Source organism: Pinus tabuliformis, chromosome X (assembly GCF_031772625.1).
Source record: "Pinus tabuliformis cultivar Carrire ecotype Pingquan chromosome X, CPIR1, whole genome shotgun sequence".
In the NCBI taxonomy this organism is placed as follows: domain Eukaryota; kingdom Viridiplantae; phylum Streptophyta; class Pinopsida; order Pinales; family Pinaceae; genus Pinus; species Pinus tabuliformis.
The window spans coordinates 1,341,187,949-1,341,332,127 of NC_142308.1; the positions used below are offsets into that span (position 1 = coordinate 1,341,187,949).

General features: G+C 37.5%; 4 pseudogenes; all 4 read left to right on the forward strand.

The window, feature by feature from the left end:
- The first annotated feature begins 21,634 nt into the window (after positions 1 to 21,634).
- On the forward strand, positions 21,635 to 76,980 carry LOC149145024 (dnaJ protein homolog pseudogene; annotated as a pseudogene).
- A 173-nt stretch (positions 76,981 to 77,153) lies between these two features.
- Positions 77,154 to 78,498, forward strand: LOC149145025 (lariat debranching enzyme pseudogene; annotated as a pseudogene).
- Positions 78,495 to 90,378, forward strand: LOC149145026 (dnaJ protein homolog pseudogene; annotated as a pseudogene).
- A 122-nt stretch (positions 90,379 to 90,500) lies between these two features.
- LOC149145027 (lariat debranching enzyme pseudogene) lies at positions 90,501 to 91,895 on the forward strand (annotated as a pseudogene).
- The last annotated feature ends 52,284 nt before the right edge of the window (positions 91,896 to 144,179 follow it).

Below are 144,179 nucleotides of genomic sequence, written 5' to 3' on the forward strand. Positions count from 1 at the left end.
GATATAAATGTGTTATTATTAATGTAATGATGATTTATCATGTTTTAGTGCTTTATGGTTTGCAATGTGGTTCTTATATTGGTTTTGGTTTATGTTTTTTATTATTTTTTGTGTTATAGCATTATTTATGTTTATATATTGATGCCATGGATTTAGGGCTTAGGTTCGGTTTACTATTTCCTTGGGTTTATAATATTAAATGATTAGGTTTATTTGTTCTTTAAGTTTGTAATATTAATAATTCCTTCAGTTTATCATTTATTCCCTTTGTTTTATTAATCCCCAATATTAAGGTTTAAATAATAGTCCTAAGGTTTAATATTAATCCCTTACATTTACAATGTTTATTCCTTCAATTTATTGATGTGCTACTTTCATAATATTAACAATCCCTAGGGTTTATTGATCCATTAGGTTTATAATATTCATAGTCACGTGGGTTGATTAACCCATTGGGTTCAAGAAATTAATTCCTATTAATCCCTTGCCATATTTTATCCCTTTGCTTTCTAATATTTTTCCCTTAGGTTTATTAATTCCCAATGGTTTAAAATATCAAATTATTGGTTTTCTTCATTCTTCAACATTTTAATATTAATAATTCCTTGGGTTCATAATCCCTTGAGGTTTTAGTGTTAATCCCTTGGGTTTATTATTCCTTTGGGTTTATTATATCAATCCCTTGGGTTCATTATTCCCTTGGGTTTATATTATTAGTCCCTTTTGTTTAATAATATTGCCTTAGGTTCATAATCGCTTGGGGTTTTAGTATTAATCCCTTGGGTTTATAATATCAATCGCTTGGGTTTATTATTCGTAAGTCAAACATGGTTTATTATAATGTCAACCATGGTCCAACATGGAATTGTGATAGGAATTGTCTCAATATGTAAATCAATGATGGTCGATCATGTTTATTTTAATGTTTATAATATTTTTCTTAGGGTTTATATATCTTGGGTTTATAATATTAGTCCCTTGGATTTAATATTATTCCCTTGGGTTTAATATTATTCCATTGTCAATCATAGCCAACCGTGGTCAACCATGCTTGAATGTCACATTGTGAGAAGGATTGTCTCACCATGAAAATAAATAATAATCCCTTGGGTTTATTATTCCTTTGGGTTTATTATATCAATCCCTTGGGTTTTTTATTCCCTTGGTTTTATATTATTAGTCCCTTTTGTTTAATAGTATTCCCTTTGGTTCATAATCCCTTGGGGTTTAGTATTAATCCCTTGGGTTTATAATATCAATCACTTGGGTTTATTATTCCTGAGTCAAACACGGTTTATTATGATGTCGACCATGGTCCAACATGGAATTGTGATAAGGATTGTCTCAATATGAAAATCAATGATGGTACATCATGTTTATTTCAATGTTTATAATATTTTTCTTAGGGTTTATATACGTTGGGTTTATAATATTAGTCCCTTGGGTTTAATATTATTCCCTTGGGTTCATCACCCCTTCAGGTTTTAGTACTAATCCCTTCGTTTTATTGTTCCTTTCCATTTCTCATATTAATCCCTTGGGTTTATTATTCCCTTAGGTTTATAATAACGATCATGGTAAACCATTGTCAATCATAGCCAACCATGGTCAACCATGCTTGAATGTGACATTGTCACAAGGATTTTCTAACCATGAAAATAAATGAAGTTTATTTTAGTGTTTGTAATACTTATATTTGGGTTTACGAATGTTGGGTTTATAATATTACTCCCTTGGGTTTAATATTATTCCCTTGGGTTCATAATCCCTTGGGTTTATTATTACCTCATGTTTATAATATCAATCATGGTCAACCATGGTTGAATGTCACATTGTCACAAGGTGATGTAGGGTTACCCCACTTACATGCATAGTATGCATGTGAAATGCATCATCCCATTTGTCCCAGGTATTTTAACTCTCTAAGGATTCAAAATCTCTAACCTCCAATGGTTAAGGCCCCATTAATCAACATAGGCTAACCAACATACAATATTGACTGATCGGGACTTTAATCACCCCTTAACCTTCAAATAAGACTTTATTAAATCCTTTCTTTTAAATCGTTCGTATAGAACTAAAACCCCCTTATTCACCTTTATATATGTTAATATTAGGACTTTATTTACCCTTCTAAACCTTCGTTACCCCTTAACCACATATATATATATATATATATATATATATATATATATATATATATATATATATATATATATATATATATATATATAACCATTCCTTATTTAAACCTTGGTTATATATGTTGGCGCTATTTTCCTTTATAAACCTTTTACAAAGGAAATGCCCACAAAACATAATATACACACACACACACACACACACACACACACACACACACACACACACATATATATATAACCATTCCTTATTTAAACCTTGGTTATATATGTTGGCACTATTTTCCTTTATAAACCTTTTACAAAGGAAATGCCCACAAAACATACCTTTCTGCTTTATACGGCCTCTGCAAGAATTTCAAGGTTCCACCTTTATCGCTAATCACAATCGCCATAGTCTATGGTCACATTAACATGTGGTTCCCATCTCCTCCGATATGTGATTAACCTCAGAACTCAAAACATATTAACTACACCATATAATACCATCGGGTCTGCTCCTTTGTATGTCGCATTACTTTTTGCCGTTGATCTTCTCTTGAAAGATCCAATGGTTCATGATATATTTCAGGTTGACAAGACACACAGGGGTTAACAGCACGATAGAGTGGTTTCCCCACACTCCTTCGCTGCTACGTGTCCTCCGATTTGTGGAATCAGAGCCAAAACTCTCGATACCGCTTACCACTACTTTGTCACCCAAAATACCACTCGAGGTTATAAACCCGCCTTTTTACTGTGTTAACTCCTGTGCTCTTCCATATGCGATGACCGTCGATCTACTCCATCGGACAGTTTCGATAGTTCCTTTAAGTTACTCTATTGTTTAATCTGGACCGTTGATCACTGAGATCCAATGGTTACTATGTGCCAACGCCTCACTTCTCCGCTCGTCCCTTTTTTACTTAGACTTTACGCTATTTTCATTGTTTCCTCTATGGGTTTGGGGTTTTCTTCAGGGTTTACATTTATAATATTATTGTTGGGATTTCATGTTTTAGGTGTTTATATCAATATTCTTGAAATTTATACTATTAGTACATTCATCTATTGATATCAATGTATTTATGGCTTAAATTCTATTTATTGTTTATAATGTAGTGATATAAATGTGTTATTATTAATGTAATGATGATTTATCATGTTTTAGTGCTTTATGGTTTGCAATGTGGTTCTTATATTGGTTTTGGTTTATGTTTTTTACTTTTTTGTGTTATAGCATTATTTATGTTTATATTTTGATGCCATGGATTTAGGGCTTATGTTCGGTTTACTATTTCCGTAGGTTTATAATATTAAATGATTAGGTTTATTTGTTCTTTAAGTTTGTAATATTAATAATTCCTTCGGTTTATCATTTATTTCCTTTGTTTTATTAATCCCCAATATTAAGGTTTCAATAATAGTCCTAAGGTTTAATATTAAGCCCTTACATTTACAATGTTTATTCCTTCAATTTATTGACGTGCTACTTTCATAATATTAACAATCCCTAGGGTTTATTGATCCATTACATTTAAAATATTCATAGTCATGTGGGTTGATCAATCCATTAGGTTTAAAAAATTGATTCTTATTAATCCCCTGCCATTTTTGATCTCTTTGGTTTCTAATACTTTTCCCTTGGGTTTATTAATTCCCAATGGTTTATAATATCAAATTATTGTTTTTCTTCATTCTTCAACTTTTTAATATTAATAATTCCTTGGGTTCATAATCCCTTGAGGTTTTAGTGTTAATCCCTTGGGTTTATTATTCCTTTGGGTTTATTATATCAATCCCTTGGGTTCATTATTCCCTTGGGTTTATATTATTAGTCGCTTTTGTTTAATAACATTTCCTTAAGTTTGTAATCCCTTGGGACTTTGGTATTAATCCCTTGGGTTTATAATATCAATCCCTTAGGTTTATCATTCCCAAGTCAAACATGCTTTATTATAATGTCGACCATGGCCCAACATGGATTTGTGATAGGAATTGTCTCAATATGTAAATAAATGATCGTTGATCATGTTTATTTTAATGTTTATAATATTAGTCCCTTGGATTTAATATTATTCCCTTGGGTTCATAATCCCTTGGGGTGTTAGTATTAATCCCTTCGTTTTATTATTTATTTGGGTTTCTCATATTAATCCATTGGGTTTATTATTCCCTTAGGTTTATAATATCGATCCTGGTAAACCATTGTCAATCATAGTCAAACATGCTTGAATGTCACATTGTGACAAGGATTGTCTCACTATGAAAATAAATAATAATCCATTGGGTTTATTATTCCCTTGGGTTTATAATATCAATTGCTTGGGTTTATTAATCCTGAGTCAAACATGGTTTATTATGATGTCGACCATGGTCCAACATGGAATTGTCATAAGGATTGTCTCAATATGAAAATCAATGATGGTCCATCATGTTTATTTCAATGTTTATAATATTTGTCTTAGGGTTTATATACGTTGGGTTTATAATATTAGTCCCTTGGGTTTAATATTATTCCTTTGGGTTCATAACCCCTTGGGGTTTTAGTACTAATCCCTTCGTTTTATTATTCCTTTTGGTTTCTCATATTAATCCCTTGGGTTTATTATTCCCTTAGGTTTATAATATCGATCATCGTCAACCATTGTCAATCATAGCCAACCATGGTCAACCATGCTTGCATGTCACATTGTCACAAGGATTTTCTAACCATGAAAATAAATGATATTTATTTTAGTGTTTGTAATATTTATATTTGGGTTTACGAATGTTGGGTTTATAATATTAGTCCCTTGGGTTTATAATATCAATCCCTTTGGTTTATTATTACCTCATGTTTATAATATCAATCCCTTGGGTTTATAATATTAGTCCCTTGGATTTATTATTCCCTTAGGTTTATAATATCAATCATGGTCAACCATGGTTGATTCTCGCATTGTGACAAGGATTGTCTCACTTTCAAAATAAAACAATGATGGTCCATCATGTTTATTTCAATGTTTATAATATTTGTCTTAGGGTTTATGTATGTTTGGTTTAGAATATTAGTCCCTTGGGTTTAATATTATTCTCTTGGGTTCATAATACCTTGGGGTGTTAGTATTAATCTCTTCGTTTTATTATTCCTTTGGGTTTGTCATATTAATCCCTTGGGTTTATTATCCAGTTAGGTTTATAATATCGATCATGGTAAACCATTGTCAATCATAGGCAACCATGCTTGAATGTCACATTGTGACAAGGATTGTCTCACCATGAAAATAAATAATAATCCCTTGGGTTTATTATATCAATCCCTTGGGTTTATTATTCCCTTGGGTTTATATTATTAGTCCCTTTTGTTTAATAGTTTTCCCTTTGGTTCATAATCCCTTGGGGTTTTAGTATTAATCCCTTGGGTTTATAATATCAATCGCTTGGGTTTATTATTCCTAAGTCAAGCATGGTTTATTATGATGTCTACCATGGTCCAACATGGAATTGTCATAAGGTTGTCTCAATATGAAAATCAATAATGGTCCATTATGTTTATTTCAATGTTTATAATATTTGTCTTAGGGCTTATATACGTTGGGTTTATAATATTAGTCCCTTAGGTTAAATATTATTCCCTTGGGTTGATAACCCGTTCGGGTTTTAGTACTAATCCCTTCGTTTTATTATTCCTTTCCATTTCTCATATTAATCCCTTTGGTTTATTATTCCCTGAGGTTCATAATATCGATCATGGTAAACCATTTTCAATCATAGACAACCATGCTTGAATGTCACATTGTGACAAGGATTGTCTCACCATGAAAATAAATAATAATCTCTTTGGTTTATTATTCCTTTGCATTTATTATATCAATCCCTTGGGTTTATTATTCCCTTGGGTTTATATTATTAGTCCCTTTTGTTTAATAGTTTTCCATTTGGTTCATAATCCCTTGGGGTTTTAGTATTAATCCCTTGGGTTTATAATATTAATCACTTGGGTTTATTATTCCTGAGTCAAACATGGTTTATTATGATGTTAACCATGGTCCAACATGGAGTTGTCATAAGGATTGTCTCAATATGAAAATCAATGATGGTCCATCATGTTTATTTCAATGTTTATAATATTTGTCTTAGGGTTTATATATGTTGGGTTTGTAATATTATTCCCTTGGGTTCATAACCCCTTGGGGTTTTAGTACTAATCCCTTCGTTTTATTATTCCTTTCGGTTTCTCATATTAATCCCTTGGGTTTATTATTCCCTTAGGTTTATAATATCGATCATGGTAAACCATTGTCAATCATAGCCAACCATGGTCAACCATGATTGAATGTCACATTGTCACAAGGATTTTCGAACCATGAAAATAAATGATGTTTATTTTAGTGTTTGTAATAATTATATTTGGGTTTACGAATGTTGGGTCTATAATATTAGTCCCTTGGGTTTAATATTATTCCCTTGGGTTCATAATACCTTGGGGTTTTAGTATTGATCCCTTGGGTTTATTATTCATTTGTGTTTATAATATCTATCCCTTAAGTTTATTATTCTCTTAGGTTTATAATATCAATCATGGTCAACCATGGTTGATTCTCGCATTCTGACAAGGATTGTCTCACCGCAAAATAAATGATTTTTATTTTAGTATTTGTAGTATTTATGACATAGGGTTACCCCTACTTTACCCACAGTGTGCATATAGACCTATGCATAAACCATTTCTACCCAAGAATTTATATGAATTTCTGGTCAAATATTCATTATAATTGAAGAATGGTTAAGGCCCCCTTAATTAGAACTCAGGCAGAAACATATTAATAGACTAGCCCAAAGTCTAAACCCTTTCAATGCTTTCTATCGGCGCTTTAATACACCCTCATAAACCTTTGTAAATCATATGGCCACACATATATCTCTTCCCACTCTTTAACATTGGTTATATATGATTAAGTCCTAAAAAGTTCCCATCGTGCCTTATTTCTGTTATAATGCTTTATAATAGAAATACACTAATAAACATATGTAGCATACCTTTTCCACCAATCCTTGGTCTTTTCACATTTACGGAGATTACCTTTATCGCAATTGCTCATCGTCGTTTACCATCGTCATACCACGTATATGCTTTTTTCACCCCTCCAACTCTGATATGTGACTATTGGAATTGTTTAACACCAGTTTTGCATTAAAAGACTCGTAAAAAATACATACCCTCATTCATCTATATCGTCGGGTCCGCCTCCACATTAAACCTTTCGTTGCGCTGCTCCTTTTCCAATATCTGATCTCTGAAATGCCCGACCTTTGATTACCGATCTGCCCTATCTCCGATCAACGCTTATCGCTATCGGCTATCGGCTATCACACCGTCTTTCAGCTCCAACCTTTTGCGATATGCGATTACATCTCAACTGTCGATCAGGCTTGCAATTCGATGGTTGACGATTAATCGCATGATCGCAATCACTTATTCCCTTTGGCCATTCGACAATACTTGAAGGGTTTCTGCCGATGCGATATTCCTCTGTCTCCTTTGCGATTTAATCTTGGCCATTGATCTATGAGATCTAATGGTTGTTGTGCACTGACACTTTACTCTTCCACTATTCTATTTACTTATGATTTTATGCTATTTCTTCAGTGTTTCTATGGTTCTGGGTTTCTTCAAGGTTTCGGCCTTTCTGCTGTTTTACTGCATGATTCCTCCTGAGCTTTGGCTTTGATCCCTCTAATGGATTCAACGATCCATTATGATCCTCCTCGTCATGTTCCTCTCTGTGTAATCATCGAACTCCACCTGCAACTCTCTGTTACACAGGATATGCTAATTCATTCATTCATCATTCAATATTCGATAACAAACTTATATAAATTGGAATTTGAATCTCTGTGCATATATACATCAACAAACAATTACATAATGAGACTCTTTGTCTCTCCTTGGCATGATCTGATAGTTATTAATAATGCTAAATACCCATAATAGTTATTAATGTGGTTGATATAAGCCTATCGGTGTATATCAACCACATTGGAAAATGTGGTTGTATATATGTTTCATATATGCCTATCGGCGTTTATCAATCACATTGGTAAATGTTGTTGTGCTAGTATATTGAATAATTCTTTATCTGCTGCCTTACTCAACAAACTCTCGGTTTCTGGATCCCACTCATCAACCAATTCCATCAGTTTCCATGTCTCAATGTATGCTTCTAAAGCTTCTTTCCCCGATGCAATGCAGGTGACAACGAGACAATTATTTTGTTCAATCAGACTGTTGTTAGCTTCCATGACCATGACGTTTATTTCATATAGGTAAATTAGCAATTGCCCCTAAAGGTACAAAGTACATCCAAAGGATAGAGGATTTAGGAAGATCATCTCACCACTAGTAGAGCCTTCTACCGAATGCATGCGCATAAGGTCTGCCAAAATCTCTGATACAAATGCCACGAGGTGAGTCATCCCACAACCTATGCATAAGCACAAACTGATACAAATGCCACGAGGCAATTCCAATGCTCACAACCTATGGATAAGCACAAACTGTTGACAGACCTTACCCCAGGGTGTGAGAAACCTACGGATAAGCACAAACTGTTGATATACCTTACCCCACGCATGTGACACCCATCTAGCTTTCCTTTCTCCACCACAAGGTGTTGTCAGGGTTGGATTTTTGCTAGGGCATGAGTCAATCCTTGTCGAGGTCCTACAGTCTTGCTAGGGCATGAGAGCAATCTTTGTCAAGGTCCTAGAGCCGAGTGACTCATTCCATAGAATGCAAAATGGATCCTCCTGCGCAATTCCACTAGTCTAGTCGACACTACTTCAAGGTTCTAGAATAGTATCCTAGAGCCAAAGGGGAGGTCTAGGATTTCTTTGATTTGGTCATTGGTGTTAAGGTTGTCATGTCCACATATGTTGGCTTTGATGATATCAAAGTCTCTGGGGGAGTTCAGAGCAGATATGGCTGTTGGATCTACTTAGAGCTTTGGGGTTCTTATGGATTTTGGATGTCCTCATGCCGCTTTTTTGGATAATTCACAATAATATTTGAGAATCATGCTCGGGAAGATTATAGGAGTGATTGTGGATTCATATGATAAGCTAATTCTTCATATTTGGTGTGTGAGAGTGCTTGCGGCCTTCCTTTTGTGGGCATTCTTAGAAATCTTTACTTTAACCAGGTCGGAGTTGCTCTCAGTGTGGTTGATAGTTTGCATGGTGGTAGTGAAATTGACATATTGCGATGTTTAGAGTGCCACGTGGTAACAAATGGTTTGATTGAGGGAGACAAAAATTAAAGGATCTTATTAGTTGGGATGAACAATGTCTACTTAGCTCAACCCCACAAAGAGACACATTAATTCATCGTGAAGTACATAACCCTATCATACTAGTGTGTTGTTTTCTTTAACTGAGTTAGTAAAATATATTATATCTAAGTTGAAATGGAGGCTCTGAGATTGAGATATTTCTCTTTCATTTTTTTGAATTGGGTAAAGTTTATTATAATTTTATTAATAAATAGGAAAAATTTCAATGGTTATTATTTATAATTTATCAATATCAATTAATTCACTAGCTAGATTAGGTGATTTGATATGTTTTTTAGTAAAAAATATGTACTCTTTCTCAAACAAGTAATTTTTTACTAATAGCAAATTTAATGGTGGTTTTTAAAGAGGGGAAAATTAGGTGATTGGGGAAAATTCTTACCAATCCTCTCAATAAAATGAGAAAAAAAGATTTATATCATAAATTTACATGTCCAGTTAGGAGCCTTAAACAAAATGACTTGACTGTTGTTGATGTCCCGTTTAGAGGTTTCCTAAAATTGCCTCTAACTTTAACCAAAAAGCCCACCTTTGACTAAAGCAAGGGTGGCATAAGAATGTCCAGTCTTGGCTAGACATTGTGGAATAAAGGAGGATATCATCTTGCAAAATTAGGATAATATTAAAAATATTATTATTTAGAATTTTAAGGAGAAATTGTGGGCAAATAAAGAGCTAGAGGGAACAAGGAAGCTTCTATATTATAAGTAGGTGATCAACCTTAATTTAGTTAACCAAAATTATCGCTCTCTTGGCTAGTGTTAAGAAAAAAATGAACATTCCAATTTTTCAACTAATTATCATGAGCTTCATAGTGAGACTTGGTGTTGATCAATTCCCAAAACACCATGAATAAAAAAGTTTGTTCTTAGCTAGTGTTAAGAAAAAAATGAACATTTTCAATTTTTCAACTAATTATCATGAGCTTCATAGTGAGACTTGGTGTTGGTCAATTCCCAAAACACTATGAATAAAAAAGTTTGTCAAATGTGCCATAATAGAAAAGTTGAAGATGAAAAACACTCTCTTAAATTGTCCATATTATACTCACATTTTATCTAATTTACAAAATATTTATCAAACCATCAACATTCTTGACTTTTAACTTAACAAAAATATAATTCTCTCACTTATTTTTAAACATATTAAAAAATTCTAACTAATTTTTTACCTTTTCTAAAATCAAATAAACCAAATACAAATAGACATTAGTAAAAATTAATCATCAACATCATAATTTTAAAAATATATATTTAATAAACATAATATAATATAATATAAATACAATATAAATAATAAATTAACGAAGGGTATTTTTAAGGACAATATAATCATTGAACATCGGATTTCATCAAAATGAAATTAACAACTAATCTAGAATCGTATTTAAACCAAATGAAATCAACCCTGAATCTATATAATTTTGTCGATATTGATATTATTTATTACGTATATGTGTATAATGTTTTTTTAAATTCCAAAGCCCATTGTAAATAAAAATTACAATATTTGTTTAGTAATGACATGGTGCGTGGAATCTTGTGTATTATTCTCTTATGTGTTTATATAATGTTTTTTAAATTAATACAATAAGGGACAGAGGAGGGACATGTTTGCAATAATCTGACAAGGATAAGCATAATGGCCTCAAATTGTAACCATTGTATACAGATGTATATATCTACTAAGAGAGTATTTTATAGAAAAATAACGATGGCCGTGGTAGGGAGCACCAGTGGTCAAACCTGATTAACAACAATGGATGCGTAGGATTTTAATGGATGGAATGAGTCATGCAAGCGAATTGCAGTCCTCTCGAATTCGCTTGCATGACTCATTCCATCAATCACCACAACCCACCTCTCGTCCACAATCGGTGGGCACGTTTGGCTGGTATTAATAATGTTTTACAGTTCCACAGATGATTAAATGATCCTATAATAGAGAAATTGGGAATGGGTCGATTTAAGTTGATCCTCCCCTCCCACCGATGGCTTCACGCCTGCCCAAAGACAGGCCCGGCGAATGAAAAATTGAAGTTTCAGAGGTCCAGGAAAAAGAACCTGCAACAACTGATAAGTTCTGCGTTTAGCCTTTGAATACCAAAATCTTCGATGTTGCTTACCCATCAAAAAATCAAGAATAGGTGAAATCGTGTGCCAACACAGAGCCCGTGGTTGTGTTAGACGTTGGATGTAGATGCTGGAGATTTTCTAGAAATTCACGCCGGCTCCACATTGAAGAAGAAAAACCAGTCTGGGTTAATTCTCCACTGCATGAATTCTCATTTTTCAGCTAATTCGCTTATGGCTAAACCAATTTGAAATGGCAAATAGTCGAGCAGTTTCGCCAATTTCAAATCATACGCCTTCGATGCCGGAGATCATCCAAAAATTTGCACCGGCTCGGCACAGAGAATAAGATAAACCAGTCGAGGTTGATAAGAGTCGTGCCTAGAGAAATGAAAACATTCAGGGCAATGGCATCCCAGATCATGGTAATAATATTTCAGTGCCACAGAAACTTTGAATACTCTATAGAAGAGCTTATTATTTCATTATTAAATATCATTATTTATAGATATATACCTAAGAGATGTTAAAATTATAATTTCCATTGCCGCGTTATATTCCATAAAATTGCCGGTGTTCATCGCACCGCTTTTCATGAGACGGTGGTATTTCTGGGAGGGGCAGCTATTACAATCAGTGGCGGACATGTGGATGAGCAGTTTTGCAAAACATGTTTTTTGCCAGAGCGTAAACTTCTGCAGAAAAGGACGCGTGATATGGTCTGTCAACAGTCCGATGAAACCAACAGTTGATACATGCCTGCACCATGACTTGACGTGAAGTGCAATTCTCGTTGACCACCATGACTTGACGTGAAGTGCAATTCTCGTTGACCGCCAGCTTTGTCAGAAAAGAAACATTAATGAAATTTAATGTGAATGGTAAATGTTGGTAAAATCTTTTAATTTTATTAGTTTTTTTAATTCAGGGGAAGTATGGGCATAGGATATAATATTGTTATGTTTTTTTTGTTATTCATATATGCAAGGGGAAGTACGCAGTAGCGTGAAGTTTTTTTTGTGTGTTTGTCCGTTCAAAAAACGAAAGGAATGCGCAGTAGCGCGAGAGCAATTTTTTTTGTTAAGAGAACGAATATGTAATGGTGTATGTAGTAGCATAAATGAATGAATTTTTTACACACACAGCAGTGTAAAGTTTTCAAGTTGAGACAAAGTAAATTTTAAAGAAGAGACAGTGAAGGTTTTGGAACTGCATTTGAAGCAGTCTTTGGTTGTAATCCCTCTGAGAAAGGAAGAAGTTTGTAACAACAATTTTTATTTAATACAAAGGTTTTGTTTATATGTGTAAACTCTGTGCTTCAGCAAACAAATTTTTAATTTCATGGGTTAAAACAAAGCATCTTTCCTTTGTATATTTGTTTTGGAATTAAACAGAAAATTCCCAACATGGTATCGGAGCCTATCCAGGCTCTTTGAAGGTGTTAAAGAAGCTGAAGGAAGGATTTCTTGCTGCAACAGCTTCTCCAACAGAGTGAAGACTCACTCAAAAAATCCAAGGTATTTCTCAAGTTAGTTTTTGTATTACTGTTGAAGATAGTCAGTGATTTTAAATACATAGTCAAGTATTTTCAAGCATAGTTAAGAGTGCAATAATCACTGGAGCCAACACTAGGATGGGTATTTGTAATACTTAGCTCCCATAATTTAATGGGAAAAACTATGACTATTGGGCAATAACTATGAAAGCTTTGCTTACTTCCCAAGACTTATGGGAATTTGTTGGGGAGGGTTTTGAAGAACTAGCAGATGAAAATGAGTGTAATAATTTAACTCAGACAGAGAAAGATCTCTTGAAGAGCAACAAGAAGAATAATTCTAAAGCCCTCTACTTTTTGTATCAAGCAGTGCATGAGAGTGTGTTTCCAAGGATAGCAGCAGCTAAGAGATACAAAGAAGCATGGTAAACTCTCAAGACAACCTATCAAGGCACAGAGAAAGTAAAGACAACAAAACTACAGTTGCTGAGGAGAGATTTTGAGAATATTTGTATGAAGAAGTTAGAAAATATTGACTCATTCTTCACACATGTGATTAGTCTAGTCACACAGATAAGGTCTCATGGAGAGATTCTCGAAGAAAGGAGGATTGTGAAGAAACTATTGAGGATTCTACCCTCAAGTTTCGATGTGATTTTCACCACCATAGAAGAGATAAAGGATCTCACAAACTTTTCAGTTGATGAACAACATGTATCACTGATAACACATGAGCCGAGATTGAGTAGAAATGAAAACTCATCTTTAGAGCATGCTTTTAAGACCCAGATGTGCTTTGGAAGAGGAAGAAGTCAAGGCAGAGGAAACAAGAGAGGAAGAGGCAGAAGCCAAAACAGATGTGGAAGAAACAGTGCAACAAATGCTCAAGGAAGAGGCAGCAATCCAAATCAGAACCAAGGCCGAGGCAACAGCCAACAAAGTGGACAACATCATGCTCAAGGACAAAGGTATGATAAATCCAATCTCCAATGTCACTATTGTAAAAAATATGGTCATTATGCAAATGAATGTAGGAAGAAGCAGCATGATATGAGTAATAGAACTAGTGCAAATTTCACTAGAGAAAATATCAGCCAAAATAATTTGTTTTTAGCTTGTAATATGGTTGAAGAAAATAGTGAAGATGTATGGTTTCTAGACTCCGGTTGCAGTAACCATATGACAGGAAACATAGCCCTGTTTTCTATGTTAGATCAAAGAGTGAAGTCACATGTCACACTAGGGACTGATAATAAAGTTTCTGCTATGGGAAAATGTGAAGTAAATGTCTTAACAAAGAAAGGTGAAAAAAAAACCATAGCAGATGTTTATTATGTTCCTGGAATGAAATGTAATCTCTTAAGTATTAGACAACTTGTTCAAAAGGATTACAATGTTTTCTTTGTGGATGATGTATGCACCATCATGGATAGAGCACCCAGCAAACAATGTATTGCTAAAGTAAAGATGACAAGGAACAGGATGTTCCCTCTCAGAATGAAGACAAATTTAAAAAATAAAGAACAAATAGCAGCAATGACACAAGAGGCTTTCCAAAGCAAACCAAAAGATGAAAATTGGTTGTGGCACTTGAGATTTGGACATCTCAACTTTGGAGGTCTTAACTTGTTGAATAGAAAAGGAATGGTAAGAGGATTACCATTGATAGAGAAACAAGACAGCCTTTGTGAAGGTTGTATCTTGGGGAAACAACACGGAGAAAGTTTTCCATCAGAGAAAAGCATAAGGACAAAAACACCCTTAAAGATTGTCCACTCAGATTTATGTGGATCGATGCAAACTCCATCACTAGCAGGCAGCCACTATATACTAACATTTATTGATGATTTTACTAGAAAAACTTGGGTTTATTTCCTGAAGAACAAAAGTGAAGTGTTTGAAATATTTTGCAATTTCAAGGCAGTTGTAGAAAACCAAAGCGAGCTACATATCAAAGTCCTAAGAACTGATAGAGGAGGTGAGTATATCTCCAAAGAATTTCTACGTTTTTCTAGAGAAAATGGAATTCATAAGCAGTTTACCACTAGGTACACTCCGTAGCAAAATGGAGTTGCCGAAAGGAAGAATAGGACAATCATGGATATGGCGAGGAGTATGTTAAAGGCAAAGCATTTACCAAATGATTATTGGGCTGAAGTTGTACATTGTGCAACGTACATTTTGAATAGATGCCCTATAAAAGTAGTCATGAACAGAGTGCTGGAAGAAGCATGGAGTGGAACAAAGCAAGGAGTCACCCACATGAAAGTTTTTGGATGTGTGCCTTATGCACACATTCCAGATCAACTAAGGAAGAAGTTGGATAGTAAAGGGGAGAAATGTATTTTCATTGGATATAGTGAGGAATCCAAAGCTTACAGGTTGTATAACCCAGCGACCAAGAAGTTTATTTTGAGTAGAGATGTTCAATTCATTGAGGAGGAAGCTTGGGATAGAAGCATAGAAAAAACAGTGAGTGTTAAAAACTCTTTGTCACATGATGAAGATGATGAGGAGATGGCTGAAACACATCCCCAAATAGCAACACCAACACAAGGACAGCAAAAGACACCCTTGAGGAGAAATGAAAGTGCTTCTCCAAGCACATCACAAGGAGGAAATTCAAGTGCTTCTTCAAGCACTAGTACACCAAATGAAAGAGGTAAGAAGTTCAGAAATTTAAGTGATATTTATGAACAAGAGGCAACAAATGAAGGTATGAACTCTTTGTTTGCTTTATATTGTCATGTTGATGACTCTGTTCATTTCGAGGAAGCAATTAAGGATAGAAAATGGATAGAAGCTATGGATGAGAAGATCAATGCCATAGAAAGAAACAAGACATGGGATTTAGTTGAACTACCAAAAGGAAAGGAAGTCATTGGAGTTAAATGGGTCTACAAGACCAAGAGTAAGGCTGAAGGCAAAATAGAAAGACACAAGGCAAGACTGGTTGTCAAAGGATATAAACAGCATTATGGGAGAGACTATGAGGAAAATTTTTCACCGTTTGCTAAAATGGAAACAATGAGAGCAGTGTGGTCCATAGCAGCGCAAAACAAGTGGAAAATTTACCAAATGGACGTGAAGTCAACAATTCTAAATGGAGTGTTAAAGGAAGAGGTCTACATTGAACAACCTCCAGGGTATGAAAAAAAAGGCCAAGGGCACAAAGTATGCAGATTAAATAAAGCTCTTTATGGGTTGAAGCAAGCACCAAGAGCGTGGTACAGTAGGATAGATTCCTATATACTGGAAAATGGATTTGAAAAGTGTGAGGGAGAACCCACCCAAAGAAAAGGATGGTAAATTACTATTTGTTGTGTTATATGTTGATGATGTTATTTTCACAGGTAATGATGACTATCTTATTGAAAATTTCAAAACAGTCATGAAAGAAGAATTTGAAATGACTGACATAGGTTTGCTGAGATACTTCTTAGGAATAGAAGTAGAACAAAATAGAAATGGGATTTTTATCTCACAAGGGAAATATGTTAATGAAGTGTTGGAAAGATTTAACATGCAAGAGAGAAAGGCAGCAAGCACTTCCATAGTTATGGGATTAAAACTCAGCAAAGATGACAACAACAAGGATTTTGATCCTAGTTTGTACAAGAGCATAGTTGGCAGCCTCATGTATTTGAATGCAACGAGGCCGGATGTAATGTATGTTGTTAGTTTAATTTCCAGATTCATGAAGAGGCCAAAAGAAGTACATTTGCAGGGAGAAAAAAGGCTTCTGAGGTATGTTAAAGGTACTAAAATGTTTGGAGTTTTATATACCATCTCAGAATGTTCATATTTAATTGGATACATTGATAGTGATTGGGCTGGAAGTGTAGATGATCAGAAAAGCACATCCGGTTATGTTTTTCACATGGGTTCAGGAGCCATTTCATGGGATTCTAAAAAACAACCTATTGTAGCATTGTCTACAGCAGAAGCAGAATATGTGGCAGCTACAGCAGCAGCGTGTCAAGCAATTTGGATGAGAATGATGTTAAGGAGCTTATGCCAAGAGCAAGTAAAAGCAACTATGATCTTTTGTGACAATAGCTTAGCTATTGCATTATCCAAGAATGTTGTGTTTCATAAGAGAACGAAACACATTGACACAAAGTTTCATTACATCAGGGAATTGGTAAACAATGGAGAAATTGTTTTACAACACTGCAGAACTCAGGAGCAGGTTGCAGACATTCTGACAAAACCATTGGGGAAGAAAAGTTTTAAATTTTTAAGGAAATGTTTGGGTATGACTGATAACCCAGTAGTTGAAATTAAAGGGGAGTGTTGAAATTATAATTTCCACTGCCACGTTATATTCCAGAAAACCGCCAGTGTTCATCGCACTGCTTTTCATGAGACGGTGGTATTTCTCGGAGGGGCAGCGATTACAATCAGCAGCGGACACGTGGATGAGCAGTTTTGCAAAATAGGTTTTTTCCCGGAGCGTAAACTTCAGCAGAAAAGGCCGCGCGATATGGTTTGTCAACCGTCTGATGAGATCAACGGTTGATACATGCCTGCACCATGACTTGACGTGAAGTGCAATTCTCGTTGACCGCCAGCTTTGTCAGAAAAGAAACATTAATGAAATTTAATGTGAATGGTAAACGTTGGTAAAAGCTTTTAATTTTATTAGTTTTTTAATTCACGGGAAGTATGGGCATAGGATATAGTATTGTTATGTTTTTTTTGTTATTCATTGCATATGCAAGGGGAAGCACGCAGTAGCGTGAAGTTTTTTTGTGTGGTTGTCCGTTGAGAAAACGAAAGGAATGCGCAGCAGTGCGAGAGCAATTTTTTTTTTAAGAGAACGAATATGTAATGGTGTATGCATCAGCGTAAATGAATGAAATTTTTACGCACACAGCAGTGTAAAGTTTTCCAGCTGAGACAGAGTAAATTTTAAATAAGAGACAGTGAAGGTTTTGGAACTGCATTTGAAGCAGTCTCTGGTTGTAATCCCTTTGAGAGAGAAAGAAGTTTGTAACAACAGTTTTTATTTAATACAAAGGTTTTGTTTATATATGTAAACTTTGTTCTTCCGCAAACAAATTTTAATTTCTTGGGTTGAAACAGAGCATCTTTCCTCTGTATATTTGTTTTGGAATTAAACAGAAAATTCCCAACAAGAGAATCAATAATGATCTCCGCGGCTTTGAACTGATGTTTTATCTATCCTGGCAGACTCGCATTAAATGTGTCCACTCACATTAAATTTGATCATGTGGGAATAGTGAGGGGCGTTGTTTGCCGCAGTCGTGATTAATGTTCTCACACCTCCCTTTAATCACGACGACCTAAACTTTAACTTGCTTGCTGGTCTAAGTTTTAGTGAGGCTCACAACAAAACATTTCATTTTTTCCTTTTCGCTAAATGGTCCATGCTTATTCATTTGTTGGTGCAGTTTCATCTTCACCTTTTTCGCTTTCCTTATGAGCTCTTCCAATTGCTCTTTGCTTATGTATTTAACATTAGCAACCTCTTCCCAATTGGGATGCAAGGCAAGATCCTAGATAAGGTAATATAATTCATTCTCTTCCCACTTTCTACGAGGAGCCACCAAAACGCACTCATATTCGAACATGAGAACAACATCCTTGGTACTATCCTCCACTGTTGTAGTCATCTTAGAAGCAGATCCAATCACATTACTAGCAATTGGGTTCAGGGACAATCAAGTTTTGCTCTCATGTGGAATGGACTCCAACTCTTGATATTTATGATCATCAATAAAATCATTCTGTTGATCTAATAATTCTTGTGATTCAAAAATAATAACTGAATAAAAAATATTACCAGGCCCAAAAATAATTCCAAATAGACTCTCTAAAAATGAATCATCAAAAATATCAGTGTACTCCAATTAGATAGGTGACCTTCTACCGGGCTCTCCACATAGGGTGGCTGCCACAGCTTTATACAAACAATCTTTAACCCTTATCCTCTCCACAACTTTACACAAACAATATTTAACCTTTATCTTTTCCTCTCTGGATTGAGTACTGAAAAAATCGACTTCAAGTTCGACATAGGCACACAGAAGTTTCCACTCACTCTGAAATGGGGCACTAATTCTCACTCTGCTGCACACGCACCAGTCACAGGTTGCAGCTCCATGCTCAGCCAATCAGCTCCCATGATGAGCTCTCCAACTCCTCCAGGCTCAACACACAATCTACACCGACGCCTCCACGGTGGGATTCTCTACTCACACCCCAGGCAGGTATGTGTGCTTAACTCACTACCAAATAGAACTACGCAATTTGTTTTCCTTTGCCACAACTGGGGCTTCACTCAGTAGGCCACACTCATCCACAGAACATCCATCTGTGGTAGCTTCTCGATGTGCGCTCCTCAACAATTTTCACACTACACACCACTGAGCTCAGACTGCATTGTCCATCAAACCGTGCTCTCCTTTGGCCACTCCCATCGAAACCAAATTCTTATGAATGGAAGTAAACAACACATTCAAATCATGGCTCTCATCAGCAAAGAGCCAACAAGGCTTATGGACAGCAGGCGCAACACAACAACACGACAAAGCCTCACAGATCTCGACCCTCTGGTTCATGATGGCAGCTGCAACAAGATAAAACCACACTCCAAACACTCTTACGACTACAATGAACATCAACAGCTCCACCGAGCTTATCACAACTAGATCTCAACACAACCTTTGCTTGTTGCATCTCAAGGCGGCTCCTCGATGCCTCTTCCAATTTCTTCACGCACACAACAATGTCTTCAAACAACTCTCATCACATATGCAGCAGCACCTAGGCAACGATCCATCCTTGTTTTCTTTTTCAGGCTTCACGGTCTCATGGACAGGTTCAAGTTAGCCTCCTCCAAGTGCAGGGCTCTCTAATTCACCGAAATTTGTTTACATCGGCTGCTCTTCACCAATTCAACTCGACTTTCCTTTGCCCTTCACAGAGATACCACACTTAGAGTCATAGCTCAACTCAACTACAATAGGCTCGCAACTACTCAAAATTCACAACAACGAGATCACGCTCCACCACACAAGGCGGCCTCTCCCACAACTCACCTGAGCTCTGATAGCATAACGAAAACATTGAATAATCTAGGGAAGAGCTTATTATTTCATTACTAAATATTATTTTTTATAGATACATAAGTAGGAGAATCAATAATGATCTCCACTTCCTTGAATTGATGTCTTATCTACTCTTGCAGACTCACATTAAATGTGTCGACTTACATTAAACTTGATGATGTGGGACTCACATTAAACTTGATGACGTGGGAACAATGAACAACGTCGTTGCAATCATGATTAATGTTCTAACCGCTCTTCTTGGAAGAATTCTCATTTTTCTAGCATTGCAACTAATTCGCCTACGCCTAAACCAATTTCAAATAGTTCTTCCCTGATGAATTCTCGTTTGTCTAGCATTGCAGCTAATTTGCCTATGCCTAAACCAATTTCAAATGGTAAAAAGTCCAGTGGTTCCATGCATTTCAAATCATATTCCTTGGATGCTGGAGATCATTTAGAAATTCACACTCGCTCCACACAGATGAAGAAAAAATCAGTCTGGGTTAATAAAAGTCGTTCCTTTAGAAATCAAAACACGATGTGCAATGGAATTTCAAATCATGGTAATAATAATCACATTGCTTCAATCTAGAGACTTTGTGTAACTCCCATGAGATGCAGGCAGGTTTGGGTGAAGGCGCACGGTGAGAAAGTGAAGGCGAGCCAAAACGGGACAGTCAACGAATGGGGGAAAACACGAAATAAAACGAAGAGTTGTGGAGGTGTTTGGCTATATAGGCCATGGGCGGTCCGAGTGGGTTGACAGGCAGGCAGGCCAAACAATGACACGTGAAGGTTGGGTCGGGTGATGGGTGAGCCGACCCATTCAAAAATATAAAAATAAGGTTAAAGTGGAGATGTATGGAGGTCGGGCGAACATGAAGACGCATCGGTTCATGAAAAAGGGTGAGACATATATATGGAGTGGTTTGGTGTGGAGCTAAATCATCAATCAATCAACTAAGCAATCAAACACAGAAGTGGAAGTGTGTGGGTTTGAGGTCTAAAATAAAGGCATAGTGCAGGTGGTTAGGCCGAAGCACTCACGCTGAAACAAAGGTGCAAGCTGAGGTGTAGGTCGAGGGCGCCGCTGGGCGAGGCAGGGCACACGGGATTTCTGAACGGGTCATTCAGGAAGTCATTCGGAGGGCTGAACGAATGGTCGTGGAGGTTGAACGAATGTGCAGGAAATCATTCAGAAGTTGTTCAGAAGGCTGAATCAATGGTCATGCAGGGCTAAATGAACATGCATGAAATCGTTCAAAGGTCGTTCGAACGTCTTTCAGAGAATCATTCAAAGGTCATTCGAAGGATCGTTCGAAGGTCGTTCGAAGGTTGTTCGAAGAATCACTTGAAAGGTCGTTCGAGGGCATGCGAGGGCGTGGTAGGGCACCCGACTGAATGACTCGAGTTGGTGAATGGGAGTTCGTGCGAAGCCTTGAATGAGTGTGAATGGTGAACAACTCACTGATGGAGACTTGGCGAGTTGGGTGTTTGGTGGAGAGTGCCCGCCGATGGGCGAGTTAGGTGTTCGATGGGCGCGTCCGACAAGTTAGACGAGCTGAAGAAAACGCGTTCGGGTGAACATGTGGAGGCAAATGACGAGTTGGGCAAGAGTTGTTGGGGCGACCGTGTGGGCGCATTGACGAGCTGGCTGAACGCGTTGTGCTGGTGAATGTAAAAAATATTCTAAGTGTAAATCTGGGGTTTCCTCACGATTGAACTTGTATATGTTATAATATATTGTGGGCAAGCTCATTACAGGGAGTTGCCCCTCTCATCTATATTGTTGTGCATTTCATGTTAATACTGATGAATGTTTAACCGTTGTGTTATGATGAATGAAAGTACTTGGTAAAGTGAAAAAAATAAACTAAGTATAGAAGTAAGGCGTAGTCCATGACCGTGAGTATTGGTGAAAAGAAAAGGGTCGGTGGTGCCACACCTCCTATAATGTGGTTGGAAGAATGCCACCAGTGTAGGGGTGTGACAGTTGGTATCAGAGCTGATGGTGAATGAGATGCAGGATTTGCAAAGACGCTGATCCCACTACACTTCATGACAGGTTTAGCAGAGGTGAAGCATCGTGCTTGGGTAAAGCTGAGCAGCAGGACATGGCAGGTTTGGAAGAATGTGAAGGGAGGCTCTTGCTAACCTTATACAGGTTGAAGCGGATGAAGGAAGAGAACCATGGATTCAAGATGAACTTGAAGTCTTGGAAATGAATGTTGAAGACGAACTTCTTGGACTTGGTTGGACAATGGAGCAGGTTGCAGTTGCAGATTGCAATGACAAAGAAGAGGAAGCCATGATATTTAAGGATGTTGCAGATATGACAACGATGGAGGAGGAACTTGAAATTGTTCAAGTTGAACCATGATCATGTAGTTTGCAGACATTGGTGGATGAGGAAACTCACATAGAGGGGCCTCATGAGGAAGTAAGTACTATTGATACTTGTGTTTGAGTGAAACTTTTGGAAGATGAACCATATGCACGGAAGAGAAAAATTAGTTTACTGATGCAAGGGAGGATCTTACCGTGGATGTCTATAAAGAGACCGTGTATGGAGAAGCAAGGGTCATTTACTATTACAGGGCTTGTTGGGTTTGTTTGTGACCTTATGGCAGACGGTACAAAGGCCTATGACAAGGGAGGAACATGATGATCATTATGGAGGAATGGGTCATGCTAGCCACATGGCGAATTGGCTAAGTGCTCAACATGACTCATGGACGGATTGGAGGAGGGCACACACTTGAGTATGATGATACTTGGGTGGACTTCTCATGGCCGAGACCAAGAGGAAGTCTTGGTGAAACTTTTAGTGGGGGAGCCATGGTGGAAGAGGCTCATGTGACGATGATATATGGTTGAGTGACCGAGTTCACTAGACTGATTTGCAGACTTGGGTGAGGATGACCAATTTTTGTGATGGGTCTACCTAGTTAGACAACATGGGAAACTTGAGTCATGGACTTCAGGTTGGAGATATGAAGCATGGCAGTCTTATGTAGGGAGATTATGCAGGAGCACTTGTAAAGGTATCACATGGGGAGTAAGGTAGGGATGTTTTGTAGGTATATTTGGTGGTGTGACATGGGGATGTTTGACTTTATAAGCTGATGGAGATGTTGTGCACTTAGGTACAACAAGGCCATGGACTTTGTTGGATTTGTGAGTAGAATATGGAGCATTCCTACTACATGGAGAGCTGAGTCATCTTGCAGAGACCTTTGGGCCAAGACATGTATGCTTGCTAGGGTGTTGGTTGGAGATGACTCATGGAGCTCATGATGACATGAGGTTGTGACTTTTGGGGACTTCATATTATGGTGGACTTAGAGGATTTGATGCATTGAGGAGTTGAGGTCAGGGACTTTGATGTAGGATGGGTTGCATACTTTTGAGTACATGTATGGGTATGCTTGAAAGAGTGACTTGATGAGGAGGATCGATTTGAGACACTTTGGAGTGATGGAGTTACAACGATGATGATGCCTTGGTGGCAACACTTGGGCATGGGATGAGCCGAGACTTAACAACTTTTTACACATGGATGGATGAGACAGGTGTATACTTGTTTCTTTGGCAGACTTGAGGGATGACACATTGCATATATGATGGAGGTTGCTTCATGAATCTGGATGTGGCACATCGAGAGTCGGGTTTGATGAGAGGATCTCTTCATATTGAGGAGATGAAGTTTACACATATGGATGATGATGTTGGATATATGTGACTGATTTCATGCAGCAAATTGATACAAAACATCATGGACAACATGTTGCAGTTAAGATGAAGACTACTTCATGGACCTAGACATGGCTTATATGGAAAGGGATTCTTGAATAAGTTGATGTTGTGACATGAGTCTAAGAAACGATTGATGATGGCATGAGGATGTTCATTCTCATGGTTTGAGCGTGATAGTTTGATTGATCACCTGACTAGTTCGAGTCATGAGGGCTAGCAGTGTACAGAGATGTGTTAGCATTATGTTGGAGTATCATGGCAGCAGTTCACACGATGACGATACATGATGAGGTTGACATGATATGTTGCAGTAAGCATGTAGCTTGAGTTGGAGGGGCCAGCCTTACATGATGGGAGCAGCATGTGGAGATTGCGATGGATGTGGTTGATGATCATGGATTGAGGAGACTTTCCAATGTATGACATACCGATGGGTTATATGCCTTAGTATGGGTATCTTGGTGACAGATAGTTGCTAGGATGAGAGATTGTCGAGTATGACAATGAATTCAAGTGGGGGAGAATGTAATGCCCACGAGCTGGAGGTAGGTTTGGGCGAGGGTGCACGGAGAGAAAGTGTCGGCGAGCCAAAACGGGATAGTTAGCGAATGGAGGAAAATGTGAAATAAAATGAAGAGTTGTGGCGGTGTTTGGTTATATAGGCCGCGAGCGGTCTCAGCGGGTCAACGAGTAGGCAGGCCAAATAATGACACACGAAGGTTGGGTCAGCTGACGGGCGAGCTGACCCATTCAAAAATATAAAACAAAGGTTAAAGTGGAGATGTATGGAGGTCAGCCGAACATGAAGACACATCAGTTCATGGAAAGGGGCGAGCCATATATATTGAGTGGTTTGGCGTGGAGCTAAATCATTAATCGATCAACCAAGAAATCAAACGCAGAAGTGGAAGTGCGTGGGTTTGAGGTCTGAAATAAAGGCGTAGTGCAGGCGGTTAGGCTGAAGAACTCACACCGAAACAAAGGTGCGAGATGAGGTGCAGGTCGAGGGCGTAGTAGGGCGAGCCAGGGCGCATAGGCAGACACACACGTGATTTCTGAACGGGTCGTTCAAGAAGTCGTTCGGAGGGATGAACGAATGGTCGTGCAGAGCTGAACGAACGGTCATGCAGGGCTGAACGAATGTAAAGGAAATCGTTCGGAAGTCGTTCGGAAGGCTGAACGAATGTTCCTGCAGGGCTAAACAAATGTTCGTGCAGGAAATCATTCAGAGGTCGTTTTGAGGTCATTCAGAGAATCGTTCAAAGGTCGTTCGAAGGATCGTTCAGAGGTCGTTTAGAGGTCATTCAAAGAATCGTTCGGAAGTTCGTTCGAGGGCGTGCGAGTGTGTGGTAGGGTGCCCGCCCAAATGACACGAGTTGGTGAACGGGAGTTCGTGCGAAGTCTTGAACGGGTGTGCATGGTGAACGACTCGCTTGTGGAGACTTAGCGAGTTGGGCATTCGATGGAGAGCACCCATCAGTGGGTGAGTTAGGTGTTCGGTGGGAGCATCCGACGAGTTAAACGCGGTGAACGAAATGTGTTTGGGTGAATGTGTGGAGGCAAATGAGGAGTTGGGCAAGAGTCATTCGGGTGACCGTGTGGGCACACCGATGAGCTGGCTGAACGCGTTTTGCTGGTGAATGTAAAAAATATTCTAAGTGTAAATCTAGGGTTTCCTCAGGATTGAACTTGTATATGTTATAATATATTGTGGGCAAGCTCTTTACAGGGAGTTGCCCCTCCCATCTATATTGTTGTGCATTTCACGTTAATACTAATGAATGTTTAACCATTGTGTTATAATGAATGGAAGTACTTGGTAAAGTGAAAAAAATAAACTAAGTATAGAAGTAAGGTGTAGTCCATGACCATGAGTATTGGTGAAAAGAAAAGGGTCGGTGGTGCCGCACCTCCTATAGTGCGGTTGGAAGAGTACCACTAGTGTAGGGGCGTGACACGTTGCCACTCGTTGCCTCTTTGTTATTCACTTCTTAACGACATGGTCACCTTACATCCTATTCACCTTCCTTAACTAATTTTTCACCTTGTATGCTTACTACTAATACTTTAAGTTGGTTTATTATGGAATTATCACTTACATGCTTGGTTGTACCAAGTGAAAATTATTGAGACAGGAACAAAATCAATATTGAAAAGTTGATACACTTTCAATTACATACAGGAAATGACACATTGATAAAGACATCGGAAAAAGTAAGGAAATCAATATTTTTAATCAAATATTATCTTTAAAAAAATAAGTCAAGTTAAAGATAAATTAAATATAGGAAAATTGAAGTAATGCAAAGCATAGAATATGCTTTATTTAAAAATTATATTCTCCAATATATTTTAGGACCATCAAGTGAATATCAACCATTTTTTGTAAAATGTTTGCTAATTTGGGCATTAATTTTGTTATAATAAGGTCTACACCAAGTTGTAGTGAAAAACAAGAAATGATTTTCTCTATTAAAAATAATTGAATACAACAAATTCTTGACTAGATCATGAACAATTCCCAAGACTAAGGTAATTTGACCAAAATCTAGATACATGAAGTTTCTTTAATTGAAATTATTAGCAAAGCTTGCTTCAATAGAGAAAACAAACTTATTATAGACAAATGAAATAATTTTATATTTGATTTCTCTCATAAATAGTAGCTCATTAGAAACATTTTTCTTCAATCCATAACTTAGAGCTATTAGAACTCCCACCTTCAACTTCCATCCATAACTTAGAGCTATTAGAACTCAACCTACCTTGGCCTAGTGAGTCATGGTTTCCATATTGCATTGACTCATAAGTAATAGGATACCCTAACCAAAGGTACCCATCTTACCTACTAGCTTGAGTTAAGGTCATAGCTCGGAGGGAGTCATGGTATCTCACCTAGATGGAAATTTTTGTGAAACTCATCCTTTACATTTAAACAAAATCTTAAAATTTTCCACTCAAACCCTTGGCATCTTCAATTATCTGCAATGTGTAGATTTACCTCAACTTATTTTCCCAAGAAATCTCTTCTAGTTTTATCACCATCACCCCAACATTAGTGTAGATAAAATTTCCACTTAGACCTTTGCTCGATTCTAGAGCTACCATCACCTTGCCTAACATCTCTTCCTTCCTCGGCCTATTATCTTATAGTAGTTGATTTAGGAAGTTGGCATGTCTATCTTGATAGAACCTAGCCCACGCGAGTAATGTAAAATACATCCCACCTATTATTGTCATGGACACCCTTAATACCATTGGCATATGTGGACAACCCTAATTTATCATGAGGCCCTCGAACCCATCTATGACACCACCCTTGTGATGGTCCACTAGCCTCACAGGATCTTTGACATTGGGTTATCCAACTGTGAAAATGATGTGTTCAGGGTGTGACAGGATGAACCAAATCCTATTTGATATGTGCTGAGATGACCCAAAGGATCACGGGCTTTCAGTGACTAGGTTAACCATACAATTATGTAGATATTGGAGCTGAGGGAGCCCCAGTATGGTATGATGTAGAGATAGAGGATCCACTATGGTTGACGACCCTCGGGTAATATATAATTATATATTAAAAAAATATTTATATATATTTTTTATCTTTTTCCTAACAATGTTAAATATTGAAAAAATTGGCATATTAAAATGATAAAGTGAATGTGTTAGATCATTATGACCTAGATAGAGAAAAACATGTGATTACATGGTTTCTATGACAAAAAGTAAAAAGAGTTAGTTTGAGTGAAAAGTTCATAAGTCAAAAGCTATAGGTATGTCAATCAAATATAATATATTTAATCTAAATGGAAGGGGAAGTCATAGATTCTTAATTTGGGTACATATATTGCAAATCACTTTCACTTAGGGTCAATTACTTATTTTCGTGCATTATTTTCAACTTTTGCCTTATATTTCCAACGTATGCATGTTATCACTCTTATTATGTACAATCATAAATTCATTCTTAACATAAATTAAGAAAAAAAATTATAATCTCATTTTAACATTAGCATTTTTTTACATTTCAAAAGTGGTCAATATATCAATGATTTAGATTTTTTTTCCAAATTACACTGAAAGAAAATAGTTTAAAATTATCTAGATATTAATTATATGCATTTATAAATATTTATTATTATTTATTTTGTATGTATTTCATCTAAATCATATCTTGAAACTAGGAAAAATAGACAAAAATACACAAAATACAAAAAGTAAAGTTATATTTTTTTATCATTTATCTTAAAAATATATTGTATTCAATTTATAATCTATAATTACATTATTGACATTATACACATGCTTCTTTCTAACCTATCTTTTTACATCATAATTAAAAACTAATAATTTAATTATGATAGTTTCAATTCCCAAAAATATATACAAGGCAACAAAAACAACTTATTAAAACAATAATAATAAAAATAGTTGCAAAAATTTCTATTTTTTTTAATGATTTTATTAGAATATGCGAATATTAATTAAAAAATTTAAAAAAATGCAATTTATTTAATTAGAAGCCATTAATAAATACATATTTTACTTGATTGAAAAAAGAACTCTTAACATTAAAATTAAATATCTAATTTTATTTAGTTTATAACCTATCAATTTTATTGGGTTTATAACATATCAATTGAACTAGATCATCCATCATTCATCCACATTTTTTAATTGTTGATTCTTTAATAGGAGTTTTGTTTCTAGGTATCAGTTGTACTAACATGTACAACCACATAGCCTTATTGCTTCTTTCCTCACACTCCTTATCATATTGTTCATATGCAAAGTTTCTTACACAAGATACTCATATTGTTCATATGCAAAGTTTCTTACACAAGATACTATCAATCCGTGTGTTAGTTTTTAGGGTGTTACAATTGCTTAATTGTTTCTTTGGGTTTTTAGTTTTGAAATATGGTCTTTTTAACTATTTTATTTTTTATTTTATTTTATTATATTATAGAACATTTATGAAAAGTTCTAGTTCTACCGCTATCTAAGCTCACCTATTTATTATGCGGTAGGTTCAGTTGAATGACGCAGGAGCATCAAACTCATATTTGTGATAACTATATATAGATGTATAAATTGTTCTAACAAGGCATCATCATCATAATCATAGATACTTAGTGCAATACTTATATGCTCTCCAAAATAGTGAAAGCTCACCTATTTATCATGCGGCAGGTTTAGTTGAATGATGCAGGAGCATCAACCTCATATTTTGTCTAGACCAGAGGGCTCATGAAATTCTGTACGGGCAAGGAATTTACTTGGTAGGTAAATTGTTGTAAAATGGAAATGTAAATTAGCCATATGTCTTTTTATAATTAGGTTAGTGACTAGCCAAGCTGGCCTTGGTTAATGTAATAACAGTAAGAATAGGAATGTGACAGTTTTTAGGCTGTTGGACAGACGTCACATTTTTATTGTTTTCGTTGAGATATTTTCCAAGTGAGTGTTTTAGATATGTAAGCATGTATAATAATGTAGGTAGGCGTCTAGAAATTTGGGATTGTTTTCGTTGAGATATTTTCCCAGCGAGTGTTTATATATGTAAGCATGTAGGTAGGCCTCTAGAAATTTGGGATTTCCCGAGGTAAAATACCTGTAGACGGAGAAGCTCCCGAGGTACATTAAGAGTGATTCAGACAGGGACCCGTAATTATTTATGTACATATCGTCTGGTTAATGAAGGATAGTGAATTTGGAATTTCCTTTGTGCATCTGTCTATTATTCTTTTGCTTGGACTCTTATGCTTGGACTATTTGTGGAATTAATTTTGTTTGTTTTAATTCGCACAAGAAAATTATTGATTTGTCTTAGTTAATAGAGTAATTAAAAGTATTATCTATATATATATATAATTGAAAGTTAAAAAAATCTATGTAATTTGTTAAATTCTTAATATAAAATTAATAATTGGAATTTCAAATTATTAATAACAAATAAATAATTGAGTTATAAATACAATATTTCAAAAAAAAAAAGAGCTTATTATTAAAATATTTTAAGTTGTCTTACTATTTTACATTTTGCCTCTTTTAGGTATGTTTTTCAATCATTTGAAATCTAGCAAAAATTTGTTGGAATTGTAAGTTTAAATTGTGTAGTCTACACACTCTAAGTGTTGAAGGAGATTTTCAAGGGGTTCAGTCCATTTATATATTAAAAAAAATAGTGTAAACAATGAAAAATCTTATAATTTACTCTAAAAGAAATCCACACCTCAAGAGATTTAATCCCTCACGTCCTTTGATAAATCCATGGTTAAAATGAATTTACACATGTGAATTATGAAACTACTTGATTTTACTATGGGGAATATGTTAACTATTCTCTATATTTCCTATCAAATCTATGAAAAACAATGATATTTAAATATATGCACATATTATGCTTATTTAAAGAAATAAACCTCTCTCTCTCTCTCTCTCTCTCTCTCTCTCTCTCTCTCTCTCTATATATATATATATATATATATATATATATATATATATATATATATATATAACTTTTCTAATTAAAAGGGTAATAAATAATAGTAATAATAATTATTTAATTTTAAACTCATAATCAAGCTAGTAGCGTGAATCCTCATTGGGCATGCTTAAAAATTGATGATGTCTAAAAATTGAGGTTGTCTTAGCTCTAAGTGGAATATGGTTGTTCCTATAATGCTTGCATTATAGGGATGGGTCTTAAGGCCTTGCTAGTGTGTATGGCATGAAAATAAGGGCCCTAGCTCCTAGGTGAATCTTCTAGGAACCAAAAGACATGAGAAAGATCTCAAACCACACAACATCCCTTGTTTAGGATATCATCATTCTTAAAGAGAGATATGGAAGAAGTTGATTATGAGACGATGGTCAAGGAAGAAGTTGAGGTATTTTCACCATAACTTAAGTTGTTTGAGCTAATGGGCCATGATCAAGGCCATGACCATAACATAGACACTTAAAGTGGATCTTTGCCATACAATATTGATATAGACATGAATAGAAGATTTTTTCACATTGGGGACATGGGTATTGGGGCCTTAACCAAAATTAAGGGAAGACAGTAAGGGATTTATACCATAAATGAATATCTAAGGCTCATTGGAAATGAACATGACCTAAAATCATAATGTAGAACCTTTATAAGCGATATTAACCTCATACTGGAATCTAGGTAACATTATGAAGTCTTGTATCCTAAGATGGATGTTTCCGTGCATTGGTCAAGGTCAACGGAAGAACGTATGACACTTGGGCCCTCAATGAAGGTTTAAAGGATTAAGGGCCATTGACAATGCTATAAACCATATAACATTTATTGTAGGGTTGAAGGTGGGGCATAAGGCCTGTATTAGAGGAATCAACAGTAGTAAATAGATGGTTGTGCCCAATATATGATAAAAAATTTGACAATTAAAGCATGTATTGAACAAGTTGATATAGTAGATGGATTAATGTTAAGCTTAGAGTGATAATTCATGAAAACTAGGGGAGACAATGTGGGGGGAAAAGGCTCGATGATTAGAACCCGAGTTATCAATCCCCTCTTTTCCGTGTTGCCTTTCCCCATTTCCATGAACGGTTTGTTAGATCTCATGACTCATTGTCTCGGTGTTGCTCCATTCTATTTTTTTTTGTTCCCTTTTCAGGGTTTTTGGCGGTGTTTCTTGATTGTCAAATTCACCACTTGTTGCCTTCCATCATTGTCAGTTAGTTCACTCCTCTCTCAATTAGGGCCATGGCTTATTTTTGTTTCCTTTGTTGTCCTTCTATTGTTCGAGCTTTGACATTCTTTTGGGGTATTGGTGGGTTTCTACACACCATTCTCTATTGTGGCATATTTGTAGGACATCTCATTGTCGACGATCATTAATCCATCTTTGTCGCCTATTCTAGTGGTTTTTTCTTTGTTGCAAGATTCAGTGCTACTGCAACGTTAATGTTATTGTTTTTGGGGTTTGTCACCATGCTCATGTAATTTTTTGTTGGCCAATTTTGGGCCCATGTGTGGACTCTCTTGGTCGTTTTTTCATTTTTTAGAATGTTCTTAGTTTGCATGTATTTGGGGATTTTGGTCCTATAGTTTATGTGTAGAAAACATTTATTTTGTAAGCCTAGGGTTTGTTTTTCTTATGCGAACCCTAGAGTTTAAATATTTTCCTGAAATGTGTAACAAAATTCCATCTAAAATAGTCTTTATGCTAGCCCTTTTGTGTTCTTTTTTTAGATGGTTGTAGTTATTTTCTGAATTTGTATCTATGGATTTTGTTTTTGCATATGAAAAATGTAATTTCTTTCTTCTTTGATGAATATAATTATGCTACCTTTTCTAGAAAAAATAATATTGATGAAAACTACCCCTCCCATCTTATGTCAACTAAGTTGAGGCCCTCTATGCCAATCAAGTTGTAAATGTTTTCAATACCAACAACAAGTTTGAAATGGTGGTTAAGTTATTATGCCATGACACTCAATCCTACATAATAAACTTTTTCTTGTATCATCCTCAACCTTCATCACTGTATCTCCCTCCATCTCTAGATTTACCTATAATAAAAGGTGTTTATTCTTTCAAAGGGAGAATCTATTCATAGTGAAAGAGGGAGGTGTAGAATTTCCTACAAGTTCTATACAAATCTACCTCTGAGATCTATGTAGAAAACCTGATTGTAGACTAACTTGATAATGTAATATACCAAAGCAAAATACTATAATCTACTACTACTATCAAACTTGCGAAAGCTTAAAGATCTAGCTGAATCAGAGCTGAACACATATAACCATAAGAAGAAGAATCAATACACATGAAACATAGAAAATACTCAGGGGAAAGCCTCAGCTAAAATCTCCACTATCTGTATTATCATAGATAGGAATTATACAAAGCCTTATCCCTCACACAGCTATCCAACTCTTAGTACAATCCTCACAGATGAAGTTGGAAATACATAGAGATTATACAAAGCCTTAGCTCTCATAGCTAGCCAGCTCTTAGTACAATCCTCTTGGATGCTCACAGGAAATCAAGACTTCTCCTAAGCCTTCTCCTCTACTCTCCAAGCCTCCTATTTCCTTGTGCAGTTTTCCTTGGGTGATCTAGCTGTTACCCAGTGTAACACTGATCTCACACTCTGCTCTAACACACTGTCAGAACTACACAATCCTCAAGGAACCTTGTTCCTTCTGCATGGATGAGTTTCCTTTATAGGAAAATTCCTCCAACTGATAGCACACTGTCCTTGTCTTTAATCTCAACTGGATCTTTGTCTAAACTGACATGCATGAGTTATTTATGAGAGAATCCTCAGTTATCTAGAGTACACTACTTTCATGCATGCATGCACTAACTGATTGAACTCACAATTAGTTCCTCAAACTATTTGGAACTAATTTAACTGGACTTAACCCAGTTAACTGAGCTAACTAATTACAACTCAAGTACAACTCATCCTTATCTCCTTAATTAAGGTATAACTTCCTTAATTCAAGGGATAACTGTTGCATGACTTCACAAAGACTTCTAGCTTGAATTTCTCTAACTAATTAATCCAATATGAATTAATTAATTATTATTCAAGCAGCTGGTGAGACTAAATTCGAATTTATTCTCAATTATAATTCAAGGACAAATCAAAATTGGAATATTTTGAATGCTATTTTTAGCATTTCTTGTTGCTATTTTCAATACTCCCTCTCAATAAAAAAGGAATTCAACTCGATCCCGATCCTACACCTTTGGAATGTTCTACATGCAACACTTCACTCTTGTGTTGTATCTCTAGCAACTCAAGAAACAAAAAAATATCCAACCTGAATCAGAATGATGCCTCTGTCATCAAAGTCTCTGACTGCATCAATCCCACTGTTCCCTCCTCTCATCATGTTGCATCATGCTGCCCACTACTGCACTGCAACTCAGTTACTGAGAAGTAAGTAACTGATCTCCCAACTGACCTCCCTATTGGGCTAGAAACACCCTCCAATGTTGAAGCTCCCTCTGTTGCTGACAAGTGCTCCCTCTGCAACAAATCCCTTTATCTCGCACCATTGCACACCTCTTTGTGCCATCCTGCACTAGTGCAACACTCTTGTGGCTCTCGCATTGCTACAACCTGCTAGCTCTATGATGTCTTGGGATTCCTGCATTATAGCTCTCTCTACTGCTCCATCCGCATCCATCTCTACCCACTCAGCCAATCTTGCTACTCCTCGTCAAGGCCACCGTAGCAAGGTCTAATCCAAGAGGCTAGGTACGTCGAGGATCCTGCCCCTATTTCAGCCTTCTTTGGACTATCACTTCACATTGCCCCACCTCACACCTGGAGGTATGGCTGCATGTGATCCCTCTGGCCACTTGGCTTGAAATTTCCACCTACTAGAGGTCTATGCATGAGTGGATGCCTCCACACAGTCTCCTCTCAGCTTCTCTAGTTGTGGCTACTCCATAACTTCTTGAAGTTGCTTCTCCAATTGTGGATCCTCCACAATTGTCTGATACTTCTTTTGTGGCTACATGTTGAGAGGTAATTTACTCTCCCTCTCAACCACCAAGTCTCTAACCTTTGCCTTGCTCCTCAAGGATTTTCATTCATCTTGAACCTCAAGAGCATACAGGTTCTGTACCCGTGAACTGATCCGTTTCACCTGTCCTGTGGTGATGTGTCTAAGGAAAACCTTTCCCTTATTGAAGACAACATCGTAGCCTTTGTCCTCCAACATCGCGATCGATACCAAGTTCTTCTTTAGTCTAGGCACATATTTCACATCTATCAAGGTGATAAGAGCTCCATGCTCCCTTTGAAAACCGTGCCCACTCCTGCAACACTATACCTTTCATCATCACCCATCTCTATGAGTATCTTGAGGCCTTTCTCCTCCAAGGTACTGAATAAACTTTTATCGTCGGTCATGTGGAATGAAGCTCCACTGTCAAGAAACCAACCACATCCCATCATCAATGACACCATGCATGTGATGAGGGTGAATTCCATCTCGAACTGAGAGGCTAATGCCTCACCTTTAGATCCTTCCGAGGATCCCTTCTTGGACTTCTTCGATGTGCAATTAGTTGCATAACGGCCCACCTCATGACAATTAAAGCATCTCACTTTATACTTGTCAACCTTCTTCCCTCCATGAGAAGAATTCGATTTGGGATGAGAATCCTTCTCCTTCCCTTTCCTTGCCTTACTCGCTAAGACAATATTTTCTTCATCCTCCTTGGATGAAGAACCATCTCATGTGCTCCTCTTGATATCCTCCTGCATGAGATCCAACCATAGTCATTCCCAATCCGGTAGTTTCTCCCTTCCATTCACAGAGTCCTAGTAGCTATGCCAGCTCTTAGGAAGGCCAAGGAGAGCAAGGGTCACCATATCATCATTGGAAGTAGTTGTTCCCACACTTCCAAGCTCATCTCTGCAGGTGGTGAGCTTATTCAGATATGTGGAAATAGTATCACCATTCTCTGTCTTGATTCTTCGAAGCTTATCCTTGAGCGCCAATTTCCTTTGGTCGCTACTCTTCTGGTAGAGGTTCTTCAATGTCTTCCACATTGACTATGGAGTATCCTTCCCATGGAGACTCGAGACAATATGGTCTCAAACTCTCTCAAGGATGATTCGTCTCGCCCTCATCACACACTTCTTCCTCTCAACCAACTCTTGTGCATTAGTTGAAGCTGGCTTTGGGATTTCTTAATCAATGAAATACTTCAAACCATTATCTTCTAATACAATCTCCATGCAATCTTTCCATGCTATGTAATTCGAGCTGCCAACCAAGGCATACTCGAGTCTCAAGCCATAGAACACCATTGACCAACCTGAAGTATGAGATGAATTCGATTTGTACCTGCAACCCCGAACTTCAAACTTCGAATTTCCCTTCTTAGTATATTGTTCATACCTCTAATCACCTTTGCTCCGATACCATGTAGAATTTCCTACAAATTCTCTACAAATTTACCTCTGGGATCTATGTAGAAAATCTAACAGTAGATTAACCTGATAATGCAATATACCAAAGCAAAATACTATAATCTACTTCTACTATCAAACTTGCGGAAGATTAAAGATCTATCTGAATCAGAGCTAAGCACATATAACCATTAGAAGAAGAAACAATACACATGAAACACAAAAAATACTTAGGGGAAAGCCTAAGCTAAAAACCCCACTATCTGTATTATCATAGATAGGAATTATACAAAGCCTTAGCTCTCACACAGCTAGCTAGCTCTCAGTACAATCCTTCGGGATACTCACAGGTAATCAAGACTTCTCCTATGCCTTCTCCTTTGCCCTCCAAGTCTACTATTTCCTTGTGCAGTTTTCCCTGGGTGATCCAGCTGTTACCCAATCTAACATTGATCTTACACTTTGCTCTAACACACTGTCAGAACTACACAATCCTTAAGGAACCTTGTTCCTTCTGCATGGATGAGTTTCCTTTATAGGAGAATTCCTCCAACTGATAGTACATTGTCCCTGTCTTTAATCTCAACTCGGTCTTTGTATGGACTAACATGCATGAGTTATTTATAAGAGAATCCTTAGTTATCTGGAGTACACTAGTTTCATGCATGCATGCATTAACTGATTGAACTCACAATTGGTTTCTCAAACTATTTGGAGCTAATTTAACTGGAGTTAACTCATTGAACTGAGCTAACTAATTACAACTCAAATACAACTCATCCTTATCTCCTTAATTAAGGGATAACTGTTGCATGAATTCACAAAGACTTCTAGCTTGAATTTCCCCAACTAATTAGTCCAAGATGAATTAATAAGTTATTATTCAAGCACTTGGTGAGACTAAATTCGAATTTTAATTCTCAATTCTAATTCAAGGACAAATCAAAATTGGAATATTCTGAATGCTATTTTTAGCATTTCTTGTTGCTATTTTCAACAGGAGGACTATCACATGGGTGATGTCATATTGTAGCTTATTTCCATATTAAAACATTGTCTTTTAAGAAGTGCATTATGATAAATAGAAAGCCATAGAGCTATGACAAATCATTTAAGGTTGTTTCCACATTAGATAATTATTAGATTAGCCCATCCTGAACTGTTCATAAGAAGATAAAGGCATAAAGTAAAATGAGTAAATTCATGTTGATAAGAGGAATGCAACATTACCATGGAAAATAAGAAAGTGTGGGTGTGATAACATTGTTATTATAGCCATTAAAACAAAAATGAAGAATAAACCATAAAATAAAAAAATAAACACAAAATAGATGAAATAGAAAATAAAATATACCTAAAATAAGAGGTCCTCATCCGAGAATACAAATAAAAAAGAAATAAAGTAACAAAGTAAATGCACGAAAAATTTCTAAAATAAATTTCCTAAGCCTTTTTATATAGTCCTAATGGGAGAATGCATTTAGAAAAATGAAAAATTAAGAAAGTGAGAAAGCAAATGTACCAATAAACCTTTTATATGTACAACCACAATTGAAAACATAAACAATCACGTGGATAAGAAAAATTCCATATTAACGCGCGCAAAATAAGAAAACGTGGGCATAATAACCTTGTTATTACAACCATTAAAACAAAATTTGGAAACACACACATACACACACACACCATCTTATAACCTCAATCCAAGAATACACACACAGTCACAGAGCATCTTATAACCCCAACCCAAGATTACACTAAACAATTAAATGAAAAATTAAGAAAGTAATAAAACAAATGTAGTGAAAAATTTAAGATCATAACCCTTATATATATATATATATATATATATATATATATATATATATATATATATATATAATCTAAGAACATAAAAAACTTCATGTATATAAAAAGATAACATTAACATGAAAGAAAAAAAAAGGGCCGAAGATAACATTTTTATTATAAACATTAAAATTAAAATAAAACATAAAATATAAAACATAAAATATAAAATAAATAAAGTAGAGAAGAAAATGCAATTAAAGTAAAAATGGGTCATTTTCCAAGAATAAACTAAAAAATTAAATAAAGAAAAATAAAATAACATGGCAAATGCACATATGTCCATGGGGTTTTGGATTGGCCATGAATTGTGCACTTTTAAAATATTGCTTATCATAATTGACAAAACCAAAATCCTAGTAGATAAAGTCTTGATAGATATGAGAAAACAATTAAAAATAAACACACCTAAAAAAATAGAATAAATTTCCTTATTTTTTATATATTTAAACAAAAATATACAAATCTCAAATATATATAATTACTTAAAAAAATAATTAAAAAAAAAAAGTATATATATATATATATATATATATATATATATAAAATTTTCTATGAAAGTGGATAGATTGGCTATATTGACTAAATTTCATATATATGGCACACGTGAGAGAGTTGTTATGGTAAAATACAAGTTTGGAACATAAAACATGATAAATTCAAAAATTCAAAATTTTGTAACAGAAAGATGTTAAAGGAGAACAGACTTATTAGAAATAACTTATCTTAGCTGTAATTTTATGATGTTAATTGTAGTTTCATTTGATTGCAAAGTTTAGCGATAAAGATAAAAATAACCAAAACATTTTGATTATGATATACATTTATACAAATAATTTAAATATACAATATTGTTAATATGTAAATTGAGAAATGCTCTTTTTCTTTTTCTTTCTAAGGTTATATATGTTGGTAATTCAAGTTAATAATTAAAGTATTTTCAACAAAGTGGTTGCCTCGCACATAATAGAAGGATTTGATTAATTGTGAAGTATAAGTCTTATATATGGAAACAAAAAATATATGTATAAAAATTGTTCAAATTATTTGAAAAAAAACACAATATAAAGTAGTAAATAGGTGCACAATTGATATTAACGATGTAAACTTTGAAATGGGAACTAATACTGTTACCCATTTCGCAGAGATAGTAAAAAAGTGACCCAATTTTGAAAAGGGGTGATGCAGAACACACATGTTTTTTTTAGAGCATAGTTTTTGGCACTTTAAATTTTTTATGTACATTACATTTTAGAATGGTAGTGATTTTCATGATGATTTAAAAAAGTGGGAATTTTGCATCAGGCCTTTTTTCAAAAAAAACTTACTTTAAATTTTCTAATGTATGAAATGTAAATAATTATTTTCGAAATTTAATAATTTTTGAAGTGGTCTTCTTCTTCATATTTTCTTGTTTTTATTTTAATTTTTTTGTTTTTGTAGTAATGTTTTTATTGTTTTCCATATTTAATGAAAAAAGCTGATATTTTGAATTTTCAATATTCTACATATTTATACATTTATAAGAAGAGTTTGGCGTAAATCACATGTAGAAAACCTTTGTCAATGCGTTTCGAAGCAAGTAGTGTGGTTCATCGTCAGGACAAGTTGAGGAGTCAGATCATGGCTGCAAAACAAATAGGGAGAGAAGATCTTCCGAAGATCAAAAGATCTGCTCTCCCTATTTATTTTGCAGCCATGATCTAACTCCTCAACTTGTCGTGACGATGAACCACACTAGTTGGTTCGAAACGCATCGACAAAGGTTTTCTACATGTGATTTATGTGAAACTCTTCTTATAAATGTTATGGATCACAAAAGCCTCAATTCAATAATATTTATACATCGTTAATTAATATTTCAATCCACATGAAATAGCTGTCTCTAAAAAACAATAATTTTTAACAATTGACATAAAAATAACCATTTTTAACATAAATATAGCTAAAAAACTACACATTTTGATAATTTTTTGTAATTTTTTTTGGTAGAGATGACATGTCAAAATCACAATTTTTAAAGGAAAATTTTAACTAAAAATGGTTAAATAATATTTTTTTTTAATGAATTTCATGTCAAAAAAATAATAATAATCACTGTTTTTTTCAAAAAATAATGATTAACATAAAAATTAATGCGAAAATCACATAATACAAGTATTGAATGCATAACAACCTTAATTGAGTGCTTATTCTTTTCCTAAAATGTCAAAGTCAAAACATTACAAATATAACTAATTAATAGTTACAAAAAATGAGCTTGATTTCCAAGCATAACTTAAATTTAATCAACAATGTCACGTAATCCAAACTCTTCATCTTTTAGAGTTTCATCATTGTCTTCTTCCAAAATATTTTCTTCATCATTTTGCTCATTTTCCTCCTCTAATGGATCTTTGATTTCTGCAAATCTCCCAATGTATGCCTTTCCAATCATTCAGTGTAATGGTGGTTAGGGTTCCTTTGCCTTTTTTGCCAGACGTGATTCACTAAATTCCCCTTTCTTCAACCCAATTTATTGCATTGCATCTGAAAGAAATTGAAGAGCATGAATTCTTTGCTGAATAAAATTGCACTGTATTGGATCTTTTGCAATGGCAATGCAATTTCTTCCTTTTTGAAGGCAACATGCTAGTGTTGTACCTAATTATCAGGCACAAAAAAATAATGAAGTAAATTAGTACATTGACCTATAAATTAATAAATAACATATATAAATTCAATTCCATATAATCAAACTTACCTAAGCGAGAAAATAAATCCAAAACCAAATCTTTTTCATTTGAACATATGTCTATAAGATAGTTAATCAATAACTAAGGTTTTTGATAAATGTTAACTATCTCTCTTTTTGCTTCTTTGTCTTCATATGTTAGTTTTCTCACAACAACATCATAAGTGAGTGTTTGGCTATGACTCTTTCCATCTACCTAATTAAAAATCATAGACATATAGCTATCATCTTTTGCCCAACTATCAATATGGATGAACTCACAATCATTTATAAATAGTTGATCTTCATGGTTAAGAAGATTTGACTTTTGCCTATAACATGAAATAGTAAAAGTTCAATTAACTTGTACATAAATGAATTTTTTAACATTAATCAAATATACATTTTAAACGTCTTATCATGTAAGCTGCATCCTTGAATTTGTTTTCCCCTTGAAGCTTGACAATAACATTGCCAATTGTGTCTCTGAATGAAATGTCAAAAATCTCCATAATGGTGATTACGTGACTTCTAGAAATCCTGCCACCACTTTACTAAGAGCTTGATAAGTATAAGGGTCACTATCATAGTCAATGTTTGGAATATTGAAACCATGGGGAATATCTGCAATAACTAGGGCATAATCCCTTTTAGTTATGATTTTAGCAATGTCTTCACAATTGCCTTGTATTACTTGATATTGAATAGTGTCTAGCCCATTCCAAATGAAATGAGTAAGAGTTGGATCAAGTTCAACATTCTTAAGACGTTGTTTCTTCAGTCTTTCAATCTTTATTTCTTCAATAAAGGTTCTGAAATTACCTGGTGCTCCATTTTCATCCTTCTTCATCTTTAATAAAATAAACAAATATATGTGTAAGTTATAAATAAAAAATAGTATACAAATAAATAAAAATGAATGTATAAATCAACATACCTTTTTAAATGCAAGATAATTTTTTTTTAATGTTGATGTGGAACTTAAATCTCGATAGTTGTATACAACATCATCCCAGCTATCTTCATTTAACAATTTAACCATTTGTTTTTGAATTTTCATGTAAACTTTGTGACTACATAGATAAAGTAAAAAAAATAAAATAATGATATGTATAACAAATACTACCAAGAACAATATGTTATATTTAAAAGAAAATTATAATCTAGAAATAAATAAAAATAATTCAACAAACTTACTTTTGAAATTCCTCAAACATTTTCTCCAACAATAATTCTCCTGACCTCACGTGAGATAATATTGCTTTGACAAGTTTTTAATCCTTCACTCCTTGCAATGCTCTCCAAGGTGTGATAGTCATATCTTCTCAAAGCTGCTTCATTTTAGGACCTGATTTACTGTTGCTACATATTAATGGCTTAGACTTTTTGACCTTCTGGTTTTTAATGCCAATGTTCTCCCACATGCTAAAATTCTCATTAATAAACTCCCATATATCTCTAGTTCTAAATGCCAACTGGAAAATGTTATCAATGCCTCTAAATAAATCACTAAATTTGTCGCCTTTGCCGCCTTTTGAATTGACTTTCTCTTCAATTTGATAGCCTATTTCCAGACAATATTCCTTTCGGAAATCTACAGTAACATTTATCCTATCCCCACCACTTTTTTCTTCAAATTCACTATGAATAAATCTAACCCTTTCAATGAAAGTCATAAACATCCTATATTCATTATCTGAATTATGATCCCATGCCACTAACTTTGCTTATGTATCTAATAAACCAGCATAAATGATACATTTCGTTGTTTCAAAATGTGAGTTATTGGGATATTCATCCATCAATTGTCTTTGAGCTTCTACAGAATGGTTCCCCCCAAGCACATAATAATTGTATTCAAAACATTTTGACTTATAAAATGCTTCTTTGTTGGGAACTTGAACTTGATCAACAAGAAGCACATAATTAACCACATGAGCATATGGATTGTACCTCATCAATGTCTTCAAGTTATGAACATGCAAATGGTGTTGCTTTCTGATTTGATATTGACATTATCCTTCACTTGCCTTATAGATTTGTCTGAAATTAAGCTGAAATGTATGACCACTCTCAATTAAGTTTCTCTTTGTCAAGTTCTTTTGAATTGCATTTTGTTTTGTTTTGATAATGCCATCCTCTAAATCAGCTCCTGGTGTAATGATTTCTCTGCTTTCTTTTGATGTTTCACTAGGTTCTTGACTCTTGGTAATGATTACTTCAAAATGTTCAACTTTACTTTTATTCTTCATAACATTCTCATCATTAACTGTAACAGATTTATTCTTGGGCATTGTTACTTTTGGTCTTTTATGGCTCTTTTCAATTCCAATGTCATCCTCAGTAACGAGAACATATTCTTCACTCCCAGTTTCAACTTCCTCGTCTTCAAAAGTGACTTGTCTACCCTTGATAGATTTATCCACTAGAGGCTTTTTTTTTTTAATTCCTTAGATGTAGTTCTGTAGCATTATGAATTACTACATTTTGCTTGTTTGCCATATCTTCTTCTGACACTCAATAGAAACTACTGACAACTTTAAAAATATCATGCTCTATAAAATGAATTCCTCCCAACCTAATTGAACAACTTTCAACAAAATTTTGCCAAAAAAAAAATAATATGTCAATGAAAACAAAGTTAAAAAAATATAGTGAGATAGTTACAAGAACGCAAAACACAAATATAAATAACAGTACTTACGATATTTTGTTTCATCTCATTTACGATTTGTTTACACAACTTTGTAGATACCTCTCTCGTGTCATACAATGAATATGATAACTAGTATTTAATCCTTTCATGTGACTTGGATGGCTTTGTAAGAATGTAAACAACTTAACTGTCCGGTACTGAACACATGTCTATGACTCTTCCCATCACGTCCTAAATTCCATTATCATTAGGTATATCAACATATAGATATATCTACATATTTTGGCTTTTTCTTTCTTTCACATACCACACATTTGATGGAATTTTCACTTCTTTTGATTTCTTCCAGTATGAAATAATCTTCTTATCATTTTAGGCACTTGAAAGTTTTGTAGCCATCAGCTCAGGTGGGGTTCATTCACCAATGTTTTTTGAAGATCCACCTTTAAGAGTCTTTGGTCCAGAAAGATTCACAGAAATCTTCTTTGATGCCATTTTACTGAAAAAAAGACACATAAATCAGTAAATGACAAAAACATAGTAACTTAACAACGAAAACTTTAAATGATAATTAATTTTATAAGCCATAAAAATTTAGAAAAAAATAAGAAATTTAAAAAATACATCACCCTGCTGCCGCACCTTTAAAATTGATCGGCCAACCGAGTAGGCCATTGGGTTCGGCCCCCTAGCCCACCTTGGTGGCCCAACCAATACCACCTCAGAATCGCCCTGCCACCTCGCGAGCCACTGGGTGGGGTGGGGGAGCTAGCGCAGCTCCCCCACCCCACCCTGGCTGCACTAGATCCCTCGCCCCACCCTGGCAGCCTGCCAGTCTAAGTGCGGAGATGGTGCAGCTCCCCCTCCCCATCCCAGCGACCTGCCGGTCTAAGTTACCCCGCCACCCCACTCGCCCGCTGGCTAGCGGGATGGGCCGGGGGGAAGTTGCCCAACCACCCCGTGGGCCGGCGGGCCGCTGGGGTGGGGCAGGGGGAGCTACCGGCGACTTCCCCCACCCCACCCCGATGACCTAGCGGCCCCTGGGTGGTGCGGTGGTGAGGTGACTCTAAGTTGCCCGAGTCGCCCCGCCACCCCACGAGCCAGCGGGCTGCGGGGGTAGGATGGTGGGAGCTGGCGATAGCTCCCTTGCCCCACCATGCCAACCTGCTAGCCCATAGGGGTGGGGCGGGGGGAGCTGGCAGTAGCTCCCCTGCCCCACCCCACTGGCTCACTAGCCTGTGGGGTGGTGGGTGGCAGGCCATCGGGGTGGGATGGGGGAGCTCCCCCCGCCCCACCCCGGCGGCCCGCCGGCCAGTGGGGTGGTAGGGTGACTCTAAGTTGCCCCACCACCCCATAGGCTAGCGGGCCACTGGGGTGGGGCAGAGGGAGCTGACGGCAGCTCCCTCGCCCCACCTCGATGGCCTACTGGCCTATGGGCTGCCAAGGTGGGGTAGGGGAAACTGCGCTAGCTCCCTTGACCCCACCCCGGCAGCCCGCTGGCTCGTGGGGTGGTGGGCCGCTGGGGTGGGGCGGAGGGTTGGGTATCCATCCCCATCACTCCTAACCTATTGGTTTGTTTGGCTGTCGTGAGTATTACTGGGCCCACCATGCCCAATACAGATGTAGTGGGTAAATTTGGTCTACAAAAAGTTTTAATTTAAAAAAAAATATTTAAACTTCATTAAACTTATTTAATTTTAAAATTTGTAAACTAGAAAAATTATCTAACCTTTCAAATGCAAGAATCCTCTATTGAATATGTTATTGATAACAATGTAGTTGTTCCACAAATTCACTCCAAGTCTTTTAACGAATCTCAGAAAATCTTGATGTGATGTAGGTAATAGTGATAATGAAATTTATTATATAGGTGAAATTATGGAGATGTTTTACTGTACGGTTAATGTGAGATTAATTTGTTTTAAAAAAAAATTAACATGTTAATTTTGTTATGGCGATATAGGGAACTATGATAAAGTGAATATTATGGAATTTGTTTTACAGTGCAGTGAATGTGGGATTAATTTGTTTTAGAAAATGTTATAAAAATTAAAAAAAACATTCAATTGTTTAGTAAATATTATATAGTTTATCTATTAAGATAATTTAGGTAAAAGTTTTAGTTTACAATTTTAAATTTAAAGATTTATATCATAAAAAAATTTAGTTAAAATTTTTCAATAAATTGTAGAATAAAATAATGAAGGTAGATACATGAAATGAAATTTTTGGACAAAAATATTTTGGAGGGAAAAATTCATTCTCTAAGCTATATGTTATTTTTAGGAGAGTTTACATTTGTATCATTCCACCTCTTCTCTTTGAAAGGGATGGATTCTTCTGATAATGAAGTTTCACTTTGTAAAGCATCAACATCTTCATTGTGAAACAAATCTAATCACATTGATGAATATAACATAAATTCTTCCACTATGAATATAGAGTCAATTCTTCCACTTAGTCATAATCCTAAGGACTATGAGAGCAGCACTGATGAAAGAGGGGATGAAGAATTTCAAATAAATAAAGAGTCAGAGACTCCACTTGGTCCTAATCCTAAGGATTATGAGAGCAACAGTGATGATGAGCATGATGAAGAATTTCAAAAGAATGGAGTGTCACGATGTCCACTCAGTCCTAATCCTATGGACTATGAGAGTAGCAATGATGAAGAGCATTATGACGGATTTCAAAAGAATGGAGTGTCACGATGTCCACTTAGTCCTAATCCTATGGACTATGAAAGCAATAGTGATGAAGAGCATGATGACGAATTTCAAAAGAACCGAGTGTCATAGTGTCCACTTAATCATAATCCTATGGACTATGAGAGTAGCAGTGATGAAGAGCATGATGAAAAATTTCAAAAGAATGGAATGTCATGGTGTCTAGTTAGTCCTAATCCTAAGGACTATGAGAGCAATAGTGATGAAGAGCATGATGAAAAATTTCAAAAGGATGGAGTATCATAGTGTCCTCTTAGTCCTAATTCTGTGGACTATGGGAGCAGCAGTGATGAAGAGCATGATGATGAATTTCAAAAGAATAGAGTGTCACAGTGTCCACTTAGTCCTAATCTTATGGACTATGAGAGCGGTAGTGATGAAGAGCATGATGACAAATTTCAAAAGAATGGAGTGTCAAGGTGTCCACTTAGTCCTAATCCTAAGGACTATGAGAGCAACAGTGATGAAGAGCATGATGAAAAATTTCAAAAGAATTGTGTGTCACGATGTCCTCTTAGTCCTAATTCTATGGACTATGAGAGCAGCAGTGATGAAGAGCATGATGACAAATTTCAAAAGAATGGATTGTCACGATGTCCACTTATTCCTAATCCTAAGGACTATGAGAGCAACAATGATGAAGAGCATGATGAAAAATCTCAAAAAAATGGAGTGTCACGGTGTTCTCTTAGTCCTAATCCTATGGACTATGAGAGCAATAGCGATGAATAATTTCAACTGAATAGAGTGTCACAGTGTCCACTTAGTACTAATCCTATGGACTATGAAAGCAGCAGTGATGAAAAATATGATAAAGAATTTCAAAAGAATGAAATGTCACAGTGTCCACTTAGTCCTAATCCTATGGACTATGAGAGTAGCAGTGATGAAGAGCATGATGAAAAATTTCAAAAGAATGGAGTGTCACGGTGTCCTCTTAGTCCTAATCCAATGGACTATGAGAGTAGCAATGATGAAGAGCATGATGACAAATTTCAAAAGAATGGAGTGTCACAGTGTCCACTTAGTCCTAATCCTATGGACTATGAGAGTAGTAGTGATGAAGAGCATGATGAAAAATTTCAAAAGAATGGAGTTTTACCATGTCCTTTTAGTCCTAATCCTATGGACTATGAGAGCAGTAGTGATATGAAGCACTTAGTCCTAATCCTAATGACTATAAGAGTAGCAGTGACAAAGGACATGATGTAGCATCTTGAGTAAGTAAAGAGTCACATTTTTGACGTAGTCCTAATTCTATGGTCTATGAGAGCAGCACTGACAATGGACATGAGGAAGAATATCCAATAAGCATCGAGTCAAATTTTCCATTTAGTCCCAATTCTAAGGACTATGACAGTAGCATTGAAGAAGGAGAAGATGAAGAATATCCTCCAAGTGAGTATTTGAAAAGCACAGCTGATCATAGTGTGGATAACATTCCTCATAATGATGATGAAAATGCTTATGCAAATGATGATCCAATGATGGAGATGTTTCCAAGAAATATTGTATCGAGGAGTAGGGACATATCTTTTCTATCAATGCAATATGTTCTAGTTATACGAGGGGTAGAGAAAAATATCTGACGAGAAGAAGTTCTATTAGTGCTCTCATTTCAAGTGAATGTTGTCAAAAAAATTGCTTGAAACATTAGGATTTCAAATTTTCATTAGAGAAAAGGGAGAGATATTTGTCAATGAACAAAAGCATGCAAAATTCATATTTAGTTGGGTGCATGCAATCTACATTGTCACGTTATGATTATCATATTGGGTCTTTATTTATCTCTAGAAAGGCTTTCAAAATGCTTCATTCGATGGGGAATGTTCATCTCTCGAGAGTCCAACAACATTTGGAAAACGATCCCACATTTTATTCAGAAGTATGTCATAAACGACAGTTTGGGCCATTATCAAATACTTCAATGTCATGGATGAAATATTTCTTTTCAAAGCATGGAGAGTGTATGCCAAATAGAGAGACAATACATATTCTAGATAATTTTTCAAGACGAGAAATCTACAACTTATACAAAGAATATGCAGAAGGTGTTGAGGGACATGGTCGATTTATTACATATCAATATTTTGTGAAGGTATGGAAAAAAGAATTCAACAATGTCCGTATTCCTAAGAAGACAAGGATGGAAATTTGCAGTACATGTGCTCCTCTTAAATAAAAAAGGGACAAATGTGAAGGGTCAGAAAGAGGTAAGCATTCATAACTTTAACTTTTAAAATTGTATAGTCATCAACTATGAAAACATATTTCTTAATGGCTTTCTTTTTATGTTGTGTAGATTCAATTGTTAAAGAACTTTAGGAGCATCATGAACAACAAACAAGGGAAAGGAAAAGGTTGTACAAGCATCGAAAGAAGTGTTATGATAATCTGAATAAATATTTGGGTTTGATAATTTATGGCATGGACCAGAAGAAAACACTTTTACCAAATTTTTTCGCACACCCAAAAATTTACAGGAGGAAAATTTTATTCAGTATCACTTGATCGGTTGTATGGTCTTCAATGGGAAAATGTTGTCAAGGGTGTACTTTACAGATCCAAATATTCATAATGATGCAAATATGACAAGGACCATAATTCATGATGTGCTTTCTCATTGGTTTGGTAATCTTCCTGAAGTTTTGTATCTACAATCGGATAACACTTGCCGTGAAAACAAAAATCAGGTTGTTTTGGACATCTAAACATGTTTTTTGAATTGAGAATTTTTCAAAAGGTAAAGGTTGGTTTCCTTCCTGTTGGGCACACTCATGACCATATTGATCAGATGTTCAGTCGTTTTTCAGTCATATTGAGGAGGAAGGAATTTGGGAGCTTGCCATCATTAATTGAATGTATGAAGAAATCATACATGCCAGAGCCTATTTTTGATGCGTTGGAAGAAACTATTGCCATGCGAAGGATTATTCTGGGACCGCATGGTGAGGAGAAATGAATTGAAAAAATTATTGACATTAGCTTCCAACATCAATTTTGTATCAAAAAAATTGATGGGAAAAGACTAATATGGAGCAAGAGGTATTCAACTATTGTAGAATGGGCACCGTCATTAGGTTTGGAATTTTTGAAGTTCATTCCAGATCATCCAATATTTGCATCAAAAATATTGTTATTACAATCAGTTGATGAAGTTCATAATGCACGCAAACAAAATAGAGATATAAATTATTCTAATTGCCTAAAAGAAATTAAAAAATGTATTAGATATACATATGAGTACTTTGACATTGCTAATTCAGTTTGGTGGGAGTCATTTTTCAATAATCAAATGATATCATTTCAACAACAACAAATGAAGATATACCTTTGAAAAATCCATTTATTTGGCCACAAAATGTGTCAAATGAACATGAGGAAATAAACATTGTTGAACAACAACAATCTCAAGGTATTATTAATTTTTCACAGGTAGAGGAAAGAGAGATGTATATTGGTTCCAAAAGGTCTCATGCACAACGTGAAGCAATGGAAGACCTTTATAGGAGTTCAGTACAGGATATTAAGGAGGGTTGCATGATCACAGTGCTTGCATATGGAGATCCCAATGGCTATCCATTCTGGGTTGCTAGGGTTATAAAGGTCTTTACAGAAAATGAGGATATTATAGGTGTTGAAGTACATCGGTATGCCACAAATACACACCCATTCAATGGTGTGTATAAGCCAGAGATGGTAGTTGAGAAAAAAAATGGCGGAAAGAGAAAAAGAAAGGGTACAAATATAAATCGCCGCTGCACAGACATCTTAAAATTGGAGGATGTTGACATACTTGTTTATGACTTCAATTTAACAAGGAAATGAACTCTTTGCTTCAAGACGATAGAGATTCTGAAAAGGTTGTTACGAGAAGGAATAATGTTGAGATAAGAGTCTGTTGAAACCAGTTGTAGATCTAGAAGAATTTTGAAACCTGAAATGGTGGGCATGCATGTGGAATCAGATGCGGCACTACTTGATGAAAGAGAAAAGTATGGAACATCTTTGTCAGCAACCAGTCATTCATCTGAAGATGTGAATTCTGATGGTGTGCAAGAAAATATGAGTGATTTTGAATAATTGTCCGAGACAGTTTATATAACTGATGTTTGCATCGTATCTTGAAATAAAAATTTTGATTTCCATATGGTGTTAAATCAGAAGTTATGAGTCATTTTTATGTCGTTGGATTGTATGTCTTAATCATGATAATTTTTATTGTTTAGAATATCTACAATGCAACATTAAATTAGAGATATAATGTATGTTTCATTCAATATACAAATAATGACATTTTGATTGATTTAGTCATGTAATTTGTTCGTAATGTCATGGTTTTTTAATTTTATGGTTGAAAACATGTTGAATTTATACTTAGGAAATTGTCCTTCCAGTATCAATACTTTTTCATTTTCAAGGTGTGTTTTGCATGAAAATTTCGTTTTCACTGTCAATTTTAAAACATGTTCAAAATTGACCCTAAAAAAAATCTTCGTTCTAGTATACACACTTTTTGTTTTTAGCACGGTTTTTGATGTTTTTTCAGGGTTTTTTGGCCAGAGTTCCCGTTTTGAGTTTATAGTTCTCGTTTCAAAGTTTACATTGTTTATTGATCATAATTATCAAATTGAATATAATGAGAAAATTATTTTCAAGAAGTTCAATTTTAAGCAATAATTAAGTAGTATAATTAATACAAATGAAATATTCAATTTAACCCATTTTTTTTTTAATAAATAAATTCTCTCACTTTATTTTTCCTTAATCAAATTGCACCATATTTAAATATTTTTATATTTTTTATATTTTCTTTGCATATTATAATAAAAACAACCTATCCTCATTTTAAATTAAATTAATAAAATCAAAATTTCTGATTTGAATTTACAAATATGACCAAATTCTCTACTTTAAATAATTAATCAAGAAAGAATAAATAAACACTTCATGAATTATCATAATGTATTGCTTATCTGACTCAAAATAAGGTTAAAAATTTCCTATTATGAAAACGACATGCCGACTGTAAATAATTTACTAATAATAATACCATATATCTAAATACTCATAACAAACCAATATTTAATAATTTACCATAGCATTAATTATTCATAACAAACCAACATTTAATAATTTAATAATTGAATTTAAGTTTACATTCTAAAAAAGGTCTCGTTGTGAGCAAAATGTTGGAGAACAAGGCATCCCAAGTTGACATGCATGAAAAAAAAATTGCGAGGGGCCTCTACATCTAGATTATGATTTTCAAGCTCCTCCGGAATCCTTTAACCAAAACTCCAAACTCATGCAAACCAATGGAGAACAAGGCATCCGAAGTTGACTTGCATTAAAAACAAATTGTGACGAGCTTCTACATTTAGGTTATCATTTTCAAGCTCCTCCGGAATCCTTTAAACAAAACTCCAAACTCCATGCAAACCTTAATCCCCATCTTTTCTTTTGTTGTATTTCCAAATCGGATTGGAGTAATTGTCTCTTCTCCATTAATAACTTTTTAATGTAATTGATGGTTTCTCAAATAATCTGTACTAGTCAAGCTTGATCAAGATCGGGAAGCAGAAAATAATTCACGGAAATTTACTATGAAAAGATTTTCTACATACAATATAAAGCTTTAAAATATAGTATCGGTTTTGGAAAGTATATGAGGTTATTAACTTTGCAGGAGTAGTGGCAATGGGGATTTTCATAGATTTTCTACATACAATATAAAGCTTTAAAATATAGTATCGGTTTTGGAAAGTATATGAGGTTATTAACTTTGCAGGAGTAGTGGCAATGGGGATTCCTATTGTGTACACAGATTTCATTTACTTCATGCCCAATTGTGTTGCCCACGTTTCCCTTTCTTTACTGGACAATTTCATCTTTGTAAGTTTGCAGTTTGGCTAAATTTACATCAGATGAAGACATTTTGTAGTAATTTAGCAATCCATGTGATCCAATGTGAAACATTTGAATACATTGTTTTGTTAGAAGAAATAGGTAATGAGTTACTGTAACTAGTTATCCAAGGTTGAGGTCGCTTATAACCAGAGAGTACTGAAAGATTGGTCCAAACTTCCAATGAACTTTGATTTTCTGAAATACCCAATATAGAATCATTGGCAGTGAAAATCACATGTCCGAAATGCAAAAACCATTGAATGTTTAAGAAAATAGGATTTATTTCAAAACCATTTTCAACAATGATATAAAACACATAACATACACTGCATTGCGATGTCCATTCTGAATCCTCTTTCCATTTCCCTAGGCTCTCGCTCTACTTTTTGCAATTACCCTACATCAATTCAAACTAAATAGAGTATTTTTGGAATAAGATCATGGAGAAAGGAGAGGTAATAGACTGTAGTGTTTATATTTTGAATCTGAATTTGAAATTGAAACTCAAACTGTGGCAGTGGTTTTCAAGTACAATGAAATGAAACAACGACAATAGGAATTCTCAATTGCAAATTTTTCAGGAGTTTTGCGAATTTAGAAGGAGATGGAAAACAGATATGAAAATGGGTCCGCTTGGCCACATCTAAAAACTTACTGAACCTGCAATCGAGATAAACTTGACGGCTGGGGCTGAGATAAGTTGACGTGGTTGGTAAATTTAGTTGGCATGCGTTAGAAGAGGGCTAACCTATGATCTACACTCGGGGCGATACCTCAATTTTTTTCTAACAAGACCCACGGGATCTGCATGCAATCTTTGATTATTGTTTTAATAAGAAGTTTAATTCTCCAATAAGATATGAAGGAAAGGAGGATCGAGGCTCAGTCCGAACCGTGCCAATTTGTAATGAGGAGTTTCAAATTATATAATTTGAAACAAGAAGGTGGTCGCCACTGGCGTTAAGTGGTCATCACACTAAATATAAAGGGAAGTTTCAAATTCAAATTTAAGGAGGTGTTGTCGCTGCAGTTAAGAGGAACAAGGGCGGAGACACATGGACTTCAAAGGAGAAGAGAATTGAGGGATTGGAAATTGTAGTCTAGGGATGCTGGAGAGATTCGTTTGTACACTGAAGGAGCTCGCAATCAAGTGGTATTAGATTTGAAGATGTTTTTCGAGCCTTCAACGAGATATTGCAGCTAGTGAATGAAGATTACTAAAGATGAAGGGAGGAAGAAATATCGTGGAGATTTGGAGCACAACCTAAGAGGTATTAAACTTTATGGTTTATAATTTATGATGTTTTGTTTTATAAAAGCATGAGGAATGAATGATCTAAGGAAGTGAATAGACCCATGGAATACAAGGTAGAGGAATTTGCATTTAAAGGAGACAACAAAATGCATAGAAGCAAAATGCACAGAAATGGAGAGGTTTTTTCAGAATGAATTTCAGAGTAAAGTACACTCAGGCATAGGAGAGGACTCCTATGGTAAGGAGGTAAATTTGGTCTTTGAAATTTTGTTTGATAAGGAAATTTCTAGCAACATTATTGTGATCGTCTTTGAGGAGATAACTAGTAATGTTTTGAAGGATTGTGGCAGAAAGGAACCTACAAAAAGAAGACTACAACAAAAAAAGAGAACCTAGTTGTAGTTGAAGAGAAAAGAGGAGACAATATTCTCAAGAGGAAAGAACAAGTGAACTTCTCAAGAGGTGAGCAGAAGATGTAACAACTAGAGAGGTAAAAAGAGTGCTCAAGAGGTTCCATAGGAGGGAACCAAGACGGACACCAATAGTTAAGAGGGGGTGACATGTTCTGGTAATGAGTAAGATGAGGCTTGTTACAGGGCTAGGTTGTAGCTCAGAGATGAGCATGCATAAGCTTATATAGAACAAGAAGAAGAAGAAGGTGACCATTGTTGGTCATGATCAAGAGACGAGTAAAAGCCACACCAGAGGTGAGAAGGATTCCAATAGCAATGGAAAGATGAATCTAAGTGATGAAGATTTTGGAAAGGAGATGAAAAAGTTGAAGGCATAACTTAATGTGCTAATGGAGCTACTACAAGAGAGGGAAGTAGGCCAAAGATGGAACTTGAGGAGGAGGTTCAAGTTATTTGTTAAGAGGAAATCCCTAAAATCCAGAAATTTATGGAAGGAGATGATGAGTTGTTCAATAAAAGGCTGGATGGAAGAAGAGAATCTCACAATAACTGAGCCCAAAAAAGTAGAAGAAGGGAATTCACTCCTTGTAGATAAGGAAAGGAGATTGGTGGAAAGTCTCACAGGCTATGGGAGGTCCAAACCAGCACGTGATGCAAGCAACATTAGGAGAGGCTCGAGGGTATAATATTTGTAAAAATAATAAATTGTTTTCATGTGCAGGCCATAAGCAGGATGAAGAAAGGAATCTCTCTAAAGTTGTTAAGGATATTATGGATGGAGGAAACATTCTCATAGAAGAGGATGAAGAGATACTTCCTGAAAGTATCATAGATTATATATAAATTCCATAGCAGCAGAAGGAATTGCAATATGATGATGCTAAAAGTCTCGTGAGAAATTAAAGGGAAAGATGACAAAGGAATTGATGGAAAAAGAACTAGATGAGGCTACAAGGCCTTTTGCTTTTAATTTTGGTTAATTTTATGTGATTGCATGTGTTTTAGGGGAGGAGAATGGACAATTGGTCCAAAAGGATAATGAGAGTATTGAGTTGTTCTAGGGAGGAAAATTTAATATAGAAAATTGTGGGCATTCCTTAAGGTAGGATGAGGTAGCTTCTAAGAGGTTAAAGAAACAAGAAATAAAGTTGTTCCCTAAAGAGATACAAGGAGGAATGACCTACAAGTGATTTCCAAGAATGACCATAGTACTTAACAACCATGAGAAAGAAGAAGGGCATAATCAATGCTTTGTTAGAATGAAAGAGAAGAAGAAGTCCTATGCACCAAGACAAGGATTGTTGATAACAAAAGAGGCATGGAAGCCTCATATTGACAATTTATGTGTGAATTTTTCAAGTGAATAACTTGGACAAGAGATCCAAAAGAATGAAGATGCAGAGGTGGCTTTACAAAAATAGAGGCATGAAAAGATGGAAGGATATATGAGATTTTATTATAGCCACACAGATGGTGAAGAACAACATTGAAAGGATGCTACAAACAGGATGAAAACTGGAAAAACTTACAATGAAAATGGAAGACATAGTGGTTGAAAGATCCTAGAATTACAGAAAAATTTACAAAGACTATAGCCAAAGAATTGAGGGAAGCTAAAATGGTTGAGCCATCCATGATAATAATATTGTTGAAGGCATGGTTGTAAGAATAGAGGAGGAACAACGAACGATATCAGGAGGAGAAGGAGAGGAAAAGAATGGTGAGATTAGTATGTCTCGGGAAAATTGTTCCATTTGCAATCAAGAAGTATAAGGAAACAAAAGGACATAGAAAGTTTCCATCAATTTGGAATATTGTATTCTATTTATTTCTACGAGGCTATAAAAATATGGTATCCATATAATGAGGTGGAGATTGGGATCCTACAAACGCTGATGAGATTGACTGTTGTAAAAAACATGTACTATCTAGAGTGTAGATTGGACATGTAGGTTGACAAATCATGATGTTGATGGAGGAAGTACCTGGGGAATGGCACAATGATAAGGAAATGGTAATTAGTTTTAACACTTGGTTGACTATAGAATACTACAACAACATGGTGGAGGTGAGACAACTGCAAAACAAAATCTAGGTTCGTGGAAGGAGAAGGACAACCAACAACATGTTGAATGTACAAGATTTGCTTAGCAAGGTGAGTAGAGCATAACAGAATGAAACTTGGGATCCTCGTAGATCGAAGTAAAGATTAAAGCAGTAGCATCAACAAGAATATGGGTAGTTACACAGTAAGGTGTGGGATCCAAGAGAACTAAACATAATAAAATTATAATAATGAAATCAAAGTGGGAAACTAGAGCATAAGGTTTGGGACCCTAGAGGGTTTTGCATATTGAAGGCATTTGATCAAGAGCTCAAACATTTTCCACCTAGGGAGTTTGATGTAGGAGCATCAACCTTGTATATTGTCTACACCAAGAGGGGTCACAAAATTCTCTACAAGGGAAGGAATTTCCCTCATGGGTAAACTTTATAATTAGAAATTATAGGTTGTAAATTAACCATGTGTCTACTTGTAATTAGGCTGAGGTGTTAGGTTGTTTTAGTGATTTCCCAAGTGGTCCTTTGTTAATGTAATAGGTGTAGGGATAGAAATCTGATAGTTTTTAGGCTACTAGATAGACATCCCAGTTTTATTATTTCTATTGAGATATTTTTCTAGTGAGTGTTTTCTATATGTAAGAAGGCCTCCCAAAATTTGGGATTTAATAAATTAGAGAGGGGCAATCTCCCAAGGTATGACAAGAGGAATTCAGATAGGGAATCCGTAATTTTTTATGGAAATATATTTTGGTTAATGAAGGATAGTGTGATTGGAATTTCCTTTGCGCATCTATCTATTATTTTTTTTCTTAGATTCTTTGTGGAATTAATTATATTCTTTTTAGATTAGAGAAGAGAATTCTTGACTTGTCTTGGTTAATACATCCTCGAAAATTTATGTTGGTGGAAAAGAGTGAAGTGAATCTTCATTGATATCTGGGTATAATTACCATTCATTGAGAAGGCGAGACTGACCTAAGAAGGTTGGGATTAAGGGGTCATCACTCACCGTGCAATGTAAATATGGGTTTCATGGTAACCCCATGAAAGGAATACAACCCAAGCGCTAGATCTGTATAGTAATATATGTGCTTCTATGAGATTGTACTAAAAGTGCAAGGAAGACACACAGTTCTCGTAAGGGTGCATTCTGTCTAGTTCCAAAGAAAATTTGCTTGTGAAGACTACTCAGATTAAGGTCCACAACCCTCGAAGAAACAAGAATATCTAAGGAAACTTCTATTCAAAAGCATCAAGTTTATGGCATGATAAATACTTTGAAATTCAAGAAAAGCGAGAAGGCTCAAGTTGGTTGCATCGTGGCGATTAAGTTTGTAAGCAAAATATGTTGTAACCTCCAACGCATTTTGCGACAAAGCCAAATGAGACCAATTTGGTTATCTCAAATTTGAATGCAGTTGGGGTTCAAATAAGTAAATGTTGAACTAGGTTGATGTTGGTGGTTGTACACCTATTCCACTTGGACCCCCAACATTGTTTCCTCTCAGTATCCTTAATTCTAGCATAACTTTCTATTTTTAGTATTTTTTTCACTCCTAAACTTTTAGAGCCATTGTGAGGTCCTAGACCATAAATATGTGAGAATATATTTTATAAATTCCACTTTTTCCTCATGGATAACTTCCAAACTAGGTGTTATGATATCCAAAATAAGACCATATGCCAAAGTTACGACCCCAAGAATTTTGTTGTCCAGCTTACCCCAAGGATGCCCAAAAACGTTGGTGCTTCATCTAAAAGGGTTAGGGTTTCACACTTCTTATTTATAATAAAAATTCCTTCGAGCCTCATTTTAACATAGTTCATGAGGCATGTAGTCGTCACATCTCTTCTTAGAGATAATCTACCATCACCCGAGCTACTTTATTTTCATTTTTCTTGTAAACAAATTTTAGCATTCATTATTTATTAATTGAAGTTCAATATTAATGTTGTTGCGTAATTTAATTGTTGGTTAAATTATGTAATTAGATTGTCAATCCTAAGGTTTGTATCCTTGCGAAGTGTATGTGTACTATATATGTTAGGAAGTTTACTTTTGATTAAGGATTTAAATCTAAGAGCAAAGTTCAACTATTCAAGACCGGCTCTTATCAAGCTACGCACATGCTCTTTTTGTAAGATCAAAGCTCACTAAAATAGGATGTAGGAAATTAAAGCATATTAATATTAGAATTAAAATTTCTATTCTATCAAACTGAAATTAAAAGTATATTATAATTGAGAAGAATTAAAAGAGGACCATAAATCCAAAAGTACTTATCTTCAATGAGAGGTGATCATCTCCCTATTGAATCACCCTTCAAGAGCCATCACTATCCATTTTCCATATCACAATGTTTCCTTCAAAATTTCAACAAACTCTATTAGAAACTAGGCCTAATAGAGACTATCACATCTAGGGCTTCACCAAATTTGTCACAAAGTTGTTGTAGATCTTCACATCAGTCACACTAGGGTTTCTAAATTACATATCTCAAATGTTTTCCATAAACAAGGGTTTCTACCAAACCCTAACCTCATAATATCCATTAAACCATAATAACCAAATTGCCTAGAGCTTCCTTCAAACCCTAGTATTCTCTTAGGTCTCCTCCATATTCTCTTGCATCCATTAAGGGTGTCTTCATACGGGTGATATTCAATGACTTCTCTTCAGCCCACTTTTGATACCATGCATGTTAATTTTTCTTAGGGCTCTATTGTTCTTTTCTTTGACAATTGCATTTTATCATTTATATAAAGAATTCACCCCATAGCATCATAACATTACTCATATTTACAACATTATTTAGTAGCCTATGCCATTATATAGAAAGACTAACATCGTCATCAATCCAATAGAACATAAAGGAAAAATAGAAGAAAATAATTCATACATTGAGACACCAATATTGGTTGAAGACATGAGAAAAATCCACTATGGGGAAACCCTTTCAAATTCTTCTTCTTATTAGATTGTTATTGAATGATTCAACAAAAGAGAGTACAATGATCCAAATCTGCAATCGTAAAACTATCTAGTAAAATCAACTAAAAACATCCAAGAAATGAAACCAATAATGCTCATACTCAAAAACCTGATTCAAAAGCATGCGATGAAATGTCACTATCTACAGTTAACTTTCGAACACTATGGCCAATGAGCCAAAACTTCGATCAACTAAAAAATTCAAAATTTAGGTTCAAGTCACGGGAAATATGTTTCATCCATGCAGCTAAAAGTCTTCGGTCAAAATTTCTGGATGACATGCCTGTGACTGCAGTCAACATTTTCACATGAAATTCCTACAACTGAGACCCAAAACTCTAAAAAATAGATGTGAGATCCAAACCCTGTAATTTCATATCTATGCGAGCCAATCTTTGTGAATTTCCTTTGACCTTTGCGAGCCAAAAACAATAAAGAGGATAAAATAATGATCGAATGATGATATCCAAATGAGGGCTACTTGACTTGAATTTATAGCCATCCATGGGTGTCCAGTTTATCTTTTGGGCCAACTTGATCGAATATGTCTCATGTGGAACTTATTTCAAAATGCACTTTCCCTTATCGAAATTGACCACTTCAATAGTCAAAATTGGTCCTCTCGAAAGGATGAACCTCATCCCATAGTTAGAATATTTCACTGAGTTACCAAATTAACACTCTCTCATTTGCAGAGAAATTCCAACTGCATCATGTAATCATCACACGATTCTTGTCATCAAGTCATATCTAATCTTAAGTATTTTGTCAACAAATGTCATAAATGTTCATCGCTTCCTTATTCCTTCTTATATATTAATTTTCCGTGCTCATATGTTGAACATTTTCAAATATTAAAGAAGAAGAATTTGACATAGGAGGGGAGGCTAACTACCACCCTCTATCCATCGAGGAGTCACTGTTACCACCTTGAATCACTGCCATTGGGGAGCCCAATGTTACCACCTACAAAACATCATAGAGTTTATCATGAGGGAGCACATCTAAACATATAACCACATTAGGGAGATTAGTATCAACTCAGAATCTCATTGGGGTGCAAAACATCTTCAAACCCATATCAAGGAATAGGTGATATAGGTGAGCACATCTCAACCCATCCTATTGTCCACAGATCATCCCAACAATGACCCTCAAGAGTCATGTGGTAGAACACCTGCATCATAATATGAGCTTGGGTGAGATACTTGACTTGCTAAAGGTAAGGATCACACATCCAAATTCTCCTCAACCTATTGGCCAAACGGAAAGGGACAATCCCAACAAGCTGATCTTGTGGTTGTGATGCCAACTTGGGTATACTCTGCATAGACCAAGATAGGTGGAAATACCTGATTTGTCAAAATAGAAAAGGGTCACACAAACCATATGGGTAATGGAAGGGGGGGAATATATATGACCCTATTTTCCAGAGATCCCTCAACCCTAGGAGCTCTCCATCTCATATCCTCACCCTGGGAGTGCGCTCAGACAGGGGGGGAAGAGTTGAATCAATGTTTTTGATCAATACTTATCTCTCTACATCATGTAATATATAGCACCTTCTTAACCATCATGTGACAATCAAATCAAATATCATATCAAAAATCCATATATCATAAAAATGATACTTTATTCATCCTCCCTCACATGGAGGCACCTACTACATGCCTAAGATTGTCTCATATGGAAGTGTTGACTCAATATATGAAGAGATCTTAGTCCCAACTATATATAGGATTCTCTACCAATCAAATTCCATTCAATATTATCACAATGTATCCTTTTTCATATTCAATACCTACTCAAATTTCCATCCGAAGAGCTTATTCAACTTGTCTCACAGCTAGCCATGCTAGCATCATCGTACTCAACCTCGACCATGCTTAAAGGAACATACTTCTCATCCAAAAATATCATGGTAGATCTCATACTAAGGAAGGACCCATATGTTCTCATCTCATCAATAATGATCCAAACAACATCAGTATATCTATGGAGTCACATATCATAGGAATGTTGTCTCAAACCAAAAATTGATCATCCCATGAAAATATCTCTAAGTGTGCTCTGTGAAATATCAAGGTGTATGAAGAGGCTCAATCATGAATTCATTCAAGTTTATGTATGCAAGACAAATATATATGGATGAGTGTTTACACAAAACATCAATGCTTTAATCGACTATCAGTTACCACAGAAGGCTCAACAATATCTCTTCATAACTTTTGGAAATTCAATGAGAGTCTCCAAGGATTTTCATTTCCACTTTCCAAAAACTCTTCAATAGATTCAGGATAAAGATTTCCTTTTCCAAAATTCAGAAAGTGGTTCATCATGCATTGATTCATTATTTTGAGGAAGCTAAAGTCCACTTACTTTGATCATTAAAGGCTTATTACCTATCAAGAGTAGACCATCAACATATAAACTCAAATTCAAAGTCATACCTTGGATCCCTTTTGAGGTAGAGGTTTGGATCGGTACATCTTCCTGAATTTACAAGATAACCATCAATGTGGACATACCAGGCTTGTGGAGCTTGCTTCATACAATTATTTCTACAAACATAACACTTGACCAAACCAATATGGTAAGCCTTACACCAATAAATACTATGCAATCAAATAAACTAAGTCATCTTATCAAGCCTTTGATGACAAATCAAAAATAATATCAAAGTTATAAAAGTTTCAGCCAATATCACTATGGTAAGCATTTTGGACCAAGTATTAGTTATAACTCACATTTATTTATGAAACACTATCCAATCAACCTTTTTGATGCCATCGTTATGTACCATTTATACCACCAAATATTCATATACCAAAAATGATTCATGCAGGTTCCATCCATTTATTGTGAGATTACTTCATACTGAATCACAATTGTTTATACTTGAACCATTGTGTGAGGGAAAATGAGACCATTAGAAAACCATTATTCAATACATATATTAGTCATTGAAAATTACTATGCTCAGCTAGCATTGTCATCAAGGAAACTCCTCAAATATCAAGTCAAATCCCTAGTTTTTTATCACAATGAGTTCAATCAGTCCATAAGACAAAAACATATGAAGCATCTTGTCAATGTTCTAAATCATATTTATGAACTATCAAGCATCATGGCATTACTTATCTATACTAATCAAAGAGATCTTTTCAAACCCTTGGAACTGTTATCAAATATTGTCATACACTAACTTCAATGTTCAAATCAAAGTAACATACTAATATGCATATTTGGTTCACTGATAAACACAAGTTTAGTCAATACATTCACATTCTCTATACTAAGTCAAACATTCAAATTTCCCTTCTCATGGAAATTTCTGATGTCTTCTCCATATCTAAAGGATTCTCATATTGCTGGTGCATTCCTGATTTTATGTTTAATGCTTTAGTTTTGTGACCTATAGGAATAATGACACCCATAGGATTTATTCTATGTGGTTGAGAGGCTACAAGCATACCCTCAAGATTTCTTCCCTATGGTTGACGCTTAGGGTAAGGAAAACTCTCTCTTCTCATACTAGAACTTGTCGCAGACCAACAATATCAGATATTTGTTTATTTATGTCCAGAAAACACACTTCAATAATAAAGAATCTCCTATAGATATAATGGAAATGACAATTGGAGTAGGGATCTTATAAAAAGATTCTCCCTCTAAAAGGGAAGCCACTTCAGTCATTATCATTCAAAACAACAGCCTGTCTATCAAAATACTTTTCATGCATCAACATAGCTATTAGATAATAAAATCTGGCTATATATGGTTCTGAAACATATCCATCATATTCATAACATCTCAGCAACAACTACATTATCATATATGAACTTGACATCAATATTTTATCATATATTCTCTTGCATCCATCAAGGGTGTCTTCATAGGGATGATAATCAATTACTTTTATTCAGCCCAGCTCTGATACAATGTTAATTTTTCTTAGGGAAATATTGGTCTTTTCTTTGATAATTGTAATTCATCATTTACATATAGAATTGAACTTGTAGCATCATAACATTATTCAAATTTACAACACTATTCAACAACATATGCAATTATATGGAAAGAACAACATCATCATAAATGCAGTGGAACATACAGGAACAACAAAAGAAAATCATTCACACATAGAGACACTAGGATTGGTCGAAGACTAGGGAAAAACCCACTACAAGGAAAGCCCTTTCAAATTATTCTTATATTAAATTATCGTTGAATGATTCAGCAAAAGATAGTACAATTTTTTGTATCTTCAATCATAAACCTATCAAACAAAATCAACTAAACGACATCCATGAAATGAACCCAAAAATTCCCATACTCAAACCACTGATTCAGAAGCCAATGATGAAGTGTCACTATCTGCGACCAATTGTTGAATTGAAGTCAATGAGAAAAAACTTTGGTCAACTGAAAAATTCAACCTTTAGGTTCCATTCGTAGGGAATATGTGTCATGCATGCAGTTGAAAGGCTTTGGTTGAAATTTATCCATGACATGCCTGCAGTTGTAGTTGAAAATTCTCCATGACATGCCTATGGTTGAGACCTAAAACCCTAAAGACAAAGATGAGAGCTTCAAACCCTATAATTTTGGACGTTAGTGAGCCAATCTCTATGAACTAAATGAGACTTGTGCAAGCCAAAAACAAGAAATATAATAAAAGAATAATCCAATGATGATACTTAACGTGAATTTATAACCATTTATGGGTGTCAAATTTATCTTTTGGGCTGACCTGATCAAATATGCACATGTGGAGCTTAATTTAAAAATAAAGTATGGTCTTTATTGTAGCTATTGTTTTGTTAGATAGGAAAAACTCTTAATGCATCCTCAAAAATTTTATGTTTGTGGGAACGAGTGAAGTGAATCTTCATTGATCTCTGGGTATAATTACCATTTAATTAAGCAGGTGAGATCAACATAAGAAGGTTGGGATTAAGTGTTCATCATTTAGCCTGCCTTGTAATTATGGGTTTGGTGGTAACCCCATGAAAGGAAGAAAACTGAGGCATTGGATTTGCATAGTAATATATAGGAATATGTGAGATTGAACTTAAAGTACAAGGAGGACACATAGTTCTTGGAAGGGGGCATGGTATCTAGTTCTAAAGGAAATTTGTTTGAGAAGATCGCTTAGCTTAAGTTCCATAGCTCTGGAAGTGACAAGAAGACTTGAGGCCACATCTTTTCAAAGGAATCGAGGTTATGGAGATAGTTTTCAATTAAAGAAAGGGGAAAAGGCTCGAGTTGGTTCCATCACTTATCATATGGTAGTTGGGAGTTAGCTTTGTGGCCATTAAATTTGTAAACAAAATATGTTGCAACATCCAACCCATTTAGGGACCAAACAAAATGAGAGGGTAAACATGTGACGAGAGGCTAAACCTAAGTTAGCCGGTCTACTGGGGTAAAAATGTGACGAGAGGCTAGTACAATCCGATTCAACTCCCATGTATAGTTAAGGAATTGGAACTGAGATAACGCAACTAATATGACCCTCTACACATACCACTGAACCTACAGGAGCCAACCAACCCTTCCAAGTGATTAACCCCTTCAACAACTTGACACTTCACTTCCGTATAGCCTCAATCACTCCAATGACATGAGAATTGATGTGATTGGGGCCCTCCAGACACTCTCATGGCATGGGAATGCAAGTACTGGGGTATTTCTCACTTATTTATGAGCCTGTGACTCGAGATTCTGTGCCACTTTTCCAGGGCAAGGACTCAGGCCACTACCCAGAAGTCCATAAAACTTTCAGGAATGAAAAGTAACATAGAAACACTGATATAAATGAAAATACCTGAACAACTACCTGGTTGGCCCCTACTAGCCATGACATGCATTTCGTCAAACATGTCTCAAATATGCATTCTACAGGTCCTAACAATATATTTGAGCATAGGGTCTCATACTTATTCGAGAATCGCTAAGAAGCATTGATGCCTTATCACACTAGATAAACTATCATCTATTAGGTCATATATTCATGGTACATTTATTTACAAATCAAAACATGATGTGAGCCATGCATCATCATTGTCATAAAACATGCTCATAACTAACATATTAAGAAACATAAATAAGTATACATCATCCATAAATTCCTCATATGAACTAGTATATTTTCTCATAAAATACGAAGGATAAATAGTTCTGATTAATGAATGATTAGGCAAACTAGGTTTAGGACTTCCATGTACCACCAGACCATATATTGGCCAAACCAAATATTTCTTCTAGCCAATCACACACGTCCCATATTCCATGCACGAATGTTGGGATTATAACCAAAATCAACCAGGGCTTCCCAAGGCTACATGACCTCACCCTCAACAACAGAACTAGGCTTTACCACAATCCCCATTAGATCACTAGGCCATAAACATGAAAATACAATACCACGCTTTACTGCAATTCTCACTGGATCACTAGGCAAAAAACAAGCATGGATGCCACCAGATATCTCCAACTACATTGTGAGGTATTTTTCTGTCCCCACGTCTCATCTTTACTATGTATCTTGCCATTATCGGTCAAGGGATTCCTAGGCCTACAAGGTCTCCACCCTCTGGAATTTACTGTGTATCCCATCCCATGATTCCTAGGCCCAATCAAATGTACTCACCACTGAGCTCTACCCTGTATCCCTCCATTCACGGTCAAGCGATTCCTAGGCTCAATCGAGGTGTTCACATTCATCCTTTATTGTGTATCCAATCATGAGATTCCTAGGCCTTGTGAATAATCCTAGGACTACCCCACTCAACTTCGAGTCCATCTGACAATCCATCTCAACCACATACAAAAGAACTCACCACACGATGGCTATCCAGAAATGGTAAGCCTTGGAAAAAAACTAATGTTAGATCTAGCAAAACCCATCCCTATGACAACAAGAGAATGAAGGAGACACATGCATAACCATGCATGCTAAATTTAGCAAGGAAATCACATATGAAAATTGCTACCTACAAATAATCTCATTGTAGTTGCTAGATCTCTCTCTTCCTTGCTTGATCTTTGCTTCCTCTTGCCTTCTTTTCTTTTCTTGATCCAATGCTGAAGTGATCCAAGAAAACTCTGAGTGTCCAAGAGTGAGAGAGAGAGATAATAGAGAGAGAGCTCCAAAGCTAAACTGAGAAAAGGTACCAACTGATCCTCATAAGCATTTTTATTAATGAGGCCTCTATTTTCTTCATTTTCCATTATTTTCCTTCATTTTCCTCCTCACATGTAACTTGTGACCTTTCACCTTCCTTTTCTCCTAATTTTCTTTATTTTCATAAATAAAATGCCAATTAATGCCATTTTTCCTTTCCAAATCCTTTGCCATTACCTTTTCCAATTTCCTTAGCCATAATAAACCAAATGAACATCCACACTAGGATGTTTTTGCCAACATTCAATATGGAATAAGTGTCCCATAAATGTGGTTATTATATTGAATTTATTAACTTTTACTACATGGAATTTTCACCAAGGATGTTACAGAACCCTCCCCCTTGGGGGAGCACCGTCTTCAGTGTTCAATGACACCTACAATGAACAAGACTACTGAAAGAAAAACATATTGCTTATGAATCTTTATAACTTAGCTTGATGCAGTATTTACAATGATCAACCTGCTTAGCAGCAAACCAACATGACAACATAACTAAATGATAACCATAACAACATCACACCCATACCGCTTATTGGAGCTTTATAACAGAGCTCATTGCAACATTTACATCCATATACATATACATAGACATATGCAAAAAATCGTACCAAACATATACCAAAAACATTCGCTCAACTAGATAATAGAGAAGGATACATACCCCACATCTAATCATCCATCTCTGATGTAGCTTCATCGCGTCCAAAGTGCTTCCACTGCACTTTAACCTGCCTGATTGCTCAGTTCTAGAGAATGAGCATCTTTCTTTGCAATATACAATGTGTTTCTAGCTAGATTTCTCCTTTTGGCTCCATGTGCAATACAGACCAGTCAAAAACATGATCAACATCTTTAACATACTTCTTAAGTAGTGACACATGAAAAAAATCATGGACTTTCACTATCAGAGGTAGTGCAAGTCGATAGGCTACTGATTTGATCCTTTCAAGTATCTTGAAAGGTCCAAAAAATTGAGTTTCCACCTTGGCACATGATCCAATCCTCAAGGGGATTTTCTTATGCTTGATGCGTAACTAAATGTGTTCCCCAACTTGAAGCTCCTTAAACAACTTGTTTCAATGTGCATACTTTTTGTTTCTATCCTATGTCGTCTTCATATTCTTCTTGATTACCTGCATTTCTTATTCCATCTCTGCCAATATATCTAGTCCAATCAACACCATGTTCACTAGATCACACCAACTAATGGGAATATTACAACTCTTCTCATAGAGTGCCTCAAATAGACTCATCCTCACAAAATCTTGGTAACCATTATTATAAGCGAACTTGACCAACGAAAGATACTCCTCCGATCTCCTCTGCTAGTGCATCACATATATCCTCAACATGTCCTCCAATATCTGATTGAACCTCTCTACTTGTCCATTTGTCTATGAATGACAAGTTGTGTTGAAGGCCAACTTTGTACCCAAACATGCAAACAACTCTTTCTACAATCTAGAAGTGAACTTAGCATCCTTGTCTCACACAACTTCTTTAGAACACCATGTTATCTGACCACATCTAAGATGAATACCTATGCTACATCTAAAGATGAATAAGTGGAATTCATTGGAATGAAGTGTGCCACATTTTTCAACTTGTCCACCACAACCGTGATGGAATCATGTTGTCTAGATGTCCTAAGAAAACATGTAATAAAATCCATGGAAATGACCTCCCATTTCCACTCTAGAATCAGAATCGGTTGTAGTAATCCACCTAGGTGCTTACACTCTGCCTTCAGCTTCTAACAATCCAAGCACCTAGCCATAAGAGTTTCCACATCCTTCTTCATATTTGGCCAATAATATAACTTCTTCACTACATTCAATTTCTTTTTATATCCTTGGTGTCTTGAATACGGTCTCAAATGAAACTCCTTCAAGATAATGTTCTTGAGCTCACTATTTTCTAACACATATGTGCTATCCCTAAATTTGATCAAGCCATATGCTGAGAGATGATAGTCCACATACTTTGCACCTGTAGCAGTACTTGTACTCTGCTATAACATGTTCCTGATCTCCATGTACCTGTTATCATGCTAACCTACATGTAAGATCCAATCATGTAGATCTTTCCCATAAGGACTCATACCTGCAATGTGATTTACCTGCACACGCCTACTAAGAGAATCCACAACCCTATTCTTCTTACCCTTGATGTACCTGATCTCAAAGTCAAACTCACTAATCATGGCCAACCATCTAGCTTTCCTAGCATTCAGACTCGTTTGGTCAGATAGGTACCTCAACCCATTATGATCACTCATCAATACAAACCTCCTACCAAGAAGATAATGCCTCCACATATTCAACACATGAATGATTGTTGTTGACTCAAGATCATGAGTTGGATAGTTCTTATCATGCTCATTCAATTTTCGTGGCTCATAGCACACTACATGTCCCTCTTGCAAAGGACTGTAGGAAGTCCTCTCTTGTAAGCATTTGTATATACCACAAACCCTTTATCCGGATCTAGAATCTTTAACACTAGAGAATTTGTCAATAACTAATTTAACTACTCAAAACTTGGTGAACATTCCTCTGCCCATTCAAATTTCTTACCTTGCCTCTACAGTGACATAATAGGATATAAAATATAGGAGAAGTTCTTGATGAACCTCCTATAATAACATGCTAACCCCATAAATGATCTCACCTCTTCAACATTTCTGGGAGCTTCCCACTCCATGGTAGCCCTTATCTTCTCTAGATCCACTACTATGCCTTCCTTGGAAATAACATGTCCCAAGTAATACACCTATGTCTAAAAGAAACTGCATTCAATGAGCTTAGCATACAAATGATGCTCTCTCAACAATCTCAATACTGCAGCTAAATAATAGACATGCTCTTCCTCATTCTTTGAATATATCACGATGTAATCAATGAATACAATAACAAACTTGTTTATATAAAGATGCAACACATTAATCATCAAGCACATAAAGGTAGTTGGAGCATTATTCAAACCAAATGGAACTATAACAATCTCATAATGCCCATACCTAGTCCGGGAAGCTATATTGTAGATGTCCTCTTCTTTAGTTCATACCTCATGATATCTGGATCTCAGATAAATATTTGAGAATATTGTTGATCCCTTCAATTGATTGAACAATTCATCAACCCTCCACAATGAATACATGTTCTTGATGGTCAAGTTATTCAACTACTTATAGTCAATGAATAACCTGAGAGTACCATTTTTCTTCTTCACAAACAATATTGTTGCACCCCAAGGTGATACGCTTATCCCAATGTATCCCTTGTCAAGCATTTCCTTCAACTGTAACTTCAACTCTACTAACTCTGGAGTTCTCATATGGTAAGGTTCCTTTAATGCTAGTGCTTCCCATGGTATCAAGTCAATAGGAAAGTCCACTTCTCTATGAGCCGACAACTCTGAAATATCTGCTAGAAACACATCCTGAAATTACTCTAAAATCAAGTACCTTCTCAATACCTCTACATCCTCATCCTCCTTACCTTTTTCACTATAGATATGTACTACAAATAATACACACTCTTTTCCGCAATTTCACTTTGCCTGTAAGGCTATCACCATCCTAACTGACGTTTCCTTCTTCTTACCCTAAAAGATTCTTTACTTTCCATTGTCATCCAAGCATTCCATGCCTTTGTCATAACGATCCACATTGGAACTATGCATGTACAATGAGTCCATACCCAACAACATATTGTATGATCCCCATAGAAATACATTCAAATGTGGTGATGTATGCATGCCATTCAACTCAAATGCACAAGATCTTACCCAATTATGAACTCTCTTCTTTGTATTTGTAGTCAACTGTACTAACCAAGATTCTTCATGAACTTCTTTATTCAAACCACAGTTATCCACCAAGTCAGGACTACTATATCTATAATTAGATCTAGAGTCAATCAAAATATAAACAACATGATCACAAGGCTTAACATCCATCTCAATTACAGATGCCTGGTGATATGTCTGCCTGTTATTCAGCATTGCATAGATACGAGGAATGCTCTCGCCGACATCCCCAATAATCTGCGCCTCCTGTGCACTATAAATATGAGGCCTACCATCCTGATATGATGGAAAATATCTCTTGGGATTCTCTTTACCACATATCCAACACTCCAACTGTATGGTACCATCACCCCTATTTTGTTTTTGTGTCCCATGTCCCTGTCTAGCTACATTGAACTTCTTATATGGTGCAACATTCTGTTTCTATTCTGCATTCTGAGGCCTTATTCTTTCCGGCTGCTATTTACCTTTAGCTTTGTATTCCACTTTCCAACCTTTTTGAGATTCTGTCTTACATTTTGACTTCTCATAACAGTGCTTCAATTTCAGAATAAGTTCCTCCAATGACCGAGGATCATCATACTCAATATTATCCTTAAATCCTAATAGAAGCCCACTCACAAATATCTAAACTTTAGTCTAAACTTTAGTCTTTCCATCTTTAAAATATTATACATACCTCAATAACTCCAAGAATTTAGTCGTATACTCCTCATCTGTCATCAATACCATTTTTAGCTCATAGAATTCCTTGGCTTTGTTGTCATAGTACCTCTCCAACAAGTACTTATTTTTTAAGCATCCCTTGAATTCATGCCAACTCAACTCCTTTGTCTTGATGTCTTCGACCAGCTTCACATCTTCCCACCAGATGACTGATTTACCTTTCAGGCTGAAGATAGCTACTTTGGCTTTCATATTATCTGTCTAATTATGTAACTCAAAGAATTTTTTATCTCAATTAACCAAGCAATTGCATCCCATGGATTCTTCAAATATCCAATAAATGTAGGTGGCTTAGCTTTCTTAAACTCATCTGGAAAATATCCATTGTCACTCCTCCTATAAGGATGATAACGATGATGATCATAATGCCTATGGAAACTAGAACTAGAATATTACTTGCTTCCATCACCTCTCCGATCTGGAGTATACAAGAACCTTCCATCTCTAATCATGTCATCTCTATATGGCTTGTGGCCACCATGAGACCTACTGCCATATACCCCATTATTCCTATTCTCTTGTCCATGGCTGATCCAAAGTGGTCCCTATCTCTACAAGTTTTACAAAATCAGAAGGATTACTACATTGATTTATGCTTGTCTCTTGGGTTCCTACATGATTCTGTCACTATTTTCCTTTGAACTCCTTAATTCTTCCTTCAAGCTTCTCAATGTGTCTGCTAAGTCAGAAGAATTCCCAACACCACATTGCTCATCTAGTCCATAGGAAGAGTATCAAGAACTGTAGTTTACCATATTTATGGTCATCTTTGTTGTTTTCTTCCTGCAAATCATACCATGTCAGCTAAACCAAAATATAAACATACTCAACATACCTTTGTCTAGTTCGAGGAGGATATCTCATTTGCAATATTAACCAGATTAGCATAATACATGTATAAACATAATCATAACAACATATACATATCATCCTAACCATAGTCCAGTCATCAATTCAGGATAATATCAACAAAACATCATGACCTCATGCATGACAACTACACCCATATCAATGTATGCATAATCAACATATGGAGAGCATGCATGCATACATGATACATACAAACACTAATATGCATAACCAGTGCATAACCAACCTATAATAATGGTAAACACATCCAACAACACACCATCCATTTTCACATGGTGACATCACTACAACCATGACCAATGCCATGCATATGAAACAAGAACATATAACACTAGTATAAGTGACACATATGCAACCGACATGAATACATGACAAATAGAAACTACCCATCTAGTCCAAGGGGCAAACCATGATCTGATACCACTATGTAACACCCTCCTCCCACATTTTCCCAATTTAATGAGTTCATTGGGGTAAACATGTGATGAGAGGCTACTACAATTTGATTCAACTACCCATGTACAATTAAGGAAGTTGAAATGACACAACACAACCAATCTAACCTTTTGCACATACCACAAAACCTACAGGGGCGAACCAACCCTTCCATGTGATTAACCCATGCGACAAATTAACATTAAAATTCCTTAGAGCCTCAGTCACTCCCATGAAATAGGAATTCATGTGACTGGGGCCCTCTATTCACAACATGGGCATGCAAGAAAGTAGGGTCTTTTCTAGCTAGTTCTAAGCCTGCAACCCTGGATTATGTGCCATTTTTTCAAAGCTGTGACTCAGGCCACTGCCTAGAACTCCATGAAACTTTTAGGAATTAAACGTAACAGTGAAACAATGATACAAATGAAAATACTTGAATAAAGACTTGGCTGGACCCCTACTAGCCATCACAGGCATTTCATCAAACATGTCACAAATATGCATTCTACAAGTCATAACAATAGATCTTAGCATAGGGGTCTCATACTTATCTGAGACTCTCTAACAAGCATTGATTCCTTATCACATTAGCTACATTATCATCTATTAGGTCACATATTCATTGTAAATTCATTTACAAATCAAAATAGGATGAGATCCATACATCATCATTGTCATAAATCATGCTCATAAGCAACATATAACCAACAGAAATAACAAGGATACATCAGCCATAAATGCCTCATATGAACCAATAAATTTTATTATAAAATAAGAAGGAGAAACAATTCTTATTAATGAATGATCAGGCCAATCAGGTTCGAGACTTCCATGTACCACCTGACCATAGATTGGATGAACCAAATATTTATTTTAGCCAATGACCCCCATGCCATATTCCAAGCTTGAATGTGAGACTTATAACCAAAATCAGCCAAGGCTTCCCCAGGTTACACCACGTCACCCTCAACAATAGAACCAGGCTTTACCAGAATCCACATTGGATCACAGTGCCATAAACAATAAACATCGAATACTAGGCCTTACTACAATCCTCATTGGATCACTAAGCCACAAATAAGCATGGATGCCACTGGATCTCTCCACCTACACCATGAGGGAGTTTTCCATCCTAACCACTCATATTTACCATGTATCCTCGCATTACCAGTCAATGGATTCCTATTCCTATGAGGTATCGACCCTCTAGGCTTTACTGTTTATCCCATTATGAGTTTCATAGGCCCAATCAAGGGTACTCACCACTGAGATTTATAGTGTATCCCTCCATTCACCAATCAAGGGATTCCTAGGCTCAATCTAGGTGTTCAGGTTCAGGATTTACCATGTATCCCATCCCGACATTCCTAGGCCTTGTGAATAATCTCGAGACCACCCCACTCAACTTAGAGTCCATTTGTCAATCCATTTCAACCACATAGAAGAGAACCCACCACACCATGGCTATCTAGAAATGGCAAGGCTATGCTGAGAAACACTGTCACACCTAGAAAAACCCATGCCCATGACAACAAGAGAACCAAGAACACAGATGCATAACCATGCATGCTAAATCTAGCAAGGAAATCACACATGGAAATTGATACCTGCAAATAATCCCATTGTAGGTGTTAGATCTTGCTCTTCCTTGCTTGATATTTTCTCTCTTTCCTTCTTTTATTTTCTTGATCCAATGATAAAGTGTTGCAATAAAAATCTAAGTGTCCAAGAGTGAGAGAGAGAGAATATAGAGAGAGCTCCAAAACTAAACTGACAAAAGGTATCAACTAATCCTCAGAAGCATTTTTATTAATGAGGCCTCTATTTTCTTCATTTTCCATTATTTTTCTTCATTTTCCTCCTCACATGCAACTTGTGACCTTTCACATTCTTTTTCTCCAATTTTCCTTTATTTTCATAAATAAAATGCTAATTGCCTTTCCGAAGCCTTTTCCATTGCCCTTGCCAATATCCTTAGCCATAATAAATCAAATGAACACCCACACTAGGATGTTTCTCCCAACATTCAACTTGGAATAAGTGTCCCATAACCATGGTTATTATTTTTCCTTTATTAGCTTTTTTTACATGGAAATTTCACCATGGTTGTTACACGAGACCAAATTGGTTAAATCGGAGTTGAATGTAGTCAAGGTTGAGATAAGTAAACATTGATATCAGTGGATATTGGTGGCCACCCATATATTCCAGGTTGACCCCTAATGTTGTTTCCTTTTGAGTTTCCTTAATTCTAGCATAGCATTCTATTTTTAGTAGTTTTTTGGGTCCTAAACATTTGAAGCCATTTTGAGGTCCTAAAAGATGTTTTTTGGAAAAACTAAGAGACTAGGAAATCATTAGCATATATTTCAATAATTCCTCTTTCTCCTCATCGATATGTTCAAAACGAGGTGTTATGATAGCCAAGAGAAGATCGTATGCGAAAGTTATGACCTCGAGACGTTGGTGGTCTAACTTACCCCAATAAGACCCAAAAATATTGGTACTCCATCTCCCAGGGTTAGGGTTTCACACTTATTCTTTATGATGAAAATACCTTTGAGCCTCAATGTAACATATTTCATAAGGCATGTAGCCATCACATATGTTCTTAGAGATAAGCTACCATCGCCCGAGCTACCTTATTTTCATTCTTCTTGTAAACATTTTTTGGCATTAACTATTTATTAATTGAACTTAAATATTATAGTTGTTGGGTAATTTAATTGTTGGTTAAAATATTTCATTAAATTGTCAATCCTGGGGTTTGTATGCTTCTGAGGTGTCTGTCCAATGTATTTGCTAGGAGGTTTACTTTTCATTATGGATTTAAATCTAAGAGAGAAGTTTGAATATTCAATACTAGCTCTTATCAAGTGAAACACATGTTATTATTGTAAGTTCAATTTCAAAGTTGACTAAATTAGGATGCAGGAAATCAAAACATATTAATCTCAGAATTGAAATGTCTATTTTATCAAACTAAAATTAAAATTCTATTCTAATTGAGAATAAATTAAAGAGCAACATAAATTGAAAAGTACTTATATTTAGTGAGAGGTGATCGTCTCCCTCTTGAACCAGACGTGAAGAGCCATCACTATTCATTGTCCATGTGAAAATGTTTCCTTCAATATTTTGACCATCTTTATTAGCAACCAGGCCTAATAGATACTATCCTATTTAGGGATTCATAGAGACTATAAAAAAATTTCCTTGAGTTTCCTTCAAACCCTAGTATTCTTTTAGGTCTCCTCCATCTTCCCTTGCATCCATCAAGGGTGTCTTCATAGGGGTGATATTCAATGACTGTTGGCACTATTTTCATTGATGGAAAAAGAGTAGTGGAAAGGAAAAGAGGCAACAAAGGAAAAAGAGGAGTATCAAGAAAAAGAAGAAGTAAAAGAGAAACAACAAATATGTGATGACAACATGAGCATCATGAGATGAAAGTAATGGCAAGGGAACTGGAGAGTGAATAATGTTGCAGCAAGCGAGGTTTAGATGTTTCATGAAAATGGAGCAACAAGGAGTACCAAGGTATGAAATAGCAAGGCAAAAGAATAACAAAGGAGTAGTAGCAGAGAAAATGAGCAAGAAAAGGTGATATAACATGTTGACAAAGGAGCAACGATAAGGTACAAGAGAAGTAACTAGTTGGGTATGTTTGTTGAAGAGGTGCAAGGCATAACAATGTGATGCATTTAGGCCATGTTGATTATTATGGAACTATTTTCATATGCCTAAATTGATATTGAACTATTGCCAATAGAACGAAGGAGCAACAAAGTATCATGGCATAGTTGGTATATGCACAATTGTGAAAATAGGTGCATTGAGTTATGCTTACATACATGTTTTTTGTAAGGATGCTTTAAAGAATGGTTTGGTTGAGATGAATTGTTGTGATGCAAAGAAAAGGAAATACTCCATGACAACAAAGGCAAGACAAAGCCATGCTTCATCCAAGATCTTTTACTTATATATGCATCATAATTACATGAAACAGAGCTTATAAACTGTTAGAGTCAGTCCTTGGCTTTCCTTCAATGATAAAAAACGGCCTCTTATTATGTCTATTTTGTTAGATGTTTTGCACATGATATTCATCGCAAAACATATCACAAGTGTGTCCATTAGAAGCATCTCGAAAGAGCTTTCCAACGGTATATCACACTCCTAAAATTGGCTCCTGGATCAGAAGATATGATCAAATGAATGATTAACTCAAAGATCTCCCCGTGCAGCTGTTTATGTGTTTAGTGATCCAAAGGAGACTAGGAGATGTCAGTGGCTAGACTGTGATAAAGAAGGAGAGAACATAGCATTTGAAGGCCTATTACCATGCTGCTAATCCTCATCTCAACATATGGCGAGCTTGTTTCTCCGCTTTGATTGAAATAGATATCTTGTGTAGAGGGCACTGTACATTTCTGACAGTGATATTGCTAGTGACAGGACTAGTTTAACAAAGAATTTGGTGGATTATCTTGGGGAGAGAGGTTCTCATCATAGAAAAGATAATATCACCTTCGCTTCTAACTTATGGAAGGTTCATCATATTACAAATGAAAAAGATAGTGCAAAGTCCGAGTTACCACAAGTGGAACGGGGGATGCTCAAAAATGAAAATTTTCTTGGTCTTGTTGACAAACCAATGAATAGTTCTACCCCATCCATGGAACAACTAGGAAGTACCCAGAAATTAAAGAAGATAGAATTCATATAGACAGAGATACCCATCTACATAGTGTAGGAGATTATGGGGAACCCGAAGGCAAAGGAGAGGTGAAGATGTTGTTCACCCCTTGAAAGTATCATTGGAGGACCTTTACAATGGGATATCAAAGAAGTTGTCACCATCTCGAAATGTTCTGTGCTCTAAATGCAAGGGGAAAGGGTCTACCAGGCGAAAGGGTCTACAGACATGTTGCATTTGCTGGATCATCAAAGCTCCAGTGAAATGCAACATGTCTGTAGTGATTGTAGGGGAGCAGGTGAGACTATAAATGAAAAAGACTGATGCCCACAATGCAAGAGTAAAAAATTCTTACCTAATAAGAAAATGCTCGAGGTCACAGTTGAGAAGGGAATGCAAAATGGTCAGAGGATCACTTTCCAAGGGGAAGCAGATGAAGCGCCCGACACAGTTACTCGTGACATTGTATTTGTAGTTCAACAAAAGGAGCATCCCAAATTCAAGATAAAGGGAGATGATCATTGACAGAGGCATTGTATGGGTTTTAGTTTATATTGACCCATCTGGATGGTTGATAACTGCTTATTAAATCTAGTCCCGATGAAGTTGTTAAGCCAGGTCAGTTCAAGGCTATTAATGATGAAGGAGATCAAGGCTATTAATGATGAAGGAATCCCTGTTTACCAGCAGCCATTCATGAAGGGTAATTTGTACATTCATTTCTCTGTAGAGTTCCCAGATTCTTTAACTCCTGAACAGTGCAAGGATCTGGAAGCAGTTTTGCCTCCTCGAACTGCAAGCCAGCTAACAAACATGGAGTTAGATGAGTGTGAGGAAACAACACTCCATGATGTAAACTTGGAAGAAGAAAGGAGGAAAGTTTAATTAGAAATGTAAGCAATAAATGGACCTCTACCTTTCTAAGAACAAAAGCGAAATCTTCAAAGTCTGTTTCGAGGTCTCATAAGGCTAGCCTGCAATTTCTAGTTGGAAGGATTGCTCATTTCCTAAAGTCGGGCAAGTATGCAGAGCGTGTTAGTGCAGGGGCTCATGTTTATATGGCTACGATTTTAGAGTATCTAGCAGTAAAGGTGCTTGAGTTAGCTAGAAATGTAGCAAGGGATAACAAGAAGAATAGGATTGTACCTCGACACATTCAGCTAGCTGTCAAAAATGATGAGGAGCTCAACAAATTGCTAGGTGCTTTAACAATTGCCAATGCTGGTGTATTACCGAATATTAACGATGTTTTACTACCTAAAAAGTTTGGAAGGGGAAAGGGAGACGAGACTGGCAGCGCCCTTGCATCCACAACACATAAAACTCGAGCCAAGCCAGCCAAAGGAGGTGGCGCTGCACGTAGCCCTTATGGCGCTACACTCCTGGAAGTGTGGCAGTGTGCGTAGGCCTTTGGCACTGCATGTAGTGCCATACTGAAAAACAAAGTTCTGTAGGTGCCCACAACGCGTCCATCAATGTCTTGAGTGGTAGCAATGCTTATTGGTGGTGTTGAGTTACTATGGAGGATGTGTTGCACCAAGGATATTCTTTATGGGGTTTCCTGGGGTCATCTAGTTTGGAAATATTTGCATTGGTGGCCTTTCTGGCATTTTCAAATCACGCAATTATTATTCAAGGCATTATGAAAGCGTACCTTACAATAAGAGCGATATCAGGTCTATATATCATGTGCATGAATATGATGTTTAGAAGCTTATGCAAATTGAGGAGCCTCTAGATATATTTATTTCACATGATTGGCCTCATGGTATAAATGAATTTGGAAATTCAGAGAAGTTACTCCATCACAAGCCATTTTTTAAAATGAGATAAAAAAAAAAACTTTGGGGAGTCAGCCTGCTAAAGAATTTTTGAAAAAGCTGAAGCCTTCATATTGGTTACATTTGCACACTAAATTTGTAGTTGTTGTTCAACATGGGGAGAATGGACCTATCATAGAATTTCTTGCAATGGGTAAGTGTCTTCCTAGCCACACTTTTCTCCAGGTTATTGAAATAGAATCTAATGCAGGGCCACATGAGATCCATTGTGATAAAGAATGGCTTGCAATAACACAAGCATACAATCCTTATTTTCCTTTAGGCCAAAAATCTTTACAGTTAATAGTAGAACAACCAAACCTGGGATTCTATCGCTAGTGTGTGAGAAAGCATATGAAAGACACCAACATGAAGCCTTGTGATTTTACAATGACAGTCCCACCTTATGATCCCACCCAGGGAAAGGTAGCCAATCCAACATCTCTTGGTCATGTTCGTAACCCACAAACAGCTACTAGAGTTGCATTACCCTATGGATTCTGCACCTGAGCCTACTACACCAAATAGAAGCCCGGTGTCTTTAATGATACAAGTCAAGGATGAAAATGAAATTGTACGATGATGCTTATGGAGGTTTTTGAGCTTATCGTATGATTAAAGAAGATGGCATAATATTTGCCAGCTAGGAGTTGATTCCTAGTATCTCCAACATTCGATGGGAATGATATTCAAAATCCAACACTTCTAATTTTCCAAAATCATCTAGTGAAAAGGTGGAAACAGTTTGTCAAATGGTTACAAAATCAGCACGAAGATCTTCAGTTCCATTTTCTGGGGGAACAAGAACAACTGGCTGATCAACTAACTCCTAAATTCGTGTAGGAAGGTGCAATGTGGCAATCAAAGGGTTGATTTTGTGGAAATTCCACCCTTAAAGGAAGCAGATCTTGACCAAAATTCACTGATTTTGGTTTTCAAAACAACTGTATTTTCCATAATTCACGAGAGTTTATAATATTGTTTAGTTTATAATAGAGTTTTATGATACGATTTTATTTTTTAATTTTATTTTTAATTTTTAATTTCCTATGTTGAGGAAATAAAAATAGATTTGTAATTTAGTATATATAGGATTATTTTTAAAAGATAGAGGTTCAATTTTGGCAGCAAAGAGGTTGCTTGGCATTGTGTAAATTTTTCCTGAATATCATTTTAATAAAGCAGTTTTCTACCCTTTGGACCTGGGATCCATCATAGTGTTATTGTTCAGTACATTTTTCATGTAAATCACATACATATTTTGTTTTCTCTACCTTGTTATAGCATTATCTAAGAGATATGTTAGGAATCCATCCCCTATGATGCTCCTTTCATGATGATTTTATTGTTAGATGTAGTGGCTGTCTTTGCAGAATTCATCCTTGGTTAGATGCTCTGTTGAGCAACCTTGTGTTTCTCGTTCATCTAAAGCTGCTACATGCACATCCATCCCCTGTTTGATGCCTGCAGGGAAGTGGGCTTTCTCCCCTATTCTTCTCACATTTGCAATCTTCTATCTCGCTAGGCATGGTACTTACTTTACCCCAAGTTTGCTGGCAGAAACTAGCATCGACTCCATAGTCCAAATCGTCCTTTCTCTTGTTGTTTTGACCCAAAAACCTTTAAAAAATCCCCACACTCTATAGCTAGCCTAAAATTTCATTTATTACAGCCACCTCTTGTTGGCAAAGAGAGAGCCCTCTCTGGTCTAGCAGGGCTAGATGTCAGATCAAAAGATTGGTCTGTGGTTACCTCAGAGTTGCCTTTTCTCAGCCTTGAGGTTAATTCTGAGTGATAACATATTGGCGTCGTTGTCGGGGATGAGGTGACAAATCTTCTCTCGGAAAGATCGTTCAAGTTGCAGATCTGGTTACTGATGGTGGACAACAGTCAGACACATATGAAGGTTGAAACATCTGCCTGACGACTCCACTATTCAAAATCCCGAGTTTCAAAGTATTGATGGTGGCTCCACTGGCTAAATGAAGGACTCAAATGTTGCTTCTAATTGTTCAAGGTATTCATGTATCAATTTTTCTAATCTTCCTCGTTTTCCTAATCAATTACCAAAGGATGCATACATTTTGAGTAATGGCCCTAAATTCAATGGGGAAGGTTTGACTTTGACTCTAGAACATATAGAAAATTTTAAAACATTTGTGGAAAATCTTAGAGTTAAAAAGGAAGATATATTCATCAGATTGTTCTTTGATTCATTTCAAGGAAAATGTAGAAGATGTATTGAAGGTTTTCCTATCAGATCTATTAAGTCCTTTGCAGATTTTTGGCATATCTTTCTTGAAACATGGATGGAGAAAGAGGAAGAATTCAAAATAGAGTTGCCCTCTATTCAAGGCTTTAGAGAATGGGAAGATATGTGCACGGATGATGAGGTAGATGAGAACTTTTCTTCATCTCTTTCTTCTTATATGAAATCTTGTCGATGCAACCATGAAGTTAAGCTCAATTTTTTGCAAGAGTTTTCCATCAAAATTGAAAGAGATCTAACTAAATTGGAGACCCAAATACAGTCCCAGGATCTGGACTGTCGAGTCCCATTCTTTGGGGACCTTTTTCAGCAGAAGGAACAGAAGGTAAGGCTGCCCGTGGATATTTTCATTGATAGTTTGCAGCTGGAAGCATGCATTGAGGAGTTGGAGTAGCGAACAAAGTCTGGTTTTTTCGATCCTATTGCAACATACATGGAAATTTTTTTCAATTTTAATGATAGATCAAATTGTCTTTTACACAACGAGACTCGTTATGTGCATGTATGGTTGTCAACATTTACATTTGTGTCCTGGTTGAAGCACTTTCAAGTAGCATCCTTGTCACAGTTACTTGATTGCTTGATATGGCATTACAACATCACTTGATCTATTGATTTTACATTAGAGTAGGTTAGATTTGTACATAAATAAGCTGCTTGAAGTAGCATTTCAGTTTTTCGGTATTTGTTTATGTGCAGGTTGCAGTATGTATATGTTTTTGGATTGGTATGAGTTGTTTTGGGTTTGTAGCTGTTTGACCGTATTGCCCAATGGATGAGGCACTAATCTACATGTTCCTAGAGATCTACGGTTCTTGGCACCTCCAAGGAGCTACCATCCCAGATGGCGCCACTGTTAGAGTCAGTCCTTTGGCCTTCCTTCAGTGATCAAAATGGGCCTCTTATTATGTCTATTTTGTTAGATGTTTTGCACATGATCTTCAACGAAAAACATATCATAAGTGTGTCCATTAGAAGCAAATAAGAAAGATCTTTCCAATGGTATATCACACTCCTAAAACTGGCTCCCGGATCAGAAGATATGATCAAATGAATGATTAACTCAAAGATCTCCCCGTGCAGCTGTTTATGTGTTTAGTGATCCAGAGGAAACTAGGAGATGTCAGTGGTTGGGTTGTGATAGAGAAGGAGAGAACATATAATTTGAAGGCCATTACTGTGCTGCTAATCCTCATCTCAACATATGGCGAGCTCGTTTCTCCGCTTTGATTGAAAGAGATATCCTGTGCAGAGGGCACTGTACATTGCTGACAGTGATATTGTTGGTGACAGGACTAGTTTAACAAAGCATTTGGTGGATGATATTGGGGAGAGAGGTTCTCATCAGAGCAAAGAGAATATCGGCTTTGCTTCTAACTTATAGAAGGTTCATCATATTACAAATGAAAAAGATAGTGCAAAGTCTGAGTTACCACAAGCAAAACGGGGGATGCTCAAACCTAAAAATATGCCTGTTCTTGTTGACAAACCAATGAATAGTTCTACCCCCGTCCATGGAACAACTGGGAAGTACCCATAAATTAAAGAAGATAGAAGTCATATAGACAGAGATATCCATCTACATAGTGTAGGAGATTCTAGGGAACCCGAAGGCAAAGGAGAGGTGAAGATTTTGTTCACCCCTTGAAAGTATCATTAGAGGACCTTTACAATGGGATATCAAAGAAGTTTTCACCATATCGAAATGTTTTTTGCTCTAAATGCAAGGGGAAAGGGTCAAAGTCTGGTGCTTCAATGAAATGCAGTGGGTGCAAAGGGTCTGGCATGAAGGTCTCTATTAGACATCTTGGACCTTTGATGATCCAACAAATGCAGCATGTTTGCAGTGATTTTAGGGGAACAGGTGAGACTATAAATGAAAAAGACAGATGCCCACAATGCAAGAGTGAAAAAGTCTTACCCGATAAGAAAATGCTCGAGGTCACAATTGAGAAGGGAATGCAAAATAGTCAGAGGATAACTTTCCAAGGGGAAGCAGATGAAGTGCCTGACACAGTTACTAGTGACATTGTATTTGTAGTTCAACAAAAGGAGCATCCCAAATTCAAGAGAAAGGGAGATGATATTTTTGTTGAGCATACTTTATCATTGACAGAGGCATTGTGTGGGTTTCAGTTTATATTGACCCATCTGGATGGTCAGCAACTGCTTATTAAATCTAGTCCCGGTGAAGTTGTTAAGCCAGGTCAGTTCAAGGCTATTAATGATGAAGGAGTTCAAGGATATTAATGACGAAAGAATGCCTGTTTATCAGTGGCCATTCATGAAGGGTAATCTGTTCATTCATTTCTCTATAGAGTTCCTAGATTCTTTAACTCCTCAACAGTGCAAGGATCTGGAAGCAGTTTTCCCTCCTCGAACTGCAAGTGTTATAGACATTTTTGGGCACTGCAACCCCAATCAAACATGTCCATAAACCAAGGGCTCCTAAGTCCCTAAAAGTGTTGCTTCACACCCTAAAATAACAAGGTCAGCTGATTACATCATCTCCCAGAAGTTCTCCACAGAAAATTGCTAACAACTGGTCAAAGCTGGACCATACAGACTGCCCAGTGCAGAGGGTGCGATGCATCTCACCTGCCCAGTGAAAAGGGTGCGATGCATACTGAAAAGCAATTATGTAGGGTGCAATGGGCGAGAGTGGAAAAATGGTAGAGACAGTTTGCGAGGTGGATGATCATGGAATCTTCTAGAAACTTCTCCTATGACACTTGCCTCTCTGAATTTGCCTAGGGATGAGTAGGAGATCATCAATCTCCAAATGGAATCAAGAACTATCAGAGAGAGGACACTAATCAAAATCCGAGAAGCTGACTCATCCCCTTGCAATCATCTATATATGGATCCCTCATCCCAGAGATCTGGAGGCTAGAATTTTGTATCTTGTAAGGAAGTGTTGTTGGTTTCTTGGTGGAATATAATAGTGTTTGGTGATCTAAGCTTTTCATGAGGTGAAAGAAGGGATTTCATGCTGGAGGATGACACTGGGTTAGAAAAATTGGTTGTAATCCTCTTTGATATTCTTTATATTAATAAAGCTATTCAAGTTTTCCTCCACATTCTTGTATGTTTGATGATATATGCATTTGTGTGGTCGATATATATCTGGTCCTATATTGTTTATGATTGTAGATCTCTATTCTTCGATAGTATTATGCTGCTTTGATTCCACAGGTGCTCTTTAAAGCTGGGTAGACAAAGGAGAAGCAACAAGGATCTGTCAAAAGGGAGAGGAACCGAGAAAGGAACCAAGCGCAAGACTGAGGCTAGTGTTCTTCACTCCCCTCTTATCTACTTCTCATAAAGGAAAACGAAAGTAGTTTTAGTTTGTTTGTTTCTAAGGTAGCTACCAGTCTTAGTGGGACTAGTAGATCTGAGTGGACACTAGATTTCTCGATAACAAAATGGCGACTCCACTAGGGAGAAAATAGATTGTTTTTTTGTCTATATTTGTTTGTTTTAGAAACTTACGGACGGAGCATGAAGTCAAGCCAGCTAGCCTTCGAACTACATTTGCTATGCAAGTGCAAAGTCGATCAATGTTGCTTCAGTCTATCTCCGGATTTTGTTTATAAACTGAACAATCGATTTGCAAACCTTCTAATTTCCCTAGAGGTGGCTCTAGTAACCTCATTAGATCATCCCCTGTGTTTTCTATTTACTGTAAATCACTTGCTTAGCTTCAAACCCTGAACTGAGCTGCAAATTGTGACCCGGAACCTAGTTGAAGTCTCGTCCCTGGACCATCACACGTTCTCCTCTTGGGAATCTGGATGCATGGCACCTCCCGTGTGCAGTAGGTGCGCTGCATCACACTTTCCCTATGTTATAGGTGTGCTGATCAGATAATACCTCTTCTGATCTCAGATTTTGGTTTCTGTGTTCACTCTCTTCAGCTTTATTCAGGAGTTTTGTTGTCTGCGATCATGATACCACTGTGGAAACTCCTTTCCTTTCCATCATTCCGCCTCCATTGTGCAAAGAACTGTGAATTTTTTTATGTATTGTGTGCCATTTTCAGTTCTCTTTTACAAAGAAGTAGCATAATGGAACTGTCATCTTCTGATTTGAAAGTGTCGCAAGTGTCGTTTTCAGTAAAAGAAAAGAATTTTATTGTTCTTGATGATCGATTATATGGTTACTCTTGTATTTGATTTGAATTAGTAATTTTTCAAGTGTTAAAAGCAGTTTTCAATTCAAAATAGCAAAGGGTACTCATTATCTTCCTTTCGTTTTTGAAAAGAAATTTGTTAGTACTGTCGCTTTAAAAAGATAATTCAAATTTGTACTTAGCATTCTTCTTGTCATTCACACATTAAGAAAGCTGAAAACAAATACATGCATGTGCATTTGCATTTAGACTACTTGTTGGTTTGATTTAGGACATTGCATCTAGTGTGTGCTCTCTACTCTATGTTGAAAGAATATCATCTCTCTTTCTTCAGTAGCTAGGATTTTAATTGCAAAAAGAAGATTAAATGATTGTTTATCATCTTGGATTGCATTTTAGGAATTATATCTACATCACGCGGTCAACCTGAAAGGAAAATTTCTTAAGAAAGATCAACTGTAAAATAAATTCAATGAACATAAAAATTCTTTGGAACCTAATGCACAACATCTAGAAGTCTAGGCTAGAGACGTATTCCTCCGTCGTAAAGCCTGGTAACTATTTCTTTCACTGTTTGTTGGGTGATTCCTCCTCTTTGAGACGACAAGTGCCAGTATGGACTTGTGCTCCCATGTACCGTCGAGTATATATTGGGAGACCACAATAGGCTATATCCTTTATCCATAGGAAGCCGTGTCTATTGCCCTATCGATCGAAATGCACTGAACACAACATTCAGGAAGACTGACTGTCATACCATAAAAAGTATTCTACAGTTTTGCGATTGGTTTGGTAATCCCTAGGTCTAGATTTCTAGAGTAGTCTCTTTCATTCCTTTTCAGACTCCTTAAAGGAAAAGGTCCATCTGAGCACTTGTCACTTCAGGCTCATTAAAAATCGAAGGTGACTAGAGTCATCTTTTGTTTTTTCTCGACTCTTAAAATTGAAGAAACAAGTTGTGTCAAAGCGTCTAAAATTTATTTTAATCAGAATAATATCACCATTCCCGTGTTGGTCTTAGGTTGAGAAGAATGGAGTCCACTAACCAAGGGTTTCCCCTCGAAGGGAATCCTAGTCCTTTCTCCTCTTGGGGAGATGTTGATGCACCTCATATGGCCACATTGTCGCTTCTGGGATTGACTATTGGCTTGCCAATATGGCTCTTCTCAACCTCCGTCATTTAGAACACCGTAATTCCTAAACAATCGAGTCGGCAAATAGATGATACTAAAGTTACCCCCCAACCTTCTACTTCATCCGATTCTCCCTCTCCTCCTTCCTCTTCACTTGATGAAGCTGGTAAAGTGAAAAATCAAGTAACTAAGAAGGAGAAGAAGGGGAAGGAGAAGAAAGAGAAGAAGAAGAAGGAGCCAAAGGCAAAAGGGGTAACCAGGCATTGTCCAGTGAAAATCCACACACTGCACCATCTAAGCACAAATCTCCATGTGTCATTTGCAAAGGAGACCACTATCATTGAGATTTTCCTTGCATCCCTCGGATCTTAAGGGACTGGTCTCCTCGTTTGCACAATCTGGTGTCATCAACCTCTGAAGATCATGTTGAAAGTACACCATCAACTAGTGAAAGCGAAGCATTTGAAAAAAAAAAGAAATGTAAATTTCCTTGTAAACTGTGTGAAGGTGATCACGTCGTCCACCATTGTCCCTTCCTAGATGAAGCTAAAAGAGTCTTGGATGACCATCCTGCTTCACCGCTACAGCTTCCTCCTGGATATAAGAAACTCTTGCCGAGTCCATCACTAGTTGAAAATCCGACTGACATGCCATTGTGGTCGGTCGAAGCATCTGTCATTGAATATAAACTCGCTAAATCCATACTAGATGAAAGTCAAGAGGTTGAGGCGGCAGTCGACCCGGTCTTGTCTTCGGATGGTCCATCTTCAGATGACATAATCACCGAAGAGAATGAGAATGAAACCGTCCAAATTATTTTCGTAAACACAGACTCCGATGAACATGGGGGCAGTCTACCCATTCCTTTACCATAGGAAGGAAGTTTATCAGAGTCATATCTGACCGTCTATTCGGTCCCACCTCCAAGCAACCTAGTCGTTTCCTTTGATTGGAATCTACTATGCAGACCGCAGGTACCAGCTAATGTACCATTCCAAATCATTGTACAAGCTTACAAAATGATCATGGTCGGTACCGTCATAGATGAAGGGGCTTCTGTGACTATCCTTTCCTCAACTTCTTGGGAAGCACTTGGTTTGACATCGCTTCTGCCTGAAATGAGAAATCTGACAGGCTTCGACAAAGGAACCAGTCGACCGTTAGGGATCCTTCCCAATGTTCCCATAACGTTGAGAAGGAAAATTGTTTACATGAACATAATGGTAGTCTGAGGACCTCTCGATTATAATCTACCCCTTGGACGTGACTATATTTATAGCATGGGAGCCATTGTCTCCTCACTCTTTAGAGTAATGTGTTTTCCGCATGAAGGCCGAGTGGTCAAGCTCGTAGACCAGCTTTCGTCCCCCGGATCACACATAGCTAATAGTAAAATGCCATCCCTAAATGGTCTTTTCATGCAAGGAATGTCTCATCAATCTCCAGTCCGTCCACTTGAAGAGCGCGAGTGATTCGGAAGGACATGACTGAAACCCAGGGGGCATGCACCCTGGTCTGTTTCGGCAGGAAAACCTTGGGTATAGGGTAGGTTTCCGCGGAGGATATATGACTAGTCTGACACACCCATCCATTTAGGAAAATGGGACTAGACTGGAATAAGATTCTCTTGTCAAAGTTATGTGCGTGGAGGCGACTGTGCCACTCACCTTTGTCTATTTCGGTAGACATCGCCAAGGAAGCATTTTGTCTGCAACGCGGATGGAGAGCTTTCATATGGTAACCTGGAAACTCTATTTCGCTATACTTGGGGGCATGCAAACATTTTTGCATGCAAGCGAAGAGAAACCATTTATTTTCTTAGTTTGTAGTTTCTCAACTCTTTAAACTCGTAGGATTGGTCGTTCCTAGCTTTCATAATGAAAGGATCCGTAGCAAAGTTTCAAATGGTGCAAGCTCCCTAAAAATTGAACCTATCGATGAGACATCCTTATTATACGACTCGCACGAGCAGTTTTTATGCGAAGTTCAAGCTCGTTAAAAATTAAACCTTAGTGATGAGCAAATGTTTCCCCAGAGTTTAAGCTCATTAAAAAATGAACCAATTTCCGGTAAATAACCATTGTGAATGCATTATCATCAGCTTTTGAGCCCTAGTCGTGTTCTTACCATCAACTCCACTTTGTTTTAGCCGATCGTTCACTTCCATTAGATTGTTTAACCATTTTGAGGAATAACTGCGAAGAGTGATCCTGTTAGCCATCCTTGTTACACTGCCGTGATTGGGAAATTCCAAACCTTACCTGGAATTAGCTGCTACCTGAAATTATCACTCGTTCCTCAAAAAACGAGTCTCCTTTAAGCTCTTTTCATCTAACTCGTAAAATATGAAAATATTTCCGAGCAATTGGCCTCTCCAGCTCATTAAAGCTACCAAAAGTGCTATCCCTGCTCTAGATTTTAATCTTTTTGGACCTGAGGGATTATTACACAAAAAGATCGAGCATTTGTTTTGTCCGGCTCGTTAAAATCACCAAAAATTCATCCCTTTCGTATTATTTTATACTTTTTCGGACCTAAGGGATTATATGATGAACAAGGATTATTGGAGTTTCCTTTACGTCCCTTTCAGGCTCTCTAAAATTGAAAAGGAACGAGTTATCTTTGTCGTTAAACTTGTTAAAACCGAATAGCGACAAACTTGTCCATACAGACAAGAACGAGTTTCACTGTCGCTAGGCTCGTTAAAACATAGCGACGGGTTTTCCTGAAGGGAAAATTATAGAACAAGCATATGTTATCCTCCTCAAGCTTGATAAAAATAAAGAGGTATTGGTTAGAAATGACTGGGGAAAAATTGGGAAGAAAACTTGAAGAAACTTTATTGGTAGCAAGTCGCTCTTGAACATGACACTTTCGCTCCGCATCCGAGTCGGGTTGGGTTGTTCCGTTCACCGGTTATATCACCATTGGTCCACCGCACCATTCATATTTGGGGTTAACGCTACCAATCCATGTCAGTGTCACCAGTATGTTCAAGAGAAGTCGCTCAGAGAATTCACCTGTGTCTCATCTGCTGCAATACATTCACGCTCCATTCTTTCATGACTGCCACCCTGAACCCTGTATCATCAGATCGTTTTCACCTCCAAAATCATTTACTCTGTTCTATGTCGTAGACGTGGGATTCATTAAGGCCCTCCTACGACGGGTCGCTTCTTGTCGACATCAGCCCATTATCCAAGAAGTCGCCTTAGGAACAACCCTTTCAGTACTTTGAAGCTTGCATGCCTTAATGGCAAGTTTCTCACTTCCGGTGACAGGTTTACATCAATGGCCTTCGATCGAAAGATTTTGCATGGTGTTCAACGCCAAGTCCCTTTTCACACCACGCGAATTGTACTGTAGTACCTTGAGGGACATCATCGTTATAGGTGATTCCTCTCGCACCTGTTAACAGCTTACATCATTGGCTGGTAATTAGGCGATTTCTTTCCATGTTCGACTCCAGAACATCTTTCACATGGATCGAGTTATACTCCGAGTGAAGATTGAATGAGTTTGAAGACCCCGGATCTAGTTTCATCCATCCGGGCTGCGATATATTCAGGAAAATAAAAACATCAAATGTACATTGTTGCTACACAGATGATCATCTGAACCAAAGGATGATGACTCTATTAGAATCATCAGCCTACCACATGAAAATGAATTTATAAAGCTGAGCATTAGAATACCCGCCTCAACTAGATCATGAAAAATATTATGAAGATAATGTATTGTATTGTATCTTATTACAGGTCGCCTTCCAGCTCGAAAAAACTTCAGATCCTCATGATAAAGCATTTCACCCGACATCAAAAGATTAACGACCTCATGCTTTAGGGGGCAACTGTTATAGACATTTTTGGGTACTACAACCCCAATCAAACATGTCCATAAACCAAGGGCTCCTAAGTCCCTAAAAGTGTTGCTTCACACCCTAAAAGAACAAGGTCAGCTGATTACATCATCTACTAGAAGTTCTCCACAGAAAACTACTCAGAACTGGTCAAAGCTGGACCATACAGACTACCCAGTGTATAGGGTGCGATGCATACTGAAAATCCCTTCTGTAGGGTACGATGGGTGAGAGTGGACAAATGGCAGATACAGTTTGCGAGGTGGATGATCATGGAATCTTCTAGAAACTTCTCCTATGACACTTGCCCCTCTGAATTTGCCCAGGGATGAGTAGGAGATCATCAATCTCCAAATGGAATCAAGAACTATCAGAGAGAGGACACTAATCAAAATCCCAGAAGCTAACTCACCCCCCTGGAATCATCTATATATGGATCCCTCATCCTAGAGATCCAGAGGCTATAATTTTGTATCTTGTAAGGAAGTGTTGTTGGCTTCTTGGTGGAATATCATAGTGTTTGGTGATCTAAGTTTTTCATGAGGTGAAAAAAGGGCTTCCATGCCGGAGGATGATTCTGGGTCAGAAAAATTGGTTGTAATCCTCTTTGCTATTCTTTATATTAATAAAGCTATTCAAGTTTTCCTCCACATTCTTGTATGTTTGATGATATATGCATTTGTGTGGTCGATATATATCTGGCCCTATATTGTTTATGATTGTAGATCTCTGTTCTTCGATAGTATTATGCTGCTTTGATTCCACAGGTGCTCTTTAAAGCTGGGTAGACAAAGGAGAAGCGGCAAGGATCTGTCAGAAGGGAGAGGAACCAAGCAAGAAACCAAGCGCAAGACTGAGGTTGGTGTCCTTCATTCCCCTCTTATCTACTTCTCATAGAGGAAAATGAAAGTAGTTTTAGTTTATTTGTTTCTAAGATATCTACCAGTCTTAGTGGGACTACCAACTCTGAGTGGACACTAGATTTCCCGATAACAGTAAGCCAGTTAATAGACATGGAGTTAGATGAGTGTGAGGAAACAACACTCCATGATGTAAACTTGGAAGAATAAAGGAGGAAAGGTTAATTAGAAATGTAAGCAATAAATGGACCTCTGCCTTTCTAAGAAAGAAAGCGAAATCTTCAAAGTATGTTTTGAGTTCTCATAAATCTGGCCTGCAATTTCTGGTTGGAATGATTGCTCGTTTCCTAAAGTCAGGCAAGTATGCAGAGCGCATTAGTGCAGGGGCTCCTGTTTATGTGGCTACGGTTTTAGAGTATCTAGCAGCAAAAGTGCTTGAGTTAGCCAGAAATGCAGCAAGGGATAACAAGAAGAACAGGATTGTACCTCGACACATTTAGCTAGCTGTCAGAAATGACGAGGAGCTCAAAAAATTTCTAGGTGCTGTAACAATTGCAAATGGTGGTGTATTTCTGAATATTCACGGTGTTTTACTACCCAAAAAGGTTGGAAAGGGAAAGGGAGATGAGATTAGCAGTGCCCCTGCATCCACAACACACAAAAATCGAGCCAAGCCAACCGAAGGAGGTGGTGCTGCGCGTAGCCCTATGGCACTGCGCTCCTGGAAGTGTGGTGTTGCGCGTAGGGCCATACTAAAAAACAAAGTTCTATAGGTGCCTACAACATGTCCATCGATGTCTTGAGTGGTAGCAATATTGATTGGTGGTGTTGAGTTACTATGGAGGATGTGTTGCACCAAGGATATTCTTTATGGGGTTTGTTGGGGTCATCTGGTTTGGAAATATTCACATTGGTGGCCTTTCTGGCATTTTCAAATCACGCAATTATTATTCAGGGCATTATGAAAGGGCACCTTACAATGAGAGCGATATCAGGTCTATATATCATGTGCGTGAATATGATGTTCAGAAGCTTATGCAAATTGAGGAGCCTCTAGATATATTTATTTCACACGATTGGCCTCGTGGTATAACCAACTTTGGAAATTCAGAGTAGTTACTTCGTCACAAGCCATTTTTGAAAATGAGATAAAAAACAAGACTTTGGGGAGTCAACTTGCTAAGAATTTTTGAAAAAGTTGAATCCTTCATATTGGTTCCCTGCACATTTTCACACTAAATTTGCAGCTTTTGTTCAACATGGGGAGAATGGACCTATCACAAAATTTCTTGCATTGGATAAGTGTCTTCCTGGCCACAATTTTCTCCAGGTTATTGAAATAGAATCTGATGCAGGGCCACATGAGATCCATTATGATAAAGAATGGCTTGCAATAACACAAGCATACAATCCTTATTTTCCTTTAAGCCGAAAATCTGTACAGTTGATAGCAGAACAACCAGACCTGGGATTCCATTTCTAGTGTGTGAGAAAGCATATGAAAGAAATCAACATGAAGCCTTTTGATTTTACAATGACAGTCCCACCTTATGATCCCACCCAAGGAAAGCCAGTAAATCCAACATCTCTTGGTCATGTTCATAACCCACAAACAGCTATTAGAGTTGCATTACCTTCTGGATTCTGCACCTGAGCATGATACACCAAATAGAAGCCCGGTGTCTGTAATGATACAAGTCAAGGATGAAAATGAAATTGTACGATGATGCTTATGGAGGTTTTTGAGCTTATCATATGATTAAAGAAGATGGCATAATATTTGCCAGCTAGGAGTTGATTCCTAGTATCTCCAGCATTCGATGGGAATCATATTCAAAATCCAACATTTCTAGATTTCCAAAAGCATCTAGTGAAAAAAGGGGAAATTGTTTGTCAAATGGTTACAAAATCAGTAGGAAGATCTTCAATTCCATTTTCTGGGGGAACAAGAACAGTAGGCTGATCAACTAACTCCTAAATTCGTGCAGGCAGGTGCAAGGTGGCAGTCAAAGGGTAGATTTTGTGGAAATTCCACCCTTAAAGGAAGCAGATCTTGACCAAAATTCACTGATTTTGGTTTTCAAAACAACCCTATTTGCCATAGTTCACGAGAGTTTATAATATTGTTTAGTTTATAATAGAGTTTTATGATAGGATTTTATTTTTTAATTTTATTTTTAATTTTTTATTTCCTATGTTGAGGAAATAAAAATAGATTTGTAATTTAGTATATATAGGATTATTTTTAAAAGATAGAGGTTCGATTTTGGCAGTAGAGAGGCTACTTGGCATTGTGTAAATTTTTCCTGAATATCATTTTAATAAAGCAGTTCTTTGCCCTTTGGACCTGGGATCCATCACGGCGTTATTATTCAGTATGTTTTTCATGTAACTCACTTACATATTTTGTTTTCTCTACCTTGTTACAACATTATCTAAGATATATTTTAGGAATCCATCCCATATGATGCTCCTTTCAGGGTGATTTTGTTGTTAGATGTAGTGGTTGTATTTTCATAATTCATCCTTGATTAGATGCTCCGTTGAGCAACCCTATGTTTCTCGTTCGTCTAAAGCTGCTACATGCACATCCATCCCCTGTTTGATGCCTGCAGGGTAGTGGGCTTTCTCCCCTATTCTTCTCGCATTTTCAATCTTCTATCTGGTTGGGCATGGCACTTACTTTGCACCAAGTTTACCGGTAGAAACTGGCATCGACTCCATAGTCGAAATCATCCTTTCTCTTGCTGTTTTGACCCAAAACTCTCTAAACAAATCCCCACATTCTATAACTAGCCTAAAATTTCATTTATTGTAGCCACCTCTTGTTGGCAAAGAGAGAGCCCTCTCTGGTCCGGCAGGGCTAGATGTCAGATCAAAAGCTTGGTCTGTGGTTACCTCAGAGTTGCCTTTTCTCAGCCTTGAGGTTAATTCTGAGTGACAACATAAACCATGGAACTTAAAATCACATAAAAAAACATGGAAATAACACGATAAGTAATAAACCATGACACAAAGATTTGATTACGAAGTTCATCCAATTTGGATCTTTGGGCCCTGCTGAATAGTTGGGAGGCCTTATTTCATTAAATGACATAAAAAAGAGATAAAAGTACAAGAAACATTCTTTACAATCCTTATACCTCCAATCTGGAAGATAGATGAAGAATGGAGAGCCTAGCTTCAGAAAAAAACAATACCACTGAAATCTTAGAAAAACATTGTGCAAAAACTCCTATCTGAACACCCAATTTAGATAATCAGACCTCTTGCAACTTCTCAGGACCTCCTTGCTACTCAAGGTGAGGTCCTAGCCTACTGGCAGGTTAGGGTATGCTACACACAATGGTTCCTGAACTAATATGTCAATCCTCTCTGCCTTTCTCCAACACAGATTGTCCTTTATATATGCTAGCAGTAAACCCTAAACTCCCAGGAAGTTCTAAACAATCAACCAAGTTTAGTAGGTGGGTTTGTTTCTTAATACGAGAATCTCAGGTCCCACATGATATGCAGAAACAAACCACATGGAAAAACTATTAACCACACATTTTTAAACCAACGGCTTTCACTATCGGCGGTTCCCCATCAACGTTTTGAATCGACGAACAACCCAAAGCCCATACATCAAGCACCCAACGATAACCATGGACCCGACGAACTATTAACCACAATATATAATATGTCAAATTTGGGAGTTCATATCGTAAATCACAATCAGCAGAAACCTATGTTTGGTTCAACTTGCAATTACTTCCCCTTGCGAAATGCGATTGCGATATCGTAAAATGCAACATGATTCTGTGATTGAGATCGCAACATGATTTTGGGATTCTGATCTCATCACAACATGGCTTGCTCTGGGGGCCGACTCTTTAACCCTTGTGAAATGAAATTGTGATATCGCAAATCGCAACATAATTCTGCGATTGCAATATATCGCACTGCAACCAAGACTGGTTTCAGGGGTTGATTCTTTAACCCTTCTGAAATGTGATTGCGATTTGATCACATCACAATAATGGCCGATTTTCCTTAAGCGACATCCTCTTTCTTTTGTGATCTAAGATATGTGGGACTAATGGCAGCTTGCCACTTGGTGCGTCCCCATTTCCTGAGAGTATCTGCTACGTCATCTCCTCTTGCCAACTAGACAGGTCAAACATAAACTTTGAATTTCTCTATCTTCTTCATATGAACTCATATTTGAGTGGCATTTTCATCGTTGGAATCAGGATGACGAACACTTCGATCTGATGTTAAGTTTAGCCCAATTCTTCCACTTTGTCTTTTGAGACTTTTACCATGCAACTAGTACTTTTTTGAAGATCCACCTGGATCAATCCTCCCCTATAAGAGATTTTGGACCACCAAAAGACTTTTCAATCAATTGGGAAGTGAGGAAATTTCTCCCTCACTTTCTCTTTCTTCATCCATCGAGCTTTAATCAAATGCATTCCTTTGAAGCCAACACGAATGTACTCCACATCTGCCCATCATGCAGTTTTGGTTTTCCCATCGAGTATGATATATTCGAGAAACTTATCTAGATACTTTGGTAAAAAATCATCCGCTGTAGGAATTTGTGTAACCTCTTTCATATCCATAATCAATGTAGGTTCATAAAGCTTCAGGTTTTCAACATTTACCACTAAGTACATTTGCATATAAGTGGGCAAGTCAAGATGAAAGACATTATTTGCAATCTTTGGCAATATGGTGGAGGGACCATATCGAATGGGTCTCAATTTCTTCCCTTCTCTCTTCGTTCTATCCTTTCTGACGTGGAGCCATAACTTGTCCCTAACTTGAAACTGATGGTCAACTCAGTGCTTATCATGTCAAAATTTATATTAAGCCTGACTCTTCTCCAACTACTCCTGTACTGCCTGATGAATCACTTGTATCCGATGAATAAACTTTTGTTCTTTGTCCCTATCATATCTTCCATTTCCATATTCATCTTTCCCAAAGACCATGTCTAAGGTATCCCTTGGTATATAGCCAAAAATTGTCTGGAACAGTCAGCTCTGTGTTGATGAATGTATTGCTTAATTGTATGCATGTTGCACATAAGGAAGTTGTTCATCCCACAACTTGGGATGTTTTCCACAGTAGCCTCATAAAAAGTGTACCATGGTGCGGTTGACGACATTTGTATGCTCATTGGTCTATGGATGAAATGTCATACTTCTTTTCAACATAGTGTCCATCATTCTCTACAAGATGGTCCAAAACTCTCCAAGAAAGCAAGAGTCTCGATTTGACACAATAGATGTGGGCAACCTAAAATGGACCCAAACATGTTGAAAGAAAAGATAAGAAGTTTGCTCAGTAGTGACCTTCTCTTTACAAGGCATTAAAATACACATCTTACTAAAATGATCCATGATGACATAAAAATAGTCATGACCTTCCCTAGACATAGGAAAACCACCTACAAAGTCCATGGCCACACTTTCCCATTGTCGACTCGGAATAGAGAGTGGTGTGTAGAGCCCAAGTTTTCTATTAGAGGGCTTTGAAATAGAACACAACACACAACCCTTTACAAAGCGAGTCACAATTTTTTTCATATGAGGCCAAAACCAAAACCTCTGTAAATGACATAAAGTTTTTTCAACCCCAAAATGACCAGACACAAGAGAGGTATGAGCCTCTTGGATTAAATGGACCCTTTCATCAATGCGTATACACAGTTTTCTTGGGTGATACAGTAATTTTCCCTACAAGTAATAATTGTCCACCTACAATCCATGAGTTAGTTTTTCATAAATCTTTTTAAAATCATCATCGTTAGCATATTGTTTAGCATAACTCTCTAATGATAAAGAAACATTTTGCAAAACTACAGATGTAGAAATAGGAGGGCGAGAAAGCATATCTACTATTTTGTTGCTAGTGCCCTTCTTGTATTTTATTACCAAATGAAACTGTTGGAGAAATCCCATCCATCTGAAATGATAGGCTTGATGAAGCTTGGTCTAAGGCTGAAGATATTGCAAGGGATCATGATTCGTATGGATGACGGTCTCCTTCTTGATCAGATAGTGTTTCCACTTCTTTACACTTTGAACCAAGACATAAAATTCCCTATTGTACGTGGGATAATTCACAACAGCCTGGGAGAAAGTCTTTGAATGGTAACATATAGGCTTCCTTTGCTACATCATAACAGTGTGCATGGCATATCTGCTAGCATCTATTGCAATCTCAAAAGGCTACTGAAGGTCTGGTAAGGCTAGAATTGGTGCTATGTTTATCTTCTCTTTCAGGTGTGTTGAAGGGTTTATGCTACTTTCCTTCACACTAAAAGGCCCGCTTCACACTTGTTAATGCGTGTAAAGGGGCTGCAATAACAAAGAAGTTTGCAATGAAGCTTTTGCAATACTGTACCACGCTCAAAAAACTTCAGACCTCTATAACATTTGTGGGCTTAGGCCATTTCATAATCGCTTATACTTTAGAGGGATCTATTTTCAATTGCCCATTATCGATTATGTGACCTAAATAAACCAGAGAGGTCTTCCGAATATCACACTTTGACATCTTTACATACAGTTTTTCTTTTTTCAAAACATCAAGAACTTTCTTCACATGACATACATGGTCATCCCATGTCCTACTATACATAAGAATATCGTCCAGATATACAAGCACAAAATTATCAATAAAATTCCTAAATAGATCATTCATTATCCTCATAAACGTGGCCAGAGCATTGCATAGTCTGAATGGCATCAACATCCATTCGAAAAACCCTTATTTGGTTTTGAATGCAGTCTTCCAAATGTCTTGTTATGCAACTCTAACCTGTTGATATCCACTACGCAAATCTAGTTCTGTAAAGTAGACAACATTTTTCAACTGATCTAATAATTCATTAATGCGAGGGAGAGGTTATTGATTCTTCACTATAATTTTGTTTAGTGCCCTGTAGTCTACACACATTCTCCACATGTCATCTTTCTTTGGCACCAACATGACTGGTGACTCACATGGAGAAGAACTCGAACTGATGATCCCTTGATTTATCAACTCTTGCACCTGTTTCTTGATCTCCTCCATCTCGATATAAGCCATCTTGTACATGCCAATATTCGGTAAAGGAGCATCCTATTGTAAATGGATCTCATGTTGGATTTCCCATTTTGGGGAAAATCCTCTCGGTTCTTGAAACAATCTATCATAGTCAGAAATAATTCAAACAATTCTTTCTTATGATCAGGATCACAACCTTTAAAAGCATTAGCTATCTCAACCTCTTTCGCTCTCACAACCATGACCATGCACCCTTTACTAGAATTAACCAGTCGTTTAATATGTCCTACACTAACAAGGCTAGCACTAACTTTCATATGATGAGCTCTGACTATATATTCCACCCCATCCTTCATGAGGTGGTATTTATTTTCATGTCGAATGAAAAATTCCTTTCTGTTGTAGAGATACAGACTTTCCAAGATAGTTCCACAGATATCCAAATGCACAACATCATACTCTACCTCATCAACTAATTTAGAAGCAATAACAAATCTGGCACTACACTTCTTGGTTACTTGTAATTTTGCTTTATCTCTTACCCAACCAAGCAGTTATGGACTCAGATGAGGCTTATTTCGATGCCTAACTTTTTCACTCAGGACTTTGAGATTAAATTTTCTTGGGAACCTAAATCGAATAGAGTTTCCACTTTTTTTTTGTTTTATAATAACTTTAATATGGAATAGTTCAATTATCTTTCTCTCATTACTTACAGGCTCATTCAAATAACTAGTATTTGCAATTGAATCATAAATATTATTTTGCACCCACAGATGTGATCAATGTCTTATCGTTGAAATCTGATCCAAGGTCCTACTGCACTGTTTCCATTGTGTTCTGTGTGCCCTTTCTACTGAATCTCTTTGGTATTAGCACTAGATGTAGCTTCCAATAGTGGTCCTCATCATGACCTTCTCTCTTCCAATGCGTGCAATATGTTGTTTCTCCATCCCCTTTTTGGGCTGTGATGGTCTTCTTATCCATCCCCTTGCCTTTCTTCTGTAAGTTTCCATGTTGAGGGTTGAATGATGTTTTCTTGGCTTGATCATCTCTGTCATTCTTGCTTTGGCTTTCAAGATGAACCACCTTTACGCTGGCTGCATCAATCATAGTAGGCTCGAATAGTAACACTGAGTGTCTTATGTAACTATGTAACACACCAACATACTTAGTTACAGTCTCGGCAAAATCTAATGAGATGCCCAAATTCAATGATTGTTTCCAAAATTCTTTAGTGAATCTTTGCAAATTTTGGCCTGTACCTTGCCTTAGATATTTTCATTCCATTAGTGTTGGGAATGGAAATGGGTTCCTTAGGGTAATTTTTGGGGTTAAAAGCCCAAGTTTTGGGGCAGAAAGCCCAAGTTTTTGTATAAGAAGTGTAATGTCTTCACATTTTGTGGTCATGGAGCACAAAGATGTGAAGTGTCATAAATGGTTTTTGCCCTTAGTTTATGTAAGTCATGTCGGCTTTAGAAGATCTACCATGGTTTGTGGACCATGGAATTTTATAAAAATGGAAGTCTTAGAAGAGTCTAAGGCAGTTTAGTTCTTGGTATGTTTTGAGTCATTGATGGATGTAATGGGTTTGTGAGTGCTAAGAGAGAAGAGTCTTAGCATAGGAAAGAGGCTCTACAACTGTGTGCACAGAGGCATAAGGATGAAGTCCACAACTGAGTGCACAGATCCCTGTAGCTATGTGCACAGGGAGGTTAGAGTCTGTAAAGAAGATCAGTAGCATCAATAAAGAGAATTATTCTGGAATTATCTGTGTATGTTCTATTTTAATTTTGTTATAACTACATATGATTATGTTATGATAAACATTGGGTTTATATTTTAATGTTGTATTGATGCGCGAATCCATATGCTTTGCTTTTTTATATGAATTCAAGTAAGAATATATGTTTACGCAAAGATCATCTTAAGGCATGTTGAAGTTATTAGATACTTAAGCTAATCTAGAAGTAAGAGTAATTATAAAGGCACTTAAGTGTCTAATCCACCTATCTAGGGTATGCGAAGGACAGTCGTAGACCATCACAGAGGTCTAGAGGATGACTAAGAGGAGTATATTGATAAGCCCTAAAAGGATTATCGACCTGAGTGAAGGAAGGTTTAGGGTATAAAACGACATCACTACCATGTCTCAGTGTGGAAACTTGGTTCCTGCATCCCCCCATACTGCTTCGGGTGAGAATTCAGTCCACGCTCCATTGATTAAAGCCAAAAGGGCTAGTAGTGTAGGGATTTTCTTGGCTAATTAACGTTAAACTTGGGTCAAAGCCCATCAAGCCAACAAATGGTTCCATTGTCGAGACCAGGATCTTCATAAAGATATGTGTGATGTCACATCACTATAATCCAATTAAGAAGGAGAACAAAGACTGCTTGGATAGAAAGATCCACAAATTCGCAGTGCAAGAGAATAGGAATCCGCGATTGATGGAAGAACAGTGGTTGGACAGATATCTCTACATAGAGATACACGAAATCTTCTTTTGTTCCTTCCCGATTGAATTATACAAGTGGATCGCGAAATTGGCAGACGGCCAAGGAAGGTGGAGGCTTGATGATCTAATAGTCTAGACCCTAGAGTTAGTGTGGAGATTAGAAGCCTCTGAAGATAAGATTGCATGCGATGTCGATCATTAGCTCGATTTTATCATAGGAGGATTTATGACAGAGTTCACAATGGATACTTCAGCCAGCTACAATGAAGCAGAGAATCACTTCTTCAAGGGACCGTGAGGTAAGTATTTAAGGTCTTTAAATACTTAGATTAAGATGTTCTTGTGTGAGAAGCGGGTTATGCAGTTACCTTGATGTTTGGAGCTATGCGAAGTGGAAAGATCTTCAGGGATAGAGGGAAAATAGGCCCTGAATATAGCCCACTGATTGGACCTCCTCCGAGTGAGGAGGAGGAAGTAGTACACGCTTCTCCGTAGAGCATTGTTCAATTAATAAGACAAGGATTCCTGTGAATACCCCATCCACCCACACCACCTCCATATTCACCTCCGCCACATATGCCTTCACCCTCATCACCATCACCTCCATTACCATCCAATATGGTGAATTCAGTAAAATACTCTATGCTCAAGGGGTTGGGAACTGAGGACCCAGACCAATTTTGGTTTGTCGTGAAGGCTGTATGGGAAGCTCATCATATTACAGATGATCAGATGAAGAAATCAACATTGGTTATTACTTTGTAGGAATGCGTGTTAAAATGGTACATTAAGTATTGTACTAATAACCCATGGCTTCATTAGTAGATATTCAGACCACGCTGAATAAGGAATTCAGTAGGCCCAAATCTGAAGCTCAATAAATTATGGGTTTCAAGGAGATCGTGATGAAGCCTAGCGAGACACCCTAGGATTTGGATCAGAGGTTGAAGTGCACAATTTGTGAATCCAACATGAATCTTATAGATGGGAAGCATCACGAATGGTTTGTGGCTTCACTGATGCCTCATCTGAGGGTTGCTTGTCACAGCAAAAGATTGGAACCCAGGCAGAAGCCCTGAAGTTTGCAATGAGATTGCACAAGACACTGATGCAAGATGCTAATTTAGGGGTTCAACAGATTCATGCGTAGTTGCAGAACCTGTGCCTAGAATTTCAGAGTTTGAAGAAAGACATAATAGTTCAGTTAGAGGTGTGCAAAGAAGTTTGGTGCCTGAAGTGCAAAAGTCAGGGCATGATAAAGATCACTGCCCATTATTCACGAATTATGTTGCGGCAAGGGGGCTGATGCCTCTGAGGCTGGAAGCTCAAGAAGGGCCAAGTACAGGGCTCGTGTTATGGTGTGCTATCTGTCAAGTAGCTAGAAAACATGTGACAGACAATTGCCATTTGCTATAGAAATTTGTACAGACGCCGCAACAACTCTTCTGCAACTTTTGTCAATTAGTGGGTCATGATGAGCATAATTTCCGTAGTTATGAGCTAATGATGGATAGAATTCCCACATATAGGGTGTAGGTAGAAACCCGGCCTCCGGACCAAGGTGCTGGGGGAGTGTGAGGTGAATATCAGGGGTACGAATGAGGCCAAGGTGGAGGAGGACCTAGTAGAGGTCGGGGACATGTTATTTGTTACAACTGTGGAGGACCGGACACTATGCACGATAATGCATGAACCAGACACATCTTTCATGCCGATATTGTACTCAGTTTGACCATTTGACACAGGATTGACCTGTATTATTAGCTTAGATATGCGAAAAGGGGGTGCAACCTCAACAGCCGACTCAGAACTTGCAGATGATGAGGGATGACCCTCGAGAAGAGGATCCTAAGGTAAATATTGTGCTATGGAGTGGAGTGACGACTTGTAAAGATAAGGGGAAGTAGCATGAAGAAAGTGAATGGATCTATAAAGCACCAGAAAAGGAGAGCAGGTTTGATCTAGAGCGCACAAGAGAAACATTTATGGAAGAAAAGAAAAGCTTCACTAAGGACTCTACCTTAGGAAGTCAGGATAAGCCAACTGAAGAGATGGACCCTTCCATGCTTAGTACTTTCTTGGAGACCTATATGAAGCTGTTGCATGATAGCAAGATTGTCAAAGGACTTTAGGAGCTGATAAATAAATGCGCTGGAAAAGAAAATGCTCCTGACGGACCTCACTTAGTCAGCAAGATTGGTAAGAATAAGGCAAGAATAGGGTGTGAGATGAGGCTCACTACGTAGATAGGAGAATATGAGATGGATCAAGTTATTTTGGATCTGGGGTCAGACGCAATTTTTTTTCCTAAACAGACATGGGAGAGGATGGGGAGACCTATGCTGTAGTGGTCTCTGATTTAGTTAAGAATGTCAAATCAGTAGAAAATCGTCCCCATGGGAAGATTACAAGGAGTGATAGCTGATATTGAGGGCGCAAGCGCATTGGTTGATTTTGAAGTGACAGAGATTGTGGATGACATCAATCCCTACCCTGTGTGCCTTGGGATCGATTGGGCCACTGAAATGAATGGGGTAATCAATTTGAAGAAGCAGAAAATGATATTTGAGAAGAAATCTCTCCACATAGTAGTGCCCCTGGACCCTACAAAAGGACCATGATATACTGAACTAGTCCACGATTATGAAAGCGATGATGATTTTGACTAGATTAATAAGATAATGGCGTTAGATCAGGATTGGGTGAATCTGACTGTAGATGGATGCATTTCTTGGGACCACAAAAGTTCCTACACGTTAGATTTAGATGATGAGTTGTATCACTAGAAGAATTGACTACATGAAGTATCTATGTTGAGTTGTAATATGATAATCATGTCATTGCACTATGTATCATTGGAGGAAAGGAGTCTGCCCCATTATGATGGTTTGACTGATGTCGATAAATTTTTGGCTGCATTCGAAAGGGAAGTGCTAAAGAAGCATCACTTCCAGGCCTTAGATTGGGTGTTGCGCGCTATGCCTGTGAGATGGTGGGGTACACACAAAGACAATTTTGATGATTGGTGTGTGTACAGAAAGATGATCAGATTACGGTTTGGTCACCCACAAGTGTGGCTAACAGAGAAATATGATGTAAGGGATGATCCACGTGATCACCTAGGCAAATGGACTAAGGTTTATGGAGCAGAGCCTCAGCCTAAATGGGTGCATTTGTTTTGTCATACTTTGGATGTAGTACCAATGAACTGGTACTTGGAAATAGAGCTCTGCAATGGCACTAAAGAATGGGAAGTTTTTCAATAGGGATTCTTGATGATGTTTAGCTTTGAGGATGGATTTGAATGTATTGATGAGGCATTTTAGGAAGTTAAGGCATCGATCTTCAAAATACCATAGGATCCCTTGGACTTAATTCAACTAGATTGGACCACCTAGCTGCACCACGCACTAGAGTGCTCCAATGTGACTACTGAAGAAGAGGATGAGGACCCAAGGAAAATTAATATCCTAGAGACTGAAGGTCACTGCGAAGTTGAAGGACCACAAATTGAAAATCCATATATCACCATGCTGCTAAATACAAGACAAGTGAACATTGGAATAGAGGTGGAGCCGAAATTTGCAAAGATTTCGGACTACTGGGATGATGCAACAATACATAATGTCACTGAATTGCTCTGTGAATATAAAGACTTGTTCCCTATGAAGTTTTTAGAGTTGAAAGGGATAATAGGGGACTTGGGAGTTATGAAAATTATGTTGAAACCGAGTGCAAAGCCAATCAAGCAGAGGCCTGAACACCTGAATTTGAAGTATAAAGAAAGGGTCCGCTTAGAGTTGGATAAAATGCTTGCGGTAGGTATTACTGAACTAGTAGAAGAGTTTGATTAGGTGATCCCAATAATAGTTCACGAAAATAAGCAAAAGGATGAAATAAGGATATGCGCAGATATCAGGAAGTTGAATGATGCCTGCATACATGATCTCGATGAAGTGTTGGATAATGTAGGAGGACAAGAAGCATATTCGTTCATTGATGGGTTCTAGGGGTACCATCAGATCAAGATCACACCTGAGGATAGAAGTAAGATGACCTTCACCACTGAGTGGGGGTTCTTTCAGTATATTGTAATGCCTTTTGGACTGAAGAACGTGCCAATGATATTTTCACGCGTAGTCATTGCAGCATTTAAGGACTTCATTCACAAGTTTCTGGAGGTATACTTTGATGATTGGATGGTGTTTGGGCTGGTGAAATTCCATGTAGCCAGCCTAATATTGATGATGGATACATGCCGGAGGTATCAGATTGCACTCAATTTGAAGAAATGTTTGTTTTGTGTTCCTTTCAGAATCTTGCTAGGCCATGTGGTGTGCAGACAAGGATTAATGGTTGACCCAGCTAAGATAGCATTTCTAATTAATTTAGAGGCACCAAGAAGTGCGAAACAACTACGCGCAATGCTGGGGCATACAAGATACTATAGAAAGTTCATTAAGAGTTATGCCGAAATTACTGCGTCGATGGAGAAGTTTCCAAAGAAGGATGCTACATTCTATTGGAATGAAGAATGTCAGCAAAGCATAGATGTGTTAAAGGAAAAGATGGTCACTGCGTCGATCCTAGTCTTCCTGGATTAGAAGAAGGAATTTCACATGCATGTGGATGTGTCATGTATTTCTCCTGGGTCAGTACTGACAAAGGCTAGTGAGGGAGATTTGGATCACTGTATAGCGTTTGCGAGTAGGAAGTTTTCTAAAGCTGAGAAGAATTTTTCAACGACAGAGCGCAAAGGTTTGGCTATGATGTACATGCTCCAGAAGTTTAGACACTACTTGCTACGCAGACACTTTAATATGTATATAGACCATTTTACATTGAAGTACTTGGTTAACAAGCCTGTGTTGGGGGGGAAGATATGAAGATGGTTGCTGCTATTTCAGGAATATGATTTCGAAGTTATTGTGAAGCTAGGACGATTGAATGCTAGATCAGATGATCTGTCGCACATTGAAATGGGAGAGGAGCTTACTAATTTGGAGGAAGGACTGCCTGATGCACAACTCTTTGCAGTGAGTATCGCGAACAATCACTTTGTAGATATCATACACTTCCTTGAAAACAGGAATGGCTCAAGCGGGGTATACTGGTAAAGAAAAGAAGGAGTTTGTGGTGCACACAATAGATGTTTTTGTCATTGCAGGGAATTTATATAAGATGGCCTCAGATGAAATACTGCAACATTATGTTCCTGAGTTTGAATGAAGCAGCATCCTCACTAAAACTCATGGAGGAGATGCGAGAGGACATTATGCAAGAAAAGAAACAACGTAGAAGATTTTACGCGCTGGGCTGTGGTGGCCAATGCTTGATAAGGATTCCAAGGCTTATTGTAATGCATGTGATGCATGTCAGAGGACAGGCAGACTATTGCGGATGCATGAGCTGCCTCTGAATCTGCAGTTGTCATTACAACCATTTGAGAAGTGGGCGATTGATTTTGTAGGACTAATTCAGCCTCCAGGAAAGAAGACAGGTGTGTGGTACATCATCACTGCGACTAAGTATTTGACCAAATGGGCGGAGGTGCAGCCTATGAAGGATTGTATAGGGGCAAAAACAAAAAATTTCATATTTGAGTATGTACTGACTAGGTTTGGTTGCCCAAAGATTTTGATGAGCAATCACAGTACACATTTAATTAATGAGATGATTAGCACGTTGACAGAGGAATTCCAAGTTTATCACCAAAAGAGTACGTTGTATCACCCACATGCTAATGGGATGGTTGAAGCATTTGATAAGATATTGGAGAGCATGTTGATGAAGGTTTGCAATGCACAAAGAAATCACTGGGATGTTCACGTACCCGCAGTGCTATGGGCTTATAGAACGACTTGCAAAAAGCTTACTGGACAAATGCATTTCACGCTAGTTTATGGTGTAGAAGTTGTGATGCCGACAGAGTACATTATACCTAGTTTGTGCATAGTGGAATTCATAGGAATGGTGGATTGCGGAGCCCTGGAAGAGAGGCTCACGCAGCTCACAGAGCTAGAAGAGGATAGAATTTTGGCTGGATTCCATCAGCAAGTTCAAAAGGAGCGCGAAAAGGCATGGCATGATCGACACATCAAATTGCGCACCTTCAAGGTAAATGACTTAGTGTTATTATATGACAGCAAGTTTAATAAATTTCCAAGAAAATTTCGGATGCATTGGCTGGGGCCATACGTCATCAAGGAGATTACCGATGGTGGAGCAGTTCAACTGGTGAAGTTGAATGGAGATCCATTTCGAGGGAAGGTAAATGGCAGCTGATTGAAGCCATACACTGAGGATCCAATTAGATGACTATATGGTGAAATCACAGTCTTAGTGCACTAGGTAGTTGAAAGGAGTCACGAGATTATAAACTACACTACTAGGGTTGTAGAGCTGCACGACAGAGGGACTGCACAGAAAGGAGGAACATCACAGTATCATCAGAAGTGCGAGGGGAGCTGTGCTATAGGGGGTGCAACCACACAGGGCAGCAAGAAAGTGATCGTTACGGTCACTGTTTATGATTTAGCAGTGAGGAAATGGCTAAGAGGAGCGGGGGGGTGATGTTCAAGGCCGAATTTAAATGCGATATCTTTGAAAATATGTCACCAATCTAGCATTTATGAATAGATTTTGGGGCGAACAGTAGGATTTGAATTCAAATTTACGTATATATTAAAAATGGCGACCCAATGAAAAACACTTTTCATTTTGAGAATTGAGGTGTCGAGGTATCAATTGCGCGTGAACCCTGAGAGTTTTGAGGCTTTGGTGGCCAGTTCAGTGTTTGAGAGATTTCCTAAGCAACCTAGGAGCTTCTTACTAGCCTCATGTTGACGCCCATGGAAACTGCAAGTGCTGGAGGATTAATGGCCTTTGAGGGACCTGGCCCTGAGGTCGTAAGTGTAGAAGTGCCCGCAGAAGTACCAAAGTCGTTGAGGTCTTCTAGGCCGAGGCCTACACTGACGAAAGAGAGGCCTAAAACAAAGAAAGACAAGCAAAACGCGACACAACCAGTGCATGAGTTTCCAAGAAAGCACCAGAAGAAAGAGAAGCCTACCACATAGGAGAAAGTTAAGGTGGTAGACCAAGAACCCGATGAGGTTGTGGAAGACACTGGTATGGGCGCAGGGGATATCGATATTGTGGGGGTATACCCTATTTCCAAGTTACCATAATATATACCTCTGAACCAAGGCAAGGTGAAGGTCCAAAGTACCCAGATGAGGGAAAATTTTTACTTAACACATCATTGTTGCCAGAACAGATCATAGTTGAAGGTCCACGCTTCACGCAGCTGCCACATTTGAAGTTAGAGGATTGGTACTTGGAAGAAAATTAGTGGTTCCCCCACTTGGTGACTGATACATTTATGACCCACATCTTCTATAATGATTTTTGTGTGACCACACTAGAGTCGAGGAAGTGGATTAGAGGAGTGGACAAGGCAGGACTGTTGAACCTGCTATGGGTGCCGCATTACAACTGTGTGCACAACTTTTATAGTGATCAAGCAACTATTATGCTTGGTGCATGATGCGTGCCCACGGTTAGGAGAATTGATACCGATCATTGATATGCTAATCCATAGGATCACATTGCTACCACACTTAGGGATGAATCTAGCCAAGGCGCTTGGTGGAAAGATGGGCGAGCACGACCTCACCAAGAGAATGAAGGAAAAGTTTAAGCTTGTCGAGAAACCATGCGACTACTCAATTTCCAGCATAACCGATGCCACGGTTGAGGTAGCCACCAAGATCCTGACTGGGAAAATAGTGAGGAAGTGTTGCGCAGATGAATTGTCGGCACCAGTTGTGCCATTAGCGGCCTAGTGCATGGAGGGAATACAATTCAATTGGGCATGCTACCTCAGCAGTGAGTTCCTCACGAACTTCAGAGAAGCACAATACCTGAGTAATACCTTTCATTACGCATGGCTTTTCCTATCAATCATATTGGTTGCATGGGAATTACCGAAAGACAGTCGGTTTCCTCCGATCACATCAGATTTACTAGAATCAGCGAAGTTCGCTTAGCTCTGGGCCACAAAAGATGTCGTGAGGGTCAGGGACAGTAAGATATTTTGTGTGCTAATGGAGGCAAGCATCCAGGCCGCAATAAACCGCAAGCCATGACTCTCACCGTCTTTGAGCAGTTGTTGGGATATGTGGAGTTCAAAGTTGACTTCCATTGTGTCTCCATGCAGGCATGGAAGGATCCTCAGCAGAAGTGATATGATATCCCATACCTTGCGATAGATGATGCAGTCACAACAGTCCTTGAGCGTTGGCCAAAAAAGTGGCGCATGGCCTCAGAGTTGTCATCAGGGTCTAGTAAGTCTGCAAGAAAGTAGAAGAAGGCGGAGGCCTGGATGAAGATGCAACAGCTGGCTAAAAGGAGGAAAAAAGAGGCTGAGGAAAAAGCTAGAGGAGAGTATGCTAGAAAGGAACAGGCCGCAGAGAAGGAATGGGAGGAAGAGCACGACTTTAACAAAAGTCAGAGCTCCCCTTCACCATAGACAAAGGATGATGATCAGCAATCAAAATAGGGTGGTGGAGACTAGAAGAGTACTCTATTCTGGATAAAGCACACTCAGAGCAGGAAAAAGAAGGGCCCCAGAAAATGTCCAAGGCTAGTAAATCATCACTCGACTTGATCACCTTGATAGAAGGTGACTTGGATGACATCGAAGATAAAGTACAAGATGTGACCATAGAGCCACTATAGTAGTTTGAGTAGCAGTAGAAGCAAGCATTGGTTTCCATTTAGGTAGGTCTATGTGAGTTGTAGATCCAAAATACTCAACCGCAGATCGATGTCGGGTGGGGCAGTGTGGCGTCGACTAGTTTTGCGCTAGGGACATTTAAAGCAGCAGAGATGGTCCTCTCCTTGGATCCCCGGGCTGTCGTGCTGCTGGATGGAGCTTTGACTGTAGAAGAAGAAGCTAACAGGGATACTTTCAGTGCTCTCAAGAAGGTTGGGTTGAACTTGGTTGTGCTTCCAAGTGAATCCATTCACACCTTACAGGAAAGTCGAATCGCAATACTTTAGGCTCGAGAGCAGTGCACGTTGAGTGTGATCAGTGAACAAAAGGTGAACAATGTGCAGATGTTCATCAAGAAGACTTTAGAAATTGACACATGGAAAAAGGTGTAATAGAAGAATGAGTACACTATGGCAGTAGTTGCTGAAGCATGCATAACCATTTCAGAGCTGCATATCCCAGAACAAGTGTTAGTGGAAGACAAAGATTGGAAGCTCATTGTAAGTGTGTGTGATGCAAAGATAGAGCTAGCCAAGGTTCAGTTTGAGCTAAACCTTAAGATCACAGAGCTTGAGTTGAAGGCCCAACCTTCAACTCCACTAGAGGTTAGAGAGACGTGAGGTAGTTTTCAAGGATGCAGTTGCTGCAGTAGATGTCGCAGTAACACATTGCACCATGCTCTTTGAGTAATCATTGGAGGTCCTTACCAGTCTAGAGGAAGATCCCAACCTGCAGAGGTTAGCAACAAAGGTGAGGGAATTACAGTAGCAATACGATGAGGTCAGAGTGATGACACACATGGTCTCAATCACATCGAGGTTGGCCAAGTTGTAGGAATCAAACGGACTGAAGGAACAGGTGGATGCAAAACAACAAAGAGAGGCAGTATTGAAGGCTAGATTGGGTCCTTGGCTGGATGTGGCTTATGTGCTCACAGACACCATTGACGGAAATTTGGCTAGCCTACAGGAAACACAACAGCAAATCAAGGAAGATAGCTCAGGACCAACATTAGAGCAACTGGTGGAGTAGGTTAAGTAGGTGGTGACGTAGTGTGTCACCGAAGTTGTGGTGGTACAAGAGGAGCTGGGAGGTCTTCATGACAATATCTCCATGCCAGCAGAGTGACTCGGGGGCATGTGACCATATTTGTGTTGGGGGCCTATTGGGAGTGGGTCCCCTAGGGTCATTTTTGGGGTTAAAAGCCCAAGTTTTGGGGCAAAAAGCCCAACCTTTTCTAGAAGAAGTGTAAAGTCTCTACATTTTATGGTCGCGAAGCGTGAAGATGTGAAGTGTCATAAAGGGTTTGCACCCTTATTTTATGTAAGTCATGTTGGCTTTAGGAGATCTACTCATGGTCTGCAGACCATGGGATTGTATAAAAAGGGAAGTCTTAGAAGAGCTTAATGTAGTTCAGTTCTTGGTATGTTTTGAGTCATTGATGGATGTAATGGGTCTGTGAGTGCTAAGAGAGAATATTCTTAGCATAGGAAAGAGGTTGTATAGTTGTGTGGGCAGAGGCCTGGGGTAGAAGACCACAGTTGAGTGCGCGGATCCCTACAACTGTGTGTGTACGGCGGTAAGAGTCTATAAAGAAGATCAGAAGCATCAATAAATAGAATTATTCTGGAATTATTTGTGTATGATATATTTTACTTGTGTTATAAATACATAGGATTATGTTATGATGAATACTGGGTTTATGTTTTAATGCGGTATTGATGTGCGAATCAGTTTGCTTTTCTTTGTTATATAAATGCAAGTAATAATATCTATTTACGTGAAGATAATCTTAATTCATGTTGAAGTTATTAGATACTTAAGCTAATCTGGAAGTAAGAGTAATTATAAATGCGTGTAAGTGTCTAATCCACCTATCTGGGGTACGCGAAGGACAGTCATAGACCTTCACAAAGGTCTAGAGGATGACTAAGAGGAGTATAATGATAAGCCCTAAAAGGCTTATCGACCTACGCGAAGGAAGTTTTATCGACCTACGTGAGACTTTAGTCCACGCTCCACAGATTGATGCTGAAAGGGCTAGTAGCGTAGGGATTTTCTTGGCTAATTAATATTGAACCTCAGTCAGGGCCCATCAAGCCAACAATTAGTGCCTTTTTTTATAACCCAAAGGGTAAAATTGGTATTTCAATGCAGAAATAAAACTAGACAAAGAGGAAATAAGATTACCCGAATTTTTGTTTCCCTTCTGTAACTTGCTCTCCCACCAAACGAGAGAAGTGCCACTCAATCGAAGAGATGCTAACTAGACCTTTGCCTCATCTTCTTCAATTTTTTGGATCTAAAAGTAAACCTCTATTTGCCTTATCCAATTATTAATTTTTTTCTGCACTACACTCTCCATTGTACGTGGGTAGGTCAAAATTTACATCTAGCTTCAAGAATGGTTTCTTAGATGTATGTTTGGAATCGTGATTAGAGTGATGAGAACTATCACTTGAAGAAGGAGAGGGAGGAGGCTCTTCTCCACTACCTTCATGATTTTCTAATCTATTATCATCAACACCTTCCTTCTCATGCCCAAGTTCCTTCTGATACTTTGAAAACAACTTGTCCACTTTGTCTGCCATATTGTAGAATACCTTGCAAAAATTCTATTCCTCTTCCTAGTGATCTTCTTCGTTTGTCATGTTTCTCCTTCATTGTGCACGTCCTACTTCAATATCAAAGGATGTAAGAGTTTCTTCTAATTTTCGCAACTTGTTTCGGGTTAGCATATACTCATGTAATTCGCATAAACAAAGACTTTCTCTGATACCAAACTTTTTCCAATATATTTTACTTATAGATGCATCAGAATTACATGAAACAAAGCTTATAAATCATGGAACTTAAAAGCACATAAAACAATGTGGAAATAACATGATAAGAAAGAAACCATGACACAAATATTTGATTATGGAGTTCGTCCAATTTAGACTACGTCTCCAGGCCCTGCTCAATAGTGGGGAGGCCTTCTTTCATTAAATGGCATAAGAAGAGATAAAATTACAAGCAACATTCTTTACAATCCTTATAACTCCAATTTGGAATATGGAAGAAGAATGGAGAGCTAGGCTTTAGAAACAAATAGTGCCACTAAAATCCTGGCGAATCATCGTGCAAAAATGCTTATCTGAACACCCAATTGAGATAATCGGGCCTTCTACAACTTCTTGGAACCTCCCAACTGCTCAAGGCGAGGTATCGGCCTGCTGTTAGGCCAGGGTCTACTACCAACAATGGCTTATGAACTAATCTTCTAGTCCTCTCTGTTTTTCTCTGACATGGATAGTCCTTTATATATGTTGGCGGTAAACCCCTAAACTCCTGGGAAGTTCTAAAAAATAGACCAAGTTTAGCAGGTAGGTTTGTTTCTTAATACAAGAATCTTGGGTCCCACATGATATGTGGAAATAGACCTTATAAACATGACAAAAGTCTTAACCACACATTTTTAAACCAACAACTTTCACTATTGGCGGTTCCCCATCAACGTTTCCAATTGACGAAAAACCCAAAGCCCATACATCAAGTGCCCTGTGATAACCATGGACACGAAAAAATATTAACCACAATATATAATATGTCAGATTTGGGAGCCCATATTGCAAATAGAAATAGGCAGAAACCCAAGTTTGGTTCAACATGCGATTGCTTCCCCTTGCGAAATGGGATTGTGATATTGCAAATCGCAACATGATTCTATGATTGCGGTAACATCGCAACTTGGCTTTCTCTGGGGGATGATTCTTTAACCCTTTGTGAAATGCATTTTTGATATTGCAAATCGCAACATAATTATGCGATTTCGATATATCGCATCGCAACTAGGACTGGTTCCGAGGGTCGATTCTTTAACCCTTGAGAAATGCAATTACAATTTGATCACATCACAACAATGGATGATTTTCATTAAGTCATAGTCTCTTTCTTCTACGATATGTGATATGTGGGACCAATGGTAGTGTGCCACTTGGCGCTTCCCCATTCGCTGAGAGTATCTTCCACGTCATCTCCTCCTGCCACCTAGACAAGTCAAACATAAACTTTGACTTGTTGTATATTCTTCATATGAACTCGGAGTTCACTGTCATTCACACCGTTGGAATTAGGATGATGAACACTTTGATCTGATGCTAAGTTTATCCCAATTTTTCCACCATGAGTTTTGAGCCTTTTACCATGCCATTGGTACTTTTTTGAAGATCCACCTAGATCAATGATGCAAGGCAAAGGCAAAGACATGAAAAAATATTGTTATGCCAGACTATATTATTACATTCTACTTATCTATTTTATTCATGTGAAGAATATGAATGAATGACATTTAGACATGATGAAATTCCTTTTATGTATTTTGATATTCAAGAATTTAAGCAGTTTTGGAATTGAAGAGAAACCTTTGGAATGCGAAGAGACATTTTTTGTCATTTCATATTCATGTGATTGGAATACTAACAACCATCAAAGTTCATTTATAAATTGGTGTAAAATTGAATATTTGAATGTTAGAGAGTTAGAGAGGATATGAAGTTGATTATTTGTGACTTTTCTAGCATATATGAAGCTAATGTGATACAAATTTGAAGGGAAGAAGAGGCAGAGATAAATATGGATATATCCTAAATTCATGACCAGGTAAACCAACATGTTGTTTCTTATATGTATCAGGGGATTTTAGTCTCCTTTCAAGTTGGATCTTGATAAATAACAGGTTGTATCATGTTGAGGTAGGAGACTCATGTGGATTGTACCTTGCAGAAAATTTATGGGAGTTGAAGCTTCCTTGCATGTTGTAGCTTGCAGAAAAATTTAGGTAACAACCTCCTATAGGTTGGAGCCTACAAAAAACTAGATGGAATAAGGGAGTAAGAGCTTGCATTTGCACCAAAACAATAGCAAATCATGGTTTTCTCCCTTTTTGGGTTTCCACTTATATTTGGTGTCCATATATGTTGATGTTATGTGTTCCTGTCATGTTTTGGACTGCTTATTACTTATTGTTCACATATTCAATCTGTTGGTGATTAGGTGTTAATTTTCTCATTTAATATTTTAGCTAATGAGTTTAAATAAAATAAGTTTTAATGTCCATGAATGTACTAAATTGATTCACCGCCCCTCCCCCCCAGTTTAGACAGGTTTTCATCAATTGATATGAGAACCAGTTCCTTCAGTGTGAGCCTAACAACTTGAAGGTAGATTTGGTTGATTCATGTATTATCAAAGTGTACCTATGCTTGGTACATCAAAATTTCATGAATGGAGAAATAAGGTTAAAACATAACTAGTAGCGTTTAGACCTGGTGTGTGGAAGCTTGTATATAATGATTACTGCAAAGACTCTCCCTCTGTGGAAGAAAAATAGTGGAATGCTAAAGAATAGTGTGTTATGTATAAAAATAATCATAATAAGGATATTCATACAATAATAGACTTAAATTCTACAAAACAAATCTGGGATAAATTGAATCTTATTCATGAAAGAGAGACTAGTAGTAGTAGAGAAAAACATAAGAGAAAGAGGAAGAAGAAAAATCCTTGTCAAAAGGAACGTGTTCAGTCAAATGAGGTCATTGATAGTGTGAGTGGACATTATTTCCACGAAGAGAGTATAGTTTAAGAACAATCCAAGCTTGACATAGCCTTGATTGAAATATAAATATTGAAGAATGGAAACAAGGATCTAAAGAAATTGTTGCAGATATGTGATGAGAGAGAGCATGATTACAAGGAGGAAATTGTTAGATTGAATAGACAACATGAATGAGCAAGGATATTAGGAGAGGGTATGGACAATGATTTGAAGAAGAATGAGATACAGGGTAAAAGATTATAAGCTGAAGTTATCTCACCAAATAATGAATTAAAAAAGAACAGATTTTGTAAACAATTAAAAGAAGAGAATGTATCCATGACTAACTCAGAAAAATAAAACATTAAAGAGAGATGACAACCTTTAAAAGGCATGTAGGAGAAGTCAAGCAAAAAAATCAGAATGAAAATAACGAGTTGACAAAATTACATTTTGCAAAAAGAATATTTTCTCCAGGTGATGAATTGAGAAAATTCGGAAGAACTCAAAGAAGATTATTTGCTCTTGTGAAAAATATCAACTGTTATTATTTCCATGGATCTAGACATGTAGATGAAAAATGTCAGAGAGATAAATCAAAACCTATCAATAGCATATGCAGCAAACAAGAAGGCTCCCTCAAGCATGCAAATTTAAAATACTATCATACATCAGGTACACAAATAAGTTTTATGGCTATTTCTAACTATGTAATGAATTTGGAGATAAAGTTGTTGAATATCAATTATTTGCAAAGAAGAGCACAAGAATACACACACAATATCCACTATCTATTGGTCAAATAAAATTATATTTGTGTAGCAATATTGGCCACATGGCCAAAGAATGCAAGCTACTATATACCCTAAAGAGTTCTAAACATAAGATGAAGGACATTGCAAGTAAGTCAAACAATGAAGGAAATGCAAATCATGGAAACCAATATATGAAAGTGTGGAAGAGGAAGAGAAAGGAATGACTTGTTACTTCAAAGACATAATGAAGTCATCATGGTTTTAGGGGGAGCTTCTCTAAGCAGTAAGGCAGTCATCCAGCCAGTATTAGAAGAGCAACAACATCCTAGGGGGAGAGCAACCCATAAAATGTAAGAAGATAATGTACATGGCGAGATCAAACTTGGAATGGAGAACGTGAAGAAAACAAATACACATACATGAAGTGGAAAGAATTAAATAAATAACAGTGATAAATCCATAGGGAGAATGGAAATATCATGAGGACAAACTTGCTTGGGAAGTTGAAAATAAAGAGCATGTTCTATTTGAAAATTCTCTTGTAACTTCAAAGGCCATTAGAATGCAACACCAAAAACGTCCTAGAAGATATAATCTGTTTAAGAACATAAATTGTGCATTGAACATTCACCTAGCAAAAATTGGACAAGCCTACAATAAAAATACTTGAAGTGTTTATATTAAAGTGAGAACAAGAGCAAAAAAATAATAATTCTAAAGCAGAAGTATTTATTTATGGGTTGTTCAAGAGCTGGAACAAATGGTGACTCAAGTCCTAAATGAACCTATTTGCCTAATTTCTCCATTGCCCAAACCATCCCAATGTCTAGTAGCCTCAGGCATTAGACATCACCTGTTTATTAACAATTAAAAAAAAAATTGAGAAAGGAGGTCTTGCTGAAAACATACATACAAAGGGAAAAGAAAGTGGAAATGTTTTTGTATGAGACAAACATTTTCAATCAACAGAAAAAATGAGAGAATCTCTTCCAGAAGATTTTTTTAATTACAAGGATGCAGATCTGCATGCAAGAGAAGTGTATCCTATTATGTATGACATCAAGGATGAATTGGAAAAATTTCAAAAGACAATTCAAGAGTATTTGCAAGAAGTGGATTATTGCCTAGAAGAAGAGGATTTTGATATTGAAGTGATGGATCCTATAGCACAGAGGACATATGAAAAGTGTTTAAGAATTCCAGCAACAACAACAACAACAATAACAACAACAACAACAACAATAATAATAATAATAATAATACGGAAACAACAAAAAAAATCCATGGAAAAGGCATCGACTGAAGTCAAATCTCTTTCAAGTCATAAGGCAAAGGGGGTCAAAATGAACAAATTGAATAAGAGGATTGTGAAAAATAATGTTACATTAATTAGGAACCCGTAAGAATGTTACCTTAGTTTGATAGTATTCAATGGTTGTAGTAGTGTTATGATGGTATAAAAATTACATAATCTGGCATATTAGAAGTTTGAGAACCTCATTTCTAATGAATAAGTGGTATGACTACTGATATGAAACGTAATACAATTCTTTATATCAATCTACATGCTCAGGGAATCCATTACACATAGATAGTCGAATTACCTATTGTGTGTTAATGAAGATACAAACCTGAATTGAAATGTTACAATAATTAAGAGCATCTAGAAATGTTACATAGTTTGTTATCCATGCCACCATACATTACACTCTAAACTTCAAGGCAGAGCATATGCCAAACCTAAGAGGTTTTATGTCTAATCATTATAATTCCAGAGACCAAAATAGTTTGATTCACTTTCTTGTTGTGGAATCCACTGGATAACGCCTTGAAGATCACTGCCTGCCTATATAAACCCTTCATTCTAGACAATGATTAATATTCACAGTTTGTGGAAATGAAGTATGCATTGAGTGTGAAAAATATATGCCAACGGTCCAAAGAGAATTTATAGTGGATGATAGAGTCTAACAATAGTAGTAATCTAGCATTGATACTTCTAGTGATCAGTCCTTCTCAGGAAGAGAAGCACAAATGGCAAGGATACAAAGATACAAAATCTTAGTGTTATTGGTGAATTGTGTTTGGTTTGGATCCATGTCAAAGAATTTGAGGCCAGAGGCTCATAAATAATCATTTGAAGGATTCATAGCAATGTGTAAATCTAATGTCATGTCATGATGGAGTGCTATAAAGCTTGTGAAATGTTGTATGCAGCCATACAAAGTGGTGAAAAATATGTGTACATTTGTGGAAATCTACGTAAAAGAGTTGTCAATATAAACCATGGTGCAAGTTAATATATTGGGAACTATTATCATGCTTCTCATCTAATCGATTTGTATGGTATTTACTTGAATAGCAACATTTTCTCGATGGCATAATGCTTCCATCGGTGTTTTTATTAAATATATTTTTGTTATTGTTTGCAATTGGAACTTTCTACTTCAAGGAGTTTTGTGGCATTCACATTGCACTTGTTATGTCCGATGTCATTTCATGTCAGTGCTTAGCTTCAAACTCTCATGGTGATATATACTTGGTGTGGAGACATGTTATCATGGTGGTCCTCAATAGAAGGCTCAAATCAAATGCTGCATTGAGAGAAATCACTGACTTCAAGTGAAAGTCCATTGCTTCGGCCATTGTAAACTTTCCACAATAAAAGATAAATAATTACAACATTCATACATTGTCACAACAACAAGCAATTCTAATTTTTTTTTGGGAGTAAGTCGATACTATTGGAAGAAGCACCAGGTCGATATAGTATATTTGTCATAGAAAGGGTGTTGGGTTGCATGGATTTAAGGTTGATCTTCCTGAAGGTATTGAAATGGATGATGAAGATGATGATGATTTTTTGAAGGTTTTTAGGAAACAAAAGGTGAACTTGGCACTTAGAAAAGTAGTTGGCCATGTAGTGGATATGTTTGACTCTCCAAATGCACACCATTAATATCTTCGTATGCTTGAAAGATATCTGCAAGACAAGTTATCATCAATGGATTATGTTATCACTTCAACGCCCCATCAGGTGCATCCATCATTTGTTGGAAGATTTAAATGATTTCTCTTAGTTTTCATTCTATAGTGGCTCATTTCTCTACTAATGCTTTATCATGATTGATTTAACTACCCAAATTTTCTTTTGTTCCTCCCAATAACGCATGGCATATACCACAATATGTTTTCGTATTTTGATCAATCTATATAGTATGATATAAATATGTAGAGCCTAGATGCAATAACAATACATTACAACTCATATCATTTTCATTTCTCATTATAAGTCATAGTCACTAAGATATGTTCCATACTTGTATCAACTTTCTCCATTCCCTAAGTTATTTTCTCTTCAATGAACCACCTCGTTCAAGCCAATTAGAACTCCATTCACATATATACTCTTCACATATTGTCACCAATCAAAGTGTCAATATCCTCATATGTATTTTAATAACAATAGGTTTCAACATTTAAATTAAACACAAATATCTCCACTACACCATTTGGTCAAGGTTCACTCATGCATATTTTGTAACACCTGTTATCACTCAGGTTGTCCTTAAGCTCCGGAAAAGGATACGGCCGAGGTAACCACAGACCAACTTTGGACTGCAGGTTCTAGCCAACTTGCAATCAGAGAGGGCTCTTTCTTTTAGATTTAGCTTTGTTGAAAAGGATTTTAGGCTAGGTTTTGAGTTCAGAGGGTTTTTGTTTTGTTTTTGGTGGGAAAATTGATGTTTTCAGGTAGAGAGGCAGAGCATAATCTAAGGGTTTCGAACCATTGGGCGTGGAGTCGAGGAGGGGGACTGCTGATGCGTTTTTCTTGGTCACAACAGAGGGAAAATGGAGCAAGATAGCTGCGCATGAAACAATGTTTCAGGTTTAAGTGATGGAATGAAATGCTAAGTATTGAGAGGCAGTTAAGAATCTCTCAATCAGCTTAACAGGGGAGGTAACAGAGCGCTACCTAGGGGCAGTGAAGAATCCCTAGATAATTGGCAAACACAGGTGAATCGGGGTAAACATGAGCCAGGAGGAATTCATATTCATAACCAATTCATTCAGAGGAAAACATAAAGAAATAGCAGAAATTGAGCATAGAGAGTATTTAAACTAATTCTAGGCCATTCTTTCTTTCTGATGTTTAGATAGTGGGAAACAATAAAACAGAGGTGAGATGCACTTATTGATTCAGGCTGAAGCACGAGAATTCCATCTTCAATCTCCAAAAACATTCATTTGCAATAGACAGTTCGCTCTCCAAGCTTTGGGCAATCTTTGATTATAGAAAAACTCAGGTATACAAAGCGAGTCTCTAGTGAAAATTCTCAATTAACCAACCCTTAAAACAGTGAAGAGGGTGGTATATATAGGGAAAACCTCTTTACAACTGCCTTTATTACATCTTGACCTAAAACAGGTCATAAAGAATAATTAATTGACCTAATTCTATCTGAAATAAATGCAAGAAAATATCTTTGGCTGCGCTAAGGGCCGCCGTATCAAAACTGAGTAAATGATGTTGTCCTCGGTGGCTTGCTGCAGTGTTTTCTGAAATAAATGTGTATGGGTTTCTGTATCTCTGCTGTCTAGTGGCCTTGAATGCATTAATTGTGATTTGACGGCAAGGATGGGCTTACGCCTCCTGACTTGACTTTTCTGAGGGACTCATTAATGTACAGGTGCTTCGAGCCCCTAACAAATTTTCGGCTCATACTCTTTGGCTGTTCTTATTCCTCTGATACTCTTTGGTAATAAATCGAGATGCTGCTCTGACGTGCTGTGGGTCTAATCACATTTAATGGCCGCTACTCAGCCTCTGTTTCCTTCAAAACCATTTTTTGTTCCTTTCTAGGTGCTTCGCAAAAAAAATGGTTCATTTGGCGCAAATCGCTCATCAAAAACTGCCTCAGAAACTGATTCTGGGGCTCCGAAGTGCGATTTTCGCCCTTCGCGCCAAAAAAGTGCTGATGACATCAGCATGACGTCAGCGGATGGGACTTCGTACGGTGGGTGACGTCAGCGATGATGTCAGCATGATGACATGGCAGGATGACGTCAGCATGATGATGTCATCATGTACGGACAGTGACGTGGCATGTACGGTGGTAGGAACACGGTGGCAAGACACGTGGTAGGTGACTCGGCGGTACGGTGGCAGGAGGCCACGCGGGCGGATGACGTGTCACGGTGATTGGGCAGGGGGTGACGTAGGCAGGTGACGTGGGGCTTACGTCACAGGGGAGAGGGCGGTAAGTGGCTTCTGGGCACACTGCTTTTGGGCATGAGCGGTTTTGTCATGGGGGCCTCTGCCACAGCCCAGGAGGTGACGCGTGGCGGGAGTACGGCGGGAATACCGCCCATCTCCCGGACGCTAACCTTCGGGCGGTTCAGATATGGGACGGCCCGCCAACCGTCGATCTGGGTGCGGGATGATCGGACGGTTTTCGGGAAGGGTGAGGCGGCGGGAAGTTAGGGCGGGGAATATTCAAGGAATATTCTGAATTTAATAAAGAGCGCGGGGGTTTTAGCTTATGGAAAAGTGGGTTATGGGGTTTAAAACGGGCAGGGTTAATATATTTTATACAAAAACTTTGGGTTAGCGGCAGAAAAGGGGTTTATGGATTTAAAATGAGTGCGGTTAATATATTTACAGTTGGGGCTTAGGGATAAGGGGTAAAACATGGTTTTTTGCGCGCGGGTTTAAGGATTTATGCCCAAAACTTAGGATCAGGGGGCAAAAAGAGTGTTTTGACGGTTTTTAGGGCTAGGGGAGAGGTTGTTAGCATGACCAGGTGTCATCTAACCCCTTTTATGACTTGGATGGACTAAAAACAGCCCCAGATGGACTATTTTTTTCCCTAACTTAGAAGAAATATGGCTATATTGCCAGGGAGGAGATATTTACATAGGGGAGTTCTATATACATCGTTTAGTACGGGAATGGGGAAAACTGATAGGGAGTTATATAATACTGTTAGTAGTTAATATGGTGATGATAAATAGGCGTTAAGGGCAGGGACCTTAGGCTAATTTTGGGGAAAAGAATTTGGAAAGAAATAAAATCCTTGAGTGAAGCAGATCTTCACCAAGGCAGATGATATGGATGATGATGAAACTAAGAGGAATCAAGCAGATCTTGACCTCTTTGGGAAGTTAGTAAGTGACTTGGGGAATTAGAAGAAGGGGGAGTTAGTGATGTCCACCTTTGAGCTCCTTTGAATGAAAACTTCCTGCACTATGATCTGAAAAGATAAAGCACTTTGTAACACAAAATTGATCACAAATTATCATTCTGCAACCTCACAGCTACGTACCCAGCCTACTTTCCTAACATTTTTTTCTTCTTTTTCTTCTTTTTTTTTTTTTTGGTTTGGGTGCACTTAGACTTGCAGACCCAGATTTACAATTTTTCTTTTGAATGTTTCCTATCTAGCTCTACCCTTATTTCTGCCAAGGCCCAGATTAAACAGTTGGGTCCCTTTGATTCTCTACCTATCTACAAATCTGCCAAGATTAAACTGTTTGGTCATATGCATTCTCTATATTCTAAAACAGGAAATTGAAACCTAGGGAGACCAAGATTAGACTGTTTGGACCTCCCTTAAATGAAAACTCTTCAAAATTGGAACAACTCATCAAAGATGGAACACAGCAGTGCCTTTGGACTAGCACACTTCATGGCTTCTTCTTTGGTCTCTTCTGGAAATATGGAACACTGTAGCTTGCAAAGTATGAAATATTTGGCATGTAAAAATGTCAATCATGAAAGATGATACCCTGTTGCAACAGGAGGCTAACAGTGGCTCCACTTGGGGATGGCTTTTCCTTGTGAAAAGCCAAGAACAACAGCTCAGACTTCCTTGATCTTCTGTGGTTGCTGTAGACTGGAAACATTTGTTCTGGCTGCTAAAAATATAAACTTTGAACTATGAACAACCTCCTCCTCAACTGAATTACTCTGAACTATACAGCATCGCCTGCTTTCTTCTGCGTACTTGATAATTATGTACAATGCTGCTGGAACATGCCTTTGATTGCAGATAGTTCTTTTCTACCATGAATTGCTTGTAATGTGACAGTTTTCCTTTTGTTGTTTTGCTGAAATTGGTGCAAAGACAAAGTTTTTAGAAATGGGGCACTTGCATCAGCTACGTCTTCACAGAATTTGCTGTTGTTCTTTAAACAATCGGCCTGCTTATACAAAAATAAAAATAGAGTGGTGATATACACAAATAAGACTGTACAAAGATATATACAAAACTGCATTTTGTCCCTTAAAAGGTATCATGGTAATGTTTCAGCATACGGCCATTGACAGGGCCTTCTTCAGCAGAACAATCCTTTACAGATCTGAGAAAATAAGTGTTATTTCCCTGAACAGTAGAAATAACCAATGGAACTCTCCATAGAAAATCAAACTTGGCATGTTTGCCCTTGTCTTCCCTTCTTGAGTCCCATCTTAGAACTTTGTCACCAACATTGAAATCCTCAGCCTTAGCTCTCTTATCAAACATCTTTTTGAGCTTTTCTTGCACAACTTGAGCTCTGTCATAAACTTGTTCTCTGGTTTGCTACAGATGGATGGTCTGATTGATTCTTCTTTGGATGTCATTTGGTTCAGCCTGAATCTCTTGTAATAGTTTGATAGTAGGAATGCCCAGGGATGAAGGAAATCTTGCCTCCATGCCATATACTAGCTCATAAGGGCTCATCCCAATTGATCTTTTGCTTGAAAGTCTATCTGCCCATAGGGCATTTACCAGTTTTTTGTGCCAGTTCTTCTTGTTTTCTTCCAACACTTTCTTTATGATGTTGATGAGGCTTTTGTTAGATGATTCGGCCAAGCCATTACCTTGAGGGTAATAGGCTGTATAGTGGCCCAAGGTAATGTGAAATCTGTGGCAGAAATTGATCATCTTTTTGGACTTAAAGGCAGCGGCATTGTCAGTGATGATTTTCTCAAGGCAGCCAAATCTAGAAAGGATATTGCACTCAAGGAATTGGATAATGACGGTGTCATTGGCTTGTCTACAAGGAATGGCTTCAACCCACTTAGTGAAATAGTCAGTGGCTGTTAGGATCCATTTGTGCTGGCCTGAGGAAGAGGGATGGATTTCTCCAATGAAGTCAGGACCCCATTGTTGAAAAGGTTGCTCGGTTGAGATGGGTTTAAGGGGCAGGGGCAACAACTTTCTCTTGCGCTCAAAAATTTGGCATTTGTGACATGACATGGCAAACTTCTTTACATCTGCAAAAAGAGAGGGCCAATAAAAACCAGCCCTTAAAATTTTATCAGCAGTGGACTTCCAATATAGATGTCCTCCACGATCACCTGCATGGAATTCTTTCATGACATTGTTAGTTTCATTCATGGTTAAACAATTAAGCAATATACCTTCATGATTTCTCCAAAATAATGCACCATCTATAACACAAAACTTTAAAGCCTTCATTTTCAAAAATCGTTTCTTGGTTCTGGACAATCCTGGGGGAGCACACAAGTTTAACAATACAAAGCATATATTAGCGTACCATGGGGATTATAAAAAGATTTCACTGATCTGTGGAGTCGCCAGCTCCGGTTCATTGTCCAGATGGTTAATCTCTAAGGCTTGAAAATTTGTTTCGGACATCAGTTTAGCTAAACCTTGTCCCTTTATCAGCTTGGTTGGTTTTATTTCTATGTCATATTCAAGGATGTTTGCAATCCACTTGCCTCTTTTGCCTTCTAATCCCTCTTGGGTCAGTATGTCTTTTACAGCAGCGTGTGGGACATAGGCAATCACGTGTGAATATAAAATGTACACTCTGAAATCCTTGATGGCCTTAACAAGTGCGTAGGCCTGCTTTTCCATTATTGGGTACTTCAAAGGGACGTCTCTTAAGGCTCTGCTGAAAAAAGCGATTGGTTTTTTAGCTCCCTGTTCATCCTTTTTCAAAAGGGCAGCGCTATAGTGTGATCAGATGCAAACGAAAATATGATAAAATCTTTGTCAAACTGTGGGCTAGTTAGGACAGGGGTTTGTGTTAAGGCTGATTTGATACTCTCAAATGCTTGCTTGGTTTCAAGAGACCATTTTACCTTGGCATCCTTCTTTAACATGTTGCTTAAAAATCTTATCAGCTCTGCTAGATTTGGAATAAATCTTCTCAAGAAGTTGATTTTCCCAAGGAATTCTTGTAGCTCTTTAACGTTTCTTGGAAATGGGATTTGGAGGATGGCTTGTATTCTTTCGGGATCAATTCTGATCCCATCCTTTGATATGATGTGGCCAAGTAATTTTCCTTCTTCAAGGCCAAACAGAGACTTCTTGGGGTTCAAGGAAATGCCATATTTCCTACATGTCATGAAAATTTGCCTGAGATGCTTGAGGTGTTCTTCTTCAGATTTGGAAAATGGGGTGAAGTCATCAAGGTAGACAACTAGGAAGTCATGTATTTCTTTGGCGAAAGCAATATCCATTGCTCGTTGAAAGGTAGCACCAACGTTTTTAAGACCAAATGGCATATTTACATACTTAAATGTTCCCCAGGGTGTAATAAAAGTTGTTTTGTCTTGGTCGTCCGGGTGAACAAGTATTTGGTTGAAACCGGGAAAAACCATCTAGCAAAGAGATTCTAGATGATCCCACTACCCTTTGTAGGATGTGGTCCATTTTGGGCAAAGGGTAATGGTATTTTAGGGAGACTTGGTTTAAATTTCTGAGGTCTACACAAAGTCTGATTTCTCCTGTCTTTTTTCTCGTAGGAACAAGATTGGACACCAATTCAGAAAATCTGATAGGTGCTATGATGCCTGCTTCAAACATCCTCTTTACTTCCTTCTCAATCGGGGGAAGAAGCATAGGGTTAATTCTTCTAAGTTTCTGTTTGAAGGGTTTCTAGTTTGGTTTTAAACGAATGGTGTGTTGGATCACCGAGGTGTCATAGGATTTCAAATCCTCATAGCTCCAAGCAAATACATCTTGGAACTCTTTGAATAAGTCAATGTACTTGGGCTTTTGATCAGGTGGTAAATTTTTGGACAGTTTGATCATTTTTGGCTTTTCTATTGTCCCAATGTTGTGTTCCTCTATCTCAGTGTTTATGGGCTGCAGCTTTGGCTTTCTGGGCACGTCATTAGCATCAAACATGTCTTCTAGTGGGGTTAGGCCAGCAGGCAGAAAATTATCCTTTAAGTCAATGATCTCTGCCTCTGTTTTGGCTATATTTTCCAAGTGTATTTTTTTCAGCTGTTCTATGTTTTCTTTGTCAAAAATAGTTGGTTTCAGGATTTGCTTGGTTGTTGCAGCTGTTACATCTTGCCGATTTTCAGTTGTTTGGTGTTCTGGATCTGTCATAGCATCCATGTCGATGTTAATATTCGAAAACCCATGCTCAAGGGTGAGGAAATTGTTAATCTGGGCATCATTTTCGAATACTTGCCAGTCTCTAATGTTATTTGGGACGGCGGGCCTATGTTTTATTTCAGCTATGAAGTGATGGTTTGGGTCAAAAGGAAGCTTGCATGTACTAGCAAAGGTGGCTAGGCTGTGTGCATGAATGTTGTGATTTCTGGAAATCTTGTCAAGCTTGAATTCAGTGAATGGCTTGAGTATATTAGTAGCAGCGGTCTTATAGGATCTCATTCTGTTGTCATTGGTTAAAAATTGCCTTTCATCTGTTGTATGATTAAATCAGAGTCTCATAAAATAGACACTTTTGTAGTTCCTAGAGCTTTGAGGAGTTTAAGGTCTAGCAATAGAGCCTCATATTCTGCCATGTTATTTGTGCATTTAAAATTTAGTCTGTAGGCATGACCTTCTGCATGGTTGTTATATATATTGTGAATCCAGACACCTGCCCCTACTCCTAACTTGTTAACAGAGCCATCAAATTATAAATACCATGTGATTTTCTGCTTGTGGTTGATGCCTAAAGTGTCAGTCAGCTTAGGATTGGGCAGATTCGAAACTTCTATTTGGGAAAGTTCTTTTGGGATGCTGGTTGCATTAGCTGTTGTGACAGTTTCATCAGTGTGTGCAACTGATTCTTCGTTGATGTGTGCTTGTTGCTCTAGAGTAAAGGGCTCATTGTCAATTGGGGAATTTGTATCATCATTAAACAAAATAAAGGAATCCATATCAGAGTGGATTGAGTAAATGGGAAAATTTTCAGGCTTGCTCTCACTACTTACCACATATTTCATGAGCGTTTCTCTATACAGTCTCTTTGGTTACCCAAAGACTGAAATGGTGGCATAGGAAAGGTCTAATTGAAGGGATCCTTGGAGCTTTGCTCCCCATGATCTTGACAGGAACATACCGTACTTTGGTGTAATGTCAGCAACCACTACATCCATGAGGATGGTCTTGTTGGGATATTGGACTAAGGAGACACACAAGTCTTTGATGAGGCCTAGACATTTCACTTGACTTGAGTCAAATGAGTATAAATCTTTGTAAGGTCTTGTAACATCAAGATTCAATTTTTCCATAACTGCTCTGGGCATAGGATTGTGTGATGCCCCTGAGTCAAACATAGCGTTCTACAAAACTTTGTCATGTATATACAAACTGACATAAAAGGGTGGGACCGGTCCATGTGTTGATTTTCCATTAACTTCTAGGCCAAACAGCAGCTCTGGGGTGTCGTCTAAAACATTTACATCATCCTTAACCTCTGGCATTTGAAGTGATCTTTGAATTTGCTGCCTATATACATCGTGTTTGGCAAGTTCTTAGAGGGGAATGGATATTTTTAACATAGCTATTTCTGTCTCTAAATTAAATGGCTTTTCCATTGGAGTCTTGGTGTTGATAATGGCAGTTTTTTCTGTTTCATTTGAATTGTCTGTGTTTTTCTCTTGTTTATCAACGTTATGGGAAGTTTTTGCTTGCGGTTTTTCAACTTCAGGAAAGTTTTTTGGAACCCTGTTCGAGCTTTCTTTCGAGGAAGAAGGTGGCAAAGGCTGATCTTTGGAAGGTTGTATTTCTATTATGTCTTCTACAGTCACTTGATGCGGGTTTGGAAAAGGTATATCAACTGGTTCTATTATGATAGCCTTGCCTTTAGTCTTGCTCGGTTGTTTGCTTTCATTTGTTTTACTAGGTTCGGAAATGTCAATGGTCCTAGTTCTTAGCTTATATTGTTTGTGTACTTCATACACAGCGGCATCATAACCTTGTTTAAAATCAAAAGACTCGCCAGACCTAGTCTGAAACTGATTGTAATCGGGTTCATTTTGGTCTTCTTAGGACAGGATAGTTTGGTGCTCGCCCTTTAGATCCATTAAGTTCATGTGAGTGTCCTCTATGGGTTCACTAGAAGTAGATCCTTCAACATAATTATCTTGGAAAGGGGGTCTTATATCATGGTCTTGGTTAGGCCTACCAGCATTTGTGTTCTACGTTTTCCTAAAATTTGGGTTCCTTATGGTATTAGACTGTTGTCCTTCCCATGATGCTTTTCTCTCAACATTTTCTACTCTTTCTCCCAGCCTTTGCAGGCCACTGATGATAGCATCAAGCTTTTGATCAAAAGCTGAGGGTTCTTCCTTAAAGGTGGTTCTTCTTTCCATTCTAGCTCTGTTTCTTTTGGCAATTAAATTGGCTTCAATGCTGACAGCAACATTTTGCATGTCCGCAAGGGTTTGAGGAGCTCTTTATTTTAACTAGTATGCCATATCCGGGTCGAATCCATCGGGAAATTTGTACAAGGCAAGGTCAGGTGGAGGCCTTAAGTTCTGTGGTATTGCGTTATATACATTATTGAATCTTGCACAGTACTCCAAAACGGTCTCTTGAGGACCTCGTTTGATCGTATCATATTCAGCTAGTATGTGCAAGGGGTCTTTCTTTTTCTCCCATCTATTGGTAAAGGATTGGTAAAACTCATCTGGGGTGGTTATGGAATTCGCAGCAAGTGATCTGAACCAAGTTCTTACATCACCTGTTAAACTCTGAACAAAAATTCTCATTCTTACACTATCATCATCTATCTCGTAGTTTTCAAAATAGTCTTGCATCTTTTTGGTGTGTTGAAGGGCTGTGAAAGGACCGGTGCTGTCAAAATATGTGATTTTAGATTGGTACTCTTGAGGTAAAGCCCCAACATTAGCGGGTAATTGTAGGGGTGCATATCTATTAGCCATATTGGTAGGTATAAGTGGAACAACGGGGATAAATTGGACAACTGGAGTAACGGGGATCATAGGAGTAACTGGAACACTGGAAACAACAGTAGTGTTAGTATGTACAGTGAATGAAGGTGTGGAAGGAGTACTACGAGATGTAGATGATGAACTAAGGGAAATAGGGGTTGAACGGAACAAAACCTTGACAGGAGTCGGAATACAGCTAGGGTAAGCTGTTTCAGGGCTCAAATCAGCAAAATTTTCCTATATTTCTTGCTTCCTAAGGATTTTCGAGATTATGTTAGGGTTTTCAAAAACAGCTGGAGGTTTGGGATCTGGATTTGACCTTGTATATCGTGGATTTTTCTTGGGAACCAGCTTCCAAATTGTTTTTTGGGTATTTTTCCTGGGAATGTTTTTGTAATCAACAAGGGACTAATTAAAATTTGGGACAACTTATTTGTAACTTAAAACTAGCATGAAGATTGACTGAAGCAACATTTATTTACTCCTGTTAATGCAAAGCAAAAAACAGTTTCAAAGGCTTCCTGGCTGACATTCAGGCTTCATCTGTAGTTTTAAGAGATAAACAACAATTGGAAAGTTTGATTTATGGTCTCAGCGGAGCTTTCTTACCTTCTTCCTGAAACTATCTGAGGAAGATCCCCAGTTGAGTCGCCATTATGTTATCACTCAGGTTGTCCTTAAGCTCCGGAAAAGGATACGGCCGAGGTAACCACAGACCAACTTTGGACTGCAGGTTCTAGCCAACCTGCAATCAGAGAGGGCTCTCTCTTTTAGATTTAGCTTTGTTGAAAAGGATTTTAGGCTAGGTTTTGAGTTCAGAGGGTTTTTGTTTTGTTTTTGGTGGGAAAATTGATGTTTTCAGGTAGAGAGGCAGAGAATAATTTAAGGGTTTCGAACCATTAGGCGTGGAGTCGAGGAGGGGGATTGCTGATGCGTTTTTCTTGGTCACAACAGATGGAAAATGGAGCAAGATAGCTGTGCATGAAACAATGTTTCAGGTTTAAGTGATGGAATGAAAGGCTAGGTATTGAGAGGCAGTTAAGAATCTCTCAATCAGCTTAACAGGGGAGGTAACAGAGTGCTACCTAGGGGCAGTGAAGAATCCCTAGATAATTGGCAAACACAGGTGAATCGGGGTAAACATGAGCCAGGAGGAATTCATATTCATAACCAATTCATTCAGAGGAAAACATAAAGAAATAGCAGAAATTGAGCATAGAGAGTATTTAAACTAATTCTAGGCCATTCTTTCTTTCTGCTATTTAGATAGTGGGAAACAATAAAACAGAGGTGAGATGCACTTATTGATTCAGGCTGCAGCACGAGAATTCCATCTTCAATCTCCAAAACATTCATTTACAACAGACAGTTCGCTCTCCAAGCTTTGGGCAATCTTTGATTATAGAAAAACTCAGGTATACAAAGCGAGTCTCTAGTGAAAATTCTCAATTAACCAACCCTTAAAACAGTGCAGAGGGCGGTATATATAGGGAAAAACTCTCTACAACTGCCTTTATTACATCTTGACCTAAAACAGGTCATAAAGAATAATTAATTGACCTAATTCTATCTGAAATAAATGCATGAAAATATCTTTGGCTGCGCTGAGGGCCGCCGTATCAAAACTGAGTAAATGATGTTGTCCTCGGTGGCTTGCTGCAGTGTTTTCTGAAATAAATGTGTATGGGTTTTTGTATCTTTGCTGTCTGGTGGCCTTGAATGCCTTAATTGTGATTTGAGGGCAAGGATGGGCTTACGCCTCCTGACTTGACTTTTCTGAGGGACTCATTAATGTACAGGTGCTTCGAGCCCCTAAAAAATCTTCGGCTGATACTCTTTGGCTGTTCTTCTTCCTCTGATACTCTTTGGTAATAAATCGGGATGCTGCTCTAATGTGCTGTGGGTCTAATCACATTTAATGGCCGCTGCTCGGCCTCTGTTTCCTTCAAAACCGTTTTCTGCTCCCTTCTGGGTGCTTCGCAAAAAAATGGTTCATTCGGCGCCTTTCGGGCTTGTTGAGGGCTGCATGATGAAATATTCCCTAAATATTCCCCATTTCGGCCTAAAGAATCCAGCGATGAGCGATTTTGGCGCAAATCGCTCATCAAAAATTGCCTCAGAAATTGATTCCGGGGCTCCGAAGTGCGATTTTCGCCCTTCACGCCAAAAAAGGGCTGATGACGTTAGCATGACGTCAGCGGATGGGATTTCGTACGACAGGTGATGTCAGCGATGACATCAGCATGATGACGTGGCGGGATGACATCAGCATGATAACATCATCATGTACAGACGGTGACGTGGCATGTACGGTGGCAGGAACACGGTGGCAGGACACGTGGCAGGTGACTCGGCGGTACGATGGCAGGAGGCCACGCAGGCGGATGACGTGTCATGGTGACTGGGCAGGGGGGTGACGTAGGCAGGTGACGTGGGGCTTAGGTCACGGGGGAGAGGGCGGTAAGCGGTTTCTGGGCGCACCACCTTTGGGCATGAGCGTTTTTGTCAGGGGGGCCTCCGCCACAGCCCAGGAGGTGACGTGTGGCGAGAGTACGGCGGGAATACTGCCCATCTCCCAGATGCTAACCTTCGGGCGGTTCGGAGATGGGACGGCCCGCCAACCGTCGATCTGGGCACGGGATGATCGGATGGTTGTCGGGAAGGGCGAGGCGGCGGGAAGTTAGGGCGGGGAATATTCAAGGAATATTCTGAATTTAATAAAGAGCGCGGGGGTTTTAGCTTAGGGAAAAGTGGGTTATGGGGTTTAAAACGGGCGGGGTTAATATATTTTATACAAAAACTTTGGGTTAGGGGCGGAAAAGGGGTTTATGGATTTAAAATGAGTGCGGTTAATATATTTACAGTTGGGGCTTAGGGATAAGGGGTAAAACATGGTTTTTTGCGCGCGAGTTTAAGGATTTATGCCCAAAACTTAGGATAAGGGGGCAAAAAGAGTGTTTTGACGGTTTTTAGGGCTAGGGGAGAGGTTGTTAGCATGACCAGGTGTCATCTAACCCCTGTTATGACTCGGATGGACTAAAAATAGCCCCAGATGGACTATTTTTTTCCCTGACTTAGAAGAAATATGGCTATATTTCCAGGGAGGAGATATTTACATAGGGGAGTTCTATATACATCGTTTAGTAGGGGAATGGGGAAAACTGATAGGGAGTTATATAATACTGTTAGTAGTTAATATGGTGATGATAAACAGGCGCTAAGGTCAGGGACCTTAGGCTAATTTTGGGGAAAAGAATCTGGAAAGAAATAAAATCCTTGAGTGAAGCAGATCTTCACCAAGACAGCTAATATGGATGATGATGAAACTAAGAGGAATCAAGCAGACCTTGACCTCTTTGGGAAGTTAGTAAATGACTTGGGGAATTAGAAGAAGGGGGAGTTAGTGATGTCCACCTTTGAGCTCCTTTGAATGAAAACTGCCTGCACTGTGATCTGAAAAGATAAAGCACTTTGTAACACAAAATTGATCACAAATTATCATTCTGCAACCTCACATCTACCTACCCAGCCTACTTTCCTAACATTTTTTCTTTTTTTTTTTTTTTTTTTTTGTTGGTTTGGGTGCACTTAGACTTGCAGACCCAGATTTACAATTTTTCTTTTGAATGTTTCCTATCTAACTCTACACTTATTTCTGCCAGGTCCCAGATTAAACAGTTGGGTCCCTTTGATTCTCTACCTATCTACAAATCTTCCAAGATTAAACTGTTTGGTTAGATGCATTTTCTATATTTTAAAACAGGAAATTGAAACCTAGGGAGACCAAGATTAGACTGTTTGGACCTCCCTTAAATGAAAACTCTTCAAAACTGGAACAACTCATCAAAAATGGAACACAGCAGTGCCTTTGGACTAGCACACTTCATGGCTTCTTCTTTGGTCTCTTCTGGAAATATGGAACACTGTAGCTTGCAAAGTATGACATATTTGGCATGTAAAAATGTCAATCATGAAAAATGATACCCTGTTGCAACAGGAGGCTAACAACACCTAGGATTAAGTCTTCAATTAAATTCAGGTACACACATCCCAATCTATGAGGTTACACTCAATTCACTTTGTTATCATCTAGGTTTGGATTACATATGATAGGGGTACCTTTTGTATATATTTTTTCAGTGAAGTTCTCAGTACAATGCATAGTGTGTGATCTGTTTCATTATGATGGCATCTAATGATTCCTTGCAATGTAAAGTGTATTCGGAGCAACATTTATATGTCATGTGGAGCTGTATTGATTATGGAGCAGTGTTAAATATGGATCAGCCCTAATTTTCATTAGGAGTGACAATAATTCAATATTATTTGTGCAATACAAAACATTTCAGGTTGTAGAGGATCAATGCATTGGTGGCAGGTAAATTGAGGACTCTTTTACAGTAGTTTGAGAGAGTTGAAGAACATATTTCCAGTGCCTTAATAACAAAAAATAGAAAAATGTAAATTGGAGGGATACAAAACATATTTAAACCCCCCTTCCATTGATGTCCCAAGACAAAAGGACAAGGAGCAACAACGAGAAATATTTCTCAAGACAAAAGGACGAGGAGCACAATATTGCCATCAATAACAAAGGGGGAGATCGATGGCATTGTTGTCATTGATGGAAAAAGAGTAACAACAAGGAAAATAAGAAACAAAGGTATACGAGGAGAAGCAAGGAAAAGTAGTAAAGGAAAATAGAAAATATGTGATGATAGCAGGAGTAGCAAGAGATGACAGATGTCAAGGGAACTGGACAGTGAATAATGTTACAAGAAGAAAGTTACAGATGTTGCATGATAAAAGAGAAGCAAGGTATGCAGGAGTAGCAATGTATGCAATAGCGAGGCAAAATAATAACAGAGGAGTAGTAACAAAAAAGGAACAACAATAAATCAAATGAGCAGAAATAGGTGATACAACATATTGACAAAGGAGCAACAATAAGGTAAAGGAGCAGCGACAGGTTGGGGATGTTTGTTGAAAAGGTGTAAGGCAAGGCAATGCGATGCACTTAAGTTATGTTTATGATTATGAAACTACTTGAATATGCTTAGATTGATATTGAACTATTGAAAACATAACAAAGGAGCAGTAATATATCATGGCATAGTTGGTATAAGGACATTTCTGAAAATAGGTGCATTGAGTTATGCTTACATACATGTTTTATGTAAGGTTACTTTAAAAACGTGTTTGGTTGAGCTTAATTTTTTTGATTCGAGGCAAAGGAAATACTCCATGATATCAACAGAAATACAAAAACGTGGTGCAAGGAAAGGAAAGATGCAAGGCAAAGGCAAAGACATGAAAAAATATTGTCATGCCAGATTGTGTTATTACATGCTAATTATTTATTTTATTGACACGAAGAATATGAATGCATGACATTTGGACATGATGAAATTCCTTTTATGTATTTTAATATTCAAGGGTTTAAGCATTTTTCGAATTGAAGAGACACCTTTAAAATACAAAGAGACAAGTTTTTTCACTTTAGATTTGTGTGAGTGGAATATTAACAACCATCAAAGTTCATTTATAAATTGGTATAAGGTTGGAGAGTTGAATTTAGTGAGTTAGAGAGGATGTGAAAGTTGATTATTCATGAGTTCTCCAACATATATGAAGTTGATGTGATGTATATTTGAAGGAAAGAAGAGGCAGAGATAAAGATGGATATATGAAGAATTCATGACTAGGTAAACCATCATGTTGTTTCTTATATGTATCAGAGGATTGTAATCTCATTTCAAGTTCGAGATTGATAAAGAACAAGTTGTATCATGTTGAGGTAGGAGCCTCCTATGGGTTGTAGCTTGCATAAAACGTATGGGAATTGGAGCTTCCTTGCATATTGTAGCTTGTATAAAAATTGAGGTAGCAACATGTTGTTGGTTGGAGCCTATACAAAATCATATGTAATAAGGGAGTAGGAGCTTTCCTTTGTATCAAAAAAATAACAAATCATGGCTTTCTCCTTTTATGGGTTTCCACTTATATCTAGTGTCCATATATCTTTATGTTATGTGTTCATGTGATATTCTAGATTGCTTATTACTTATTGTTCACATATTCACTATGTTGATCATTAGGTGTTAAGTTACTCATTTAATGTTTTAGTTAATGAGTTAAAGAAAATAAGTTTTAATGTCTATGAATCTACTAAACTAATTCACCTCCCACTCAATTTATTCAAGTTTTAATTAGACTTTTCTTCAACATAGCTTGGATACCATGTCAATTTTTCATAGGTTTATATTGTTCTTTGCTTTGATAATTTCATTTCATCATTTACATATAGAATTCACCCCATATCATCATAACGTTATTCAGATTTAAAACATTATTTAACAACATATGCAATTATATAGAAACTAAAACATCATCATCAATCCAATGGAACATAAAGGAAAAATAGAAGAAAAGAAGTCACACATAGAGACAACAGGATCAATCGAAGACTAGGAAAACACCCATTATGGGGTGTTAGTGTCAGCCTTTGTAGCCTTCCTCCAGTGATAAATTATGCTCTTACAAAGTGATTTTAAGGTGTCAAGGTCAATTTTGACATTTCAAAGAGTCTTCAAGCAAAATTTGGTCACTAGGCATTAGGTCTAGGGTTTGTTTTCACTCTTTTCAAAGTTGTCCAAATGGCAGTCCATGTCACTATTCAGCTGAGTCTATCATCATTCATATGGCTTTTATCATCATATCAGGTTCCATTGGGTCATGTTACACCTTGTTCATGCTTCAGTTGCGCCTAGGCAAGGTTCATTTCCCTCTCCTAGGGTTTTGAAGGAAATTTCTCTTGAATGGTCAAATCATTAGAAAAAATTGTATCCAGATGTTCAAACACCTTCCCTATCCTTCATGTACCTTATTAAACACTTCCCATCACTGAGATCCCCCAAATTCCTCATTTTTCCACAAACCCTAGTTTCTTGCTACAACTTGGCAATTTTCTAGGCTAGGCCTGTGTTTTGCCCTTTTGGACCCCTTCCCCTCACTTGATCTCTAAGATTCCACTTTCCCCTACTTCCTAACATCCCTCCCTACTTCTCAAAATTTCCCCAAGAATTTAGAAGCTCCCTATCCCCTTCATTTCGCTCCATTTCGACAAATCTCTTGTTCCACACATCGGGGTAGGTTTTACTCAAATGATGTTTGTGAGCCATCAAAGATGAATTTGGGAACACTGAGAGAGGTTTTTGTTCCTAACAGGCCAGGGAAGAAAAACCTCCTTCACTTTTTACACAGGTATAATGGTTTTGGAGAAATGTCAAAAATACAATCGCCTCGGGAGAATTGATGCACCTCTGGAGTGACCTTGGGAAAATCAATTTTTTTTCCTAGCTTGGATGGCCAAATAACTTTTTTGATGAGTCAAAAGATAACTAGACAAAAATAAATTTCCAATGAGCTATCATGAGCTCAATTTGGAGTTGAGGAAGGCATTCAAAAGTTGACTGCAACAACCCTGTGCCTTGAGGCAGCCTCATTTGGCACATTTTGACCAGTCTTGGGAGATTTGACTTTTGACAAGGCAAATGAACTCCAAATTGAAAAATTCCAGCTGTCGTGGAAGGAAGACCCAGAGGCCTTTCCAACGCGCTATCTTGTGCCTAATTTAGACACCAGGAAGGCCTCCAAACGCCTCTTACAAAATGCCCTACGTGTTGGGTCTGTGTGCTACGCACTGAGGTGGGCGCTACGCATTGTGCCTCACTGGCCAGTGTAAAAATACACAGGCGCTACACACTGAGGTGTGCGCTAAGCGTTGGGTTCGGGCGCTATGCACTCAGTCTCAGCACCAATTTTTTTTTTCATTCAATCAGATCTTATCAAATCCCCTCCAAATCTTGCAAGTAGGTGTTTCATGGATGCTCAGTCAATTTTAAAATGTTTGTAGTGTGTTTAAGGTGGGAAATTTGATGTGTTGGGTGTAGAAAAGTGAAACCCTATGCACATACTAAAATCAGTTCCTATTTTAAGTCATCTCGCACCCTATTGCTCATTTTATCGAGATTGATTGGAGAGAGCCCTCTCCTGTCCTTGTAGGACTAGCTACGAGGCTGAGCTTGGTTTGATGTGGCCTTGAGTTTTTCCTTCCTCAGCCTGAGGCAGATTTGAGCGCTAACATAGTGGCGACCATACTGGGAAAGAAAATGGTTTGCTTGTTGATGTCATTTGTTTTATAAGCTACAGACGGAGCCTTAAGTTATGCCTGGTAGCCTTCGAAACGCTTTTGCTTTGCATTAGCGGAAGTAGATAAACGCTGCTTCAGTCAATCTTCGGTCTAGCTTGTAAACGTGACATTTAACTTGTTAATTACCCTAGTACATGTATCAAGTTCAGATCTGATTGTTGATGGTGGACAACGATCAGACACTGGCAAGGCTGAAATCATTCACCTGGTGACTCTAAATCAGTTTCGAGATAAGATCCAAAGACTCCACTGGAGGATGATCCCGACCAGCAAAAACATGAAAGGACAACATGGACAGATCAGGTATTCAAGTTGGCATTTCATCCAAGACATTTTGTTCTTTGTCATAAATTATTTCTTCTCTTTTCCCAAGAATGTCAAGAAGGCTTTGCAAAGTATATTGTATTTGAGAAGAGATCCTCGGCCTGCAGTTGATTCTTTCCCTTTGAAGATTGTGAATACCAAAGATTTGCATACCTTTGAGCTTGATCAAGAATTTTCTTCTACATCTTGTGATGACCATCTTAAAACTGATGAACCTCAAGAGACCAAGACTGATTCTATACCTGCTATACATACCCCTACACCTTGTAAAATTCAAGATCGGTATAAACTTCTTGTTTTACCTTCTGTTCTACATGCTTTCCCCAAAAACTATGATCTATACTTGCCGAGGTTCGATGGTGAAAGTAAGAATGTCAACGCTGAGCAACATGTGTAGAATTTTGAGTCCTTTCTTGACCTTTTTTAAGTTGATGCAGACGATGTCAGTATAAGGATTTTTGCTCTTTCTTTGCAAGCTAAAGTGAAGAGTTGGTTCAAAGCCCTGCCTGATACGAGCATCTCAGATTTCCGGCAGTTCGTCAAAGTTTTTCTCGATAGGTGGATGATCGAGCAGAACCTTTTCTTGATTGTAGAAGAGTATAACCAGCTGAAAAGACTACCAGGGGAGACAGTACAACAGTTTTCGGCCAGATTTAATCAATTTTATTATTCAATGCCAGTTGAGATAAGGCCTAATCCTAGATCTTCTCTCTTGCACTATCCGGGTGCCTTTGATCCGGAGATGGAGTTTCAGCTGAGAGAAAGGGATATTGCAATGATTCATGAGATGCAAAACGGTGCAGTAAATGTAGAGGCGCATCTGCTAATCCGACGGGCAACGTTGAAAGAAGAAGAGATGAAAAACATAGATCCAGTCAAATCAACATCTCTAGAGGTGAAGCTTGATATTTTGGTAAGTGTGGTAGAAGAGATGATGCAAAGGATCACCCCAAGGAATGATTATGATGTTCAAGCCCATGGCTTGTTGCTTTAAGAAGAACAAATGGCCACTCCAAAACATTTTTTTTCTTATCCTAGTTGTCATAGATCTTATAATGATTGTTTTCTAGATCACCTTGGCGAAGAAAGAACTGTTGATATGACTTGCATGCTTGATGATATGTTTTATACCGATGATTTGCCTCAGTTTGATCAGTATGATGATGATTATGTTCTCCAAACAGAAGCTAATCTTGCAATCAAACAAGCATCTAGTTTGTGGGAGGAAGAAGTTCATTTTCAGCAGCTTGAATACAATGTTCAGCCATCACATATCAGCTATGACAGTGACGAGGAAAGTGCAGAAAATTTTGAAGTAAGTGACGGATCTTTTCCTTTTTGTTTTGATTCATGTCAGTTCATCAGAGAAAACTTCCATGCAATCAGAAATCAGCTGTCAACAAGTTTTGATTTGGACCATCTTGAGAGCAATGAAAACCTTGTTCAAGACTTGTCATATCCAGAATTGCAGCCCCCGAATGCCATTGATTGTCAAGTTGCAGATGAAGACATGGAAGCTGACACATATGATCAAATGATACAAGAAGGTTCCCTACCTTTATGTTTTGAATCATTTCAGCTTTTGAAGGGAAATTTGCATAGTACATCTTCAGTGAAGAATGAGCAGCATGTAGGAAATCATGTAATCACATCGGAACCAATAGAAAATGGGTTGCAATAGTCTTTTCAAGTTTTTCATGATCCAATAACTGATGTTTTGGATGAGGTTTGCAGTCAAAGTCTCTCTCCATTGACTATATGTGAGCTTGAAACGTGTATTGATACAAAATTGATCCGACAGCTGGTTTCTTTGTCATTTTTAGCAAAGGTCTCGTCACAAGGCTTAGATCAAAGTTTGCATTCATGGTATGAGGAAAAGAGAAGTAATCCATTGGATGAGCTAGGTTCCAGTGTGCTTGAATTTCAAGATCCTTATGCAGTGTTTTTAGAGGCGGATAGAGAATTCATATCATTCAACGGATCTGTTTCTAAGTTATCACGGGAGTTGCCTTTCAGTAGTTCTCTCTTATTGTTCATAAGTGAGCACTTGCAGAAAATTCGAACAGCAGATGGAATACTTACTTGGTTGCACTGGTTGTTTCATTTCACTTAATCAGGTGATGATTGAAACTGTTAGAGTAGGTTGTGATGAATAAGCTCCCCTTTGAGCATCATTTTTAGTTTTTCGGTTATGTTTAAGTATCGCGTCCGTTTTTAGTTGAGTCATGAGTCATTTGTGAATCAATTTTCAGTCTTGTTGTTAAGTTAGTTTGTCTCGGTTTTCAGTCATGCATTTCAGCTTGAGTTTTTGACTCCATTGCCCAATGGATGAAGGCACTGTCTAGCTCTTCCAGAGATCTGTCGTTCTTGGCACCTCCAAGGAGCTACCATCCCCATTGGAGCCAATGTTAGTGTCAGCCTTTGTAGCCTTCCTCCAGTGATCAAATATGCTCTTACAAAGTGATTTTAAGGTGTCAAGGTCAATTTTGTCATTTCAAAGAGTCTTCAAGCAAAATTTGGTCACTAGGCATTAGGTCTAGGGTTTGTTTTCACTCTTTTCAAAGTTGTCCAAATGGTAGTCCATGTCACTATTCAGCTGAGTCTATCATCATTCATATGGATTTTATCATCATATCAGGTTCCATTGGGTCATGTTACACCTTGTTCATGCTTCAGTTGCGCCTAGGCAAGGTTCATTTCCCTCTCCTAGGGTTTTGAAGGCAATTTCTATTGAATGGTCAAATCATTAGCAAAACTTGTATCCAGATGTTCATACACCTTCCCCTATCCTTCGTGTACCTTATTAAACACTTCCCATCACTGAGATACCCCAAATTCCTAATTTTTCCACAAACCCTAGTTTCTTGCTACAACTTGGCAATTTTATAGGCTAGGCCTGTGTTTTCCCCTTTTGGACCCCTTCCCCTAACTCGATCTCTAATATTCCACTTTCCCCTACTTCCTAACATCCCTCCCTACTTCCCAAAATTTACCCAAGAATTTAGAAGCTCCCTATCCCCTTCATTTCACTTCATTTCGACAAATCTCTTGTTCCACACATCGGGGTAGGTTTTACTCAAATGATGTTTCTGAGCCATAAAAGATGAATTTTGGAAAACGGAGAGCGGTTTTTGTTCATAACATGCCAAGGAAGAAAAACCTCCTTCACTTTTTACAAAAGTATAATGGTTTTGGAGAAATGTCAACAATACAATCGCCTCGGGAGAATTGATGCACCGCAGGAGTGACCTTGGGAAAATCATTTTTTTCTCATAGCTTGGTTGGCCAAATAACTTTCTTGATGCATCAAAGGATAACGAGACAAAAATATCTTTCCAATGAGATATCATGAGCTCAATTTGGAGTTGAGGAAGGCATTCAAAAGTTGACTGCAACAGCACTTTGCCTTGAGGCAGCCTCATTTGGCACATTTTTACCAGTCTTGGGATATTTGAGTTTTGACAAGGAAAATGAACTCCAAATTGAAAAATCCCAGTTGTAGTCGAAATTAGACTCAGAGACCTTTCCAACAAGCTATCCTGCGCTTGATTTTGACACCGGGAAGCCCTCCAAACGCCTCTTACAAAATGTGCTATGCGTTGGGTCTGTGTGCTACGCACTGAGGTGGGCACTACGCATTGGGCCTCACTGGCCAGTGTACAAATACACAGGCGCTACACATTGAGGTGTGCCCTATGCACTGGTTTTGGGTGCTACGCACTCAGTCTCAGCACCAAATTTTTTTTTCATGCAACCAGATCTTATCAAATCGCCTCCAAATCCTGCAAGTAGGTGTTTCATGGCTGCTCAGTCAATTTTAAAATGTTTGTACTGTGTTTAAGGTGGGAAATTTGATGTGTTGGGTGTAGAAAAGTGAAACCCTATGCACATACTAAAATCAATTCCTATTTTAATTCATCTCGCACCCTATTGCTCATTTTATCGAGATTGACTGGAGAGAGCCCTCTCCTATCCTCGTAGGGCTAGCTACGAGGCTGAGCTTGGTTTGATGTGGCTTTGAGTTTTTCCTTCCTCAGCCTGAGGCAGATTTGAGTGCTCACATGGGGAAAACCATTTCAAATTCTTCTTCTTATTAGATTGTCATTGAATGATTCATCAAAATAGAGTATAATGATCCATATCTTCAATTGTAGACCTATCTAGCAAAATCAAGTAAACAACATCCATGAAATGAAACCATCAATGCTCATACTCAATACCCTAATTTAGAAGTCTATGATGAAATGTCACTATCTTTGGTCAACTGAAAAACACTGTGGCCAACAAGTGAAAACTTCAGTGAACTGAAAAATTCAACCCTTAGGTTCCAGTCACAGGGAAGATGTGTCATGCATGTGGCTAAATGCCTTCAGTCAAAATTTCTCCATCACGTGCATCTACTTGCAGTTGAAATTAATCTATGACATGGATGTGGCTTAGACCCAAAACCATAGAAATAGAGATGTAAGCTTCACACCTTGTAATTTTGGATGTGTGCGAGCCAATCTCTGTGAACTGCCTCAAACCTGAGTGAGCCAAAAAAAAGAAATAGAATAGAAGAATGATCCAATGATGATATCGAAATGAGGGTCACTTGACCTAAATTTATATCCATCCATTGGTGTCTAATTTATCTTTTTGGATGACCTGATCAAATTTACACATGTGGGGTTTAACTCAAAAGTACACTTTCCCTTGTCCAAATTGAGCGCTTCAATAGTCAAATTGGTCCTCTTGAAAAGAGGAATCTTATCCCATGGTTGGAATTTGTTTTTGAGATACTACATTAACATTCCCTCTCAGCTAGGGATAAATCCCAACTGCATCATGTATTCATCACAAGAATCCAATCATCAAATCATATCAAATCTCAAGTATCTCACCATCAAATGGCATCATTGTTCATCTCTTCTCATCTCTTTCTTATTATTGCTTATCTCTTGATTATCCATGTTCATACGTTGAATGTTCTTAAATATAAAAGAAGAATATTTTGAAAATGGAGGGGGTCCTAAGCTACCACCCTCTATCCATTTGGGAGTCACTACTACCACCCAGAATCACCACCAGCGAGGAACCTAATGCTACCACCCACGAAACATCAGAGAGATGATCATTAAGGAGAACATCTCAACTTGGAACCACATCAAGAAGCTTAGTGTAAATGTGGAGTCTCATGGAGGATAAAAACATATCCAACCCCATATCGATCAATATGTGATATAGGGGAGCAGATCCCAACCCATTGGGATGCCCGTTGATCTTCCCAACAATGACCCTCAAGAGTCATGTGGTAGATCACCTGTAAATCTAAGCTTGGGTTAGATAGTGGACTTATTAAAGGTAAGGATCACACACATCCAAGCCTCCTCAACCTGTTGGCCAGACAAGGAGGGATAATCCCAACAACCCTAGCTTGTGGGTATGATTCCAACTGGGGTATACTTTCCATATACCAAGATAGGGGGAGATACTTAACTTGTCAAAACATACAAGGATCAGACACATACTGTGGGTAATAGTTAGGGGATAAACATCTACGCCCCTATGGTCGAGATATCCCTCAACCCCAGGAGCCTCCATCTCATATCCTCACCCTAGGAGCTCAGACAGGGAGAAATACCTGGCTCAGTGTTCTTGGTCATTCCTGCTCTCTGTACATTGTTCTCATATATGGTACCTTCTTAAGTATCATGTTACAATCAAATAAAATATGATATCTATATATATATATATATATATATATATCATAAAAATGATACTTTATTCATCCTCCCTCTCATGGAGGTGACAACCACAAACCTAAGCTTGTCTTATACAGAAACACTTACTCGATATATGAAGAGATCTCAGTAACATATCCCAGTCACATTATCACAATGCATCATTTTCATATTTAGAACATTCTCAAATATCTCTCCAAAGAGATTCTTGAACCTCTCTCATAGCTAGCCATGCCAACATCATCGTACTCAACCTCGACCGTGATTAAAGCTACATACCTCTCATCCAAAAATATCATGGCATATCTCATAATAAGGAAGCACCCACATGTGCTCATATCATCAATAACAACCCAAATAGAATCAATATATCTATGTAGACACATGTCACAGAAATAATGTCTCAGAGCAAAAATCGATCATCCCATGCAAATATCTTGAAGTGCACTTTGTTACATATCAATGTTTATGAGGAGGCTCAATCATGAATTCACTTAATTTGATCTATCAAAAGCAAATATATATGAAAGGGTGTTCACACGGAACATCAATTCTTCAATTGACTGTTAGTTTCCCAGGTAGTTTCAATAATATCTCTTCATAACTTCTTGAAGTTTAGTTGAAGTGTCCAAGTATTTCCATTTACACTTTCCAAAAACACTTCAATAGCTTCACAACATATATTTTCTTTTCCAAACTTCAGAAAGTGATTCATCATGCCATTATTCATTATTTCAACCTTCAAAATCCATCTCTCTATTACTTTGATCATCAGAGGCTCATTACCTATCAAGAGTATACCATCAAAATGGAAAACCAAAATCAAATTCATACCTTGGATCCCTTTTGAGGTAGAGGTTAAAATCAACACATCTTCCTGAATTAACCAGATAATTGTTAATGCAAACACACTGGGTTCAGGGAGATTATTTCATACAATTCTTTATGCAAACATAACACTTTACCAGACCAATATGCTCAGTCTTACACAAATCAATATTATGAAGTCAAATAAACTAAGTCAACTTATAAAGCCTTATATGCCAAATCAAAGATGATATCAAAGTTATAAAAGTTTCATCCAATATCGTTGTGAAAAAAAATTGGACCAAGTAACTGGTAGAGCTCACATTTATTTATGAAGCACTATCCACTCCACCTTTATCATTCCATTCTCATGAATCACTTATGCCACTGAATATGCATATACTAAGATTGAGTCATTCAAGTTCCATTTATTTATTGTGATATTACTTCATACTGAATCACAACTATTTATACTTCAATTATTGTGCCAGGGATAATGAGGCCAATACAAAATAATTATTGAATACCAATATTAGTCACTGAAAGTTACTATGCTCACCTATCACTGTCATCAAGGAAACTCATCAGATATCATGCCAAAACCATAATATTTTTATCACAGTGATCTCAATCAGTCCATAACCCAAAAAATATCTAAAGGACCATCATACTACTAGTTCATTCCTAATTTTATGCATAAGTCTTTAGTTTTGTGACCTATAGGCATAACCACACCCATAGGATTTCTTCCATGCAGTTGAGAGGCTACAACCACACCCTCAATCTTACCTCCCTACAATTGAGGGTTAGAGTAAGGAAAACCCTATCTTCTAAGATTAGAACTTGATATAGACCAACAATATCAAATATTTGTTTATTTATGTCCAAAAAACACACTTCATAACATGTCAGCATTAATTACTTCACTATCATATATTAACTTGACATCAAGATTTTATCAATGTCTAGAGTCTTATGATTAGGGTAGCAGATAGGGGATTCATCCTACTTCAAAGATCATGAATGCAATATCAGTTATATAGCTTAGTCCATCAAGTTAGGTCATCCAAATTTTACTATATCACATAATTACTAAGTTTATTAAAACCTAACCAAGGATAGCAAGAATATGTTGTATATTAATCTTATTTTCATACTTTCATCATTAGGGTTACCATGCTTATCA